This window comes from Trichosurus vulpecula, chromosome 5 (assembly GCF_011100635.1).
Source record: "Trichosurus vulpecula isolate mTriVul1 chromosome 5, mTriVul1.pri, whole genome shotgun sequence".
NCBI lineage: Eukaryota > Metazoa > Chordata > Mammalia > Diprotodontia > Phalangeridae > Trichosurus > Trichosurus vulpecula.
This window is the reverse complement of record NC_050577.1, coordinates 270,294,248-270,417,303: the sequence shown is the minus strand read 5'-3', so window position 1 is coordinate 270,417,303 and position 123,056 is coordinate 270,294,248. Positions and strand designations below refer to the sequence as shown.

Sequence of the window (123,056 nt, the reverse complement as noted above, 5' to 3'; positions counted from 1 at the left end):
GGGGCGCTCTGCGCCCCTGTCCTCTGTCCTTAGTGAGGACCTACAAATCATTTCCCTTCTTTCCTCTCTCCCCTCCCTCCTGCTTCTGCTCCTCCCCGCTCCCCGTTCCCCCCTCCCCCCCACGGCTGCATCTCCGGCCCCATTTAGAATCGCTGACATTTTATCTGCATTACATACATCACTCCATCCCCAGCAGCCATCTCTCATGGATTGCCTGGGGGTGAGAGGTGGGGGGAAACTAGGCTGGGAAAGATGGGGTTGGGGGAAGTGGGACCAGCGGGAGGGACTCATGCTTCCCTCTCTACATCCAAGGGACCCCAGGTATGGGAGAGATTGGGCAGGGCAGGTAGCAGCAGAGTGTGATTGTCCATCCTGATTCTAACCCTCTCCTTCCCCCATCCCCTGCTTTAATACATCTAGAGGGCTTTTCCAGGACTGCATCGACCTGGGGGGCATTCCTGTTGTCTCTCCCTCTACCCCAGAGATTACTCTTCCATCAATCCCAATTGACCATAAAAGATAGAAGGCTTCTCTTCTCGGAGACCCACCAAAGAGATCATCCGGACTCCTTTAGTGATGGCTTCTGGTGTCTTCCCCTCCCATCTCTTGGGAAGTCCTTCTGAATATCCAACCTCGATCCCCCTGGCTACATTTATGCCAAAGTTCTTATTTGTCCTTAGGTAAGGAGTGACTGTGTGGTGGGGATAGGAGACTGGGGACCAGTGGCAGACTCTCCTCTGGGTTCAAAGCACCTTATCCTATCCCTTCGGCAGCTACAGACAATGATCATTCCCCTTGAGCCTCCAGTATCTGGTACACCTGAAAGAAAAACAGATGCTTCTCATCATTTTCAGACTTGGGGAAACTGAAATACGAAGACAGGAGTCAGGAGGTACCTGTCCAAGGCCAGGAAACAATAACACAGCTAAATTCTAGCTGGCAGCTTTCCTTCCACAGGGGCATAGACAAGGTAGGGAAGAAAAAAGGACACCTAGACAGATAGACAGGGCAAAGGGAGAATGAGGGCTACAGTTGGGATAATAAAGTCAAACAAAGAGGCAGACAAAGAGGTAGACAAAGGAAACATCCAATATGGGGAGTCAAGGAGACAGTATGCTGAACACAAGCTATCCCACAGTGGACACAGGAGAAGGGTACGCCCAGCAGTCTTTCTATCTCTGACTGTCTCTATCTCTTTGTCTCCTCTGTGTCTCTCTCTGTCTCTCTGTGTCTCTGTCTCTCTCGATGTCTCTCTCTCTCTCTCCCTCTCTGTCTTTTTGTCAGCTTCTTTGTCTCTGCATTTTTTCTTCATTCCCACCCTCCCTCTCCCCATCAGGAAAATTCAAAGTTCCCCTACAGGTTGTAGGGGCAGGTGGAGGGACTCCCTGGTCCTTCTACTACCTCTCTCTAATCCACCTCACACAAGGGGTGGGAAAAGGAAGGCTGGCCTGAGAGGGGAAGGAGGGAGAGGGACAGGGAGAACAAGATGGGAGCTTGCTCTCCTCCCCTTGATTTCAGACTGGGCCAATAAGGAAAGAGAATCTACTAAGAGGAAAAAGGGGTTTGGGGGGGAAAAGAGGGGAGGACTCTCCTTTCATCCCTAGCACTACACACACACACACACACACACACACACACACACACACACACATACACCACCACCAGCACCACCACCACCACCACCACACCACACCACACCACACCCTGTGGTGCAGCTCCAGACAAAACAGGCCCAAGCTATGGACTCAGAAAAAAGAGAATAAAAGACAAATAGTAGTGATTTGCATGGTATTTGCATCTCATTTGAATGTTTCCCATTTCACCTGGCCCTTTCCCCAGACTGCTCTGTGCATTTCTAGAGGTGGGGTGAGGGCTGGGAATCCCTAGGGAGTAGAGGATGTAGGTGTTTTGTTAGATTAGTGGCTTGTGGCCATTGTATGTTTTCCTTCCACTGTCTCCTGTTTCCACAGAAGAGCTCCTCGGCCCTCCCCTCTGGCGCTCTGTACAGATGACTGTGGGTCTACTTCTCCGGCCTGGCCGCAGGCTCCTGCTGGGCAGTTCCAACTGCTCTGTCTCCTGCACCTCAAACTCCACAGCCCAAATGAAACAGCGGTCCCGCCCCCCCTTCCTTTGGTTAATGACCCCAGCATTTTCCCAATCACCTACCCTGGATCGTTAGAAATTATCCTTCTCCTCACCCCTCATAGCTCGGCAATCACCAAGTGTTATCAGCTCTTGCTTTGAAATGTTTTCCTCTGAAATCCCATCATCATCCTTCCTCTCCTTTCCATTCCAACTGCCATCACCTCGTCACCCCACGCCTGGACTATTGCCACGGTCTCCTAGCTGGACTTCCAGTCTCTCTGGCCTTCAATCTATTCTGCACACTGATGTTAGACTATCTGCTTGAAATATGCCTTTGCACGCATTACTTCCTGCTTAAGAGCTGTGAATGACTCCCCGTTGTTTATCCAATGCAGTCCAAACACCTTAGCCTGGCAACTAGGAGGTTCAGGAGACAGAGTGCGGGGCCTGGAGTCAGGAAGACTTGAATTCAAATCTGGCCTCAGACACTTATTAGCTGTGACTTGACCTTGGGCAAAGAGCAACCTCTGTCTGCCTCATCTTCCTTATCTGTAAAACGGGGATAAAAATAGCTCTTCTAATGTATATGTAGAGTCTGTATCAGATTGCAGGCTGTCTTGGGGAGGGAGGGGGAGATAATTTAAAACTTATGGAAGTGAATGTTGAAAACTAAAAATAGGGGTAGCTAGGTGAGTAAAGCACCAGCCCTGGAGTCAGGAGGACCTGAGTTCAAATTCAGCCTCAGACACTTGACATACTGTGTGACCTTGGGCAAGTCACTTAACCCCAATTGCCCTGCCTTCCCCCCTCCAAAAAAAAATAAAATTTAAAAAATTAATATAAAAAAGAAAACTAAAAATAAACTAATAAAAAATAGCCCTCCTAAGGTTATGGTGGGGGTCAAATGAGATCATGCTTATAAAGCATTTTGAATACCTTAAACTGTTATATAAATGCTATTATTATTATTAAAACACTCCATAACCTGATTCCAGCTTACTTTACCAGCTTTATGTCCAATTAAGCATTTTCCTGAATGAACCAAAGAAAGGTCTGTTCTTTCTTGCCTCTAAACTGCTGCTCAGAATGTTCCCTTGCTTTGGAACACTCTCTTCCTGACTATCTGCCTCTATAAATCTACCCGTCCCTAAAAATCCAACCAAATCCCTCTTCCTCCATGAAGTCATCCCAGACCACCCCAGCCTCAGTGATCACAGAATTTTAGAGAGGTTATCATGGTATAAATGGCATGGACACCAGATGTTGGGTCCATGGAGGCTAGTACAAGTCTGTATTGGCTTCTGGCTGCTTCATTTCATGAAGTGACTCTAGGCAAGAGTTTCATTTCTTTGGGTCTCAGCTTCCTCACCTATAAAACGGAGATAATACTGTACCACTTACCCTAGAGGGTTGTTGTAAGGACCAGATTTGATAATATATGTGTCAGGGAGGGAGCTCTCCACCCTTTCACTTAATATAGTCACAGGACAGTGACACACTTGATGAGATTTTAACATGTTATCAAGATATAACACCCTGGTCCCTTTATAAGATGCCAGCACCCCTCTAAGCCCAGAAGGAAACAATATGATTGGCTGAGTCTCTGCTTTGAGCACGTTACACAGTTCAGTCCTGGATGGTTCTAGAGTAGGAGAGATTTCATGCTAGGAAGAAGATCCCCCGTGGCAGGGCGGGGGTGGGGGGGGAGGTTGGAGGAGGAAGTAATTTCTCTTCCTAACTTCCTAGATCCCTCCATGACATGCTGCCTGTCCTCCAGTTCATGGTTCCTACCTCCAAACCTCCCACCTTCCACTATAAACTCTTACTCTCACCTTTGGCATCCTGGGCCTGACCCACCATGACATTTCCTGGTCATCTCCAAGTCAGCCCACCTCAAGGTTCACTTTCCCCCCAGTCCCCTCACTTTCTAATCCTGAAAACTGTAAACCATTACTGAAAGTAGCCTGTCAATTATGATTCAAATCACCATTCCCCCTGATTTCCAGGTCCAAAACACATTTCCTTAGCAACCACTTCCAGAGATATATTGTCTTCCTCTATTAGAATGTAAGCTCCCCAAAGGGAAGAACTGTCTTGCTTTGCTAGGTGTGGAAGGGAAGAGGGCACAAGTCTTGGACTTGAAGTCAGGAAGACCTGAGGCCTGCCTCAGATGTTGGCTGTGTGACCCTGGGTAAGTCACTCAACCTCTCTGTGTCTCAGTATCTTCTTCTGTAAAATGGACATAAATGATAGCACCTACCTCACAAGGTTGTTGTAAGAATCAGATGAATTCATATATTTAAAGATTTTGCAAACTTTAAAGTGCTTTATAAATGCTAGCTATTTTTATGATTGCTCATATTTGTATCCTCAGTGCTTACTTAGCACAGTGCCTAGCGCATACTCTACATTTGACAAATGCTTTTTCATTCATCCCCCGCCCCCTACCTTCATTCCTCTTTCACATACACATTGCCCATGTAGCTTTGAGACAAAACTAGTAGACCACTTACTAGTAGAAGACACGCCTTCTCAGGTAGACACAAAGGAGGACTCATCTTCGAGGAGAATGACCCTTGATAGCAGAAAAGTCAATGAGCTTTGGAAAGGAAAAGACCCAGGTCACTCAGCCAGCTGAACAACCAGCCCAGCAGAGGTGCTGCACCCAAAGGGAGAACTCTATCAAGAGAAAAAAGACAGCCAGGCCTTGCAGCACCAGCTATCGTGAGTTGCTTTTGTCACACGTGTCCTGCACGTGTATCTCACTATCACTGCACTTTTGATTTCAGCCCTCATAAGTCATGGATGCTTGTGTGTATTTGTGGGAAAGATCTAAAAGGGGAATGCTTTCTAACTACTGTGCTGTGCTTGCTATACCATTTTATTTTGTGAATCCCTTTGCTAAGAGCTAATCTAATCTGCTAGCTGATTATTAATGGGTAGCAAGACTGGTGGGAACCCAGGAACTACCATAGAAGGAGTCACTACCCACAAGGTTACCCCCTAAAATATAAGAGAGCAGCTATGGTCTAGGGACTCAAATCTACAGTAGGAGTGAAAATTAGGGGAATATTCCAGAGAGGATGAAATGATATATGTAAAATTCTTTGTTTAGAGGTGATACTACATATGTAAAATTCTTTGGTTATCACAAAGCATTATAGAAATACAAGCTATTATTATTAGGATTTAGGGTGATGAAGAGATTAAATTTAACAAATATTTGATAAGAATCTACTTTGTGTGAGCTCAGTACTTGACTCACAGGCTATTTCTCCCCCTCCTTATACTAGATCTCAAACACCCTGGCCTCCCATTCATCAACTTCCTCCATTCTCTTCACCTTCATTCAACTCAACCACACACAGGGACGGTCAGTTAGTCAACAAGCATTTATTGGGCACCTATTATGTGCTAGGCATTGAGCTAAGTACTAGGAATACAAAGAAAGGCAAAAACACATTTCTCGCCATAAAGGAATATTCACATTAGGAGAAAGAACATATAAACAATGATATACATACATGATATCTAGAGTGTAAATGGAAAGAAATCCTAGAGGAATGGTCATCTTTCTTATCTCACCATCATCCACAGATGTTATAGCTCCATGATCAACAATTCTGAAATTCTTCTTCTGACTCTATCCTCTTCTTACTCCATCATTTGTGTATCTCGTTCTTCTTAAACTGATTTTCATCCTCACCGAGACTTCCAATCCTTCACTCCTCAGTCTTCTCCCTGATCATCGCCTTCCAGTGTCGGCTTTCTCCCTTCCAATCTTAGCAGCAAGATGACAGTGGATAAAGCGCTAGGTCTAAAATCAGAAAAATATATTTCAGATACTTACTAGCTGTGTGCCCCAGGGAAAATCACCTAACTGCTGCCTGCCTCAGTTTCTTCAACTGTTGAGTGGAGAAAATTATAGCACCTACCCCTCCAGGGTTGGTGTAAGGATCAAATGAGGTAACATACCCAAAGCACTCTGGGGAAGGGAATAAGCATTTCTATAGCACCTACTAAGTGCAAGACACTGGGCTAAGTTGTTTAAAAACCATTACCTCATGCTTAGCCCTGGCACATAGTAGGCAATCAAAAAATGCTTGTTCCCTTCCCCAATCTTGCTCCTTAAGTCAATTGGTTCAATTCTGTGATGTTCAGTACTTTGGAATTCCTTGCCTCCATGTTCTGTTGCCCTTCATACCTTGCCATCCCCCAACCCTGAATTATCCCATTTCTCCCTTTCCTACTACTCATCTGCTAAATGATTCTAGAGGAAGTCATACAAGGGTGCTGAATGAGCCTATCACCATTTATCTGATCTGATCTCAGCTGGGTGTTTACTGTTTATTCTTCCCCAATGGAGTCACTTTCCTTTTTCCCTTCAGCAAACCTAGGAAAGGGCAAATTGCAAAGGAAAGATATGGATCTGGAGTCAGAGGGCCTGGGGTTAGAATCTGACATCGGGTCAGACACACACATCCCTGTGTGATGTTGGGGAAATGGGTTAATGTCCTTGGGTCTCAGTTTTTCCATCTGCCAAAATGAGACAAGTGGATTAAGATCCCTTCTAGCTCTAAGCCTATGATCTAATGACCTCTTTCTGGAAGCCCCCCCACATTCCCCTTCCCTCTCAGTAGAGTTCCTTGTTCTCCATTTTTACTGAGAAAATATGAGGTCACTCTCTTCTTCCCTACTCTACAACTCAAAACTCGTTCCCCATTCTATTCTTCATTCCAGTTTCTGAACAAAAAGTAACCCTTCTCCTTAATAGGGCCAACTCTTCTCCTTAGTACTCTTCATTCCATCCCCTCCTTTCTCCTCTGGCAGGAGACAGATTGTCTCTGCAATTATCCCCCTCTTTCTCTAATCTTTGATCTCTCCTTGTCTATTGGTTCCTTTCCAGCTGCCTACAAGCATAATCAGCTCTCCCACACAATCCTTAAAAACCCTTCTCTTGACCCTCCCATCCCCTCAAGCTATCATCCTATATCTCTCCTCCGCGTCGCTGACAAACTCATAAGAAAAAGCTGCCTACAGTCATTGCTTCCACTTTTCCTCTCATTCCTCACTCCCTAGTAATCTGGCTTCTGACCTCATCACTTAACTGAAAGTGCCCTCTCCAAAGTTACTTGACGATTCCAACTAATGAAGCTGATGGCCTCTCTTCCATCCTAGTCTTCCTTGAGCTCTACAGCTCTACACTGCTGACCAGTGTCTTTCTGGATACTCCTTCACTTCTGGGTTTGAGGATATTACTCTCTGCTGGTTTTCCTCCTACCTATGTAATTGTTTCTCTCTCTCTCTCTCTCTCTCTCTCTCTCTCTCTCTCTCTCTCTCTCTCTCTTCTTCCTCTTTCCTTTTGGAGGCAATGGGAGTTAAGTGATTTGCCCAGGGTCACAAAGCTAGTAAGTGTCTGATGCTAGATTTGAACTCAGGTCCTCCTGACTTCAGGGCTGGTGTCCTATCCACTGCACCACTTGTGTGACTGCCTCTTGTGTGACTATTTCTTCTCAGTCTCCTTTGCTGCTTCATTTTATATATCACATCTCTAACTGTGAGTAGAATTCAAGGTTCTGTCCTGGGTATTTTACTCTTCTTCCCACCCTCTCTCTTGATGATAATATCAGCTCCCATGATGTCAATTATTATCTTTTCAAATGACTCTCAGATCCAATTCTACCCTTTCTCCTAAACTTCAGTCCCCCATCTCCAATTGCCTAATGGACATTTCAAATTGGGTTTCCCATGGGCATCTCAAATTCAGTCTATTCAAACTATCACATTGCCTTCCCTCTCCTGCAATCCACTCCTTTTTGGCAACTTCCCTATTTCTAATTAGAGCGTCAGCATCCTCCCAGTCTAAACAACCAGGTTCAAAATGGAAACCTCGAAATCATTCACTCTTAACTCACACTCACCCCATAGAGGCAAATCATTTGCAAAATCACATCATTTCTGCCACCACAACATCTCTTGAATTTATTCCCTTCTCTTGACTGACACAGCCAGCATCCTACTTCAGGGTCTCATCACCCTTTGCTCAATAGCTTCTTGATCAGTCTCCCTACTTCAAGCCCCTCTTCTCCAACTCCACACAACTGCTAAAGTGATTTTCCTACAATTCATATTGGGCCAAGTCACTCTGCTGCTCAGTAAACTTTTGTCTTACCACTGGACTGTGATGACTCTGGAGGAGACAGTGTCTCTCCCTCACTGAAATCCAGTTCCCTTGCAAGTCAAGACATCACCCTCATGATGTCATTGGTTTTCTTTGTGGATGAAGGATGAACAAGGACAAACGACAACCACACACTTCAGTGGTTCTTAGTGCCAGGATCCAATAGAGACTCCTCTGTTTGACGCACAAACTCTTCAAAAGCTGGTCCCAACCTACCTTTCTAGACATCACATAATCTTCCCTTTCATGTAGTTTACTGATCAGTCAAAATGGTTTTCATTATCTCTCTTGGTGTCATTATCAGCTCCTATGGGTCTACTTATCATCTCTTCAGATGGCCCTTTGAATCTATCCCTAGTCTCTCTCCTGACCTCCAGCCCCATGTCGCCTACAGCAAATTAGATATTTATCACTGGATATCCTATAGGAAGGCAGCTAGGTGGAACAGTGGATAGAGTGCTGGGCCTGGAGTCAGGAAGACTCATCTTCTTGATTTCAAATGTGGCCTCAGGCACTTAGTAGCTGTGTGACCCTGGGTAAGTCACTTAACCCTGTTTGCCTCAGTTTCCTCATCTGTAAAATTAATTGGAGAAGAAAATAGCAAACCACTCCAATATCTCTGCCAAGAAAACCCCAAATAGACTCGTGATGAGCCAGACACAACTGAACAACAATAATCTTACGGGTACTTCAAACTTAATATGTCCCATACAAAAGTCATTATCTTTTCCCCAAAGTCCACGTTTCTTCTTAACTTGCCTATTCTGTCAAGGCTGCCATCATCTTTGCATTCATTCAGGTTAAATTCTTTTCTCTTTCATCAGTCACCCTATCAGTTGACAAAGCTTGTCCATTCTATCTTCACATTTCTCAGCTCAGTCTCCTCCTTCCTGTTCACATGGCCACCAACCTATTTCAGGTCTTCATTACCTCTTGCCTGGACTATTCCAATAAACTTCAATTAGTCTCCCTGACTCAAATCCAACCTTAACATAGCTGCCAAGCTAATATTCCTAGAGCATGGGTCCAACCACATAATTCCCTTGCTCAGAAAGCTCCAATTGCTTCTAAGATAAAAGGTTAACTCTTGTTCAGCATTTAAAACCATTCACACACTGACTCCAACTGACTTTCCCAGGTTTATCACCTGCTATTTCCCTTAATGGTGACACAGCAGATAGAGCACTAGACTTGGAGCGAGGAAGACCTGGGTTTGAATCTATCCTCAGACAATTGCTGGCTGTGTGACCTCAGCTTGGGCTTGGAGTAGGTTAGATGAGATGACCTCCAAGTTATTTGCCTTTTCTCAGCTTCTGTTTTAAGACAATGATAATAAAATAGCACCTACCTTAGGGAATCATTGTAAAGATCAGTTGAAAAGTGAATATAAGGTGCTTCACAAACCTTAGAGCATGATATCAATGTTTGTTATTATTAATACTAATAACTAACACTCTGTGGTTGAACCTAACCTTACTTTTCCTTAAAGGTGGTAGTCTATCTCCTAACACCATGCTTTTGCACAAACAGATGAATTAAGTCCCTGGTCCTCTCTACCTCTTAGGATTCCTGGTTTTCTTCAAAACTCAGCTCTCAAGTACCACCTCCTACTTAAGGCATAAGGCCTTTCCTGATCTCCCTTGGTCTTTGTAACTCCCTGACCCAAGCTTCTATCATCTATCTATCTATCTGTCTCTCTATCTATCTATCTGTCTGTATCTGTCTACCTATCCATCTATTTATCCATCCCTCCATCTAGCTATCTGTGTATATGTATACTTTTTATGATTTTAACTTATACGTGTAAATGTTGTTTTCCTCATTAGGACCTAAGTTTCCTAGGGGTAGGGATGGTTTTGTTGTTGTTATCTTTAATCTTTGTATCTCAGGTGCCTACCTCAAGGCCTTACATTTAACAGGCACTTAAAAATTTCCATCAGGCATTCGAGGGCAGGCCGCTGAGGGGAATGAGTGAAGGACCCTGTGTCTGGGGTAATCAGAGTGGGTTTATTTTGTGGACATGAACATCAGAGTCCCCAGAAGTGAGTTCTGCTGTGGACTTTTTGGGCAGTCTTCAGGTCTGATGCCCTATCCGCTGTATCACGTGGCTGCCACTTAGAAGATAATATAATTTGATGTAGTGGAAGAAGCCCTGGAGAGCCAAGTGACCTGAATTCAAATTCTGCCTTGGGCACTTAATCTCCCAGAGTCTCCCTGGCTGAATGAGGTTTGAATTTAGGAAGAATTTTCTGACAGGGACCAGTATGAAATAAAGATGATCAAATACTGGAAGCTGCCTTCCTGCATGGGCCACTAGAATGGTCTCTATGTATGACTTCACTAACTAGTTCCTGGAAGGAGAAGGAAGGATAAGATGACCTTAATGGTGATGGGGAGGTCTTTCATCCAAAAGACCCTTTTCTGCAAACTCTTACATCACAGGGTTGTTGGGGGTGGGCTGGGGCAGGAATGCTTTGGTCTGTTAAACAGTCTGTGATTATTCCTGTCTTTCTGAGCATGGTCCAGGTACCTAACAACATCTCACAGGCAGTTTCTTCATCTGCAAAATTAGGGTAGTAATTCTACATAGGCATCATGGTGAAGCAGGGAGAGCCCTGTGGGTCTTGGACTTGGGAGACCCCAGTTGGAAACCCTGCCCTGCCAATTTCTAGTCATGTGACCCTAGGTCAGTCATGTCTCTGGGTCTGTTTCCCCATCTAAAAAATCAAAATGACGATGCTTTCACAGCTTGTTTCACCAGAGTTGTAAAGAAAATGCTTTCTAAACCGGAAAGGTTTACAAATGTTGATGATAATTATTATTAGGGGATGGGAGAGCAAAGGGAAGGTGTCTTCCCCCCCAGGGCTCTGACAGAATTCGGAGAGCTTATCCTTGATCGGAGGAATTGGCTATCTCGCCCTTCCCAGATGCAGTGGCACAGACGGGATGCCAAGGCTGGGGATTCTGGGAGTGTTTGCATCCGTTCTTCAGAAAGGCAGGGGGAAAAAAAACGAGTCTTGGTGCCTCCCTGTGGCAATGGTGTGGAATGACATGTTTCTGTCTTCTCTGGCCCTAGAGCTACCCAAGTGGGGGAAAATGAATTGAAAATAGCCCTAAACCCAAGACAGAGATACACTATGTCCCAAATGTGGTTCCAACATGGGGAAGGAGGAAGGTTAGAAAGGAGGACGATGACGATGACAGCATTTATGTAGCACTTAAAGGTTTGCAAGACACTTTACAAATATCCCATTGATTATTAATAATAATAGTATGCATTTATATAGAGCTTTAAGGTTAAAATGAAAGAAGGAGGGCGAGGAGGAGGAAAAGAATTTCTTTGACTCCAGAGCTGTGTTTTTTTATCTTGCCTGGTCCTGGCCCTCTGGCCTTGGTTTCTGCATCTGTAAAATAAGGATATTGGTCCAGGTGCTCTCCCTAACCCTTCCCAGCTCTGGTTCCTTTGGTGCTAGGATCCAGGAAGGAAGACATTCCTATCAGAACCCCACTGATACTGCCATCTTATCTTGGTAAAGCCAAGCAGAAGGATGTGATGGGGTACAGGATCTGGGAGCCCCCTTGAACTTTTCTTGAATCTTCCCACTAGATGAAACGTTTGCCTGAGGCCATAAGCCTTTCGTTATTGCTAGACCCAAATCTCTAGGTTAGGTTACTTTTAACCTAGCCTAGCCCTCCATTGTCCAGCTACTTCCTACCCTTGGTCCTATCAAGACCCTCCCTAAACCCCTCTTCCCATCACCCCAGGACCACCCTAGATCCCTCCCACAATCTTTCTGTATATAAGTTTCATCTTGCCTCCTTGAAGGGGCTCAGACTGAATCTGGCCTGTTCGTGAAAACAAGCGTTACAAAGGTGAGATTTCTTAAGACAACTCAATGTGGCGAATCTGTAATAAACTGTTTTTCTTTGGCTGTGAGAAGGCTTGAATCGAATTCATTCAAGCAGGACCCAGCATGTTGGTATTTTGGGGTCTCAAGCACCCCTGAAAACACATGGCTCCCTGACCTCATCAGATGCACCCCAACTTAGTCACACAGGAAAACAGGGCAAACTAGGAACTTACTATGGGACTTTAGGCAATTCAGTTAGTTCCAGAAGCCTCATTTTTACCGTCTATAAAATTCAACTCAACAAATCATTCTATAAACATGTATCATGTAGCTACAATGGCAAGCAATCTGACCTTGGACTTGGAATCAGAGTTCAAGACTGGATTTGAGTCTGCCACTTGTGTGACCTTACTCTGGTCACTGGGCCTTGGTTTCTCTATTTGCACAATAAGGGTTTGGTCTGGATAGGTCCTTTCTAGCCCAGATGTTCTATGATTCTAAATGCAAGGCATTATGCTGGGGCTCTGGAGATGAAAAATGATACCTTATGTGGCTTCCAGGAGTTTACCGAGGGCCTAGGGTGGAGCAGGAAGGCAGGAGGGCAGGAATGATTCACTCCAATCATCATAACGCAAATTTAAAACTGAAGATAATGCCTCAGGGTGTAAGGAAGATGGAATGAGATAAAGTGAATCGGAAAAACAACCACACCGGCCTGCTTGTTTTTTTTTAAAGCTGACCTGTGTTTTTATTACTATAGGGAATGAAAACTCTCTACCAAAGCTTTTGCACAATCTCGAATCTTAAAAGAGTTGCCTGGGGGCATGAAGAGATTGAGTGACCTGCCTAGGGTCACATAGAGGCTGTTCTTGAATCCTGGTCTTCCTGGCTTAGACGCTAGCTTGCTATCCATTTTGTCCGTATGACTCTCTGTACTTATGTGTGTATGTATACTATATATATATAAAAACTGCATATATGTATAGGCTGTGTATATGTATAGACCCTATGGATGTATATACTATATATTTTATACTCTATATACATACAAGTATATTTATATACTATATATACAAGTACATCTGTATACTATATGCATATGCAATATATGTATATATACAAATATGTATATATGCTATATATACACACACATATATAGATGCGCGTGTGTGCATATATATACACACACGTCTACATAGTATAATATAAGGATTAAAAAACTTAAGATATAGGCAGTGGAGTTAAAGTTTGGCCTAGAAACAGTCACCTAACATGTACATAGTTTGAAAGCGTACAAAGCAATTTACAGATGTTAACTCATTCTTCCTCACAGCTATCCTAGGAGGTCGATGCTATTATTATTTTTATTTTACAGATGAGCCAGTGACATGACTTCCTAGGGTAATACAGTAAGTATCTGAGGCTGGATTTGAACTCAGGTCTTCCTGACTCCAGGGGTAAGTAAAGAAGGGAGGAACCGGTGTCCATCTATCATGAGTTTTCAAGGGGAGGGACTGAATTGATAGGGGCAAAGCTTACCAGGCGGGTTTTCTACCCCGAGTGTGATGGGAGCAGGGACCTTGTGGAAGTGGGGAAGAACGGTTTTCTGTAAAATGGGTGAGAAGGAGCTGGAGCTAAGAAGCAAGGAGGAGGGGCCCGGCCTTGTCACCCATATGTGCAGACTCCCATTATGTCTATGCACAGACATGATGCAGTGGAATAAGGAAGCAGGTAGGGGGTGATGAGAAGAGCATACTGGCTTCAGTATGAGAGGACCTAGGCTGCAGGCCTTTACTACCTCTGTGACCTTAGATAAGTCACTGCCATTCTCTGAACCTCAGTTTCCTAATTTGAAAAATAAGTATTGGTACAGATAATTTCAACAAAATCTTGACACCATGATCCCTACAAGGGAGAATCAGGAAGGAAAGGAGTAAGCATTTATTAAGTACCTACTATGTGCCAGGCTCTGTGCTAAGCCCTTTACAAATATTATTTCATTTGGTCCTAGCAACAACCCTGTCATTTAACCCAGTTTGCCTCAGTTTCCTCATCTGTAAGTGACTTGCCCAAAGTCACAGATGTAGTAAGTATGTGAGACTGGATTTGAACACATATCTTCCTGACTTCAAGCCCAGACAGAGCTCTATCCATGGCTTCACTTAGAATCAGGGAATCGGTTGGTCCCTTGATAAGAGGAGTAGTGGTTAATGCAGAAAGGAGCAGACATAAACAAAATGTTAGACCTTAGAGAGGATCCAGTTCCATTTTTGCTTTTTACAGACAAGGAAACGGAGACAAAGAGAAGAGCCACATCTCGGGTCAATACAGAAATTGAGAAGTAATAATTGACTTGCTCCTGTTAATGAAATAAAGTTTTCACTTTTTAGAGGTACAACTCTTTCCAAGCACTAGAGAATCATCTGGCCCAGAAGAGATATTTATTTTTACTGACAAAGCTTTCTGATCCCTCCTCGATTCCCAACCCCTCTTAATTCTAGGGCCTTCTTTATTTCTTTCCTATTTATCCTGTATGTAACTTGTTTATACATCTGTGTTTGCTTGTTTCCCCCATTCGATTGTAAGCTCCTTAGGGGCAGGGACCAGCTTTTGCCTCTTTTTGTATCCCCAGAACTTAACACAATGCTTGGTACACAGTAGGTGCTTAATAAATGTTCATTGATTAAACTGACTCCTAGAATGTGTAGTGTATTCACTCCTATCTTTCTGAAAGGCCTCGCTCAGGTTTCCTGTGACATTTAAGTCACCGACACAAGCTCACACAGCCCCGGATATGACACACATAGGCACACATGCGTTATAATACACAATCACAACCCTCCCCTTAGCCAGCACAGGAAGACCAACACCCATACCCATTTGTGGGCACATACTTCCACAAGCACCTTCATTAACTCTCTAGAGTCTCTCTCTCTCTCTCTCTCTCTCTCTCTCTCTCTCTCTCACACACACACACACACACATACACACACACACACACACACACACACACACACACACACGTCTCTCAGCCCTAGCCTCGTGTTGGAATGGCCCATCCCAGCCCCAAGGGGACAAGAAGACAGGAGGTGGAAGGTAGAGGGACAGGTCCTAAAGTTGGGACAATAGGCAGGGGCCAGGATGGGGGTGATCTAGCCCATCCTTCAGTGTCAGTCTGGCCCTGAGGAGCCCATGATCTCTGACCCCTACATTTGGGTTCATGGGGAGTGCAGAGTCACACTTTACCCTAGTCCTGCCTTTCTAATTGGGAACCCAGAAATGTTGAAGAAAGGGCTCAGCAACGTAAGGTGAAATCATGGGGAGGAAGGGTCTTGCCAGTCTACGCAAGGGGGAAAGCAAGGCAAAGAAGAGGCTAGGGGCTGATCTTTTCCCCTGGACCCTTTTTTTTCAGGACTGGATATCCTTAGATGTCAGAAAGTTCTTCCAATCATCCAACCTCCTTCCTCCTCACTGCTGCAACTTAGCAGTGAGAGCAAAGGGTCCATTCAGCAAAAGACTCTTCCAGCCTTTGGCTCTGAACTCAGTCAGAGGAAGGAACCCCAATGTCCTAGATAAAGAGGGAGAGAAAGGTATTGATGAGACATGAGAGATAATCTAAGTAGAAGCTGTCTTCCTTAACATCAGACAATAGGCAGAAACTTCACATAGCCCCTCCTAATCCAATGGGCTGGAATTTGTTGTTCAACCATTTTTTTCATTCATGTTTGACTCTTTGTGACCCCATTTGGGGTTTTCTTGGAAATGATACTAGAGTGGTTTGCTATTTCCTTCTCCAGCTCATTTTACAAATGAGGAAACTGAGATAAATATAGTTAAATGACTTGTACAGGGCCACATAGACACTAGTAAGTGTCCGAAGCCAGATTTGAACGCAGGGAGAGGAGTCTTCATGACTTCAGGCCTGGCACGCTATCTACTGCCCATGGGCTGGGATGGTGGTTCTCAAACGTTTGTTGCTCATAGCACAGTAACCTTTGCATAAAGAACTGTGCGGCACATCCTTAAATTGGAAATATGAAGAGAATTAGAAGACACACTGCCATTTCTTTCCTTCCATAAGAGCAGACCTTTGTGTTGAATTCTTTGCAAGTTCTGAATCTGTGTTGTGAGGTTAGTTCTTATCTGTAATAAGCAAATTTTGTTTATTTTGTGAATATTCTAATTGCCCCACTGCGTATGTTGGGTTAGCAAAAATTTATATTAAACACAAATAATTTATCAATATTCTTTTAGTTACAATCGCATAATGCCCGTAATTCCCTGGCACACCTGGCCAAACTCATAGCCTGTTCTTTGAGAAGCACTGGGCTAGTAGCAGAAGGAACAGCTTTTCCCTTTCAACAGCAGGGATTGAGGATAGTGGACAGGAAGCACTTCCTAGGCAGGACAGCAGGTAAAGCAGGTGAGGAATTACTACCCCAAGGAACTTTCACATTAGGCATTCCAGTTTCCATTCTTTCCCTCTTCTGATCCACCCTTTATGCCACTGATAGAATAATTTTCCTTATGCATAAACCCAGTCACATTACAAATAGTGCTAAAAAAAATTCAGCCACTCCCTATTACCTCCCAGGTAAACATAAAACTCCCGTGCCTGGGATTCATATGCCTCTAATATCCATGCCTTTTTGGTCTTATTTCACGTTTTTTAGTTATTTGGCTGTGTCCTGACTCTTCATGACCCCATGGACCATGGGGTTTTCTTGGCAAAGATACTGGAGTGGTTTGCCATGTCCTTCTCCAGGGGATTAAAGTTAAATAACTTTCCCAAGGTCGCAAGGTTACAGGTTGGATTTGAACTCAGGTCTTCCTGACTCCAGTCAGGAACCACTGAGCCAACTAGCTGCTTCCTTATTTCATGTTACTCCCTCCTGTTAACTCTAACCTTTGGCCCTCTGAGAGGTATTCAATGCCCCACCCCCTACACCCCCTACTTCCTCTGCGTTTTTGGTCATCAGAGTCCCTGTGTCTGGATTGGTTCATTTCTCCTCTACCAATCCTTTACAGCCTGACTCACATGCCACTTTTTCTATGAAAGCTTCCCTGCTATGCCCAGGCAGTAACAACCATTCCCCTCAGATCTCACCTGGCATTTGATTTGCAGCTCTGTAATGAATGCTTCATGTAATCTTGGACATTAAAGTAATTGGTATATGTGAGTCTCTTTCCTTTGCAAGGGACTGGCCTGCAATGGGCCTAAACTTTGTGTTTCCCTAGGGCCTAATTCAGTTCTGTACACAGTTGGTGCTTAAGAAACATTAGCTGATTGAAGGAATGAATGGAGAGAGAGGGGGGAGGAGGAAAATGTCGAAGGAGAAGGACAATGTTGGATAATAAAGAAGCAAAGTTTTTTTTTAATGATTGGAATTGAGAGAGTATGAGAAGAGGCATGAAAGAAGAGAGAAGAGGTACCATGAGCCTGAGAGAATGAGACAGAGATAAAGGAAAAGAAACTGGTACTGAGATACGGAGAGAGAGAGAAAGAAAGATACAAACAGAGGAGATATAGATGGCTGCAGCAGATGTAACATCTCCACTTCCAACCATTGGGCTCTACCAGCCACATCCCAAAGTACCTGTTTGTTGGTCTTTAGGCCATCTGTCCCTCCCGACCTCCAATTACATGTGCATCTCTAGAGATAGGGAAGGTTCCTCCAGCCTTCCCTAGTCTAGACCATTGCTGCCAAGTATCCAGGCCTCTTTGGCACCTGAAAGGAATGAGTTCTTCCTGTGTCCACAACTCAATTTTCTCATCCTATCAGCATGCCCAAAGCCATTCTCCAAAAAAAAGTCAACCCCCCCAAAAAGTAGAAACATATAGAAACATGGACTTCCTCCAGTTCCTAGACTAGATGTCTTATCTTGGGAACAGGAATGAATTCAAAATGTTTTGAGATACTAGAGGATCTCAACTCTCCACTGCCCTCCAGTAACTGTGACAGACTAGGTGATCTTTCAGGTAGTAGAGTCCAAATGTAGTCCATTTAACACAAGCAAAACTCATCACCTAAGAAAGAGGCAGACCCAGACTCCCTCCCAGAAAGGTGCAGGGCGGGGAACCAAATCTCAGAGATAAGGCAGTAGATTCTCACGTCCAAAGTCCCTCCCCCTCATGAAGTCCAGTTGTTGCCTCATATTCTGGAGCCTTCCTAGAAGTCCTTGAAGGAAATGATTATTAATAACCAATGATTTGGGAAGATCTAGAGTTTTCCCTTTTTCTATAATCCTCAATTCAAAGTTCAGTCTCTTGATAGACATTGAATTAACTCTCCTCAAGCTTGGTCAGACCCCCACCCAACTATACAAGGAATTTAAACCCTTGTGCTCTACTCTGACTTCAGTGGGGAGAAATTCTTCAATTAGATTGCCCAAGGCTGGGGGTAATTTAGAAGTAAATGACATAATCCAAGTTCATTAGAATAGGTCCAGCCCCTCATCTAGTAGTCATTCTCTCATTAATTGTTAACCAATCAGAGTTGATTGCCACCCTCAGAAACACCCTTCTTTCAAGGGGATATAAACCTTGAACCTGCGAGCCATGATTGCCTTTGGCAGTCAGCCTGCTACTGACCTCTTGTATTAATAATACGCCAGCCTTATTAATAAAATGATTAAATTACCCAGAAACTATCTCAGTTTTTCAAACATCACATTATCTAACCTAAGTATTTTTGTTTTAGTTGTTCAGTCCTGTGTGACTCTTCTTGACCCCATTTGGGGTTTTCTTGGCAAAGATACTAGAATGGTTTGCTATTTCCTTTTCCAACTCACTTTACTGATGAGGAAACTGAGGCAAATAGAATTAATCGACTTGCCCAGGGTCACACAGCAAAGCCAGAGTTGAACTCAGGAAGATGAATCTTCCTGACTCCAGGCTCAGCACTCTCTCTTCTATGCCACCTAGCTGCCCTTTGTGCCCAACCTATGATAGAGTGTTGCCGAGCTCGTATTGGTCTAATCAGCCACAATTGTACCTTGACTCCCACATAGTGATATCATTTTGGTCCTCTTTAAGAACAAAGGATAACAGCCAATCTAACCTAAGGTTCTCCTGTTTCAGGGAGACTAGATAATGAGGCTTCCCGTTCAGGCGACCTACAAGATTAGGGGGTAGGATGGAAAAAAAGGAGAAGGAAGGAAGAGGAAAGGAAAAGGGGCCTGAAGCCTGAGTCAGGCAAGAAGCTATTCTAGGAAATGGGGGTGTCCAGCCTGGAGAAGAAAAGAGAAGACTCAGTCTGGGCTTGCTGGCCATCTCCAGGTATTTGAAGGGTTGCCACAAGGAAGAATGATGAGATGTCTTCTTCTGAACCCTCCAGGGCAGAATTGGGAACGTTGGGTGGAAGTGGAAGATTTAGGTTTGATGTAAGGAGAAACTTCCTAGCAATTAGAGCTGGTCCAAAATGGAATAGGCTGCCCCAGGGTGCGGGTTCTACCTAATTGGAGAGCCCAGAGAGGGGCTGGAATGATTAGGGATATTACAGAGGAATCTGCACCCGGGGGTTGGACTCCACGGTTGGGCTTGGAGATTCTGGGAGGCAGAGATACAAGAAAACAAATCGATGCACACAAAGCCTGACAGAAAGACAAAGACAGAGATGGAGAATAACGGAGATTAATTAGAGAGATAGACGCAGTGAGTCAGAAAGGGAAATACTCAGAGAGGCATAAAAAATTACAGAAAAGGAGAGAGATGAGCAGAAAGATCAGGATCGTGTGAGGGAGTCATGTGGCTCTCTGTGCCTCAATTTCTCCCTTTTTGAGTGAAAGTCACAAACAAAAGCATCTAGGGCACTCTAAGTCCCACCCCAGACCTCCTGCTCTCCCTTTGTCAGAGTTGGGCAGCGTGAATACGCCGAGCATAGGACTGGAAAGCAGTAGACCTAGGGTAGGTCATAGAGACAATAATAGCAACCAACATTTGTATAGCGCTTTAAATTGCTTTGCAAAGTGCTTTACGTCTTTTTGTTCAGTCATGTCCTGCTCTCCGTGACCCCATTCAGGGCTTCCTTGGCAAAGACGCTGGAGTAGTTTGCTCTTTTCTTCTCCAGCTCATTTTGCAGATGAAGAAACTGAGGTAAACGAGGTTAGGGGACACACAGCTAGTAAATGTCTGAGGCCAGATTTGAGCTTAGGCCTTCCTGACTTGAGGGCCTAGGCTCTGTCCTCTGTGCCACCCTAGCTGCCCTGATTCTATGTATGCTATTTCATTGAGCCCCAGGACCACTCTATGAGGCAGGTGGTATTATCATTCTCATTTCACAGATATGGAAATTGAGGCAGAGAAAGTCAAGTGACCTGCCCAGGGTCACACAATTAATATCTGAGGAGAGATTTGAACCCAGGTCTTCCTGACTCTAATTCCACTACTCCATCCCCTTATATTTGTGATCTAATCCCAAATCTGCCATTAACGAGGTGTGTGACTTTGTGCAAGCCAGTGTACCCCTCTTTTATCACCTATGAAATAAGGGGGGGTGACCTCTAAACTCTCCTACATCTCTAAGGTTCTGTGATTCTCTGACCTGAATCTGGAGTCCAGCTAGCTATCTCTTCAGTCTCCAAGGTACTGTTATAAATGGCTACCTAAAGGGAGGAGAGAGGGGGAAGGAGGGAAAGAGGGAGGGAGAAAAGAAGAGAAAGAGAAAGAGAAGAAGGAAAGAGGGAGAGAGAGGGAGAGAAAGAGGAAGAGAGAGAGAAGGAAGAAGAAAAAGAGAGAGAGGGAGGGAAAGCGAGAGGCAGAGAGAGAAGGAGAGAGAGAGGGAGGAAGAGAAAGAGAGAGGGAGGGAAAGAGAGAGAGAAGGAGAGAGAGGGAGGAAGAGAAAGAGGGGGAAGAGAGAAAGACAGAGAGGGAGAGAGAGAGAGGAAGGGAAAGAGAGAGAAAGAGAAACAGACAGAGAGTGGAGGAGAGACAGAGAGTAGAGGAGAGACAGAGAGGGAGGGAGAGAAGAAGAGAGACAAAGAGACAGAGAGAGAGAGACAAAAAAGACAGAGAGAGGAAGAGACAGAGAGGGAGGGAGAGGAAGACAGAGGGTCAAAGATGGAGAGAGAGGGAGAGAGGGAGAAAGAGAGAGAAGAAGAGAGACAGAGAGACAGACAAAGAAACAGAGAGAGAAGGGGAGAGAGGAAGAGAGAGGGAGGGAGGGAGAGAGAGACAGAGAGATAGAGGGAGAAAGAGAGGGAGAGAAAGAGAGAGAGAGAGAGAGAGAGAGAGTTTAAATGTTTATGATAAGCCAAGTCATGTAGAAAGCCTGGGCACTATAAGGCCAAGATGTCTGGGAATGAGCAAGGAGGCCTGGCTGGAGGGGCAAGATAAGGAGAAATCAGAAGCCTGTAGTCCAGGGACTGAATCTAAGGTAAAGCTGGAATTAAAATTTTCCTACAAACCCCTTCTCCAACAAATATGTAAATAAGTCTTTAATTAACGAGAGGCCATTGGTTAAAAGCACACCAGAAACAATTTGTTATAGCCAGAAGGGGCCTTAAGAGTTACCTGGTTGGCCCCTCCATTTTACAGACGGGGAAATGGAGGTGATCTGTCCAAAGTCGCACAGCTAGTTAGTAGAAGGGGCACTCTGGATTTGTAGGCCAGGATTCCTTCCACTGCACAGTGGGGCTGCTTGCGCCCAAGGCAGGCAGTGAGTCACCTTCCTTTAGCTGGCCTGCGAGACTGGATGGTGCCAGGAGCAGCTGCCAAGGATAGTCACCTCTTAGGGACTGCATGGACCATCGGGAAGGCACGTGAGGACCTTCTCCTTCCTGCGGATGAAAGAGAGAGAAGTTTTCATCCTGACCTAGTGGCTTAGGAGGGGCAGACGCAGATTTTGTAATAAGGCCTTTATTCTGAAAGGAAACATATGAATGTATGTGTGTATATATGCATGTATGTGTGCATACATGCATATGTATATGTATATACGTATTTGGGAATTATATATACATATTTAACAACTACACATTAACACAATACACATGAATACATGAATAAATTGTCACATTCTCACACATGTACATGACCCTACGTGGTTGATGAGCACAAATTCCTATATACCCACAGAAGAAATGTAACTAGGAACCTACTTACTGGGGGAAAGATTCTTGTTTCTTTCCTTTCTTTCCACCCTGCAATTTTAGGGGGTACCATTTGCAGTTGGGTAGGTGGGGGGATACAGGGTACGCAAGATTTCAGATAAGGAAGCCCGAAGATACAGTTGCTCTAGAAGAGTCTAGTCTTTGCCCCCATGGGAGTTGAGATGGAAGGTGAACCCTGGGAGAAGGAGACACTCTCATCATGGGACCCTGGGGGTACTGGTAAGGACAATCGTTGTGCCATGGTGCCATAGGCTAGAACAGAATCTTGAGGCAGCACCTCACCTGGGAAGGACGTGAGCATTCCACCTCCTGGCAAAGCCCTGGGTAAAGTCCCATTTGTATCCCATACACACATACCTCCCCACTCCCCTAACCCCAGCCCTGCTACTTCTAGGGTAGCTAGGTGGTACAGTGGCTAGAGTGCTGGGCTTGGAATCAGTAAGACTCATCTTCATGAGAGCAAATACAGTCTCAGACACTTACTAACTGTGTGACCTTGGGCAAGTCACTTAACCCTGTTTGCCTTAGTTTCCTTATCTGTAAAATGAGCTAGAGAAGGAAATGGACAACCACTCCAGTATCTTTGCCAAGGAAACCCCAAATGGGGTCATGGAGAGACATGACTGAAATGACTGAACAGCAGCAAGTTCTGGCTCTGATACATACTCCTAAACTCAAAACCATACAAGCAATGAAGAATAAAGTTTGTAGGACAGAAGTCTTAGGGAGGTCATGCTAACTGTCTTTAAGCAACTGAAGGATTAACACGTGGAAGTTAGGTTAGGTTTGCTCTGTCTGGTCTCAGAAGGCCAAGAAGGAGCAAAGGGTGGCAGTTAGACCTTCGTAACACCTTAGAGCTATCCAAAAGTCAAATGTCTTGGTAGCTGGTGAGCTTTCCTTCCTTGGAAGGCTTGAAGAAGAGTCTAAATGACCACTTGTCAGGGATGTGGGCTTTTTGACCTGGTACTATAGGTTGGACTAGATAACCTCTGAGGTCATCAAATGAGACGGTACTTGTAAAGTGCTTAGCCCAGGTCTGACGATATGGTTAATGTTCAGTTGTTCAATCAGGTCCAATGCTTCATGACCTCATTTTGGTGTTTTCTGGCAGATAGTAGGTGCTTAATAAATGCTTGTTCCTTTCCCTCTTCTAGTTCTGTGATTCTTTCTCCCTCCCTCTCTTTCTCCTCCCTCCTTCCCCCTTTTCTTCCTTTCTTCCCTCCCTCCCTTCTTTCCTCCTCCCCCTCTCTCTAATATGCCTAGAAATGAAATAATATAGATAAAGGACATTTAAAGCACTTTATATATGTCAGTGCTACTGATAGCTGACATTTCTATAATGTTCTGAGGTTTGTAAAGTGCTTTCCTCACAATAATTCCCCCTCCCCTGCCCATGAGGTTGGTACACACACAAACGTGTATATAATCATGCACACACATAGACACTAACACATACAGACACACCCTCACACACTGCCCCCAAGCCTCCCATAAATCTTATCTTTCTTCATCCCTGTCCCCCAAATCCCCTCCAGGTGAGGCTTCAGCCTAGGCTGGACCCCATGCCCCTGGAATCCCATACTAGGTACCTGCTGCCCCCTGCTTGTGAGAGGGAGAATGACCCACCGAGTGACCTGTGTCCAGCTCAGTACCTTGGATGTCTACCCTAATCCACCTCCCCTAAGAGAAAACCTGCTAGAATCCTCCCCTACTTGCTCTCACCACAAGGGGGAGAGGGAGAGGGATGGGGAGAGGTAGAGGTGCAAAAAGATACAGGATGTTGTGATCCTCTGAGAGGGAGATGAAAGAAGAGGTGCTGGGAAAGAGGGCCATAGCAAAGGAAGGAAGAAGGGGAGAGGGACAGGGAGGGAGGGACAAGGAAAGAGGAACAGGGAGAGAGGAGGAAAGAAAAGGAAAAGAGAGCAGAAAGGAAGGAGAGGTGGAGAGGAAAGAACAGGGAAGAAGAACAGGGAGAAATGTAGCAAAAGAAGAGAGGAAGAAAGATGTGAGAAAGACCAAGAATAGGGGAAGAGAGAAAGCAAAGAGGGATACTGGTGGGGAAGAGAGGGAGAGGGAGGGAGGAGGGGGAGAGAAAAGGAAGCAGAGGAGATGGAGAGGAATGGACAGAGGAAAGGGGAGGGAGGCTGAGCTCCCCTTTGACCCTAGGCCCCAGAGATGCTATCAGGAAACACCCCCCCCATCCCCCCTTCCCCATCTCCAAGAAGGCTGGATAATCCTCCCTCAGTCCCTCTACATTCCAGCCTTGGGGCCAGCCTCGTTTTACAGCCTTGCTGCCCCTTGACTTTTTATGGCAGTCTCATTCTCTGGCCCTTGTCTCCTGGCCCTTGATGGCATCTGGCCTGGCCAGGGAAGGCAGAAATCACTGGGGTGGGGGAGGGGGGTGTCCTTCCACTGCCTGGTCCCTGGCTCACATCCCCTCCCCAGTCTCCTTTGAACCCATTTGGGCCAGGGCTGGGGGTGGGGTGGGGTTGAGGAGGTGGGGCAGGCCGGATTTCTGCTGTTTCCTCCCCCTCAGGGTAATAGGTCTGGAGGACTGGGCTGTGATTATCCCGGAAAGGGGGCTGGGTGGCTGGACTCCTTGGCCCCAGGGTAGGATGAGGAGGATATTCATGAGTGTGTGTTTGGGTGGGAGGGGTGGAGAACCAGAATCCTGACTTGGATGAAGAGGGGATTTGGAGCGGCAGCCTCCTAGATGAGGAGTAATATTTTCAAGGAGATCATCCCTATTTGGTTGGGCATGGAGGTTGGGGCCTCCATCCTAAGTGAAATGGGGTGCTTGGCTCCAGGACAGACTCCCGGCCCCCTTCCTCCAAGATCTGGTCCCTTGGCTAGTCCCCATACCTCTCAAGCCTCTGTTTCCCCTCTAAGGCTGGTTTTGGAGGACTTCTTTTTGACCCCTCCCCCACCTTTCACCTTCTCTGGCCCTGACACCTCAACACCTCAGAGGTCTCCTTCATCCTCTCAGCCCCTAGACTATCCTGAGCTTGCCTAAGCTGCCCTCTTCTGGCCACAGGTGGAACGGCATGCCAAAGTTTCCTGACATTCCCCCAGCCTCCAAGGAATGAGCCCTATGATAGAGGTGGAGAGGAAGAAGCATTTTCCTGATATTCCGTAGGATTATAGAATCTAGAGCTGGAAGAGACCTGAGAGATGATGCAGTACTTTCCCCCTCATGTGGAGAAACTGAGGCCCAGAGAGGTTGTAAGATTTAACCAAAGTCACATAGGTAGTGCCAGGTCCGCTCTTCCCATGACAGCCTTCAGCACCATGCCATACATACAGAGTGCTTGAAGAGCCCTGGGGACATACGTCAACAGCTGGAATGGGGGAGCTGGGAAGGAAGGTGGGATAGGGAGCAGACTTGAAGGGAATACCAAAAGTGAAAAGGAGACTTCGTGATAACTAGGATGCCCAGGATTTAGAACTGGAACCTTAGAGATCCTCTAATCCAACCCCCTCATGTTACAGATGAGGAACCAGCAAAGGTAAGTGACTTCCCCAAGTTCACACAGGCCATCAAGGGGCATGAACACATTAAACACAGGACCCCTGACTCCAGAGCTGTTCTTTACACTTGGGGGTGGGGGTTGGGATGGGGCATATCTCCTGTCCCAGAGATATCTTAGCATGAGAGAGTGGTGCTGAGGAGTCAGAGGGATGGAAATAATGACCTCTAGGGAGTGTCCCCAGAACATGGAGGGAGGGTGCCTCCCCCTCCTGGAGGGTGGGAAGAGGTTAATTGAGTCTGTCTGCAGTTGAGATAAAGTCCTGGCAGAGCCTGAGCTGTTTCCCTGGAGTATCTTCCAGATAACACTGCAGACTCGAGCTGAAGATGGACGACACCAGGAGGGGAATCCGGACAAGAGAGAATGAGTGGTGGGCCTCCAGGCCTGCACAACAGCCACCTCTTCTTATTCCCTTGTCCTCCCACTCTCCCAATACACCGAAAAGCGGCGTCCCTCTGTCAAACCCTTTATCCTAAGGAACCGGGTTCCCTTATAGACAGTGGGAGGGATGGAGGTGAGATCTTCGCTAGAACTTCCTACTGTAACCGAAATCAGGCTTCAGCCATTCTGCTCCAGGAGGAACGTTGCAACCCACCCATTCAGGGATCAGGGGCAGCCTCATTGAGAGACAGGTACCCCAGAAAGCTGACTCCCCAAGGAGAGGTGGGGAGGAGAGGACCTTGGATGCCAAGAACAACACACATATTTTAAGTGTCTGCTCTGTGCAGCCAATGATGCTGAGGAAGGAGGGCCAAAATGAGGGAGATAAGGTATTGCCCCTGCCTTCAAGGAACTTATGGTATCCAAGGGGATAAGACATAAATGTAAATAACTATGACAGGATAGGCACATTTAGAAAATTACAAAATAAAGTGCTTTTGGAGGTCTGAGGAAAAGGGCCATTATAGACCAAAGGGGATCAGCCCCATTTCTTTCCTCAAGGCCAAATGAATTAAGTGCTTGGAGAGCCTCAAGTACCATGGGTGTAGGGGTTCTAGGTGAAACCATCCATTAGCACTCCCCTCCTCTCTCCACTTCAACATCTCCCTTCTGGTCTTCCCTGCCTCCACCCTCCCCCCCACCCCCCGCCAAGATCATGCACAGAGAATTCTCTCCCTGCCCCCCTCCCTTTCCTTACAGCATTACATACCGGCCTGAGCTAACAGGAATTCCTAACAAGGGGCTGTATTCCCAGTCCTTATGTTTATCCTCTTGACAGGCAGTGTCATGTTAGGAGCTGCCCCTGAGCCTGACCTCCTGCCCTCTACCCCCCTTGCCCTGGAGCTCTGCAGAGATGATACACTGAACAGGTTATAGGAATGAAGGACAGACTCCCTTCTGGGGCTGAAGCCTGGAGAGGTTCCAGAAGGAGGGAGGTTTAGAGGAAGCCAGGGATTCTGGCACAATTGACATTCTCGGGGCTAATCCTCACCCCTCCCACCTTCCCTGTGCCTAGATATGGTTTGGAGGTTGGTCGCCTCCTTATACTCCTAGGGGCACATACCCCCAATATGTTCTTTACCTTCAACCAATACCAATTCACCTTTCTACCTCCCAAAAGTCAAAACCCCTAGCCTCCTGCTTCTCCTGCAGTCTCTTGGGACCCAGTAGTCTGAATGCCTGCCCCCCTCTTCAACCCCACCCATCTCCTCCCTAGTCCTCAGGACCTCAGAATCTGGGGTCAAAATTCCCAACTCAACTTCTCCCTCCCCCCTTAGGAAGGATAAGAAAAAGGGAAGTAACCCTGACAATAGGTGAACACTAATCAGGAGGAAGGCATGGGAAAGGAAGTGGAGATTCATAAATGAAATTGACCAGCCACTCACTGTTCTAAGACAAAGGGGGCCCAGGTTATAAACAAGGAGTGAAACTGACCATAAACAGAGTTACTTCTGGCTGGTGTTCACAGAATATCAGAGCTGGAAGGGACCCCAGAGTTCGTTCTCTGAAGTTTGACCTCTTCTTTTTTCAGATGGAAAAACTGAGGACCAGAGAAGATGAGGGACTTATCCAACATCACACCCCAATAATTGGCAGTTGTAGGACTAGAACACAGGTTCCTTGACTCTCAGAGCAGTGGAGAGTTATACTATGCCAGGTTCATTGTTCACAACTCCAAAACCGACCATCAACCCCAAATGAAACAATGGGGTTAGACACTCCTAGCCTTAGAGAAGAGAAGGCTGAGTGAGACAACACTAGAACAGAGATTTCCATTCTCTGAAAGCTCATGACACAGAGAACAGGGAGAGACTTGATGGGTCTATACTACAGTGGAAAAGATAGACCTACAGAATGTAGACTCCTCAAAAACAAGGGCTATTTCATTATCCCCAGTGTCAGCACTTAATAAATGCTTATTGACTGATCTGATTGTTAAGGTAAATAGGACCTAGGAAGGTGGGAATGGCACAGGTAAGATGAGGAGGAGAGTTTGGAGACAGAAGAGAGAAACAGGAGTCCGATCATAATTACAGACTTCTAGCCTCTCCCTCCCTCTTTATCACTCTTCTTCTGTTTCTTCTCCCCCTAACTTCTTCCTTTGAGCGCTTTCTCTCTCTCTCTCTCTCTCTCTATCTATCTCTACCAATTCTTCTCAGCCTTTGGCTGTGTCTATATCTATTTGCTCACCCTCTTAATCAATCGACTCAATTGTCTGGGCATTATGTACTCCCATACTAGTATCTCTTCCTTTGTCTCTCTGTCTCTGTCTCTCTCTGTGTATGTCTCTATCTTTCTGGCTCTCTCTTTCATTACCTATTTCTCTTTCTCCCTATGTCTTCCTTCCTTCCTTTCTTTTTCTTCCTTCCTTCCTTCCTTCCTTTCTTTTTCTTTCTTTCTTTCTTTCTTTCTTTCTTTCTTTCTTTCTTTCTCTCTCTCTCTCTCTCTCTCTCTCTCTCTCTTTCTCTCTCTCTTTCTCTCTTTCTCTCTTTCTCTTCTCTCTTTCTCTCTTTCTCTCTTTCTCTCTTTCTCTCTTTCTTTCTTTCTTTCTGTCTTTCTTGTCTTTCTTGTCTTTCTTTCTTTCCTGTTTCTGAAGAGCCTGTTCTCAGATGAGGAGAAAATTCAAGTGTTGCCAGAAGGGGATGTGAGCCAACAGAGGGAGCTCTTCTCCTCTAAAGCCCCTCACCCCCACCCCTTCACCCCTTAACCTCCTTATCCCCTGAGGTAATTACTATTCCAAATGCACAGCTTGGTGGTGATTAACGGCCTGATTAATAATTACTCAGGCTAATAAAATAATTAATTAATTTGCTGAGCCATTATTTTTCTTCTCGTTCTCAGCCTGAAACAAGGAATTTGGAAATAGCATCCTCAGGCTCATTGGAAATGTGACTTTTGAATAGGGGTGGGTGGATGGAGAGGGCAGATGGGAGAGCAAGTCTAGGAGACTGAGTCCACTCTGAGGTGGACCTGAGATTGGCCTGGGACTCTTCTGAATGAAATACAGGAGAAGAAACTGGCCATAGAGGAACTTGACTAGGAAACAGAGCCACCAGCCACCTTCAGGGAGGAGGAAGGCAGCTTCTGAGCAGAGCTGGGCTGGGGAGCAGAAGAGTGAAGCAGGGTTCCAGGTTGGGGAAATTCTTGGATGTGCTCACGAGGTGGGTGATGAATGGTACAATTTTCAACATAAAATCTTTATCTCACCGCTTGTCTCCCAAATGTATCATTTTGCCCCAAGGACCTGTGGTTTGGAATGGCGAAAGGTAGGGAGACCAGTGCGAGCCCCTAGATGTGGATGCTGGTCTGGGAGGAAAAGAAGCCTTGGCATCGCTCCAGGATAAATGATTCTTCCTTTATCACTTTTATTCCTAAATTCTTGAAAATGAAAGCCCAGGGGTCCAATAAGAGGCATCAGAATAATAGAATCTTAGAATGTCAGAGCTGGGAAGTGTCTCAAAGATAACTGAGGACAATTGTATTTCGTAGATAATTTTATAGACAAGCAAACTGAGACCTAGAGAGGGGAGATGATCTACAAAAACAGGAAGAGAGAATCATCAGTCCTTCTTCCAGGTAGGGAATGAGAATACCTGGATTTATGTTCCCACAGTGGTAAACCAATGTGAGAAGCCTTGAAGATATGCATGTTGTGTTTGTGTACCTGTATATGCACACAGGTGTGTATTTGTATTTCATGTGCTCCTGGAAAGGAATAAAAGCAAGATCAGAATTGTTTTGGAAAAATTCTCCCCTTCCCCCCCTCCCCCAGTAGTAGGTCAGCTGGAATTTTTCCAGAGTCTAAACAATCTGTTAAGAGATGGATCCAGGTAGAGGGAATTATAGTTGTTAATGGCCAGCAAGGACTGGTGGAACGCTGGGAACTCCCAAGTCCAATGAGGAAGATGCTACGACTTAAGAACACAGGCTGGGTTGGGAGGGCGGGGAGGGGAGGAAGAAAGAGCCTGGGTAAGAAATGGAGTCTCCCATCCCTTTCTGTTTTTTAAAATAAATTTTTATCGACACTGTATCTTTTGTTTTTATATCACTTACATTTTGGATATATCTCTCCTCCTCCCACAGAGACATCCTTTATGAAAAAAAGGATTTAAAAAGACAAAAAACACAGTTCAGCAAAACTAACACATTGAAAAAGTTTGAGACTCTCCTCCTGTTTCCAGAGGGCAGAAGTTGGGGGGTGGGGGGTGTGGTTAGAGGTTTGAGTAGGGCATAATTGAGGATGTGAAGATTTCAGGGGGAGATTAGGATGCTTGGGTTCCCATTGAAATTTCCTGGAGAGGAGGAATGAAGTAGAAAGTGTTGTGCGACAGAAAAAGCCCTGAATTTGGAGTCAGGAGACCACTTGCTGTGTGACCTTGATCATCTTACCCAGGGATGAAGAACCTGTGGCCCCAAGGCCACATGTGGCCTTCTAGGTCCTTGAATGCGGCCCCTTGACTGAATCCAAACCTCACAGAACAAATCTCCTTAATGAAAGGATTTCTTCTGTAAAATTTGGACTCAGTCAAAAGGCCACACTCAAGGACCTAGAAGGCCATATGTGGCCTCAAGGCCCTGGGTTTCCCACCGCTGATTACCCTCTAGAGCTCCTGAAAAATGGGGATAATATTTGACCTACCTCCCTTACAGGGTTGTTGTGAGAAAATCACACTACAAAATAGAGCTGTTATATTCTGAGTTGGGGGCCCATATATTAGATCTTTCTGAAATTGCTAACTACCCTCTCTCGGACAGCATAGAGCAGGGAGGTGGGAGGGAGAAAGCAGAGCAGTAGCTGCTGTACCTCCTATTTCCAGCAGAGGGCCTCTGAGGGAGGTGAGCAAGGCCAGCCAGAGGGCAGTGTGGACGGCAGCGCCCTCTGCTGGCTTTACAGGCAGAAGGAACAGCGGAGAGTCGTGTGTGCTTTTGACTGTCTAAATAAGGCAGCATGTTTGCAGTGGAAGAAATATCAGCTTTGGAATCAGAGGACCTGGGTTCCAGCCTTAGTTCTGTCCCTTACTACCTATGTGACCTTGGCGATTCCTTCTCCATCTCCATCAATTTCCTCACCTATAAGATACTCCATCCGACTGTGACTTTGCATGGATCTGAATGATTGTGCATTTCTATGTCTGAGTGTGTGTATGTATGTATATATGTATGTACGTAACGGAGTGTGTTATTGGCCAGTATAACTCATCTACAACTTTCTTCATTGACTCAAACATTTGTTGGTCACCTACTGAGTACCTAGCCTTGTGGAGGACACAAAAATTACAGTCTCTGCCCTTAGTCAACCAATACACATTTATTAAGCTCCTACTATGTGCCAGGCAAAGAAAGGCAAAAGACAGTCTCTGCTCTTAAGGACCTCACAATCTCATGGGGAGACATGCAAACAACTATGTATAAACAAGTTACGTCCAGGATGAATTAGCAATAATCAACAGAGGGAAGGAATGTAGATACTATTTGGCAAGTGAATGACTAATTGAATGACCAAATGGCCAGTTCTGAGGAACAGGAGAGCACTGGCAGGGAGGGTCATCATCAAGGCTTCTTGGAGGAGGAGGAGGTTGATGAGCAGGGTCCTAAAGATAGGTAAGATTTCTGTAAGCAGACAGGAGAGAGTGAGGACATTCTAAAGGAGTGAAAAGTGTGAGCAATCCCACTGGAAATGGTAAAGAGTGAATGATCATGGCTCTGTGTGTTTGGGCATACATCTGGTTCCTTAAAGAACAGAACACTCACAGTGGCAGGAGGGGTGTGTGTGTGTGCATGTGTGTACATATGTGTATGTGTGCATGTGTATATGTGTGTGTGCATGTGTATACATTTGTGTAGGTGTGCATGTGTGCATATGTATATGTGTGTATGTGTATATGCATGTGTATGTATGTATGTGTCTCTCTGTGTATGTGTGCATGTGTGTAAGTGTGCATTGTGTATGTGTGCATGTGTGCATGTATATATGTGCATGTGTATATATGTGTATACATGTGTAAGTGTGTGTAGGTGTGTATATGTCTCTCTGTGTGTCTGTGCATGTGTGTATACGTGTGCATTGTGTGTGTATGTGCATGTATGTGTGCATATGTGTATGTGCATAGGTGTATATGTGTGTGCATGTGTGTATATGTGTATTGTGCATGCATGTATGTGTGTATATGTCTCTCTGTGTGTCTATGCGTCTGTGTCTGTGTCTGTGTGTGTCCCCAGGTACAGGGACGAGGTGGGAGGAGAGAAAGCACCTGGCTGTGGGCCCACCTATCCCCTCTGGCACTATGACCACCTGCCTTTATGTCTTCAACAGGCAGTCCAGAAACACTTTCTGCACCATCCCCACCCCCAGTGAGGAGTGGTGTTAGCAAAGCCTCCTTTTTTGCCACCTCCCCCACACCTCCCCTCTTCAGACACTTCTCAGACTCTCTTTCCTCTCATTACTTTGTCCTTCACCTTCCTCTGTTCTAGCAACCTACACCACCAATAGCTATTGTATTTTTTTGGTATTATGGGATGGGATGGGATGGGATGGGATGGGATGGGATAGGATGGGATGGGATGGGATGGGATGGGATGGGATTGCTGTGCTTTGGGATGAATTTGCTACATCCCTTCCTCTAGGAAGCATGCCAGTGCTACCATACCTCCCTGTCTACATGTGGGGGCAGTGGGATTTCACCTATTTTTCCACTTCCTCAATGAAGGAGCTTCTAACTCTCCCCACCCAGGAAGTTCTTCCTGGAGTCTAGCTACCATTTCTCCGGCTGCAGTTTCAGCTACTCCCTAGCATCAGTCTCATCTAATTCTCTCCTCAGGAGAAGTCCTTCTAGCAGATCTTTCTCTCCTTAAATTAGCATTATCTAGTTTTAGATTTGGAAGATACTCTAAAATCACTTAGTCCCCCTCTCTTCTTATACAGTGGAGGAAACTAGGGCCCAAAGAGGGGGAGAGACTTGCCCACCCACACGGTAACTCAACCCTATACCCTTAACTAAAACCCAGGTCTCCTGACTTGTCACGCAGTGCTCTTTTCTCTAGAGGGAAGGTACTGCTTTCTCTGGCATCACTTGCAGACAGCTCCTCGATTGTACTTTCTCTGTTCTTCAAGTCAAACAATGAAAACCCCAATGGTTATTACTCCATCTCATTTCTTCAAATCCACCCAAACCCTTTCCCCTTGGCTACTGGCACTCATTCCTTCTCTCTCAGATCCTCACCTGGCCTCCTCATCCTTTTTCCCCATGGAGAAGGCTTTTTCGTTGCCATGGTAACCCCCAGGCTCCTTTTTAATTGGCTGGTCATTCTGAGATGGGGGGAGAGAGAGGAGGAGAGCCAAGGAGAGGGCTAGTAGGTTCTCCCTTTCCTGCCCTAGTCCTCACTGCCACAGCCCTTTCTTTCTCTGAACTTCTCAGCTATCTGTGTCCCATGAGGCTCAGAGAATCAGAGATCTCAGAGCTGCAAGTAACCTAATCATTTTCTAACGAAACCTAATCATTTTCTAATCAACAAATAAACATGACAATCCAATCGAGTGAGGACCAGAGAGGGCCAATGACTTGCCCAAGGTTACACATGCAGTAAACTGCAGAGCCTCAGTTTCTCACAATGATATTAATAACAACACATTTCTGAAGTGCTGTAAGATTTACAAAGCTTTCTTCATAACCTACCTCTATGAATGGGTAGGAGCAAGTGTTATCGTTCTGGTTTCACAGATGAGGAACCTGAAGTCTAGACTTTCCTGAGGTCACCCAGATTTCCCAGACCCGCCCCCTGCCCCGATTCCAAATCCAATGTTTCTTCCATAATTCTATGAGCCCAAATCGGTCCCCCGCCCCCATCCCTCCCCCCACCCCACCCCCCACCCAAGCTCTCACTTTCCTCCACTTCTCTCAGGAAGGGGAGGCAGGATTCAAGGATTTAGACCAGGAAGTCTTTGGAGATCATTTAGCCTAACCCCCTTTTTGTATAGATAGGAAACTGAGAACAGAAAGGGGTTGGCTAAGGTCACACAAATGGTAAATAGAAGAGCTTAGATTTTAAACTAAGTCCTTTATCTCCAAATTCCATTGCCCTGGCCACTACAAAAGATGAGGGAGAGGCAGGAGATAAGGGGGGGGAGGGGCCGCCACAAAGAGGCATAGGCAGTGGATACCTTTTCCCAGGTATCCTGGCTCCCTGTCCTTTCTCTTTTTTCCCAGAGGCTCCCTTCTCCCTAGGGTCCAGACATGCTTCAGGTTGTTCAGGGTTTGTACTGGTATCCCAACATTCCCTGGTCCCAAGGTCATTTCTTCCATCCCCCTGCCTCTAGGTAAGGCAAGCCTCCTCTCCCTACTTGACCCACCCCCTCCCCACATACAAGTTTCTTTCCTCAGGCCATTGAGATTGGGGGAGGGGTAGTAGGGATTTAGGGGAAGATGTCAGAGGACTCAGGAGTTCTTATTTTCCAGTCTCCACAGAGGCAAGGAAAGAGGAAAGAAGGGGGTGGAGGGAGAAAGGAGGATCACAGGGTGGTTTCCCACTGCGATAAGAGTGTAAGGGATAGGAACGCACTGAGTGGATGTGCCCTTCTGTCTGGTCAAAGCGCTCAAAGGTCCACATTAGAGAAGTCACATGTGCCATCCCCCACCCACAGCCTGTGTGTCTCCCGGCAAGTCTTGTGTCTAGACATTTGCCTAAGATTTTCTATTCATAGCACAAGGGCGACCCCTTGTGGCCATCGTGGGGAATCTCCCAGCTGAGATTGGATCTAAAATTGGGAAGGGGGGCCAGGGCATGAATGGTATCTGTCCACCATTATGGGGAGGAGAGAGAAAGCAGCACTGTCCTAGCCCCCCCCCCCCCATTCCCAGTGGGATAAAGCCCAATACCTGAGTTCATTTGCCTAGGTTTCCTGACATAAAATTTTTTCTGCTCTTTGCGGTATCGAAACAGAAGATAGGAGAATGACAAAGAAGCAGGGGGAATTGAGGTTGGACTTTTAGAAAGGATTTGTTAATATTCAGATTGGTGGATCAAGGTCACAGTTCATATTTTCATGGTGTTTGCCTACATTGTGTCAGTTGATTCCAACAACAGAGGAAACTGGATGATTCGCTCTACAGAGATATGAAGGGATTTGTTCTTGGTCACACAACACCCTTAAATGCTGCTAGATACCCTTGGGTATCCCCCTGGAGGAGGGGTCCTTCTAAATGGAGAAGTGAGGCAGGGTTGTCCGGGTTGGCCTCTGCCGCACAAAGAATTCTGCTTCTGTCATAGTAATTTCCTCTCTGCCTGTGTGGTAGTAAATGAGATCTCTCCTACCTAGGGATCCAAGATTCTGGACATATTATGGCTCCAATCCCTTCAGCTTGTCTATATTCTAAGCATCCTAGGGAATGGACTGGAAGATGATATGGTTACTATACTAGACACCCTTCCTATGCCATGCCTAAGTAGAGACTATTAGGAGAGGGAAGATGCTTTGATTATCTCTCCCCACTCCTAGTCTCTGTGCTAAGTGTGAGACCCAAGACCATCCTCTTTAGGGGAGCTAGGAGCTCATGTTTGGGGGAGCCAGGAGACCCTGGCAATATTGTCTCCCTTCCCCCCATCCCCAGCTCCCTACCAGGTCTGGGCACAGACCAAGTGAAATTTGCATAAATTTGCATACCCAGCTGCACACAGCTGCATCCAACTCTGGGCTATAAATCTGCCCGCGGGCAGCACATGGGCTGTCATGGAGCCCCATGCAGAGCCGCTCACGCGGCTCCACATGCCTTCATCTGTAGGCATAGTATTACACATGCCAGTCTGCAGACATGGTTCCCTGTGACACTGTTCCACCTGAGCACACAGCTATTGCATGCATCAATCTCTTTGCCCATGCTCTATGTGCAGGACTCTATGCAGTGTTTGCTTGTGTGTGAGCATGAGTCTGTGAGTGCTACCCCATCCACATGCATGAACACTTGTGCACAAATGTGTGCTTTGCCGGGACTGAGTGGTATATGTGTCCTGAGCATCTATCTGTGAGAGGCAGGGTGGGGTGGGCAGAGAGAATACCAGATCTGGAGTCAGAGCACCTGGCTTTGCAACCTGCTTCTGCTACCTCCTACCTGTATAGATTTGGGCAAGTCATTTTCTTCTCTGTGCCTCAGTTTCTTCATCTGTAAAATGAGGGGTTTGGGCTATCATGTTCTCTAAGGTCCCTTCCAGCTCTAAATCTTGTGCTTTTAGCATTTTGCATTCTGCATACAGGCCCAATACCTGCCACTCCCTCCATATTCTTCAATCCCCTTGTCCCTCAGGATTCCCCCTTCATACTCGACCCTAGTCCCCCCAAACCAACTGGATTTCAAGGCAAAAATGACAAGCTGAGGCTTCAGGACCCCTGCCACTGACAGAATCCTGAGATCATTTTATCCATCTCTCTGACTCTAGGCAAGAGAACAGATCTCTAGGAAATAGAGACAGTAGTAGTTTTATCTGAAATTGCCAGGGACTGAAGAGATAGAGTACTGACCCATAGAGGACATGTCTTTCTGGGCATTTTTGAGTCTGTTTCTATGTATGTGTTTGTGTGTTTTTATCCATGCGTTTTTTATACGGGTAGCAACTTGGAGGAGTGGGCTGGGGTGTCTCCCTCTGCCCCAACATCCTACTGTTTCCTCTCTGTCCACTAGGGGGCAGCACAGTCCCCCTAATGATTGCCTCCAGCTTAGAGCTGCCAAAGGTCTACCCCACCTGGGACCTCCTATCATGGTGACTGCAGCTGGGGTCAAGTCTCTCCTGGCTCTGCTGACACCACTGTTTAAACTGTCTTTTGGAGAAGCCAGGAGTTGAGGTCCCTAAGGTCAACTGAGCTGCAAATGTCCCTCCTTTCTCCCTGTCACTATCTATTCTTCCCATCACCATTCAGATGCCAAGACTCTTGGATCCTCATCTACAGCTGCTACAGCCATTTTCATTTCTGCCAGCCTCTTGGTCTAGCCAACCCAATTCTAATCGAGGCCAGATCCAAGCCAACTGTTGACCGCTAGCAGCAGCCAGCTTACTGAGCTCCCTAATGTGGGGAATCCCAATGCCCCTACCAGATGTATATTACTAAGGGCTGACCAGCTGAGCCAAAATGGGCCAGAGGAGTGGGTGGGATGGGACAGAATCCACCCATGATGAGATGGGAAGTTAGAGAGGGGAAATTGAGAATGAAGTGAGAGGAGGTGAAAGCCTGGGTGAGGAGGAGTGGAAAGAGACTTACAGGGAAAGAGGAGGGATGCAGGCAAGAGAGAGAATGGAGAGGTGAAAATGAAAACAGGGAGGAGAGAGGAAGGAGAGGGGAGGGGCAAGATGATAAGAGGCAAAAAGGAGAAAAGGAAGAGAGGATGTATTGGATTGAAAGAGGAGGAAGAGAAGAGCAAGACAGGGGGGAGAGAGACAGAGAGACAGAGAGACAGAGAGATAGAGAGGAGAGAGAGAGACAGAGACAGAGACCAGGAGAGACAGAGACAGAGACAGAGAGAAAAACAGAGAGAGACAGAAAAAAAGGGGAGAGAGAGAGAGAGAGAGAGAGAGAGAGAGAGAGAGAGAAAGAAAGAGAGAGAAAGGAGAGAGAGAGACAGAGACAGAGAGACCAAGACAGAGAGAGACAGAGAAACAGAGAGACCGAGAGAGACAGAGAGATAGAGACAGAGACAGAGAGAGACAGAGAGAGAAACAGAGAGAGACAAAGAGAGAGACAGAGAAAAAGGGGAGAGAGAAAGGGAGAGAGACAGAGAGAGAGAGAGAGAGAGAGAGAGAGAGAGAGAGAGAGAGAGGGAGAAAGGAGAGAGACAGAGAGACCAAGACAGAGACAGAGAGACCAAGACAGAGAAAGAGACAGAGAGAGGAGAGAGAGAGAAAGGATTGAGGGAGAAAGAGAGACAGAGACAGAGAAAGGATAGAGAGAGAGAGAGAGAAAGAGAGAGAGGAGAAAGAAAGGAGAGGGGAGAAAAGGAAGAGAGGGTGTATTGGATCAAAAGAGGATGAAGAAAGGAGCAAGACAGGGGAAAGAGAAAGCTTGGAACAAGGGGAAGAGGAGAGGAAGGAGAGGGCAAAAGACGGAGACCGAGTCAGCATGAAGGGAAGGTGCTTCCTTGATCATTAACAAAGGTAAACAACAAATGTGGAAAGGGCACTCACTTTTAGTAGCCCTCTTGTTTTCACGGGGCGCACTTTGGGGGAGCAGTGTTGTGTGCTTCTCCGCTGTGTCCAAACCAAATATAGAATATGAAAAATAAGCTGTAGCACTGGAGCACAAAAAACGAAAGACAGGAAAGAGGATGGGGAAGGGACAGAGAGGGATGGAGGGGTGATGGAGAGAGCCTGAGGATAGCGGGTCCCACAATGCCCTCTGTGAGCTAAGCAGCTGCGGGGGAGGGGCCCTCACCGCTCAGGGGTTAGTTCCTCATCCCAGCTGCCCTGGGATATGTACCCAGGGACCTGGCCATCTCTGGCCCTCCAGTTCTTCCTATACTGGTTGCAGGCCTTTAGGTGAGGACCTTCCCCTGGATGAAGAGAGGCCAGCTCACTGCCCCTCCCTCCCCACTCATCCCAATCCCTCTAGGCTCCACAGGTTCCCTTGGGGACTTCGGCAGGAGAATTTGCAAATCATCTGAAGGATGTGCATGTTCTCTGGCTTCCCACCCACTCCCCCCCACCCCAAGAGCCTCCTTCCCCTACCCCAGTCCCTCCTAATCCCCTTCCTTCCCCAGCCCCAGAAGCCTAGGCTCTGGCTGGGGGCAGTGCTGCTCCTAGGGTGTGTCCTGCAGGCCTCCATCTCTCCCACAGGGAGTGGCTGGAGGTTTTCATCCAATTGGCCAAACCAAAGATCCTGAGAATCCTGGGCCTGGCTCCATGTGCAAGAGTGCTCGGCCTATTGCTCCCATGGCTGAGCTCCTATCTAAGGTCAGGCTGGGCCACAAAAGAAGGGGCATGGCCAGGGCCAAGCAGGCTGCAGGATGGCTCTTTCCAGGTCCCAAGATTGATAACAGCAATCCCCAAATCTAGTTAGGTATTTAGGTCTGAACTCCCAGGAGATTCTAGAGGGCTTTAGGGTGAGCCTGGGGAGTTATGGAGGAATCAGGCATTGGTAGGGACTAGGCCTCTCTCTGACACATGCAGTTCTGCCTTTTATCTGTGATGAATCTCTGGTGGTTTGTGCCCATTTCTCCATGTCCCAAAGGCTGAGGCAGATGCTAGGTACGCACATATGAGTTGGCTGGGAGCCCCACATGGAACCATGTCTTTGGATACACATAGGTGTCTTTGCAAATACGAACATGGACTTTGATATAGCCTCGCATGGGTGGAGGTCTTGGAGGGGTGGGTTTAGAGGAACCTCTAAATTAGTTTGGGAACAACTGCCTCTTGCTCCCTCTGCACAGAAGCACCATCATAGTGGATCTCAAACCAAAGCCCCCAGGGAAGGGGAGCAGAGAGCCCCCAAAGGACCATCCTAAGACTAGGGTCCTCAAGACCACAGCTCCCCTGAAGAAGAGCCCCGCTAACTGTCCAGAGAGTCTGCCCCTGCCACCTGACTCCCTGGAGAGCCTCTTTGACCCTGTGGGACGCTTAGATATCCCTCGACTCCGGAGGATGGTCTACCAGAAAGGTCAGTAGGAAAGGAGGACCCTTCCACAGAGCCTTTCCTTTCTGCTCCTATATTGTTGAGGCCCAGAGATTCTTGGGGTTAGGAAATTTGTACAACAGTATTCTCTGCCTGCCCCTTCCAGATGCCACTGATTAATCAAGCATTTATTAAACATCTACTATATACTTGGCACTGTGCTCTATACTTGATGTGCAGTCTATGTCAAATTTCTCCCAGAGCCTAAAAGAGTTGCCAAAATTGGCAGTTGGGATGCAAAGACACCCAAGTCCTCCCTTTGATCCTGGCTTCTGAAAGCCACTTGGTGGTCAGCCCCAGTGAAGCTTAAGAAGACCCTCCTTGGCTCCTTTCCCCCTTATCTCTGTCATTCAACAGTCACCCACTATTGTCCATTCTCTTCCCACAATCTCTCCAATCAGCACTGTTCCCATTGTTACAACCTCAGTCCTCATTAACTTTGACCTGTACTATTTCATTAGCCTTATAGATTCCTAGAATCTGAGAAATGGAAGGAAGCTTAGGGATCATCTAGTTCCAACCACCTCATTTTACAGATGGGAAAACTAAGGCACAAAGAGGTTAAGTGACTTGCCCAAGGTAACACAGTTGAAGAGCTAGGGCCAGAACACAGGTCTCCTGACTCCCAATATAGTGCACTCTTTCCACTGTGTACTACGATGCCTCTCTTGGATTTGTCTGGAGCCTCCTAAAATCTCCAACAGATTCCCAGCTCCCAGAGTGATTTTGATGTCCAGGGGATAGGAGTGACCAGTGACTGACTGTATACAGAACCACCGCGCCATCTTGTGGCGATAGCTGGGAACTGCACCTCCCCCTCAGCCCTGTAATAATTGCCACTTCTTCGGTGGGTAAAGGAGCAACTCGGTTGAATTTAATAAGTATTTATTAAGCGCTTATTATATGCTAAGTTCTGGAAGTACAAAGACAAAAGTGACATCCAGCCCAGCCCAGCCCCAACCCACAGGTCCACTAGAATGGGATCCTTTTATGCTGGTAAGTCCAACCATGATGTGTGTGTTGGCAATACCAGGCCCAGAGGCTGGGGAGAGGAAGCTGGTATGGAAGTTTCTGTTTGGCATGTACCCACCCAACTCCACAGCTGAGGAGCGACAGGTACTGGATACTAAGCTTGAAGCCCACTACCATGGCATGAAGTGGGCCTGGAGAGGTCGCTATCCTAGCGCTGTCCGCCTCAGGGTACCTGCAGATGGTGAGTATTCCCTAGGCCTGGAGGGTAGAGAGGGAATATATGAACCCTTTTAGCTGAGCACTGCTATGCATATGGGACTGGGGTGGAGGTGGGGTGTGCATTAGCGCTTTTTCCAGAGGTGGAAATGGGGACTGAGAAACCTGGTAGGAAGCCTGCCTTCCAGTCTCTTCTCTTTTGTGAGCCAGAGGAAGCATTAGCATAGTGGGAAGAGCATGGGATTAGAAGTCCTGATTTCTGGGTTCCAATCCTGACTGCTGCCTGATAGTTGTGTGACCTTGTGCATGTTACCTAACCTCTCTGGGCTTTATGTTTCTGATCTGTAAAATTAGGAGTCTGGGAAAGATAAGCTTTAAGATTCTAAAACTTTTGTATAAACTTGGAAGACATCATGGAATAATGGATAGAGTGGTAACTTGAAGACATGGGTTCAAATTCCATTGCAGACACTTTATTAAGTCTGTTATTTTACACAAATTTCTGAGCTGAAGTTTTCTCATCTTATAGAGAAAATGGAGAAAATACCTACCTCATTGGGTTGTCATGAGGATCAAATGGAATAATGTCTATAAAGCACTTTGCAAATCTTGATTGTAGTTGAGTCATTTCAGTCATGTCTGACTTTTTTGTGATCCCATTTGGGTTTTCTTGGCAGAGATGTTGGAGTGGTTTGTCATTTCCTTCTCCAGCTCATTGTACGGATGAGGAAACTGAGGCAAAAAGGGTTATGTGACTTTCCCAGGATCACACAGCTAGAAAGTGTCTGAGGTTGGATTTGAACTCAGGTCTTCCTTGATTCCAGGTCCAGTACTCTATCTACTGTGCCACCTAGCTGCCCATATCTTAAAGAGCCATAAAAATGTTAACTCTATTACTATTAGCATCTAGTTCTTGGACCTTACTTGAGTCCTGGGAGTATGCTTTTCTTCATGCCAGGTGTCAGGGAAAATGACCATGACCCTTTTTCTAAGACACTGGGAAGTCTAGTCCATTAGCAGAGAATGGTCATCTTCACTTTGTTAGGATGGGGGTGACAGCACAGCAGGCCAGGCTTCCCTCCTCCCTATCTGTTGCATCTATAAGGGCTCTACTTCTTCCTCTCCTCCCACAGAGGAATTTTCCATGGCCATTGACAAGTATGAAGTGCTACAGACACAGATAAGAGAAAATGCATCTCCTCTGGAAAAGTTGGCTGAGGTTGGAGAGAACTATTGGTCATGGAGTAGAATCCTTGCTGGGGGCAGGGTGGGGGGAGAGAGGCGGGGAAGGGGGCGGAGATCCACTGGAAAAAGAAGAAATAATCCCTGGAAGAGCTTTCCCCTAAATAATTCCATTTTCTTTTTTGGAGGGGGAAAGGCAAGGCAATTGAGGTTAAGTGACTTGCCCAAGGTCACACAGCTAGTAAGTGTGTCAAGTGTCTGAGGCCACATTTGAACTCAGGTCCTCCTGACTCCAGGGCTGGTACTCTACTCACTTCACCACCTAGTTGCTCCCCCCCCCAACAATAATTCCAATGGAGACTCAATAAGGGTCATGAGTCAAATGGTAGATTCTTTAGAAAAGGGGCTGGCTAAGTCTGGGTGTATATCCATCCCATGGGGAAAGGTCCATGCCAAACCCATCTTATCCAAAGTTAGAGGAGGAGGCACTAGTGGGGGATAGAAGGGCTACATTAAGGACATAGAGAAGCTTTCTCTCCCCTAGGAGGGTCTTTTTTGGTGGGGGTGGGGGCATCTTTCCTTTCCTCTTCATTCTTCATGTGCTGGGGTAAAAGGGATCTCTTCTTCCTTCCCCCAACCTCACCTTCTATAAAAACAGAGTCAAGATATCCATGCAAAAAAGAAGTCTTTACCCCTCTAGTCATAGAAAGGGAAAGGGATGATGGATGGTGTCCAGGGAAGAGGAACTAGGGACTAGAGTGTCCACTGCCCGAAGAACTGAGCTTCTCCCAAACCCTTTCTCCTCCCCGTCTCCCAGAGCAGCCTTCGGTATCACATCTTCAATGACCAGCTCTTCAGGAAGGCCCAGAAATACATAGATGCTGATGTCCCCCGAACTGACCGACATCGTTCTTACTTCCAGTGAGCAGGCCAAGGCCAAAGGGAACTGGAGGCCAGAGCAGGGCAGGGAGAGGCCTCAGGTTTCCTGGACTTCGGCTACTTATGACAGATTTTGTAGCTCCCACTGACTCCCCCTCAAATCCCATTCCGTTAGGCCTGCCCTAGGATGTAGAGAGGATACGAGTTGTTACTACCTCTGAGGCTCAGTACCAGTGAGAAATAAGGGAGACCCATGTACCTGGTCTTCCTTAACCGAAACTGGGCCAACCCACCCAAATTCTGAATGAGTTAAGGGAATGGGGAGCTGATGATCCTAGGGGACCAGGGGAAGTCAAAGTCTTGAGGAGTGGGATATTGGGTAATTGGGGGGCCTAAGTGTCATCTCCCCACCTCATAGGGAGGAGGGGTTGGTCAAGCTGCTGTCTGTCCGGGAGATACTCCTCACCTATGCTGCCTTTCATCAAGGTAAAGCTTCCTGAGGGGACCTTCTCTACCTTCTCAAGCACTGAGGTCTTCACTGCTTCACCATCCTATTTTACTTCAATAATTCTATGCTTTATACAGACCCCTGCCTCTTTCTCTTGCATGCATCCTTCTCTTCTCTCATATTTCCTTTCTTGGGACCTGATTTTCTCCTCTTCTCTCCCTTCTCATATCTAAAAGGCCTCCTCCAAACCCTCACACCAGGTCCCTCTGTCTCCTCCTCCAATAATCCCAACCAAGTTTCTCTGCTCCCTCCCCTGGGCATCCCAAACCAGCTCCTTGATTCTGTCCACACTACCACCTGTCTGCCACTTCCCTTCCCTCCTTGACCTTTGCCAAATGTAGTGATCTCTTTCTTCTCAAATTTCTCAGTCCTTGGCCTGGATTTCTCCTTTGTTACTTACCTTACTTTACCTTATGTTAGCTACTTGTTTACATGTTAACTTTATGTTTATGTTAGTTTACATTAGCTACTTGTTTACATGTTCCTCTCAGTCCCCAGTGAAGATGCTAAGCTCTTTGAGAAGTAGGGTCTTCATCCTGTCTCTTTATATACCCAACCTCAGCACAGTCCCTTATATATGCTTAACTAATTTTGCTAAATTGAATCCAATTGAAGGAAATTCTTCCCTTTCCCCTTGCCAGACTTGGGTTACTGTCAGGGCATGAATGACTTTGTGAGCCGATTCCTGGAGACCCTGGACTCAGAGGCTGATGCATTTTGGTGTTTTGTGGGCTTCATGCGCTGGGCAGGGATGAACTTCACAGCTGAAGGCATCAAGAGAAAGATTCGTGAGCGATGGACCCTAGGGAAGGGGAGGGGAAGGCCATCCATCCTCATTTCTAGGTAGTTTATGAGTGACAGTCCCTAGTTCAGCTGATTCTTGCATCTCGGACTTGGAATTGGCCAACTGTGGTGGTGTTAATGATGTAGATACTTTTGTGATCTTTTCATATCTTTATCCTCTTTTATCTTTCACCCATATGTGTGTCCTTTCTGACTATCGCTATCTTTATATCATGAGCCCCTGAGGACAGACTCATTTAGTGCAACATCAAATGCAGATGGGTGTTGAATGAAGGCTTTGGGGTAGGGATGTTATCAACGACAGGGCAAGACCATGATGATACCTTTGGCAATGAGGGTGTTGGTAAGATGTTGGCTGTCAAAAGAGACACCAATGGAGGAGTCAGAAGGTAAGGGGGAGGGAGGGATGTCCCTGTGATTAGACAGAAGTCCTCTCTGCAGAAGTCTCTGAAGAGCTGCTAAGACATGTCGATCCTGAGCTTTCTAGCCATATTGAGAGGGTCTCCAAGGAAAAGCTGCTCTTCTGTCTCCGGTCAGCCTTGAAACCCCGGAAGGCTGGGGAGGGATGGCAATGCTGAGAGCGTAGAGGCCTGGGAGATGGGATTTCAAGAGCTCAGGAAGGTGGTGGTGGGCCCTGGATTAGGAATTAGAGGGAGCTGGGGATGGATATACAAGGCAACTGGGACTCTGACAAGGATCTGACCAACCGACCCTGTACTCCCAAAGCTGGCTGCTGCTGTGTTTCCAGAGGGACCTGCAGCATCAAGATGCCCTTCGAGTGCTGGAGATTAGAGGGTTGGAGGGTGGCAAGGACAACTCCCCTGACTGGCAGCATTCAATGACCAAGGACGGTGAGCAGCCCAAACTCCTTAACCTTAAATCCTTTGACCCTTCCATAACTCTTAACTGCTTCATGGTCTTTGGTTCCCCCAATGTCTCCTATGACAATGACTGTTCACCTCCAGCAGAGGTCACTGGATGCTGTGCTCCCCGAAAAGACCTGACCTTTGATGTCTTGCTGTGTGTGGCCATCCTGGTGCAAAACCGAGATCAGCTGCTATCATTCCATCATGCCAATGACTTCTTTCTCTTCTCCCAGAGGTATGTATGCCCTGGCCCTGGGTCTGGCCCTGCTCTAGCCTGGTCCAGCCCAGTGAGCCCAGAGGTGGCACAGACCTTGAAAGGCACCTTCTAAAGTCTCTTGTTTGTATAACTCTACCCCAGTGAGTCAGCATGGGAGCCATAAAAGTTCTTCTCTCTGTTATCCACTTAATTCTAGACTGGCTTTCTCTCATCCCTCCCTTAGTTCTCTCCCCACCCCCTTCCAACACAGACTCCCAGAATACCTTCTACCATCTCTCAAGCATGTGTTGAGGAAAAGGAAGTGGTACTTTTTAGTATTAGCTTCAACACAACAGAAAAATCTGCTGTGGAAAAAGAAAGTGTGACATATCTATTCCAAATGTGTTGATGCTTTTTTGATCATCACCTGTTTGGGGTGGTCTGAATGGTTGCTTTCACTCCTGTAAAATATTGAGGGCTGAGGCATTGGGATCATGACATTGGAACATCCATGCAAGTGGCTGGCTGCTTGCTGTGCCCCCTTCCCAAAACACCATTTTCTGGAAACAAGCTGGTTGTTCCTTATTTCCTCAGGCTCCAGGGAAAGCTGAAACTGAACACACTCCGGGGAGAAGAAAAGGAGTTGCCACGCCCTGAGCTATCTTCCCTGGGGCCTGGGGTGATGCTTATACCTGGCCAATAAAACACCTCTTCTATGGGCTCATACCTCTGACTCTCAGGCCCTATCCTAGAGCTAACTATTCTGAATTGGGAGTGGAGGGTAGCAACACTGGAATTTCAGGTTCTACCATGAGCAGTAAGCCTAACTAACCCTAAATAACCTTCCTGCTACTTAGGGAGACCTTCCTTGGTCAATGCTACTCTAACAGGAGAGAGGGGGGGGGAGAAGGTGATTCTTCCTCTTCTATTTCCCTTATCGATCTGATCTCCCTTCAGCCGACAAGTGGGCCATGCCCCATCTCTCCTTCCTCCAACTTCTTCCTTTCCAGGGCTTCCTAACCCTTTTTGTGGTGTGTTCTGGACCTCTCTGGCAGTCTGTTGAAATCTATTAGCCCCTTCTCAGAATAATGTTTTTAAATGCATAAAATAAAATACACAGGATTACAAAGGAAGTCATTATATTGAAATAGTTATCCAAAAATTTTTGAAAAAACAAGTTCATGGACCCCCTTCATCTAGCCTAAGTCCTAGCCTATGGCCTGATTCCCAAGCCTCCAAGGATACCTAATCTATGTTGGACCCAAAAGACAGTAATATAGGGAGTTGGAGTCAATTTGTGATTCTTCCTGTCCATCACTTCTCTCCCTTGAAGCCAGGAAGGGAAGGGCTCCAATAGCTTTCATCAGTGGAGGCATCTCAAGTCATTCTAGTCTATCTGTCTGAGTGACCTTTTAGATTGCGGGGTGGGGTGGAGACCCAGAGGAAGCAAGAAAGGAATAGGTCTCTAGCCTTAGGGAATTCATCTGAAGGGGGAAATGGGGCTGCAGAGGCAAGAAAGAATTGATTAGATTAAGAACAGATGGACAGATGGACTTACAGGCCAGTGAGTCCCAAGCCTTGGTTTCAAAACACCCCCAGATGTCATCAATTTAAGGGTTATTATGAAATTTTTTTAAAAGTGGAATTATTAATTTGAGAAAATAAAAACACTTGGGTGTGTTTGTCTTCCAGGAGGTGTCAGTCAACTACCATTTATTAAGCACCTACTATGTGCATAAGTTGCTTCTAAAAGGGAGGGGCCGGTAGAAAACAGGATTCCCAGGAAAAGGATGACAAAGGGAGTGTCCTTTCTCCTCCTTAGAGATCCAGACTAGGGAGGAGGGAGACTGATTTTCTCTGTGTCCAGGAGTTCCCTAATTTTTGTCCCTCTTCCCCTCAGCCTTCTTGCTCTCATCCCCTCTCTGCTGTGTTCCCTGTATCTACAGCTCCAGAACCTGCCCCTTTCCCAGGATCTCCCCACCCAGGTCTGCCCCTTCTCCTGGTAGCCTCTTACTGTTCCCACTGCCTCTGACCTTCCTCAGTATTGCCCACCCCACTCCCTACCTCTCCTGGTATTCCCCAATACTCCAGCTGAGAGAGAGGCCAAGAAAAAGAATGGGGAAGGAAGGGAAGGGCATTGAAAGGAGAAAGAGCATCTTTCAGTTTTTCTCTTGGTCAATGGGACAAAGAGAAACCCCCTTTCCACAATGAAGAGAATCCCCAGAGCCCCATCCCCTTTCTTTCCCAGCTCCATGGTAAGCTGACATGCCTGGAATGCTAAGAAGGGTGATGGGAAGCTGGGGGGGTGGGGAAATGGAAAGCAGTCCGTCGAAAACCAAGTACTCTTGTGTTCTGTTCAGAAAACAAAAGGACAGGTTTAGAAGCAGGGGGTCAGGGCCCCCAAGAGAGAATGAGGAAGAGTGGGAACCCAAGAACTCCTGGACACTACGGCACACTACAACCCTCCCTCCCCGAGCCAGGGTTTGGTGCAAAGGGAGGAGCAATCTCAGAGACTGCATCATCTGTGGCTGAGACCTCGGCATCACACACACACACACACACACTCACTCACTCACCAGGAGATAAGGGGAACAAAAGAGAAGGGGAGGAAATAACCCCAAACACTCCTATTTCGATGACCCCCAAATTCCTCATTAAGCTCAGTTTTCAGCATCTCTTGTACTCTCTCTGGCTCCTAAGCAAATAAGGTTTTTCTCTGGTTAGGAATGATGAGGCTGTTGAGACACCATCATCTCTCCTGATCCAGGGTGTGCTTGTGTGGGGAGTTCCATTTACATGCTGGAAGAGATGCACCTGTTTCTACAGTTGAAGGGGAAGGGGTGGAGGGATCTCTTAAAGGGACCCCAGGTTGTTTTGTTGTTGTTTTAGAGATTGAAAAATAGGAAGATAAGGGAAAAACATGAGGACAAAAGATAAAAGTAAATATTTCAAAATAGGATTGGTTGTGCAATTGAGGAGGGGGAAGGAACGAACACAGGGGGAGAGATTTGGAGCTCAGAAGCAAGTGAGGAAATGAACAACATAGAGACAGGCAGGAACAATAGAGACCCAGAAGTAGACAGAGACAAACATGCTAACAAATAGATACTCAGACACAGCCAGACAGAATGGAGAGAGATGGCAGTTGGAAAGTAAGAGGCTATATCTGTAGAGAAGGAAGAAGAGGGCTGCAGAGAAAAGGAGAAAAGGATTGAGGAGGGTGGAGAGGGAGAAAGATGAGATCAAAAGTAGTACTGACCCACAGCCTCCTCCTGCCTTTCATTAGTCAAAACAGAGGCGTCTGTTCCTTCTGAGCAGGTTGGGAGTTTACAGTTTCCTCCCTTGTCATTCTCACTCAGCACCTGAAGAGTGGATATATTCATGCCGGGACATCCCTCATCCACCTGTCAGACCTACAACCTCACCAGCTGCAGCCACATATAGAACCACCTTTGACTACTTACATATCTAAGCAGCCCCAAGCTTTTAAAATGGTTTCTGAGGGCACAGAGCCTTCCTGTTACTTCATGGCTAGAGTTGGGGCAGTCTGGAGCCCTAGCAACTCATACAAGGAGACAGAGCAAAGTACAGGCTTCTCCCACCACCATCATGAATCCTGCACTTCCCAAGCTAACATTTCATTTCTCTAGGGGAGTGGGTAACTTTGGAGGAGACCTAACAGGAAGCTGAAAGCAAGAAAACTGGATTCAAAATGACTATACATGGCCAAATAGGATTCTTGGGTTATTGCCCTAAATTGGAGGGAGGGAGGGATCTGGGGAAAGAAGATAAGCTAGCTAGAATCCTGGGCCCTATTTATGCACTCATTTCTGACTTGCTGGATAGCACATTGGAGGGAAACTAAGACCAACAGTATGTACAGTTGTCCCCGAGGAAAAAAGAACCTCTACTGTATATATAGTAAAGAAGGCATTAGATTGCCCCAACATCCATTGCCACTACTCCACTCATACTGCCACAGTAGGTCAGGTCCTGACCAGCTATTGCATGGACCATTATAACCAACTACAAGTACTTCTAGTCCTTCGTATAGCTGAAGAGTAATTTTCCACATGCACAGATCAGCCTCCCCAGACCCTGTTCAAAATCATCAGTGACTCCCTATTACCCTGAGGATAAAATATAAACTCCTTAGACAATTTGGCTTCAGTCAACCTTTCTAACCATATTTCACATTACATTCTTTATTGACTTTACATTCTAGCACAAAGCATTCTCTCCTCAAATTTTCCCCAAGTTCTTTTCTGACCTTTTTTTTTTTTCCCTAATCACATTCTTCCGTATACTATGCCTGTGTATGTGCCATAATCCCTCAGTAGGCTCTTAGAAGCCAATAAGATCCTTGAACATTTTCTTCTTTGTATTGTGTCCAATTCAATGCTTTGAGCATAGTGGACACAACATATTTGTTGAATATTTGAACTGTGGTCAGGAGTCCTGAGTTTTAGTCCTGGGTTTTGTCAAGGACTAGAGATGTGTAATCAGATGTTTCCTTATCCTTAAAATGAGGGGGGTGTGGGAAGGGGAGGGTTCTTAACTTTATTATGTCCTAGACCCCTTTGGCAATCTGGTTGTCTATTAACCTCTTCTCAGAATTGTTTTTAAGTGGACAAAATACATAGGATTACAAAGGAAACCAATTATATTGAAATAGTCATCACAACATTAAACAAGTGCCAAGCGTTAAGAACATTTGTTTAAGGGATCCTTCTAGCACCAATATTCTAAGACTTTAAAAAAACAGAATATATGAATAATATCCTGAAGGGTCTTACTCTGAAGAGGACCAAATAGCTCTCCCACCCATGTTTATGGGGTCTCGGGCCATAAAGTCAGCCAACCTACAGATGTCTCCATAAGACTTTATGAGTCCAGGCTGGGGAGATACTATATAACCAAGCAGTAAGATAAGAGGAAGGGGAGAAAACATGCTGAATGTGAGGGGAGGAAACATTAAGCATTGAGAGGAAGTATTTTAGGGGAAGTCAAGAAGTGAATGGGGGATCACCGGATGTGTGGGTTGCAGGGGAAGCCTACTCCCACTCTCCAGAATATTCCTGCCCACCTCTTAAGATGCCAGAATACATCATAGGCCTATAGAGAGCAGCACATTCTTAATTATCTGCATTTGAATCATCCGTAGCATATGTTTACTCCTAGGTTGGCTTCTCACTGCCACCCAGTAGGTTCTTGGCTATGTTCCCCAACAGCTAATGTGCACTCAGGGAAGACAGTCATTTCGCTATTTTTCCCAAATAAAGCAAGACTGCAACATAACACAAGCAGGAAATGTATTCCATAGTCAAGTGTGACACATTTTATTCTTCTTTGTGCACTGTTACCTTCCATTAGTGAGGATAACCAATACTGCTTGGAGATCTCAATATTCTAAATCCTAGTTATCAGTAGTGGAGTCCAGCTCTTCATGAAGCCTTCTTCCCTCATCAGAATTCATACCTCTCCCTGAACTCGGTTAGTATTTATCTTATTTATACCACACATCTTTGTGGGTAGGGACTGTCAAGTTCATCCCCATTTCTCCAATAGCACAGTATCCCCCTTGGACCTTAGAAGACACTCAGTATCGAGGTTCTGCATTCCTCCGGTTGTGGCCACCATAAGAGACAGTGAACCCTTTTAGAAGACCTATTGGCTTTCTGGGAACTGAGACATGAGCAATGGGTGCAAGGCTACATTTTTAAAATATCTTTAAAATATCTTTAAAACATCTTTAAAATATTACTCATGATACAATTTGAAAAGCAACCATTTATTAGAACCAATACAAGAGTATGAAAAGAGGGAGAAAAAGAGGAAGGTGGTGGAAGGGGAGAGAATGAGGTCTGCATTGGATGTCAGTTGTGGAAACACATAAATGCCTATTTTTAAACATTTACATTTAAAAGGTGTAACATACACAATTTTCCTTTAAAAAAAATTAGCCAGACTTGGCCAAAATCAAACCAAGAAAGCATACCCCAAACTCCCCCACAAAACAAAGTCCATTAAAAATTCAATCTCCCATTTTCCATCCAGACATCTGGCTCCAAATTGTGATCCGATCTGCTTTGGATGGTAAAGAAAGCTACCATGAAGCCTGGTGCCGAGAGATGCGTCAGCCTCCTGGGCCGACCTGGCGCCCAGTCTGGGGGGATAGCTGGGAGGGGCTACGGTGCCAGTACTGAAGTTCTCATTCCTGGCCTGTGGCAGCTGAGCACTCTCCATTGTCCAGACTTCCCACGAGCTGTGCTTGGCATTTCCGATGCTGGGCGAAGAGTAAGGAGAAGAGTCCGTGTAACACAAAAAGGAACATGTAACAGCAGCAAGGGGCCAAGACCTTGTGCTTTTTCGTGGGTTACAGATCCAGGAATGAGGGTAAGGGAAGGAAAAAATGGGTCTTGTTGGTGACAGGGACTGGATGAGCCCCCTGAAACTGAGAAAAAGCAAGGCCCATAAGCCCATGTCTGGGAAAACAAAATGGGGCCCAGAGAAGCCATTCCAAACCAGACCAGTAAAAACAACATCAGGTCCACGTTGTGAACCCTGGGGAAGAGAGATAATAGATGCTGAATATAATGGCTTGGATGAAACATTAGGGAGCATCCACACTCTAGTTTGGGAGTGTTAAATGTAACAATACTCTAAAAATGGTTATTTCCAATGTGGCAATATACACATTCTTCCCTTACATAGGAAATAGGAAGGGGAGGCACACAAGATCCCAGGAGGAAGCTTGGGAACGGATTCCATAAAGATGGTGGTAAGGATGTTGCTGTCCTAAGATCAGATCAGTTGTAAATGTATGGATATAGTCAAGAAAGAATGGAATCAAAACCGCTGGGGTCATTTCTGCTCCTGGGGCAGCATGGGCCTCTTTTCTCAGACCATGGGCACTAGAATCCAAATACAAGAGAAACACCCCCACCTTCTCTGTGGAAAGACAAAGAAAACAGCAAGTGCCTCCCCCTCTTACAATTCCACAATTATTTCTTGGCTATTCGACTCCAACATTTATGAAAACACTGTCAACATCTGAATTAGCAGCTTTGATGAAAGGGTGACTGGAGGGACAGGGGAGTATGGGACACACAGAAAATTGGCTTGGGTTGCTAAGTCATTCCACTCTTGGAGACAGTTCAATGAGGACCAAAGCCTGGGCCAGGCTTAAGACTTCAGCTCCCAGCATCCTCCACCCAAAGATCCTAAGCACTTTTTGAGCAATTGGCAATGCCTCACACCCCTGTGAGGTAGGTCAGTATTATTGCCCCCATTTAGCAGATGGGGGAACTGAGGCAGTGAGAGAAAATGACTTGCCCAAGGTCATCCATTATGAGTCAGTTGAGGGGGGTCAGCAGACACCAGACCTAGCATCCACACCCAACTCCTGTGCCACGTCCTACATGATTAGGCTACTTCCTAGAGTGGGCCTTGGACTCCGAAGGTTTGCATGATAGCGATGTGTGCAGGTATACCTCCCTTTGCACAAAAGATGTTCTCAAACAACAAATATTGAGCACCTACCGAGCACCTCGGACAGGTAAGGAGCTAACGGGCACAACAGATTAGTCCTTACTCCTAAGAACTCTCTGGTAAAGCTGTGCATGGTTTTTTAGGAAATCAGTATTTTAGACTCAGCAGGTGTTGGGTTTTTTTTTTCTTTTTTTGCCATTTAAAGAACCCTTTGGTAAGGGGAAAAATTACTGCCCTACCCCCATTCAACTCCAATTTATTTGCTTTTAACATCTACCATTTACGATCAGGCCTGCTTAAATCAAGGCAAACCTGCACCAAGAATTGGGGGCAGGGAAGAGGATCGAGTCACTGATTCTTCAGGGTGCTACAGTGAAAGGCTGCAGGATCAGAAAATCATGTGCTAGTCAGAAACCAATGGGTGAGAAGATGCTTCTTTTGAGAGGGAGTATGAAGAGCTTGACAGTGGTGGTCTCTGCATTGCTCTGAGCTACCAGGTCCTTAAAGAAGGCTGGCATTGTGAGTCAGATCTCTGGACAAAGTTGAGCATGGCAAGGACTGCAGCAGCCAACACTGTCTGTCCTGCTCTGCCCCCACCTCCTCTGAGAAAAGATACTTTTCTTTCTGTAACATCTCACCTTCAATTACTGTGGCATTTTCAAAACAACTAAAGATTAATAGTATACAAACAAATGCAGCTTAAAATGGCTTAAGCTGCTTTTAAATTTACTCGGGGTCTTTGACCTAAATTTGTTACAGGGGGTTATCTGGTCCAACCCCTTCCTAAAACATGAATCCTGTCTACAACAACTAAGATTCCAAGTGGTCAAACAACTTCAACTTAAATCAGTGATAGGCAGCTCATGAGTTCATGAGGCAATTCATTTCTCCCCAACTAGATACAGTATCTTGTTTCATTCTTTCCTTCTCAAGCAATCATTTAGCAATAGAAAGAAGGTAAAAAGAGCAGCTATTCTTAGTTCTTCAGATCAACTTCAAATGTCGAAGTAAGAAATCTTATCTATGGTAAAAATCTTATTTCCATAGGTTTGCTTTAGAAATAAATGTTCAAACTTGGAACACCAGGGCCAACCTCAAAAAAGGCTGTTAACACGTCAAACTCAAACCTAGCAATTCAATTACACTTTAACTGCTTTGAAAAAAAGGATGAGAATTTCTGTCTCTTTAAATTCCTCAGCATCCAGCTGGGGTTTATAAACAATGGATCTACTTGGGAAACACTAGTTCCAGAAAGGTCAACCAACAAATTCTTGCAAGATCTGGACACGGACATTTTGAGTTGGGTGTTTGAAACAAGGATGACCTAGCTGGCTAGTTTCAGGCTGTGGGGAGGATAACACCCCTTACAGAATGAGCTGTACTTACTTAGGCTTGCACCAGACCCCATGGGTCACACCCCAAAACAGAGCATAACGAGATGGGAAGTTCATTGGATTCAATTTGGCCTAATTTCTCGATAATAGTTTCCTATTAGATTTTCCGATTAATACTGACGGCTCTTACTGAGCCTGTGATAATGAGGTTTTGATCTATTGTGACATTAATGACCACAATCAGTTGACTTTGAAACGTCTTAATTAATGGCTCTTTCTGTGTAGGCTGCCTTTGAGCACAGGTTTCTCCAGTGATTGCCCTCACCTTCCTCAACACCTTGTTTCAAAATTCCTTCCCTTGCTAATCTCAGAGGCGATAGGTCCTAGGAGTGCTGCCTCCCACAAACTAAGGGCTAGATGGAAAAGACTGCTCCAGGAGAAGGCCTGAAGCAATATGAAAACAAAGATGGGGAGAAAAAAGGCAAAAGAACATGCATTCACGGTGAGGCAAAAACCACCACTTAGGGAATAACCAGTCACTGATGACATTTAGAGCAGCAATGACACAAGCTGACGAAACTTATTTTGATAAAATGAGGTAGATTAAAACCCAAGAAATTCAGCTGAAGAGAAAAGAAACTGGAAATATTTTTGCAACCTTCACCCATTCAGAGCAAAGCAGCTTACTTGTGGCTAATCCATGTTCCCATTTACTCTTTCCTTCTTTTCAGGCCTTCTAATCACTCTTAAAAATTCTATTAAGGAAAGGAATTTTTAAAATAGCTCTGGTAAAAGATCTGCCAAAGAACAGAAGTTGTTCTAGTTATCTACCAAAGGGACACACTCAACTATTCAACAAAATAAATGCTTTTTTAACAAGGATATCAGCTCCAATGAGGTTTGGGGAAATCTGGCAGTTACTGAGCGTCGCTCATATACAAAGCATTATGCTAGGTATTATGATGGACACACAAAAAATGTGGGACCAAGTCCTTGTTTGTAAGGAAATTCTACAAAATAAGCATTATCTATCCAATTCTGCCCTGAATGACCCTAAGTCATGGAGGTTCAACTGTATCAGGAACTCCTTCAGTCAAGACCCTAAGCCAGGGACAAGGTTAAGGACTCCCATTTCACCAAGAACTGTTAAGTTCTCTCTTCCAGAATGAAAACATCTAGCCTTGAGTTACCTTTGTGTTTTAGAAGAGAACAAATAAATCACTCCCAGATATTAGTCTATGACCAGCTTAGCACAATTGAGAAGAACATACCACTTATGAAAAAGGCCAGTATCTTAGGCTGAATTCCTGGCTGGGACAGCTAATGTCCCTCTATTCAAGGTTACAGGCCTTGCTAACCCCTGACACAGAGCCAACATCTTGCAAAGAAATATATACCACTGGTAACAAAGGACTAGTCAAGAGAATGGATCAGTGCAGATCCATCACCATGTCTGGAGAAAATTAAAAACAAACCCTCAAAATGTAGACTCTACTGACAGAAGGTGAGTGACTCAATTCCTATCACTGCTGTTCAAACCAGAATCTTCTGACTCCTGAATACTCCATCTGGTCCATAAGGCACTTTTTCATCACCTCAAAACCCCGATGAGTTAGGCCCTGAGGAGATAAGGCCAAAAATACCTTAAGGAACACACGAAATCAGAAATGTGAAGAGTTTCTCTACAAAGAGTGGGAAGGCCACTGAACTTTGTCTCTCTCCCTGTAAAGGAAAATACCAAATGCACTCCAGCAGCAGCTCTTGGTCCAGACCACCAGGAATCTAGGGCAGTGCTACAAATGGAAAGACCTGTAATCTGAGAAGTGAACAAAGCACACTACTCCTCTGTGCTAGCAGTGGGGGAGTACAGTCAGTGTGATGGCAGGGCAGACCTGTTATGAAGCTTCTTCTAACCTGTAAGGTAGTCTAGACAACACTTTAGTAAGGTTGGCAAAATAGTTTGTTTCCTCTAACCCCAAAATTAAGCCCCCAGACAATTAGGAAATTACTCCCCTCTGCACCCCTCTCCCCCCCAACAAGCCCCTTGTCCTAACTCCCTTACTAGACCTAGAGAGACACCCACCACCTGCCCGGCATAAACATATAGATTCATGTTCCCCCACAGACAGATTTCCATAAAGACCCAAGTACAGGGAATTAAGAACAACTATCACATTTTGGAGGGACCTAGTCTTACCACCTAACTTACAGCTACTCTAAACTGTAGTGGTTAAAATTCATCATTTTCTTAGGGTCAAGAAACACACAAGCAACAGGCTTCAAAGATTCCTAATGCATTTGACACAAGTGTTTATACATGCACAAATCTTTATGATTTGATCTGCTGAGAAGAGATGACAGCAGGGTGGCCTTCATTAGAGGAGTGAATAGAACCAGTAAATAAGGTCAGGTCTTTCTTAAGATGCAAGTTAAGCACAAAGGGGAGGTGGACCTAAAAGACACAGCCTACAATGTCCAGACATTCTCATGATTCACCCATAGCTTTCCAACTAAGCCCACCTGAGGGGGAAAACCACCAAAGCACCAAATTGATGCTGATTCAAGCTGCAGTCCCATCTGAGGACCCCTCCCTTGGCTATGATGGAACATCACTCAAGCCTGGACCTCTAGAACCACAGCAGACTTGTGGCTTACACTGACTCCAAAATCAACTAGTATCATTGAACATATTAAGAAGAAGAAAGAAAATCCACCCTCTCCTTCATGGCTTCTTAGTGATACCAACTATGTGCCCTTCATGATGACATAAAGGCTATTAGGGATGATAGTACCTCAGCTCTGGGGATAGTAACTGCAAAGATGGATAATGTGGCATCAAATGTCAACAGGCTCTGATCTCTGGAAGAGAGTTGACAAAATCCAGGCAGACACAACCTTCTTGTTATGCCATGCACATCAGGGAATCCCTGCTCCATAAAGCAGTAAAGACCTACGGCAACATCTCAACTCTGCCAGCCACCAAGTGCCAGCCACAAGAAAGGTTCCCAGTTATCAACCAGCAAACAATTAAAAGCCTGAAACATGTCATTAGTGACAATCTAAGAACACACCATGGACTTAGATCAAGGGGGCCACCTTCATGGTCCTCTGCACAGAATCATGAAACTAGACCAGAGGGATTAGGCACAACTCAGATGATCTAGTCACAACTAATCAGTTTCATATGAAACGTACTTTTAAAAATTCATAAACTGCTCTTTTAATAATTTTTAACATATCTGTCACAAAAGTATAAGGAGAGAATAAAAATGTCTCTGATTTAAGATAATCTGAGTGTTGGGCAATCATGAGGCTAGCAGCTTCCTTGGACAGACAGGACTGGATTTCAGTACAGAAGGGGGAAAAGGATTATGTTGCTCTTCCTGAACTCAGGGGAGTTGGTTCTATTACTGCTGAGAAAGTTTAAGCTCTCAATACGGGGGCCATCTGCCTATCCTGTGGCTTAAATCAACTGCCTCATCTCCTTCCAAATCCCATTTGGGAGGAGACTGGGAGATTTAGAAGTTATTGGGAAGGATCATGATTTTTGAATGACAATTCCAGAGTCCAACAAATATTTTTAACATCTAAGACCTGGGCATGAAAATATTTAAGCCACAGCTATTAACTCCTCTGAGGGCACAGGATTCCAAGGAAACATGCTCCTACTTGAAGATACTTTCTCAAGGACCAAGAAAGCCTACACCAGCTGCTTTACTTAAAAAGAAAGAAAGAAATCCTAGGGTGGTGGGCAGACATCTGCTACTGAAGCTCTAACAGCAGTCCTATAAAAAGAGAGAAGGGAGGCTGGAGCCAGTCACCTAGCCTGGGGCTATGGCCTCCCTACATTCCTGAAAAACCAGTTATCACAGAGCTAGGGGTTTAGGGGTGGGGGATTAAAGCAGTGCTGGCAAAGATCCAGTGTAGCACTGGTGTCTAACAGAAGGAGAGAATAAGCAGGAATGAGGAAAGGGGCAGGAATGAAAGTAGTGAGGAACACTGCATGACCTAAGAATCATTTGTCAGAAGTAAAACATCAGATTCTGATGAACTTTTTTATAGGTCTCCTATAAGCTGTTCAATTTCATTCAGAAGATTCAGAAGATCACCTGACCCAACTGTTGTTGTCAGTAGCAAGCCCAGAGGTAGCCCATCTACTCAGAGGCTTTGGCCTACAGATTCCTGCTCCTAAGGAGTAGGTTAATCAATGCCCATAGGTACCTACTGATTGCTTCTCAATCATCTTTCTTCCTTCCCTCCTCCCAAGTCAAATATGATCAACTCACAATTGTTCTTGTGCCTGAATTTTTTAGGTCTTTGCTGTTCAATGGAAACAAAGGGAGAGAAGAGATGAAAACCTTTGGGTCACTGGAGGTACAGAGTTTGTGGATTTCTCACCAAATCGCGCCACTATGAACAGAAACACTTTCCGGTGACCACCTCAAGCATCATCATTCCTGTCTATCTGGTTGCTATAGAAAGAAACACCTATCTTCTTTACAATTTGGTACAGTATGGTGTTTGGGATAATTTATACAAATACACAGAACTCAAACCAGTAGCTGAACTGCCAGGTAAATGAGTTCACAAATACTATGAATCAATGCATGATTTGCATATGATCTGAAATCTATAGATTTAGAGAAATGTATCTATTTCCCTTTACTCTGAACAATCTAGCAACAGTAGAACGTTCCTGGCCAGAGAGCTAAGTGTAAAAAACCAAAACCAAAAATAGCCTCAGGGGCAGCGGATCCCTATTGAGTTAAGACTAATTCTAATATTTATTTATATTTCTATGGAACTAGGACTGTAGTTAGGATCCCTAAATTCTTGCCTTTTCTTTACTTGATCTGCTAAACCCCAACCGCAATCAGAAAAAGAAGCAACCTGTTTCTTAGGCTGGGAGGAAGGAGAGAAAGGTAGGATCAGGATAGGACCACACTATATCAGGAAACCAAAGGGGAACCTATTTTGATGGGAAGGGCAACAGGAAGTTGTGTCAAGATGCAAATGTCTAGCCACCTTCTGCCCAGCTAGTTCCTTACTAGGGCAACATTCCAGAAAACAAGTGAGGAAATCCCATGAAAAACACATAAAAAATATGAATGGAAGCCAAAATCATAAAGTGAGGATATCTGGAACCTTAAATATGATGCATCTTCATAGCTGGTGCTGTAGCCAATGGCTCTTCTCTGAGAGCTTCCCCTTTATCCACTTTGATGATAGTGTGTGGAGAGAATGGGGTGTAAAAGAGACCTAGCTTCCCTAGGACTGCATAAGGAGAACAAAGAGTGCTAGGGGAATGGTTTGAAGCCTCTTTGGTAGTTAAGAAGAAAGCTTTGGGAGGCTACAAGAAAGAATTGGCAGTGATGGGGAGAGAAGGGGGGAGGAGGACGGAAAGGGAGGGAGGGAGAGAAGGAGAGAGGGAGAGGGAGAGAGAGAGAGAGAAAACACCCAGGATCTTGGCACAAGCACCAGGTAGTCACTCACACCTACATAAATACACAGTCCAGATAAGAGGAAGGGAAGGGAGTAATATATATACTGCATGTTAATAAAAAAAAAAAAAATGAACTAGGTTTCCTCCCCATCCACATGCACTACAGCTAACAATTTGTTAACAATCCTGTCACTTTGGACTTTTTTTTTTTTTGCGGAAACAAACAAAGCCTGCTAAAAGACATGAGTTTAGGGGTCCGAGGTACTTCAAGAAATATTTTTGTATTTTTCAGGGCCCTAAGTATTTCTGTTGGGAGGTTGGGGAACAGGGCCCACACAACCTCACTGGGCACACTGTATTCTTGGGGGTTGGAGAAAGCCTAGCAGGTAGGTAGGTGCTAGTGGCTTTATAAAAACCAGGCAAAGTACAGCCTGCAAAAATCTCCCAAATTCCCCATCCTATTCCAACACCTCAATTCTGAGGCCTGTTGGTCATCAACACACTGAATGAAACCAAAGCAAATAACTAAAATGATCATCATTGTAACAAAACCCTCAAATCCAATCCTGAAAAAGATCAAGACTCTAAGATGATTAAAAAGTTAAAACATCATCTTGGGGCAAAGGTGGGGGTGGGGATGGGGGTGAGAAGAGAAGGAAGGAGTCAGGGCAAGGGGAAGATGGGGTGGATTACACACAGTATGTAAATGGCTGGTCTTCACTAGAGACACATCATGAATCAGACCATCATTTATGTTATGAGAACCAATACCAACATTTCTTCTGTGTAGCACAGTAATAAGCACATTTTTTTTTATGGATGTGTTTAGGACAGAAGGGGCAGTGGGGCTGGAAGGGGAAGAGGAGGCAGTGGGGAAGTGAATGTGTTATATATACAAAGAGAAATGACAGAAGCCACCCTTGCTTTAGCTCTTGGCTGTTTCTTTCTCTTTGTTTTCCGCGTCCTCAGGATATGCATGCCACGTCAGTCTCTCTTCATAAAATGCTATCACAATCTGTGGGCATTTTACATTGGCTTCCTTTGCAAGGACCAGGTCAGCTTCATCAGTGTCTTTCCTAGAAAGAAAAACAAGCTTGAGGATACTGACAGAATAAGGATCCAAACAAGGTCTGTGCCAATGGCGAGCCAACTTCACAGAATGAGATGTGACAACCCCCATTTTGTGAATAGGAAAATGCGCTTCAGCAAGGAAAATATGACCCCTTTGTCCTATTAACTTGAAATACTATTTCAAAGTGGGAAATTCAAGAAAATACATTCCAAACATTTCATGAGTCTTGCATTGTACCTAGTCTCCAGGGAGAGGGAAGGAAACCCAGGGCTGTTTGCAAGTGAAATTCATGGCTGTTCAAATGAGAGAAATGAAAACTTCAAGCTCACTGCACTTACAACCTCATCACAACAGACTTGCCCCAATAATTAGAAACAAAGAATTAGGCCTGAACTCCAAATTGTATAGTTCATACTGAACATTCATCATTTTCCATCACATAGGTTGTGATCTTTTAAACACAAGGCCAACTTCTAGTTATTAGAAGGTTGATTAACTTACTTGTGGATCACACCCTCCTTATGGTCATATTAAAACTATTTACTACCACTACCAGAGGAAGGGGTCATGCAAAACAAAAGGAAATAGAAACACAATTCGGTCAATAATTACAATTTTTCAGCAATTCTTATAGTATCTCTCTTGGAATTAGCTAAAATGAGATTTGGGTTAAACATGAATTTCGTTCCCCTACATCCCGGACAACCCTTCTCCCACTGCCATGGATAACCAAGAGCTAGCTGCAGTGCCTTAATATTTGCCTTGCACTGTAATCATGAGTGTCAGCTGGAAGGCCAGCAAATGACATACTTTCCAGGAAAGAGGTCAGGGAGAACGTAGACATTTGTGCAGAAGGAACGCCTACTTAGGGCAGGGATTTTAAGTCTGGACTTTTGAGTAGAAAAACTAGTTAATTTGACTTAAAAACCACAGGGAATAGATGTGGTTGAATAAGAAGGGACAGTCTCTACCAGTTCCTCTCCATGGACTACAGCAGCTCTTCAAACACAGGCCTCTTGGTAATTTACTACCAGCTCTTCCATCAGATAAAATATTAAGCCTACTGATTAAACCACTTTTAAGGTAATTAGCTTCCTTCGTGGTACTCAAGCTGGAGCCCTCCAATGTTTAGAGACCAGACTTCATCTTGAGCCCAGAGGACTTGGAATCAGAGAGAAGGCAGCATCCCATAAGGGACGTATCATAAATCACCTTGTATCTCTGAAGCAAAGCTGGAACAGAGGTGAGAGGAAGTACTTCACTCTCTCCTAAGAGCCATTCCCTCTTCCGGATGGGATAACTTTGGACAGTACTGGATTTAATAATGCTGATTGCGAAAACAGTTGTTTTCTTTTTAATCTCATAATTTGAAAATCTCTTCCTTAATAATGGCTAGAGGCCTCAGTCAGCCTTGGCTTCTCCAAGCCACACCAGGTCTCATGATAGAGTATGACATATTCTGATCACAAAAAAAGACTAGTTACATAATACTACATGAGTAACAATATCAGTTACCCTGGTAAATAGCACGTGCTCTACTGGAAAAGTTTGTCCTAATAGTGAAGCTGGAGGATTGCCTTTTTAATATTCCTAGACCAGAAGTGCATTGCCAGAAAAAATAGGAATCAATTTAATTTGGGGGACTCTCTAAGAACATTTAAAGGGTTAAGGATCCCTGAAGATAATCAACATTCTTGAGTTCAGAAATGCTGAATGTTGCTCTATTTTACGTATAAATTCAAGCCTGTGACAAAACTTTTTCTCTTTTCTCTCTGTACCCCTAAAACACAGGACCATGCCTGTGATACAGTGACAGCAGAGACTCAGTAAATGCTTGCTGAACTAAAGAGACTCAAACTCTCACCATTTCATTAGGAACATTAAGTCTCCACAGGAATCTGTTGCCCCGATGATCTTTTCTGGCTCCAGTCCTCTCTCAAAGCCCCGGGCAATATCATTGCTCTGCTACAAACACAAAAGTGGAGGCATTACAACTTGGGTGAAAGAATACCACCGATCATTTCTCTGATCCACTGAGAGCAACCTAAGTTAAGCTGAAGACATTTTCACCCGCTCAAATTATTTAAAACTTCCATTTATAATTCTGGGAAGGGGCTTCTTGATTCCATTCAGTTGTTTTCAGTCATACCCAACTCTTTGTGACCCTGTTCGAGGTGTTCTTGGCAAAGATACTGGAGTGGTTTGCCATTCTCTCCAGCTTATTTGACAGATGAACAAACTGAGGCAAACAGCATTAGCTGATTCGTCCAGAGCCACAGAGTTAGTTGAACCCAGGTCTCCTGACTCCAGGCCAGATGCTCTATCTACTGTACTACCTAGCTGCCCTCAGTTTCCATTCAGTAGATCCCTACTGAACATTTACTACTATCTCTAAGGGGCTGTGCTCTGGATCAATGGTCCCTCTAGATGTACTATGGATGGTACTAGGACATGAAGCCATTTTATAAGAAGGCAGGGCTACCTTCAAAAGGTAAGAGACAGGTGCCAAATAGCCCTCAATTCCTCTAATGATAAATTTAAAATGTATTATCGATGAGCTCCCTAAGTTTACTCTCTGCTACATGAGTGCCTTTTATTTGTTCTACAACTATTTCCTTTAAACATCAAGCCCCTTAGTTTGAGCATTTTAGGATGTGAAACAAGGACCACCTCCCTTTGTGTTCTTGAACTTTCATCTTTCCAGAATGAAAGGTCCTGATGAAAAGTCATTCCCCAATAGAGAAGAGGTCAAAGGATAGAAACAGTTTTCAAAAGAAAAAAAATGCAAAGTGTCAACAACCATGTAAAAAAAACCACTCCAAATCAATAATAATAAAAAAATTAAATTAAACATCTCTGGGATTTCACCCAAAAGCCATCAAACTGACAAGGATGATAAAAAATAGCCAATGCTGGAGAAGCTGTGGAAAAGTAGAAAAGTCACTTCTCCTACTATAATACTGGCAGAGCTGTGAAGTAGTCCAACCATTCTGGGAAACAACCTAGAATTACACAAGAAAAGTCACTACACCGTTCATATCCACAGATTGTATTTACTAGGAAAAGACCTCGCCTCAGAGCAGGACTTTTGTTTGAACTGATAAAGAGGAAAAAGCAGAATCAGATGAACAACATACACAATAATGTATACTAAAAAACCTACCAGACAACAGAAAAATCAGATTAAATGCAATGACCCACCTTAGTTCCAGGGGACCAATGAGAAAATTCATTTCTCAACAGAAGTGGTGGACCACTGGTGTGGAATCTACTGTCAGACACAAATAATATCTGCCACTTGCAATATTACTTTTCCAACAGTCACCCAACAATTAGCTGTACTAATATAAGAACGGCCACAGGATTTATGGCACTGAGATGCAGAGGAACTCACCCTCCACACCTATATCTTATTACACTCCATTCCCTCTGTGTCTCACTGGCCCCGGCCCCGGCCCTGGCCCTGGCCCTGGCCCCCTCCTGCTTCAGAACTTATTGTCTACATTCCAGGATGGAGATGGATGCAGAGTAGGAGCGATGAGGTCACTGTTAATTCACTAAGGGATTATTCGGAGTTGTTCTCTCCAGTCTATCCTCAATCGTCAGCCCTAGTTGCACACTTGGCTGTTAGGAAGTTGATGGTTGAAATTCACAGATCATGAATTTTTTAAAAGCTCATTTTCAAGTCTGTTACAGGATTATAATTGTTAACCTATTGAGTAGCAACATGTAACCAGATTTGAAGAGCCTACCTGAAAAAACGAAATCTCTAGTGCTTCATTTTCATAATAAAATCTTTAATTTGATACTCATTTCTCCCTCTTCTGGGAGAAACAAAGCATAAAGGATTCAGAGGGTCCCAACAGAACCCTCGTTTGAGAAGGAAACTCCATGGATCAAGGGAGATGCTGGCTCTTAGAACATAGCTCTTTTTTTTTTGGGTGGGGGGGGAGGAGTGAAGGGGAGAAAGTTCCCAGATGTGCACACAGCTGCTCACAGCTGGAATGCTGGCACAGGGACTGAGCTGTAAATCATAGCAGGCGGCTGAAAACAGTTTGCCACATAGGGAGGGAAGGAGAAAAAAATGGAAGAAAAATGTTCAAGCTGCTAAAAAGGAGTTGAGGCGAGGAAAATGCTAAAATCATCACACAGGCAGTAATCTTAAATCAGGCATAATGCCGACTAACAAATTTCTTCTGTGGTGGTTTAAGGAAAGAAATGCAATCCCCTCCTGTACCTTTAAAACATACACTCGCCGATCATTCCAGCTGCCTGCCATGTGCTAGCACTACTGAGAATGCCGCCAGGGGCCCCCAGATGAGAGGTGAGAAGCAGAGGATGCTGAGGGTAGTTTTCAAGGTCAGCTCCATTCTGAATGTGGTGCCCTGGCCAGTGGCTTGAGGCCAAGCCATTCCTTTTAGTACAGCCACACTGGGCTGAGAAAGCAGTGGCTGCCAATCAATGGCTTGTTAAAAAGCTCAGAGCTAGGCACTTTTTGCTCCCTAACTTTTCCAAGCCTAAGACGGGTTATAGGAGAATCCCCCCCACTCTGCTCCTACCTGCCATGAGATATGAAAGATGGAGGAAAAAAGTCACAAAACTTCCCTTTCTAAAGAGAGAAGGAAGACACAGTGAAGTCCCTAGTACCATGCCACTAGGATGTTCAAACTTGTTAGAATAGGACAAGTATGACCCTTCAAATAAGGCAGTATATAAAGAGGGACACTTAACCCATGGCCCATTCCTATTTGCAGAGCCTCATCTTTCAAATTCATTTCAATTCTGGATAAAGGCGATCTCTTTTTCTGTCCTACCAGGAGGCAAGAATTACTTTGGTGCTTATAATAAAAGCCATCCAGTAAGGTAAATTTCTACCAGATCACCTAAAAATGCTGAGGGCTACAAATGCCTAAGAAATGACCTTTATTACTTTCTTGGAATAAGAATTGGTGGCTCTGTAAAAGATACCTGCCCTGCTCTTATCTAACCACATACTCAGAGTAACAGAGATGAGGACAAAAAGACTTCAAGCAATTGCTTTCTTCCATAGAATTCCCAAATTAGGAAGCTTTCACTATACTTTACTTCCTTCAAAGATTGCTAACCAAACAGAGTGCAGATCTATGTAGCTATTAATGGAGGTGATATCAAAAGACTTAGAGGAAATGAACAGATAATGTATTTTATTAACCAGGAGGGTGTCATGTCTGTCCTTTGTTTTGGGGGAGTTTTGAGGGTGGGAAGTGAGGGAGAAGGGCAGCGAAGAAGAGATTCATGCAAAGACTAGACTCCCGTCTCAGAAATTTTAAGATCCTAAGGTGTATAGAGCATGAGGTCAAAACCCAGCTTGTGCTAGCTAACCAGGGAAACTGAACAGCTAACTAGATGAAATTCAGGACTAGGCAGAGCCAAACTGAAACAATATAACAAGAACTCCTGGCCTAATAGTTAAATAGTACCATAATAATGACAAAGTGGGAAGGTGAGCAGAGTGACATTTCGGACATTTTCAAAGCCTTTTCCCATCATCAAAAACTCACCAACCCATACCCTCCCTGGGACCATCATATTCTGCCTTCTACGGAAAAACAGCCACTACAAAGAGCTGTGGCCAAACGGGACCACAGTGTCTCTTCTCAGCCAGAAGGGGGCGCTAGGAGGAGACAAGATTCCTCCCTGAAAGCTCTTTGTTCCAGTGTTTCACCCTCAGCCAGGGATTCTGGGAAGAGAGCTAACAGGGCCGAAATCAGATCCCGTTAAACAAGTTCCAAAGAGAAAAGGAAAGAAAAAGAAAAGAAGATGAGATGCCAGCTCACCTCTCTCTTTTTTTTTGACTTGATCTCTTCAGCGCTGTTGGCAAAGCTGGATTTTCTCTTGGTGCTTTCTGACTTCTCCCGGGGCTTGTTGTTTTCACCTTCCTTCATCTTTTTGTACTTTTTCATAAACTCTGAGATCAATTCGGGGCAATCCAGGTTTTTCTCAGGCTCCCAGGTATTATGTTCCCTGGGACAAAAGGGAAGGAGAAAGAAAGCAAGAGTGAGAAAACTACCATGACTGGTGAAGAGCTGCTGCAGGGAAAGGACATGATGGTAAAATGTTAGCCGCTTATCAGCGGCAAATCGTGTCTGCGCTCACACCATTGTCCCTGTGTTCATCAAGAAACACCAATAAGAGTTAAATCAAAAGGACTGTTAAAGGGAGTGGTGATCAGCCTCATGGAGTATGATGTGAAGGGGGGCTGGGGGGAATTCACACTCTCTGTCACGGTGGGCTTTGCATTCTGTGGCGCTGAGGGAGCCTGAGTAAGATTGTATGCTAGGAAAATCAACATAATAAATAAGTTCCGTCAACTGGGGCTGGGGTTGTTCTGCATGATGAATTTTTTGCCTATTGCCCTGGCAAAGAACTCTGGGCACAGGAGCTCTGAAATATGTGTTGAATTGAATGCACAACTGAGAAATAGTCTCCACCTTTCATTTAGTTAATAAAATTCATGGTTCTGTCCCAAAGAAACAAAAATCCCACATATAGTTAGTATTTGAGAAGTATAAGGAATCATCAAGGTAAGTCAAACTAGGCATTTTTTGTTTCCCCTAACCAAAGCTAGCATAATAAACTACCATCACTTTCCTGTATCGAAATCGAAATCCACACCTAGTTTCCACTAAAAGGTTGTTCTTGGGTGTTTCTTTGAAGAAAGTCTCTATTCCCAGTCTAAGAAAGAATGACTCTAACCAACACAGGTTAAACAGTCCCATCCTACAGGCAGGAAGTATTGAATATACCCTGTGGGCTCCAGTAACCAGGCTCTTGAAGGAAACAATATAGTGATGCCACTTAAGAATCCCTTGCTAGCTTTGCCCTATGGTACAGATAATAGCCTAAGAACAACAAAGAGTTCACTGAGTTCAAACCCATTTCAGAATCACTTGGACTGATTCTCCTGGTGTAGACTAAATGTACACTGAATCTCCCCTCCTTAGTTGTGAAGGTTTTCCCCATAACTTCCCCCCAAATTCAAAGATCTTAAAAGATGTTGATCATTCCCAGAGGAAATGATGCATCAGTACGGGACTTACCAAGCATTACACAAACCATCAGGACAAGAAAAGATACCTATCTGAATGGGCCCAAATTTCTGTTTTTGAAAGACTACCATATCTAACCAGTCTCCTAAAGAGGCTACTGACAAAGAGTTCACCAAAGACCTTATTTATAAATCCTAAACTTTGCACAATCTCTGCATTTTGTAATCTTTAGAAAACCTTAAGTATAATTGCCAGTCAGGGTGAGGAAGCTTAAAAAAAAAAAAAAGCCTACCTCCTCTACCTTTATCTAGGTCTGAAACATGGTATAGAAGATTCATGTCCAAAGGTTTCAGATCACCTATCAATGACTTCGAATGCATTTCTATCAGTGTTCCATTGGATTCATAATTATCCTAAAAATACCCAGTTTATGTTTTAATTTGTATCCCATAGTATTAAGTGTCAGACAATTTAAGCAACCAAGTTACACATTCACTCAAGCCCTTTATTTGAAGAAACCACCAGTGAGAACTAAAAAGTCACCCACATCGTTACAGCAAGATAGCATCTTACTACTCTCTGTTCCTCCAGGGCCTAACGTTAATGAGTAACTACAAATGTGGCAATGAAAAGAGCCTTCAACTTGACATAAGACAGACTTGGGGCTGAGTCCCAGATTTGACTCAAAAAGGTATGTGACCAGAAACTAGTCCCCTCACCCCCTCTGAAGTTCAGTTCCCCTCTCCCTTTATAAAATTGACAAAACTCATTCCACAGAGTTTTTGTAAAAGGTAGACCATTTCTCACTCTTGAAATTGGGGAGTTGAGGAAGTATGCCTACAGCGAGGACAGGCTTCAGGGGAAAGCCAAGACCATACAGGCGCTGCCTGGTGGGAAAGGGAATATCTCCCTAGATTCCCACCCATTTTTCTCATGTGCACCTAATATTATGGATTGAGTTCGTACAAGCACTAAACTCATGCTTGAATCTCGTAGACACAAAAGGGACGTCAAACAGCTACTAAGTCTGCTACTTTTAAAACATATCTGAGGGAGCATGGTAGAGTAAAACTCCCAAGTACAGCTGGAACTAGATGAAAATGTAATTGGGAAATGTTTAACGAAATAACGAATCTGTTTCTCTTTGAGTTTGACAACTCTGGTAGAGTGGAGAAAAAGTAAGCCAGGAAGTCAGGAAGCCCTGGATTCCAGTCCTGCCTCTGACATGTCCTGGTGGTATGACCTTGGGCAAGTCTGGGCATCCATAAGACTCTTCAATTGCAAAGAGGGAGCTGACCCAAATGGAGTTTCCTACACCAATGAAATCAAAGCTCCAGTCCCTATCCTTAAAACATAAGGAACCATGTCACAGCCACTGCTACAAAACCTTCAGTGACTCCCTATTGCCTCTATGATGAAGCACACAGTCCTTAGCCTTTAGGACTCTAAGGTCCTTTCCAGTTGACCTCTTCCACCTTGGGTTTTTTGCAAACGTGCACTCCTCTGCTGCTTAAGTCAACCCCCAGCTTCCTCCACAATTCAGTTTGGGAGCAAGCCCTTTCTGGATGCTCCTGTTAACCTCACTCTCTCCCTCCTTGAATTACTCTGCATGTACCTACATGGATACAGGTTAGAGCCACCTAACTGAACACAAACCCCTGAAGGACCAGGATTGTTCTGTCTGTGTCCCCAGTACCTAGAGCAGAGCCTCACACAGAGCAGATTCTTAATAAATATTTGGTGAAGTGAATTTTCACAACTGGCAATGGCTCAAGTCTTTCCTGAGGTTGAAGTTCTTTGGCTTTTAACGCTTACCCAGCGATGGCTATAAGAGAGCTTGAATCTGTAAACTAAAATGATGTCTGGGAGTTTAAAAATATTTTAAAAAAGATGACCATCTAATTCAGTAATTTTCCAACATCTGTAAAATGGAGCCAATGGTAACTTTGCTTTATTAGGTTAAAATGAACATCTTTATCTCCGTAGTTGTCCAACTGAATAGTGTAGGTCAAATTCTAGAACTATCACGGCTTTCTCCAAATATGAACAGGTTTTCTATTTGGTTCACTGAATCAGTTCCCACTTAATCAAGTTAAGGAGAGAAATGTTGGGAGTTTCTCCCTCTGGAGTTCTTCATCATTATAGCAATGCGTTCACCCATAAACTCCAGGTCATCAGGCAGGGCTCAGGAAAAGGGTAATGGTCAGGAAATGCCTCAAGGTTGCTGTTACCTTTCTCTAACCACACATCTGAAAGCTGCTTGTCAAGCATAAAGAATCAGAACAGGGAGGACATCTGCACCTAGGCCTGGATGTCCACCTTCTCCAGTCAGAAGAACAACTCCATTGCCTCTTTACCCTCCCTCCCTCCTTTCTTTCTTCTCAATACTTCAGGCAGCTTGAGGGTCAGGGGATCAGATATCTGAAATTCAAAAGGATTTCAAAGACTATCCAGTTCCATTCCCCCCAGTTTACAGATGAGGAAACTGGGATCCAAGGAGGTTGAGTGTCTTGTCTAAGATCACGTAAGGCTAAACATCAGAGGTGGGATCTAAACTGGGCTCCTCTGCGTCCAGAAGCAGCGCTTTCCCCAGTGAGCCTCGATATTCCCCCCTCTCTTCTGATTCTATCCAAAGGCTGTAGCTGATTGCTTTGGACAGTCTCCAAGGACTCTGTATAAGACCTCATGGTTCCTAGTCACGTCCAATCAAGAAAAGTGTCTACACCTACCTCAAGTTCTAGTTCTCTTGTAAGTGGTGCCCCCCCCCTCCTGGAAGAAGAACAGTTTCAATATAGAGTAAGGACAGATATTGATTCAAACATTTATGGATCACCTAAGAGTATGCTAAGTCAAGGGAATATATAAAAATTTGGAGATCATGGCTGCTTGCCCTCAATGGAGGTTATAGTTTAGTGGGGGGCAGGAGAGGGGTTGTTAGTGGAAGGAAAGGCATAAAGAGAGCATTTTAAGTGCATAAGTGCAGCATAAAAACATTCCCCAAGCTCTCATAACCAGAGTTCCTTTAAAAAGAAGAGAATAGCAATCAGTTCAATTTAACAAGCACTTAATGAATTGATAGGTAGGCACCCTGCTAGGTGCTGGGGATATTAAAAGATAAATGGGAAAAGGAGAGAGGGAGGGTCAGGAACACAGAACATGTACAATAAAATACAAAATCATTTCCAGGGAGAAGGCACAAGGAACTGGAGTGATGGGGCAAGGCTTTCTGTAGGAGATAGCACTGGAACAGAAGTATGAAAGACTAAGAAGTCTAAGAGACAGAGGTGAAGAGGGAATAGTGTGGTACAGTGGGAGGGGTGGTACAAGGGGATATGGGTTCAAATCCTGCTCGGGCCACTTTGGGTAAATCACTTAATGCTTCTGAGCTTCTGCCTTCTCCACTGCAAAATGAGGGGACTGGAAGAGATGGTTTTGAGGTTCTCTCCAGTTCTAGTTCCATGATCCTAGGAATGCATTCTAGGCATGGGAGACAAGTTAGGGTGCAAGGATGGTACAGCAAGGTGGCCCATTTGGCTGGAACATAAGGATATGTGAATAAGATGAATATAAAATAACCCTGGAAATGTAGACTGGGGCTAGATTGGGAAGGGTTTTAAAAGACAAGCAGAAGGGGAGTTGGTATCTGGTTAAAGGCCAGAGGGAGCCACTGGAATTTCTTGAGCACAGTCAGACCTACATTTTAGGAATTTTGAGTTGCCAGCAGTGAGGAGGATGGACTGGAGAGAGAAGCTACCGGAGGCAGAGAGACCAGTTAGGATTCTACTGGAAAAGTATAGAGGAGATGTCTGAGAGCCTGAACTAGGCTGGTCAGGATGTGAGAGTTGCTAGATCTGTCTGGATCTAGAGGAAAGCTTGGTAACTGACTGTCTATGAGGCCTAAGAGAGAGGGAAGGTTAGAACATGGTTGTGAGGTTGGGAACCTAGGTGACTGGAACAATGGTATGCTCTCAAAAGAAAAAGGGAGTTAAAAGTGGGGAAAGGTTTTATGGAAAGATAAGCTTTGTTTTAGACATGAATTTGAGACACCTATGGGATGTTTAGATGAAAACCTCGGCAACTTGCCCTATGGCAAGGTCTAGAACCATTTTGTCTACAAAGAGCTCTCTAGAGTGAGTTCAAATTAATTTTTAAATCACCTGGATATCAAAGATTTTTCCTAGTGTTGGTTAAATAGAGACCTCCCTACCTGAACTGACTCCCCATTCCCAGCAAAGAAAAATTCCTCATATGGTTATCTTTCTCCTCAAAAGTTCATAGTACTTAATACCAGTTATCATTTCAGAGGAAACTGTGGCACTCACACCAAGGCTGATGCCTCAAGTGAGCTAAAAAAAGTAAAAGCAGATTCTTTTGATTCCTAGTCCGACTTTCTATTCACTATACTCCCTGACTCCCAGCAATTGGGGAAAAGAGGACCAAAGAAACCTTTATCAATGTAGATCCCTAGGGCACTAATGTCAGACAGACAGAGAGAGAGAAAGAAGGGACTTACTCAGAGAAGCCTTTCCACTTGAGTAGGTATTCCACTTGCCCCTTAACCACGCGTCTGTCTAACACCTTCTCCACGACGTACTCCTCCTCATCCTCTGAAGATGAACTATCAGCTGTTCGCTTGGTTTTCTTTCCCATAGCGCACGATGTTTCACCTGAAGGACTAAGGCCACCCGGTTCCTGCAAATGGGAAGGGCAAGGCAGTTAGGACCCACGGTGAGGGCTTATGCTTTTTCAATCTCTGCCTCCAGGGAAACTGAGCAATTGAGTCTTGTGTCTCTAAACAAATAGTTTCAGAGATGAGCTCTAAGAAGTCCATTGATAAATGGGTTAACTCCAAACAACTCTACCCTCAAACCCTTTTCTCCAAAATTGTAATTAGAGGTTACCATGGGCCCTGAAGGCCAGCCTAATCAGTCCTCAGTGGCTTATATTCACCCAAAGTGAACACTCTTGCCTATTTTGGTGCCTAAATTCAAGCCAAGAAACTAAAAAAAAAGTACATGAAAAACCTGCATTCTGAAAATTATGGCCTACAGACCAGATCACCTCAAAACCTGCCTGGGGCAACTTAAGCCATACTGCATTTAAAGAATGCAATTCTTTAAAAAAAATTAATGCCACAAAATATAATTTTTTTCCTACTCTAATAATTTTGACCAGGCCCTTAATTTTAGAACAATGGCTCTTTAGCAATACAATTTAGGGACTTCCTTAAGCAACCTAAGTTTGTTTCCCTAGGGATATTAACCTACAAAAGGGAAGTTGATATCTCAACACCTCTCTCTACCCTCACCTTTCAAACTCTGCAAACCTACCTCCCCTAAGTATGGGAGAGAGGGTAAGGGGGAAATGCTTAGATATTAGACACAGGAAATTAAAGGAGAAGATGATGATCTATTTAGTAATTCCAAAGGCTAAACCAGTACAAACAGCTTAGGAGGCAATTTTCCTCTCTTCAAATGAAGTTAACTCTTGAGCCAAGGAGGAAGAAGAGAAGACCTCCAGTCTGAAGCTTCAACATGGGAACTAGAAATACAGAGAGGCTATTCATAAGCTAGACTCTAGAGTAAAGGTACAGCAAAGGAACACAAATAGAAATATGTACTCTAGGTGGTGTTTCAACAGAGAATCAAGTTTTTAAACTGCCAGGTCATATCATCATCATCATCATCATCATCATCATCATCATCACCATCACAATTTTGGGGTTTCTATTTGTGTTAAATGGTCCCTACTGTTTGCGATAAGGGTTAGTAAGCAAAACTATTCCCTTGGCAAAACTCCATTTTATCTTTGCTGTCATCTTTAGAGGTGCTTCTGTGTGCTCCAAGAAAAGCAAAATTTCCTTTCTGGCCGAAAGATCATTCCAGAAAAGTGGAGAGGACAGCTCTTAAGGGTTATGCTTTAAGACAGGATAATCATTATGACTTGAGTTGACGAGGGAAAAAAAGCAGGTAGCTGTGGAAATTGCTTTTATGAATTAGTTTCAAATAAACAAAATTAAGGAAGAAGTAATCTATGTATAGTTAGAAATTACAACTCCTGGGATTTAAAAATCCAGCCCAAAAGGAGTCCTGGTTTGCCCACAAATACTCCCCACCCAGCATTGTTCCTAGAGTGAAACTCAACAGAGTTTCTTGCATACTGGGGGTAAGAGAAGGTGGGAAGGGAAGGAAACGAAGAAAAGGAAAAGGGAGCAGGGGCATTTAAAAATTCATTCTCCATCAGTTTGGAAAAGCTCCTTAAGCTTCTCCAGGGAGAAATGTGGTTTATTTGAAATAAAAAATGACCAATAAAAGCAAGCAGACACCGACCTCAGCAGAGACAGGAAATGTCATGTTCCAGCAGAGCACCCCCCTGCTCCCCCCACTCACCTTGGAATTTCCGGGAGCATGGCAGTTTGGGTCAGAGCGCTGGGGTTAAAACCAGCTCTGTGTTTAACTGCATTGTGGCCACGGCCTCTTTTTGCCTCACCAGGGAAAAGAGGGATTTACATTTGTTTCGGTTCAGTTTGAAGAGGGAGCATTGAGAAAAAGCTCCCCTTGCACATTCAGGCAGTAAAGAGGCCCAAACGGGGCAAGAAGAATGATGGCCCCCTCTTTTACCTACCGGATCTCCCCAGCTCTTTCTTTCCCTCTGGGCTAATAGGAGGGGCCTCCCCTCCCAGGTCTGGGGCCTGGCGGGGTGGCAGCTCCCCCGCCCCCACCCAGCTGTCTAGGCGCCACTGCGCAGCTGCCACGGTGCGTTGCCAAGGCAACTGGCAGCAGCACTCGAGGGGGAGAGGCGGTCGGAAAAGTTAAAAGGCTGAACTTTCCTTTTCAGTAAAAACTGGGAGGAGAGGTTGGCTGGCGCCTCCCTGGGCCCCAGGCGGCAGGACTGCTTCAAGTCTACACCTAGACTCTCTTCAGAAAACAAGTCACCAAATCAAACCGTTTGGAAAACACAAATTTTTTCGTCTGGACTTTGGGGGAACAACCAACCAAATTTAAATACTTAACGGCTGGCGTAACAAGCACAGCAAAGGTTTGCAAGGACTTTCAAGACATTCTCACTTATGCCTCACAATTACCCTAGAAGGAGGAAGACAGGAGGTTTCACCCCCATTTTACAGGCAAGGAAACCAAGGCTCAAATTGGGCAGGCCACTTCCCAGGGAAAAGTGCTCCAAGTGGGATTTTCAAAGCTCAGCTGGGGGTAGGGGCAGGGGAGTGGGAGGGTCAGCCCTCGAACAACTCTCCCTCCCACTACCGTCCTCTCCCGCCCCCGAAGCCAAAACCAGGGAATTAAAACTGCTGGAGAGAAGGAATCTTAAGTCTGAAGGGGTGTGACTCTGGATAGGGGAGAGAGACAACCTTACCGCTGCTCTCCTCTTAATCTGACCCCATAGGAGGCTTTCCAGATCAATCATAGGATGAGACTTATGAAGCAGCCTAGGAGCCCAAAGCCTATAATTTACAGATGAGGAAACTGAGGCCCACAAAAGTTAAATGACTTGTCCAAGGTCACAAAGACAAAAATGGCAGAGCCATAATTTGAACTCAGGTCCCATGACACTAATTAGGTTCACTGTGAAGAAAGAAAAGCTAAGGCTCTTAATACTAAAAAATAAACCTTGGATTTACCACTTTTCCTTTGGTTAAAAGAATCTGGTTATGTTAACTAATAAAGAAGGAAATGAGGGAAAAAGAAGCATTTATTAAAGCACCCATTATGTGTCAGGCATTGTGCTAAAAACTCGACAAATGTTATCTCATTTAATCCTTAAACAGCTTGGGAGGTAGGGGCTGTTATCTTCATTTTACAATTAAGAAAGTATCCAAAGGCAGAGCTCAATCCACTGCTTACCTAGATTACTTACTATGAGGGTAAAAAGTAAATCTTTCATGTACAATCTCTGGTGTTTTCTTTTGGCTCAAGGCTATGCTTCTGAAATCTTAATAAAATTATTAAGAGTGGACAAACACATGAGAAAAGGAAGGCCAATGGAGACAAAGAGGAAAGAGAAAAACACCAGCAAATTTGGAATTCTATAAATCATTTCTCCTAGCTCTAAAGAATCCATCCTGTGGACCCCTGAGATTCTTTTGTGGCTCACAGGCCCTGTCTTTAGAGCAGGAAGATGCTGCCAGAGTTAGAAGGGAAGGAAAGAAAAGGTATATGGACAATAGAAATACTCAAATGTGAGGAATCAGGGGCTGGTGATTACTTATTGAAATTGTTAAGAAAAAGAAAATTACTCTGGGGCATTGCAGAAATGACAAGATATAAAAAGGAAATCCATGGAATAAAAATTGCAGAAGTTTCCACTTAGCACAAGTCAAGCGATTGTACCAATCTTGCCTTTTCTTACTAATTCTTCTATAGCTTTGAGCTGAGGAATGTGGGCAAAGCACTGCTTTAGAAATAAGAATTATTAACTTGCTATGTGAGTACAGTGAGCCTCAGTTTCCCTACCTAGAAAATGAACCACCTGTTTCCCACTCTTTCCTTCCCAACAAGGCAATAAGTTTAAATGAAAACCAAAAGGCTGAAAGAGAAGAGTAGGGTAAGGGTATGCTAGGATCCTGTTGGAACAGCAGCAGGACATCTCTGACCTTCTAAATTCCAGAACTGCTAAACTACATCACATGCTGAGGGGTAAAGTAACCCTTAGAGCTAAACAAATAAAGGCAGCAACAAAAGAGGAACAACAGTAGATTTGGGAAGTGAGGCTCTTTGAAGCAGCAGGAACTAATAAGCCTTCAGAGAACAAGCCCAGGTATGTTCAGATCTCAAAGGCAAAAACACTCATCACCAGTACTGGAGAGTCAGAACTGCTTTGGGGACTGCAGGCTGAAAGGAGTAACTAATAGCAACTGGTAGTATAAGAGTAAGAGGGTGGAGGAAAATGTCAGCAGCAGTGAATTCTGTGGGAACATTCAGGAAAGGAAAAAAACAATTGCAAAGGGAGAAACACACAAAGCTCTGAACCTCCCCTCTGTTCCCATCCCTCTCCCCACTAAATTGGGAGGGAGGGAGAGGCAGCCTTGGTCATTTCACTCCTCTAGGGGCACCTTTAAGAAATGCCTAAGGGCCACTGGGGCAGTGGCCCTTTCCTTTTGGGAAACAGGTTCTGCAACAGCTGACAACAGATCAACTCTTGAGTTTTTTCCAAGAGTCAGAGTCCAACCCTAATATGCCGTAAAGAATGGCATGCAGTTGTCCAGTAAATCTCCCGGACAGTCACAGATCAGAAGCTGGCAAGGATGACGACATGGTTCTGATGGAATGTGTCTTATCTTAACCTTGAAGTTACAGATCTGCTCAGGAGCAGCAGTGAGAAATGAGAAATGCACTCAGACAGCCAAGGGGACATAATTCTCTCCTAGACAGCTCAACCCAGTGTATTAGGGTCAAATGAAACACAAAGCTGGACGGACAATTTAAGGGCCGTGGCCTGCACCAAATAAAGCAGCAAGACTGGAGGTTCACAATGAGCATGGGAGGAGGCAACTCACCAGCATGAGAAATGAGACAGTTGCTGGCAGGATGATGGAGTGATTAAGGTGGATTCTAGATACCATGCAGGAAGAAATTGAGGACAAGCATCCAAGTGCAACCTTATCCTTGTGGAAATTGCCATGGGATGGGCCTGATGCTTCTCATGTTTCTAGAGAAAGTCTTTCAAGCAAAACAGCTCTCGACCCTCTCTCTCCTGAGCACTGGTGGAGAGCTTTCTGGTAAAGGCATCATCCATAGATCAATTCCGGCAGCTAGGACCCCAAGGGACAAGAGAGGCTAAGGGTACTGTCAGGTTTTATCAAGGCTTTGGTTCAGCAATGAGGTGAATTTGCCACACAGACCTCTGAACACTAGGTTTGTTCCTTCCAGGAGTCTGCTGGGAGAAAGCACTTGAGCCAGACTGCCAGTAAGCTAACCACCAGGAAGATATCAAAGGGCTTTTATAGCCAGGCACAGTTAGACTTCACATTCCAAGATGCTGACAAGCAAGATCATTCAAGGGATGAATTCTCCAAAAAGGAGAAGGGGTTAGCTGGGGAAGTGGGGAAAGGAAGAGGACCTATAAGACAAAAAGGTAAAGAATTTTTTAAATATCAGTTAATCCTCATCAATCAGACATAGAGAAGACTGTCGAGAAGGGTGGGGAAGTTAACAATGAATTTCATGGTTGGTTCTTTCAAGAGAACAACAAACCAATCCTTGAACTATAGAACTACCCACATTAGACCTCTAGCATTTATACTAATTTTACTTTATTCTTTTGCTTCTCGGTCATTGCTTTCAATGCCAGATCCTTTTGTGGCTTGTCTTAGGCCACATGTGGAACACATTTTCATTACCTCTCCATGACGGATGGCAGTGTATGTCCTTAAGCTTGTCTTTAGGGAAGCTTGGTAGTGTTTAAAATAAGGCATCTGTTAGCATGCTTTGCACCACCAGGCAAGCCAAAGACAGCTCTTTTAGGGAAGAAGACAGGCTAACTACTATAAAAGATAGACTACAATGATGCCTTGATAGTTTTTTAAAAGGTTTCAATAAAATCTCTGCTAGTCCACTAAGAATACGCCATCTTTTCTACATCATCATTAGTAAAAAATGTCCAAAGTTAAATGTCAGGAAAGGAAAAGGTTATAAATAAAACTTCTTTACCACATGGGAGAAATGAAACAACAAAAAATCTTGGATGGTTAAGTTAGACTGGGGCCTTCATCTACTCTCCTACTCTAGGGGATAGAGAGCCTGCCTAGCCTGGACGAGGACGAGCAAATGATGTGGGTGAACATTAAATATTATCTACGATACTAATAATATATAACCAGTCCTTCATTCTATCCCATCCAGCCTCATGACAGGGAAATGAGCTCATGAAAGAACCCAAATTTAAAGAGTGCTTTAATTTGCTCCATATCTGTTCTTTATTCTTTATGGAATTGAGTGCTGATGGTCCTGGGTATGTTACATAAACGGCATAAAAGTAAAAGACCACCTATAAAGATGTTTTCTCCCACTGGATTGATGATTTCCAAAGTAGCAGCCGTGTGGCATTTTAACAAAAACATACCATAGAGATGCACATCACAGCTGTCCTAGTTGTCTCAGGTTTTGTTAAATGAGCTGATAACTATCACTCCACCTCTACCAAAAAGCCCAAGAGCACCCAATTCAAGGAGTTAAAAGCTATTTAAATGGTTGTTTAAAAAACTGGATTAGGAAAGAGTTGGGGAGGAAGATTAACTGTGGTCTTTAACAGCCCTGTCATTAACAAGCCACATATAGACTACACAAACTTTATTAACAGAGAGGAGTGACAGGAAAGGAAAAACTCTGGTTAGCATCGTTACAGATGATCTTCTAAAAGTCATGCTGAAACACAGCTTCAGCTACAGTTGAAACTCTATTACCCAGGGACTAATTATCTTTTTAAGTTTATCTAGGCCTTCCTTCTTGGGCCACCTCCTGGCATACTTATACCTCCAATAAAGGGTGGACGGGAATAGTCCAGGAATACCAGAAACAGTCTAGTTTACTTTGCTTATTTTTTAATTAGCTGAAAGAGGAGGCTACTTTGAAGGTTTCATTTATCTCCTCTTAAACTACTACAAAAATTAGTTGGGTTTGTAATCCCAAAGTCCAGTTTGATGAAATGAAGTATTTAACAAGCAGATTACTAAAACTAGATCCTAATTCTAGAAACTAAACAATTCTCTGGATATATTTTTTAAAATCAACAACTGTACTGGATCTTGTGCCTCACTCACAAATCACACATTTGACTAAAATTTGAAGTAGTGATGGAGTATGACCCCAGGCTGGGGAGACCTAAGAAGTAAGAACTTCACCACCCAAGGGGCAGAGACTTGTGGGAACCATGGAGACGGGCAGAGGACTATGACTATGATTTCCAGCTGCTGCCTTCTAGCAATGAGAGCTTTTGGACTAGGCAGACTCATCCAAAGGCACACCTGGGTGAGAAATGAAAAAGGCCAAGATGGATCGAGTCCTGAACCTGCCATTTCCCGATCAGAACAAGCAATTCCCTTTGGTATTATATTTCACCACAATTAAAAATTTTAGCAGGAAGAAGCTAGCTGTGTGGCCTTGGACAGATCCCTTAACTTTTCAAGGGCAGCTGGATGGCTTCTTTTCTGAGTTAAAATCTAAACTCAGACACATACTAGCTGTGTGACTGAGCAAGTCACTTAACTCTGTTTACCTCAGTTTTCTCATCTGTAAAATGAGCTGGAGAAGGAAATGACAATCCACTCTGGTATCTTTGCCAAGAATACCCCAAATGGGGTCACACACAAGAGTCGAACATGTAGAAAAGTTATTAAAAACAAAACAAAACAGAATGTAGTAATCTTTTTGTCTTTATATCCCCAGTGTCTAGTAGGCACTTTAAAATTATTTATTCTGTGCCTCAGTTTCCATTATCTACAGATAAGAATAGCTGCCATTACATTTTAAACCATCTTGTAAGGATCAAATATACTTTGCTCACTGTGAAGCCCTACAGAAAGTATTAGTGATTATTAGGAATTTGTTATGTGACACTTTTGTTTGGCTATTTTATTGTGGGGGAAAGGTCACTTTGATAGATTACATTTCCACATACCCAATGTGTTAAAATAGAAGTTAAGAGTCCACTGATATTATTGTCACCATAACTATTTTTCAAGCACAAACAACTATATAGTAAATAATATGACTTAATATCTACACTCACATCGCATTACAAGCAGGAGTTTTGGAAATCAGCAGCTTTGGGGATGAAGATCAGCAGGGTCATTAGTCATCCCTCTACTTCTAAAAAGGGGTATGCTTAAGCCACTGCACACAATTTGGGATTTTTCATTTTATTAACCAATAACAGGAATGCCACAGATATAAAAATAGATTTGTATTTACCAAAACCTGGAATTTCAAAAATAATTAAATGCTGATTTGCAAATGTTGCTGAGGTGAAAGGAATTTGATATAACCCAACTAAGAGAGATGTAATTCAAAATACTATAAAACTTCAGGGACTGGAAAAATGGCCAACATTCCTTCAATACATAGTATAATTTTGTGCTTTGCCATCACTTCGGTGTATCTGCAACATGAATTATATTCAAGCCATAGCCTACAATTTAGATAAATAGAATCAAAACAGTATTGAACTTTTCCCTACCCCATACAAGGGTATCCTTGGCAGCTCCTTAACCATCCATTACAATCCAGACCAATTTCTCTCTGTAGCAATTTAAAAGCTGTAAAAAAAATATAATGGGTGATGACAGGAGAAACAAACCCACACCAGAACTTATTGAACCTTGCAGGTCTTTGCAAGTGTCTCTATTGACATTTAAGTGTGAGTTACTGTGCCACAGTCTCATAAAAGTATGCTCAGTGCTCCAGATAGATTGATATTTAAAATAACACACAATGGCCACTACTAGACAAGCAGGTTAAAGGCATGGCTAATCTCCAACTATTTGGCTCCACATTTGGGTATGCCAATGAATTTTACTTGCCAAAACCCACTTTTTTATTCTGAATCATAACTTATTCCTTCTGCCACCCCCACCCCATGTCTGGATAAAAAAATCTAGTAAGCCGTCAAGTCTTTAATATTCAAAGGTTGAAGGATTCCTTTTGACCTCCCAATTCTTCCCTTACATTGAAGGACTTCCCACATCCCTGTGAGATGTTCCTTCGAATACCTCCCAATTACCCAATTTTCTTAACTCTCAAGATCTTATTTAGTCATTTTCCAGTCCTGCCCGATTCTTCATTGACTCCATCTGGGGTCTTCCTGACACCAGGCCCAGTTCTATCTGCCCTTCCCAAGATTTACTCCTTTATTTTACCTCAGCCACACACAAGGAAGGCTATGTACTTGACCTATGATCCAAAAAAGTATTGGACTTTTTTGATAGAAAACTCTGAAATCATATAATCTCCCTCCCTAAATCTATTTAGTCTCCACCCAGATCTTCAATCTACCCACCCCTTTCCCAGGCTACCAATTCTGATTTAATCACTCTTTCTACAATCAGTTAAAGTCTACAGTGACCCCTCCAACCCAGATCTTCAATCTTAATTAAATCAATTCTGATTTAATCACTCTTTCTACAATTAGTTCAAGTCTACAGTGACCTTTAATCTCTTAAGCCCCTTCTTTTTTCAAGTTCATACCTGGCCAAGTCCCAGCTCTGGATTACTCCCTCTATGTTCATGCTTTGCTCCTACTCATCTTTTTTCTCCTCATCTAGGCTAGTCCCTCTATCTGTATCCTTGATTCAATCCCCATCCTCTCCAGTAGCAGATTATCCCAGTTATGGACTCCTCTTTCTCGGATGCCTATAAACATCTATCCCATACTGAGAAAACCCTTTACTAGACCCTACCTCCACCATCCACACATAGACCCTCCTCCTTTTATCAGTTAAATTCCTGGAACTCAAGTGTTTTCACCTCTTCTCTCACTAATTCAAAGAAAACTGCTCTTTCCAAAGTTACCAATGGATCTTGTAATTGCCAAATACTCTACCTTTTCAGATAGCAGAGCGGGGCCACAAACCTCAAACCTCCATTTAAGGAAAGAGCTCAGCTCCAACAACTCCTCATTTCTAACCAGGTTGCACTCATTTGGGACTTTTCTCTGACTTCTCCACATGGGATACCTTCTCCTCTTCCTCCCTCTCTCTTTAGAATTCGAACTCCTTGAGGGCAGGAACTCCCCCCCTTCCCCATTTGCACAGTATCTGCACATAGTAGGTACCTAATCAAAGTTTATTGATTTAGTTGCCAAACCTGTTCTCCCTACCTTTAAAGGTCAGAAGAAACTGTGCGTTACTTCTAACCCCATTTTATAGATGAGGAAACTGGCTTAGAAGTGAAAATGACTTATCCATGATCACAGTGTCAGAGGCTGGAGGCCAGACTGGAATTCAAGTAAGCACTAGGCCTGGTATTAGGCAAACCTCAGTGCTATGTGATGCTGGGCCAGTCACAACCTCTGCTAGCCTCACTTTTTCAGTTGTAAAATGGGGATAATAACAGCAGCTCCTTCAAAGGGATTTAGTGAAGTTTTGATAATTTTTTGGTAAACAGTTTAGTCGAGCGGTTTGTACATGGTAAGCACTAAATATATTTCAGTTCCCTCCCCACAGTCTTATCTCAACCTCTTTGAAGCATGATACTGGCACGCTACCTTTGGGTTTTTGTGACCTTGCTCTTTCTGGGTTTTCTTCCTACTTGGGTGATCATTTTTCAGGCCCCTTGGCAGGCTCACTGTCCACACCACACCCCTCTGCAGTATGTGCTCTCTAAGGCTCAGTCCTAGGCCCTCTCCAATTCTCTTTACTTTCTTTCTGAGTCCTTGAGGGATTAATTATTTCTATGCAGATGACCCCCAAATCTATATATCCAGCCTATCATGTGTGTCAAACTGAATATTCTATAGACATCTCAAGCTCAAAGTGTCCAAAATTAAACTTATTACCTTAGTCCCAGAATTCCCCTATTTTTGTTGAGGGCATCACCATCCTTCCAGTCACCCAGGTTGGCACTGTGGGCATTGCTGATTCCTCACTCTCCCTTACCCCTCATATTTAACCAATGGCTACATCATGTCATTTCTACCACCAGCACATTTCTTGCATGCATTACTTTCTCTCTGTTCTTTGGGCCACTACCCTAATTAAGGCCCTCAGCACCTCTGGCCTGGACTATTTCAATGGCCTCCTAATTGGTCTCTGTCCTCTCTTATCTATTCTCTAGGTACCTGCCAAAATGATTTTCCTGAAATACAAGGACCAACAATACCACTACTCTGCTAAATAAATCAAAATAGAAGCTTCTCTTTTTTGAGTTTTAAAGCTGTTCATAACCTGGTCTCTATCGTCCTCCCCAGACTTACATGCTATTACTCCCCTTCCTTCCTGTCCTCTCCAGTGCAAACTGGTCTTTTAGGGGCTCCTCACAGAGGATGCTGCTTGCAATGTGAGCATTTCTACTGGCTAAGTGCAGTAATTTGCAATGTGCTCCCCAATCTCTCTGCCTCTTAGAATACCTGGCTCAAATGCCACCCCCAAGAACACAGTATTTACTTTGTGTGGACATACTTGAGGACTTGTCTCCTTGGATAAACTGTCAAGTGAGCGCACCATGAGGCAGGGAACAAGTTCATTTTTGTCTCTGTATATCCCCAGGAGACTGGAACACAGTAGGCTGATTAATGAATGCTTGCTGACAGATTTAGGTCTTTTGGCCAAGTTGCCATCTTTCAGCACCTCCACCAGCAGACATTAAGGGTAAATAAAAATACAACCAGTCAACTGTGCACAAGGAAAAGGGTACTTATTGGGCTAGGAATCCAGAAAATGAGATTTTTATTCACCTGGGTTACTGCTAGTAATATCTGTCCGCCCTACCTCTCAAGGTCAGAGGAACCTGGGGCGGGGGGGGTACTTCTAACACCATTTTATAGATGAGGAAACTGGATTAGAAGTAAAAATGACATATCCATGATCACAGTGTCAGGAACTAGAGGCCAGACTGGAATTCAAGTTTTGCTGCCTCCAAATCTAGTTCTACACCCACCACAACCTAGGTTTTTTTGTAAAGATCCAACTGCCTGCTTGTTGGGCATTTCAAACTAAATACCTTACAGACACCTCAAATTCAAGATGTCCAAAATCGAACTTATTATCTTAGTTCCCAGATTCCCCTATTTTTGTTGTGGGTACTCCCATCCTTCCAGTCACCCAGGCTGGCAACGTGGGCATTGCTGACTAGACTCCTCATTCTCCCTGAGAGCGGCTGGATAACTCTAGAGCAGAGCCGTGAGCCCATAAAGATTGGGGGGGAGCATATAAACATGGACTGGAAGAACAAATGCATCTTTATCCTTACTAACCTTAGAGGTTAGACTTAAGATGAACATTTCCTTCAATGGAAATGAAGGCAACAAAATGCAATTCTGAGAATAGGCTTCACCAGACTGCCAATGCAGTATGACATACAAAAAGGTTAAGATTCAGTGCCCTAGAATAGCACTTAAACTTTGGGTCTTGACCTGAAAATCTGGCAACAGTAAAAGGTTTCTGATGCAATGACCAAAATTAGTCAAAAATTAAATGCATAATGAATCTGAGGTGTTTCCAGCAGCAGCAGCATGCAACATCACTACAGCCTAGGTTCTGGACACAAGGCATGCTTTGCACTTCCACTACCCTCAACCAACAAGGCCAAAACTCTAAAAGGGGTCCTGAGTGGAAAAAGTTTAAGAAGCCCAGTCCTAGAAAAATACTAGGTAAGTTATGAGGATGAAAGAAATTAAAATGAGGTTTCTGGATTATCTTTTGGGTTTCCTTCATCTATGCCTTTGCTCCCCATTGTCTTTTATTTTTATCAGATTCTAATCTATAGCTGAAAGGCCACACAAATTAGCCCTGTATTTATCCTACACAGCTTTCTGATTCTCAGAGGTCAAGGGGCTGGCCTAAGGAGTGAAACCCAAGACTTCTCAGCAGAGCCTGGGTTGACCTCTTAGAAGGCAGGGCTTCAATTTCCTGAATTTAATTTCACGTGCTAGCTGCACCCTGGATTACTCTTTCCTTTTTTTGGTCCCAAACACATGCTGATGACCCCTGGGAAATTCGAAGACAACAGAGCTGAAAAACTAAAAATTTCCCAGTGGTCAGGAAACAGCCAGAAGGACCACAAAATACACCTCCTCCCCCACAGCCCACATTTACTGAAGCTCTTCTGCTAGGGTGTGAGGGTAGACTCCCTGGCCTAAATGCACTCTTCTAAAAGTAAATAAAAGCCATGAAGGTCAGGACTAACTTTGACCACGGGCTCATTAGTTTAAGGCATAGTTTCAGATTTGGAGGACTTAAGGCCTTTGGGAAGTAAAGACATAGAAAATACAATAAACAATCTCTTAGGATGAAAGTGAAAAGGCCCAGCAAGCCTATTAAATCCTATTTAGAAACCCCTTAAAGAGGTTAAAACACCCAGTAATTAAGCACTGGTTAGAACAGGTCAACAAGTGAGTTAGTTATCCATTAGCAAGGGGAATGCCTAGAGCTTCCTTCAGAAACACAGCTCGTTAAACTAATCAAACCTATTGTTTTTTAAACTTCCCCAAAGACTCTGATTAACCAGACAATTATTCACCGAATCACATGATATTAAAGCTGGAGGAATGGGCCCTTAGGGTGGGGTGTAGTGAACAGAGCACCATAGATTTAGAAGTTGGGAGTCACTAAACTGAAGAGCTGGAGTGACATTTTACAAAAGTTACCAGACATACCCATGAAATCTGTAAAATGGATACTACTTACCTCTTGGGAAAAGAAGAGAGCCTTTTGGAAACTCTAAGTGTATAGCTATGAGCTATTAAGCTTACCATCAAGCCATCATTGTACAGATAAGGTCACTGAGGTACAGAGAGAGCGTAGTTAAGTAACTTGCACAAAGTGCTCAGCTAGACACCATGACCCAGGGTTGAGGATACTCAAGCCAATTCTTCACTTCACCAAGCAGCACAGACCCACCTCCAGCTTGACTGAACAAAGGTTCTCAAGAAATTATTCAAATAAAGATTTCAATTTTTATTTTTAAATTAAATTCTTCTAGAAAGGTGGAGATGTGAGAACAGGTAAAAAAAATAAGGCAAAAAGCACATTCTTAAGTTAGATGCAGAATTTCATTCATGAATCAACCCTCTTTTAAAATCTTATCCTGGGCACATGATAAGCCAAATACTGAGTATCCCAAAACTCAAGGTATTAAAATTTTAAATAGCACTAACGTTTTCGGAACATCCCTTACAGATGCCCAAGGAGGTAACACCCATTGCCCCTGCTTACTCAGAGGTAAACTGAGGCAACTTTCCAAAGAAACCCTTGGCAGACTCAACAAAACAAATCCAGAACGGTCTACTATTGACATAGCTGCTGAGAGGAACAGTGTAGGTTTTTCCCCAAACATGCTGGCGGGCAGAGCTCCTGGACAGACTAAACATAGGCAGTTGTCACTGTGGGTGTTCTGCCAACACAAGTGTAAAGTTGTCATCAGAAATGAGTATGTGCCTCACAGTGGCTTACAGAAATCCCAACCAATCTGGGTCTTGGACTCCTCACAAGCCAACTCTTCTCTGGACGACCTGGATTCCTTCCCATTAGTGCAATTACAAGGAAGATTCATCTTTTACAAGAAGACAGGGGAAATCAGAGTTTATGTTTGGGAGAAAAGATGCTTGCCCAGAGTCCAAGTTCATCAATAACAATGTGTAAATAGCAGCTACAAGAAAACCTTGCTGCAATTCTCCTTGTTACTTCTTAACTCTCCTTTGTTACTTCTTTAATCAGACTGCTCCCTGCCACTAGAAAGAGAATTAGAACATGGCTTCAACTACTGAGGAGCTAACTGGTAGGAAAAGTAGTCCTTAAAAGAGACAGGCAGTTAGAGACATTTGGAGGAGGTGGGGAAAGTGATTAGGTGTCACTAGCCAACTACAATATGGCTTATAAACCACTTTAATGTTTGAAATGCAGTGATCTTGATAAGCCTCATTGCCTCAATGTAATCCAGGAACCCTCAGGCAGTTAGGTAGTACCCGGGACGTATGTGCCTGAAGTATGTGCCTGAAGTCCGAAAGACCCTAGCTTACATCTGACTTCAGACACTAGCTGTGTGACCTTGGGAAAGTCATTTAACCTGTCTCCTTCAGCTTCCTGAACTACAAAATGGGGGTAATACAGCACCGGGTGGCTGTGATTACGTGAAACACTCTAGAGCACTTAGCACGGTACTTGGCACAGAGTAGATGCTTAATAAATGCTTATTACTTCCTTCCACCTCCATTTCTAAGGTTCCTACTGACAAAGTATCTGAGTAGCTTTTTACAGGATGGTAAATTAGGCCATCCTTCGTTCATTTTCCTAACATCCTGAGACAAGCTTTAAGTTTTAACTGTTATTCTGCTCTCCAGTCTCCCCAATACAGAAGTCTTCCCTGGTCCTTAACAGTCTTCAAGATAAATGGTCTTTTTAAAAGGTGGGTTCAATGCTCAATATAGTTAATAAAATCTCATTCCCTGAACTGGATTTTTCAATGGCAGAAGCAGAAAACTGAATCTCTGTATGTTACATGACTAGGTTAAATGAGAATTTTTTAGCACAAAGAGTATCTCCACTGCTTCAATTCAGGGCTGACCAGATTAGCAATAATAAATGGAAAACAAAAAGTCCCCACTTGCATAATGGTAGGGAGTTAACAGGGTAATATTTACCAGAACATTTACTTAGCACCTTGGACTAGAAGTCAATTCATATTAAATTTTAAAATTATACTTGTAAAACACACCAAAATATTCCATAAATAATAAACTGTGTGGCGGGGAGGAAAGAAGGTTAGATATAAGTTAAAAGAATTTCCTAAAAAATACAAGTGAATCATTCCCCAATTGAAAAATGGTCAAAGGTTATGAAGGCAGTTTTTCAAAGAAATCAAAGCAATATTAAAGAAATCAAAGTCATATTAAAAAATGCTCTAAATGATTGTTGTTTAGAGAAATACAAGTTAAAACAACTTTGAGATATCATCTCACACCTATCAGATTAGCTAAAATGACAGAAGGGGAAAATGACAAATGTTGGAGGGTATGTGGAAAAATTGGGAACTTAGTGGAACTGTGAACTAATCCAACCATTTTGGAAAGCAATCTGGGATTATACCCAAAGAGTTATAAAACTGTGTATACCCTTTGACCTAGCAATACCATTTTTAGATCTGTTTCCCAAAGTGATCAGGGTAAAAGGAAAAGAAACTATATGTTCTAAAATATTTAAAGCAGCTCTCTTTGTGGTGGTAAAGAACTGAAAAATTGCAGGGATGCTCATTAATTGGAGAATGGCTAAACAAGTTGTGATATATGATTGTAATAGAATATTACTGTGCTATAACAAATGATGAGGTTGATTTTAGAGAAACATGGAAAGACTTGCATGAAATAACAAAGAGTGAAATGAGCAGAACCAAGAAAATGTTGTATACAGTAACAGCAATGCTGTTTGAAGAATAACTGTGAACTAAGTTATTCTGAATATTATACTCAAATCAACTACAAAGAACCTGTGAAGAAAGGTGCTATCCACTTTTAGAGAAAGAACTGATAAATAAAAGTACGTATGGTATGGGTTTTTTTTTTGTGTTTGTATACGTACACACACACAGATCTGTCTCAAATGGTGGCCTTCAGGGTGAGGAGAGAGGGTGGAAGGAGGGAGACAGTTTGGAATTTAAAATGCAACCCCCTCCAAAATTTTTTAAAGTGAAAAACTCTCAACAAAACATACTAAATTCAGGACTGTTGCTTACTTTAGCTGTATAACCAAGAACTTCTGGGGCTTGAACCTGAAGCTGTTCCAACCTCCCAGTCCTTATTCACGTAAAGGTCATTCAAACTGCCATGTTCACACATTTCATATTTAACAGGCTGCAAAGATGAATACCCACAGACAAGGTAGACACCTTTTCCCAAAGATGATAAATCAGCTGTCCAATCTTGACTGAAGGAGGTAATGATTTGGAGACCTAGTTTCCAAAGGAAAAAGTGTGAACAAACCACTTAATTAAAATGGCTTGTAAGAGATCCAACCTAGCTGAAAATACAAGAAATAATGAAATAAAGCTCACTTAGAACAAAAGCACATTCACACTCATTTTAAGCATTCAAACATCTGTGAACACAGTACAACTGTAGCAACTAACAGGTCACAGGTTGGTTTAATGAATTTTTGTTTTTATTCAACCAGGCATGTAAAACACAAACTATATTATAATACACTCTACTTGAATAATAGAAGGCCTATGGATCTGATTTATTAGATCTTTAAATAAAGAGCTCACACCCTTGTTAATCTGGTTTTCAAATACTACCATCAAAACATAGCATATCTCTCTTCCTTTGTTTAATCTCCAATTTATATGAGAGGAAGATAAAGGTTCAAAGAGATTCTCATCAAATGTGGTATTAAATCAAATTATTCATTTGGCCCCTAACTTTTAAACAAATGATGGAGAGATTAGTTTTAACTCATCTCACATCACACCCTGTGGTCAAATACTGAGATTATGGTTGGTTACATCACTTCAGATGCATCCCGTTATTGTGGATAGAGAGCTGGCCTTGGAGTTAGGAGGACATGGGTTCAAGTCTAGTCTGGGGCACATATATCCCAGTTGAGTGATCCCCTGCAAATCACTTAATCTGTGTCCTGACACATTAAGAAGTTTCTTGATTTCCTTACTCTGTACTTCCCTAAACCAATGAAACTACAGGGCCTCCTCAGAACATTTCATCCTTTGCATAAGCCAGAGAAAATGGAAATTAACAGCAAAGCAAATTTCAAGTTTTTATTTACCAAATGTCTTGTAAAAATTTCATTTCTTTTGTTGTACAAAATCAGAAGGGACTGTATAATAAAATTTCCTAAATTATGCTACTTCCAAAGAAGCTCAATTACTAACCCTTAATGAATTACTTAAACCAATTTAGAACAAACCATTTGATGACAGTTTTCTTTCATTCACAAAACATGTGAATAGCAAAGTGAGGGTCAGGCATCACCCTTAGTTCCTCAGGGATTCATCCAGGTTATCAAAAGGCTTCTGGATTCCCCAAGGCATGGCTACTTGGGCAGTTTCCTCTGTGAGGCACTTTCAGAGGACCAAATGAAGGTCTGAAATTCCCTTCAGTGCAAAAGGAAAGGGGTGAGGTGGGGGTGGTGTGTATATTCGTGCCTTAAAAAGCCAAGTTCCAGACAAATATGTATGTTGTGTTAAAAAGTAAAGGTTCCAAATATGTGGTCTTGGTGTGTAAAAAGCAAGGTTCCAGAAAAAGACGTAGTCTTGGAGCGTGTGTGTTACAAAGAAAGGTTCCAGACAAACACGTGGTCTTGGGGGGAGTGTGTGTATGGGGTACAAAGAAAGGTTCCAGACATGTGGTCTTGCTCTTTCCCTGGCCTGCACTTAACTCCAAGGGGTAAAAAGGGCTGAAGGCCAAACTCAGGCAAGCACTGATGATCAAACAGGCTTACAAGCACCAGGACGGGAACACGGTTAGGATGGGGCGAAGCCATAGGCCTCGGTGAAAAACAAGTCATCCCCTGGGGATCCCCACCCCCAAAAGGCAATACTGCTTCCTTGGAACCCCAAATCTAAATCCTCCCCCCGCTGGAGAGCTGATTGGGCCGTGTCCCCGCGCGCTTTCCTTGGTTTGACCTCCTATTGGCTATTCGCCTCATCCATCTATCTGAAAGGCCCGACCCTCATCTCCACATTGGGCTCAGACCCTTGTCTCTCTGGCGAGCCCAACCTCCCCGCGCACTTCTCTCCAATTTGCTTAGAGCGTGCCAGCTCAGTAAAGAACCCGCCTCCCGCCTTCCTGTGGCCCAAGGACCCATGTCAGTTACTGGGAACCACCAAATAGAGGCTCCATTGGTCTATGGTCTTGTCAATCTTATTCATCCATTTGGTTCCCTCCTATACAGCCATTGGAGAAGAGGACAGGCTATCAGGACACCTACACCCGCCCCCTGTTCTCCTATTGGTTGAACAACCCTGTCGCTCTTCCTCCGCCCCCCCCCACCCCAGCGGTCCATTCATTTCACACAATAACGGGCCCGATTGGAATTGCTCCAAGGACCTAGAAGTGTAGACATGGTTGTTTTCCACTTACCCGGGACTGAGAGCGTTCTCTCACCCTAACCTTGTCCCCGTTCCTCTGCGAAGAGGCCGGACCACAAGGAACCACCGCCGCCTTCTGCGCAACGCCAACCGCCCGCCAAAACGGATCCGCCGCTGCGCTTGCGCACGCGATCCAAGGAAGGACCCTTCCTCCGCCCACTGCGCCTGCGCAGAAAGGGACAAGACTCCCGCCACTGCGCAGGTGTATCCCCGCCATTACACGTGTTACGAATAGCCCTCAGGCTTTTTTTACTGCGCTTGCGTTAATTGGCTGTGGCACTACGCATGCGCTCTGAGAGCACTCGAAGCCCAAAACCTAATTGTTAGTCATTCATTATTTTTCTAATTTTTCACGTTTAATCGTGTTTTCCTCTCTAAATATAGCGTAATATTTAAGGAATTAAAAATTAAAGTTACCTTAAAAAAACTGGTTACATTCAAACAAGAGTGACTGGCAGAAGAGCCAATCAGGCGCTTTAAGAAAAAAAAGAACTCCTCAGAAGCCAATCAGCAGCCTCCTCGGGGCAGAATTTACGTAACGCATTACGTAACGCAAAGATACTGTACCATAGACCAATCAGTAAGTAGAATGAGTGGAGCTATCCAATGGTTGTCAAGTAGGGGCGGAGTCTACCAATGCTGAACGCGAGGAGGCGGGATTAAAAAGCGGGGCCGGAGGTGGGGAGGCAGATACGCTAGTTAGCTAGCTCCTTTCTGTCCTCGGCGCCGTTGGAGAAGGATCGCTGAAGCTTCTGCTACCGCTCTCGCCATGTCCAAGTCAGAGGTAAGAGTCACAACCCCAAGATTCTGCTTTCTCGTTTTTCTCTGTTCCCTCCCCGGTACCTTTTTCCGGAGCTTAGCCCGATATGCCTCTAATACGAGCCTTATCCCTGACTTCTGTAGTCTTTTCTCGGTCCCACACCCCCCCCCCTTCGGGTCGCCATTTTGTAGGCCCGGCCGCCATGAGCCTCCAGCCCTCGCGGTCCTTATCGGCCTACAGGCTCCTTGAGTCGCACGGGCCGAGATCCTTTCTCTCTTTTCGCTTCACCTACCCTTGATTTGTGGCCGGTTTCGATTTCCTGGCGATATCTTTTTTTTCTTTGGGTATTCTCGGCCGTCCTCCCTCTCTTTGTTGCGCATGCGTTGAATTTCTTTTCTCTCTTCCTTACCCACCAGTAGCCTGGTGTCTTGACAGGCGGGTCTGGGCTGCAGCATAAGGCTCGGGGCGCACTCTTTGTCCCCTCCTGGGGGCTGGGGACCCGGAGGTGGGGGGGGGCACGTGTACTTTAAAGCGAAGCTCCTATTTAGCGAGGGTGCTGCACGGACCTTCCGCCCCCACCCCCTGGGGACGACTTAACAACCTTTTCCCGATCCTTTCTATTGTGTTGTTCAGTCCCCCAAGGAGCCCGAGCAGCTTCGGAAGCTGTTTATCGGAGGCCTGAGTTTCGAGACGACGGACGAGAGCCTAAGGAGCCATTTTGAGCAATGGGGCACGCTTACAGACTGCGTGGTGAGTGCTGGCTGCACAAGAGCAAATCTAAAGCAAAAAAAAATGCTTTCGGTGGGGGAGGGAAAGAAAGTAGCTTCCATTTAAATTTAGTAATGCAAGCAATTCACTGGCCCATCATCTGCTTTCCTACTTAGAGGCTTTTTGTTGGCTGTATTGCTTATTAACGTCGAATCTATGCTCTTACTGTCTCAGGTGATGAGGGATCCAAATACCAAACGTTCCAGGGGCTTTGGTTTTGTTACCTATGCCACAGTGGAAGAGGTAGATGCAGCCATGAATGCAAGACCTCACAAAGTTGATGGCAGAGTTGTTGAACCAAAGAGAGCTGTTTCCAGAGAGGTATGCTTCTCTCATCTTTTGTAAGTCTTGACTAATTAATAATGCAGTTTAGGTTAGCCCTTATTTAAGGCTTCAGGTATCCCAAGATTGTAAGTCACTCTCTTAGCCATTTCCACCAATTGTTTTTGGTCTTGTCTAGGACTCTCAAAGGCCAGGCGCCCACTTAACTGTGAAAAAGATCTTTGTGGGTGGCATTAAGGAAGACACTGAGGAGCATCACTTAAGAGACTATTTTGAACAATATGGAAAAATTGAAGTGATTGAAATCATGACTGACCGAGGCAGTGGCAAAAAGAGAGGCTTTGCTTTTGTTACTTTTGATGACCATGATTCTGTGGATAAGATTGTCAGTGAGTATCACAAATGGCATTGGAAGTAACCAAGCTTTGTAAATCGACTTTGTTGAGATTTTTCAGCCATTAGATGTTTCTAATGGGAGTTTTTTTCCCCTAGTTCAAAAATACCATACTGTGAATGGCCACAACTGTGAAGTAAGGAAAGCTTTGTCTAAGCAAGAAATGGCCAGTGCTTCATCTAGTCAAAGAGGTAAGTTTTCCAAACCATTAGGTTGGTGGTCATCTTATGCCTGTTATCTCCAGTTTTTTAAATGGTGGGCTTTTTTTTTTATTACGTAGGTCGAAGTGGTTCTGGAAACTTTGGTGGTGGCCGTGGAGGTGGCTTTGGTGGAAATGATAACTTTGGCCGTGGTGGGAACTTCAGTGGTCGTGGTATGTGTTTTCCACAATAAGCAAGCAGCAGTACTTGACTTATCTATTAAAGATTTTAGGTGCTATTCCTTATGGAAAAGAGAACATTGCTGTTTTCTCTCCAGTCTAGTGACCACCTTAATATTTCTATGCTCAGTCCTTTGCCTGTTTGATAGCATTCCTGTGATTTGTTCCCATTTTGGACTACTGACTTCAGGCAGATAGTTTACGGTCACCAGTGCTTTGCATATGACATTCTTGATTTAGTACCTAAGTTGGTTATAGTAAAGGTGACTTGGCTGGTTGGGGATGGCTAGATTTCTTAAAATTGGGTTTTATAGTTGATGCCCAACTGAATGCCCTTTTTCTTCCAGGTGGTTTTGGTGGCAGTCGTGGTGGTGGAGGATATGGTGGAAGTGGAGATGGCTACAATGGATTTGGAAATGATGGTATGTGCTCTTTTACTTAGATATAAGTTGGGTAAATAAAGGATTCTTGGCTCTTTCTCCCATTAGAACAGGCCTAGTTTTGCTTTTTTGTTTTGTTCTGTTTTGTTTTTTTTTAAGTGCTGCATGTGTTGAGCTTGACCTGATTGTCCCAACATAACATGCATGCTGTGTATTGGCCTTGAGCCTTTAAGCTTGCATGGATTTTTGACTGTCAAATTTGTCTTACTGAGAAGAATTGTATTCTTCTGTAGGTGGTTATGGAGGAGGCGGTCCTGGTTACTCTGGAGGAAACAGAGGCTATGGAAGTGGTGGACAGGGTTATGGAAACCAGGGCAGTGGCTATGGCGGGAGTGGCAGCTATGACAGCTATAACAACGGAGGAGGCGGAGGCGGCTTTGGCGGTGGTAGTGGTAGGTATCAAGTGAACCCAAACAAGTACTATGGTGTGGTAGTCTAGATTAGTATTGTAGTTTTTAAAAAACATTCAATCTTGTTTTGGGGTTTGATGCTCTTAACAGCATTGAACAAGTGCACTGCATGAAACCTGGTTTTCAAAAGCTACCTCCTCCCAGCTTTAAGCTGGGCCGCCTCACTCCCTGCCTTTTAAGATTTTTAGGTAAAGCAGGATGGTGTCTTAGGTCACTTCCATAGCAGGATTAGGTGTTCTGACTGTTTTGGGTTCGTCAGGCAGTGGCAGTCTGATCAGATTATTTATATGTACCAGACCAATTTTTCTTCAAAGCCCTGGAGAAATAGCTGTCTTTACCAGTGGCATTGTGACTGATTAGATTACGCAACAGGCTGTCTCATCCAGTATGGAAAGTGAGTGCACAAAGGGCATGTAGGCTGTCAGTGACACAGAACTGTGGGAGGGTGGCAATGATTTATGGACTTTTAGTTGTCTTCTAGTAACTGGTAGGGTACTTCTTTTTGATCTAGGAAGCAACTTTGGAGGTGGTGGAAGCTACAATGATTTTGGCAACTACAACAATCAGTCTTCAAACTTTGGTCCCATGAAGGGAGGAAACTTCGGAGGCAGGAGCTCAGGCCCTTATGGTGGGGGCCAATATTTTGCCAAACCACGTAACCAAGGTAGAATGTTTGCTTTATAATTTTGAATAATTTGCCATCCTCAAATAAAAGTTGAATAAGTAAAAGTTGGATTGAAGTAGCCAAAGCTGCTTGTGCACAGTCAATAGATCAGGGATAATGTTTAAGGGTGCATACTTTGGTCCACAGGGGGAGGTTACTGACAAAGGTTAGTAAAAAGCACTGAGCACATTTACCCTTAGAGATGGCTACAATCCCTAGAAATAGCAACTAGACATAGGATTTGGAGTTGGTAGTGAATTCCTAGGGTCACAGCACTTGACTTGTATGTCCAAGGCATAATTCCAGAGCTAGCTCCTTATACGATAAATACTGGTACAGGTAAGATTCTCAACCTGGGAGAAAATAGTGAGGACTTAAGGAACTAATAGAAAGGCTTTTGTCCCTAGGTGGCTATGGCGGTTCCAGTAGTAGCAGTAGTTACGGCAGTGGCAGAAGATTTTAATTACCATTAGGTAAGTATTAAGTCTTCTCACCTCACACTTGAGCTTTACAGTTATTAATGAACCCAGTAATACTAATGTAGCTAGCAGTGCAACATAGTTAACATTTTTAATTGCAGTAAATTTGTTGATGTTAATAATTCAGATCAGCAAAATCTATGGGGAACAAAACTTGCTATTGGATTATAGCTTTGAGTCTTAATATGTGTTTAGATTAACAACTTTATTCGTATTGTTCAACAGGAAACAAAGCTTAGCAGGAGAGGAGAGCCAGAGAAGTGACAGGGAAGCTACAGGTTACAACAGATTTGTGAACTCAGCCAAGCACAGTGGTGGCAGGGCCTAGCTGCTACAAGAAGACATGTTTTAGACAATACTTTTTGTGTATGGGCAAAAAAATACCAGGACTGTATTTGTGACTAATTGTATAACAGGTTATTTTAGTTTCTGTTCTGTGGAAAGTGTAAAGCATTCCAACAAGGGGTTTTAATGTAGATTTTTTTTTTGCACCCATGCTGTTGATTGCTAAATGTAATAGTCTGATCATGACGCTGAATAAATGTGTCTTTTTTAAATGTGCTGTGTTAAGTTAGTCTACTCGAAGCTCCCCCCCCCCCCAAACTGCCCCAACAAGCATGCGGTAGTATCAAGTTAGACCCAAGGTCCCTTCTATTCTAAAATAATCATCGTAACTCATTGTGAGCATTCCTAGAGTCATCAAGTGCCTTATAATAGTCTTGCCATGGTGAGACTGGTAGTTTATAATGCCAAAAGCCTCAGACCCCCATATTCAACTCTAAAATTAAGAAATTTGTTTTCTGAAATTTGGCAATTATGGATTCCTTAAACATAACCTCCCACAAGGCTTCAGTTGATTAAGAAAAAACTACTGCCCTCCAATATACGTGATCATTGGCAATGATTTCAAAACATTTGAGTGAAAACTTCCAATGCCCCTTTGTTATGGACTCACAGAAGTTGAGTGAATTTTCTCCCTTCCCCACCTAGCTAGCAGTAAGCTGGCTTATGCCACACCCCAGTGAAGAAAAGGCCCTGGTGGGGGAGTGGGGGAGGAGGTTGGGGGTGAATTTAACATTTCTCAGACCATGTTCATGATTTGGTTTTAAGAGGGGCATGTACTGGCTTGAGGCTTAAGGATCATTAAAGGAAAACTGCAGTGGTAAAAGTTTTTCTACTTAATTTGCATTTCATAAGAATAGATTGAGCTAGCATTCCTCAATATCTGGGGGTCTCAAATTATTTTTGAGTTAAAGTGAGGGCTGGGGGAGCGTGGTGTTTAGAAGTAGTTCACTGGCCATGTTGAGGCTGTCTTAAAACTGCAGTTTTCCTTTTAAGTGCAATATGTCACCCAGACTTTCACCCAACTCAGGTGGCTGCCTATCAAGTCATCCAGTATAGTATTCTTGAGCTTGGGCCAATTTCAATCCCATTTCCTAGAAGAGACATGCTCTTCAGGTCATTTCTTAAAGCATTTTGGTTCCCTCATTTAGTCAATTTATGTTCTGTTTCTCCCAGTGACTTTGTATCCTATAGAATAGAAAAAGCTTTTATTTAATAGGTCTGTGTATTCCATTCCATTGGTTTGTTATCCTATCCCTTAACTAATCTTTGGAAAGATGGGGGAGGAAGGGTGGGTGGATGGGGTGAGTCGGGCGGGCAGAGGGTGTGGGGGAGGGGGGTGGGAAGAAGCATGGTTATGCTGTTAAAGTTTTGTAGTCCCTTGGGTTTGATATTGGCTGAGTTTGCAATGGCAGGTGGAACCTTAACTGTTCAGGGAGTTTGCAGATACCTCAGGAATCGTGACAATCAATGGCTTTAAAGATCCAGGAGATGTTCAGCTACTAGGAACTGCTAGCAAGTAGAGCGCGAATGGCTCCGCGCTTAGACACTTGTGGTATGGAGTCAAGTGTACAGAGATAAGCCAGGGGCAGGCCTCGGCACGATCCATGAAAGCTAGGAGGGAGAGAAGTTTCAGTGCCCATCGGAAGGAAGGAGGCAGACAAGAGTAAGGCACATCTGACTCTTAGGACTAGCAGTCAGAGCCAGAAGGAAAGGTTTTATTGCTATACTGGTAGGTAAGAACAGATTTTACTTATGTCCATATAGTTTGTCTGAAATTATAGTTGTTTTCTGTGTTTTTGTTTTGTTTTTTTTTGTTTCTGTTTCTTTTTGCTAAAATAACATGTTGAGCCCAGCAAATAAAATAGTCCAGTCTAGTTGTACTCATCTAGAGTCTTAAAATCCCTTTCCAGTATCTTCACTTGCCCTGATGATGAAATCTAATGTAATTAATACCCATGAGAGCCAGTAGGCACTTTAAATCTTAACATTAATTATAATGGTTGGTAATCATACTTGAAAATATTGGCCTCTATTGCCCTCTTTCCCATTTCCCCTCACAGTGGCTCACATGAATGCCTTAGGAACACCCTTTAAGCATTTTTATTTTTAATTTTTTGCAAAGGGCTAGCTTTGGGGTGTATTCCTTAAGGGGAGGTTGGGTGGGGGGGTATTTTGAAATTGGCTTTAGCCTAGGGAGGAGATAATACTGAGAGTTTCTTACTTTTCCAGGATGGAAGTTGCTGTCCGTACCTGGTTAGCCCTCTAAAAACTAGAGGCCTTTGGCACATTGAAGTGGCTACTTAAAATGTAAGTTTACTAAAATATATTTTTAAGCCTGGGAAAAGCAAAGTGAATGGTAATGCTGTTTAAGGCTCTGGAATTGGGGTTGGGGGAGTCCATAAGGTTAGGATTCAGGTGGTGTTTTCAGTGCCAGTCTTGTCCACCAGGAAGACAGGGCAATTGTACAAAGCACAAGTAAATAAATCATCCGGTTTTATCTGGGCAGGGTTAAATGGGGTTTGAGGGTACAGCGCTTGTTGAATGAAATCTTTTCTTTTGCAGGAACATCATTTAAGGCCCAGAATTGAAGCCACTTATAAATTTAGCTGGCATGCAGCTGACTTGATTCTTGACTGCTGTGCAGCTCACATTTTTTTTAAGAACGGATATGTTCTAGTAAAATGTTTTTAAAACGAATCACCTGCCTCTTGTCAATGTCTCTCAACCGCTATAGCACTAACCTGGAGAAGTTGACCTATGTAATACTGTAATATAATGGTAGTTAGGGCAGGCCTAGGACCCATGCCTGAACCCCTGAGCCAGTTCTTTTGCTACTCTATCAGCATAGGACCACATGGGTAAGAAAGGAAGCACTGGGCTTTCTTAGAATGAAAAGGTTCTAATCAAAATTGATATTGGCTGAGGACCCCCATGTCTGAAGTGCTTTTAGTCTTCTGATCACCTAGATAATCTACCTAAAGATTAGCTTACTTGTTGAACAACAGCCACTCTTCCTGAGAGTAACTCCTAAGTTGGCTCCAAGGAGACCAGGCACCTGTTTGGTCTTGCTCCATACGAGTATATATTGAGCTGCAGTTCCCTGGCACCTGAGCACAAATCTCAAACCTAAATATATTGGCTATTGAGCTAGAAGAGTAGTTTTAAAATTGGTATACCTCCTGCCCCTGCACTCCTGGAGGTGTTTGATAATTACAACTGTATTTGAGGTTGTGACTTCGAGCTCCCACTGGCCCTTAGCTTAGTGATGTAAGGTGAACAATGACATCTGACTATAAAACATGATCCTGATAATATAGGAGATAACCAAGTAAATAGAATTGGAGTCTGTCTAGGCTGTGAAATATCTGCTTTCTTTCCCTGGTACATCTTGAGGTAGGGAATAGCAAGAATAGAAAAGCAGTAGCAAGAGCCCGAAGAGGAGATTCGTCTTGTTTTTTTTCAATAATTGGAGCCTAGAGATTTGAAGGTGTGTTGATAATGCTCAGGTCTCCTGATAGACTTCTCACCTAATGCTATATGATAAATTAGTTAACCTAGCTTGTAAATACTATTCCTCGCTTTGCTGTTAAGCCAACTGGACAAAAGGATAGAGTCATGGGGTTTGCGAATTGTTAGAATCAGCCCAGAGCTAGGTGGTGCAAGTATTGACACCCATTCTACAGTCACTGTGAACACCTCACCCAGTGTCTCGCTTTTTCACTCATCTTAGCCATCTTCCACTAGGCTTAGCTTTCAAAGCCTTCTCAGCAGCCATTATCTGCTTACCAACCTCAAAATACACTACTTTTGCTCACGGTTTACTGTGCATTTGAATAGCTTCCCCACCTCACCTAGTAGAATAATGCTTTAAATCTCAAATGAGAAATACTGCTTCTTCCGTTTTCCTATTCGCCTAACAGCCCTCCCTACCTCAACCCCCTGGGTTTACAATGTAGCACATGTGGTTTGATTTGTGCATCGAGTGTACATTGTGTCTCCATTTGGTCTATCTACAAAGAAAGGAGTCCCTGGCATAGACAGGTCCAGAGAAGTCCTTAGATTGTTTACTAGCTTAACTTTTTTTCTTTTTTGCACCATGGACATGTTCTCAGTGGGATTATAATGGACTAATTTACGTTGAGATAAAGATGAAATTTTTTTCCATCTATATGGCATCCCAGGCTAAGAACCCCTATCAAGGTCTGAACCCAGGTCCTACCTATGCTACCTAGGGGGCAGCGAGGTGGCACCATGGATAGGGCTCTGGGCCTGGAGGCTGGAAGAACCCATGTCCTCAGATGCTGACCCTGGGCAAGTCACAACCTCTGCCTCAGTTTCCCCATCAGTAAAATGAGGATAATAACATCTCCCACCTAGGACCACATGAGACAAGATGTAAAGCACAGTGCCTGGCCTGTAGCACCATATAAATATGAACCATTGCTAACTATGGCATAGTGCTAGTTGAATGTTAGCTATTAATGAAATCTTGTACGTGGTCTTCAAGCCGGGTAAATGATTTCCTTCTTTTGGAGTTCCCTATACTAATAAGATCACTGGTCCAGTTCCTAGTCTGATGAATGACTAGCTTTTTAAAAGAATGAAATCAGGAAGTAATGCTAGACAATAAAGACCCCCCACGGTGCAGCAGCTTCATAAATCAGATCTGAAGGCACCAGTGGAATGGTGGCGACCCAAATAGTTCTAAACTGCCTTTCAATGGAGGGAATGGAGCACTTGTAGTTATCTAGCTGTCTGAACCAATGCTTTAAAAAGAAAATAGGCTAGGGTTGCAACATGATGGATTTAGGGGAGAACTAAAATTTCTTGAATGTAATGACAAACCCTGGAACATGTTGGTTAGAGATGGTGACTTTTTTAGGATGGAGGAGAGGGAAGGTGAGATTTCAAGATGATGTAATTGGTCTGCCTCCAACCTCTGCTTTCCAGACTTGTTATCAATCTAGTGTTTTTTTTTTTTTTTTTAAACAACTCAATCTTCATCTGTCCTGTTCAGGGTATAGAACCTTTTGTCTAATTGCTCTCTCTTGCTCCAATTCAAAACCTCCCTTTGGAAATGGGAGTGCACACTTGAATTACTTTGAATTAACTATTTTATTCCCCCTTCTACACTCCCTTCAAGCTCAACACCTCTACTTCATGTAACAGGTTCTCCATTCTCCTTAATGACATTGCTAGTCTCTTCTGTTCTACCCTCAACACCCACCAGCTTTTTTCTTTTTCTTTTTTTTTTTTCGTAGAGTTCATTTTGGCAGTGTGAGATCCTTTCGGGGGCACCAAGTCTTTTTATTGTCTCATTTTGCTAGTCTTCCTCTACCTCATGTTTGTGTGCAGTTGTCGATTATAAACAGCACAATGGGCTGGCCTATATCTTTGGAACCAAGGCATATTCCTAGGCTAGCTTTCTCTCCTGAAATTCTGAGTTAATTTGTACAAGAGAGTCAAGTAGTATATGAATTCAAGGAACATGATCATTTGATCTAGGCCAGACAGATTTAGCAAGTTCATTATAAAGTGATGGGAATTTTATCACACCTTTTTCAGTAAGGATCAGTGGTAGTGGTGGGGCCCTCTTAAAACTTGCCTATTAGATCTGTTTGGCCTCTCTGTTACAGCTAGGCCCTGGGCTGGTCTCATTAGAATACAAACTGATGGACTTTCATAGATAGGGAAGGATAGGATATATTAGTGCCTTGCCTTCCTACTCCCTGACCCCCCCACTCTCTGACCCCAAGCTTTGGAAAAATCATCTGTCCTCTAGAGGGGAATGTTCCTGGGAAGTAGCGAGATGGAGAAAGTATACTAACTCCAGTCCCCTGTACCAACAGGGTTTCCTGGTCTGGAAGGGGCAGAGATCACAACTGCTAGGCATCAAACCTCCAGAACCTACTATTTTCTTCCATCTGTAACTGGGGAATACAAGACTTATTTTTCAGGATCCAACCAGTATCTTCTTCATTCATCTCCTAACCACTTTCTCACACCCCCATCCTTCCTGCTCTGGATTATGAGCAGGCCCTGTCGATGCCCAGCACTGACCAAATTATACAAGTGAAAGAAGACCAAAGAAAGTTTTTTGTATCATGCTTTATCTTTCAAAGCTTAATTTGAGTCCTTGGAGGTGGAGGGGCCTCTCTGGGGAATTGAAGGGAGGGGTCTATTAGGTATACAGCAGATAGCTTCCAGGCCTCCCATGTACTTTAAACCAGGCTCTCCTGAAGTTACCGCAATGCCATTCCTAGTTGTACCCCTACCCTTCACTTCCCCAGAGATGCCTTTCTTCCTGAACCCTGCAAATCAATTCAATTCTCCAGCCTCTGCCCTGAAGGGCTGTGTTTGAGTAGCATCTTTCTTAGAAGGGCAAGGCTAGGGGAAGAAGGAAATGCACACTTTACTACCTCCGATTTCTTTTCCCTCCTAATTTCTCCCCTCTCCCCCCCCATTCAGTCTGATGTCTCCATCTTGACTCCCCTGGGCACCAAGAAAATGGCACCATCAGCAGCCTGTTGCAAGGCATATTCTTCTGGGGAGTAACCATTTCCAGCTTCATCACGCAGCCTCCGGAAGACATCTCGGTACAGCTCTGCCAGCTGCTGGCGCATGGCCCCCAGGGTCCGGTTGGCCTCCCCTCGGGCCCTGAGTAGCCGTTCCCGCTCATTGCCCAACCTCTCCAATTCTCTTTCTAACTGCACAATGGTCTCCAGCTTCCTTTTTCGACAGTTCTGGGCAGCCACCTTGTTCTTGCCCCGCCGGCGGATATCCCGGACTAAGGCCAGCTGGCTTTCACTCAGTGGATACCTAGCTACCAACTCATTAAAGTCATCCACAGGTAAGTTGACAATTTTGTCAGTGGGGAAGGGGATCTTCATGGCCAGAGCCCTGCGTTCATCCCTGCTTCCTGACTCTCCTCGCCCTGAGGGTTTGGCCCTTCCAGGGCACATTGTGGGTTCAAAAGTCAAGTGAGTCTCAGGAGGTGGCAGAGCATAGTTGGAATGGACTAGAGAGTTAGGCATGAGTGGATAGGGGTGCTCCACTGGGAACATCTCCACATATTCCCCTCTCTGTCTCCCAGCCTCTACTCCCTCCATCTCTAGGGATTCTGCATCACTGTAGTTGAGGGATAAACCAGAGTCAGATTCAGGATCTTCTTGAGGTTTGGTGGGTCCCACAGGCAGCCCCATGTCCAGCAGGGATAGGGACTTGGGAAGGGGTTCACCAAGAAGTCCTGAGAGGGTCATGGGCTTGGAAACAGGAAGGGCCAGGCTTCCATATGCATAGGGAGAGTCCGGAACCAGGGCTGAGGGTGGGGGGAAGTCCTGGTAGAGACCCTCATAAGGTGAGGTGAGGTGGTTGCCAGTGTCAGGGAGAATTGGGCAAGGTCCATAAGCAGAAGGAGGTGCAGGCCCAGAATATGGCACTGGTGACTCAAAGGTTGGCTCATTTTGGATATCAAGGCCCTGTGGAAGGAAAGACAGGTCAGTTGATTGTGAAAGAAGCCTTGGCTATCTAGGCTTGAGTTTTCCCAAGAATGCCCATTTCCAGCACCCCTTACCATTCCTTTATGCTCATCCCTACCCCCATTCTACTCATCTTCATATTCCCCACACTCATTTCCCCATTTATTACACCCAGTTTCCCATTCCATTCAGCATCCCCCTACACATCCCCACCACACTCAACCTCTATTCTGCTATGTTCAGCCCTTCACCATCTATATTCAGCCCCCGTCTCTTACATGTAACCTCCCTTCCCTATACTTATCCCCAATCCCACAGTGTCCTTTTGCCCACATTCAGTCCCTATTCGTTTTCTTAGCCCTACTCAGCCCTCAGCCAACATAACCTATAATCAGTCCCCATTTCCTTCTCTCTGGGCTTAGCTCTGGTTTCTCCACATTTGGGCTTCCCAAGCCTTACACCCAACCTCACCCCCTGCTACATAATAGTCAAGCTTGCTAGCCTGCCCAGAACACACATCCATGCACTTCTCTAGGGAGTTGGGCAGGAAAGGCTTCCTATAAGCACTGGCAGTCCACAGAAAGGAAGTAGCACCCTTGTGGGATATTTTACCCACTACTGATCAGTATGTTTCTGGGAGGAAACATGGGGTCTAGGGAGTAGGGCAGGATGGGATAGAGATCATATCGAGGCCCATATTTTCTTCCTGGAAGCTGGAGTCCAGCACCACAAGTTAAGCTCTCCGTGGATATCTATGTACTCCCACCTCCACCCCCATACATATTCCTTCCAGCCCATAGAAAGGTCAGGGAACATGGGTGCAGGAGAGGAAGAGATGAGGGAGAAACAGAAGTTAGGAAGATGAGAGATGAGAACAGGAAGTGGGAGGAAACTCTGAAATTCCCTCATCTTTTCCTAATCTGTTTTCATTCCCCTTCTACATCTGCCTCACAACCCTTAATACAGTTCTTTGTGCTCATCAACATTTCCAAACTGTCCACCCCTCTGTTTTTTCTCAGACCATTACCCTTGCACAGGCTACACTCTCCTCCCTTCCTCATCTTGACCCTTTGAAGACCCTAGACCATCTTCTTCTCTAAAGACTCCTATTATTGTCCATCTTGCCCTGCCAAACCTCAGCCGTGGATTACTCTCACCCTCCATGGCCTTCACTCCTACCCATGTGCTACTGAACAAAGCTGGAGAAAATCATGAAACTGTTCTGACTGGGTCCACTACAAATTTATGTTACATAATCTCAACTGGGCTCTCACTGTGGCAAGGCAATCTTATCACACTTCCTTAAACTGATTCCCTATCCTGATTTTTCTAAATCTAAATCTTTTTATCCCTCCTCAAACCTCCTGTGGCTCTCTAATCTAATCTAATCTAATCGAATTGAATCAAATTGAATCAAATCTTATCTCGAATTTCACTGAAAAAATTGAGGCTATTCATGCCTTCTTCAAGACCAGTTAAAATTCCACCAACAAAAAGCCTTTCCTGACCCTCCTAAATGTTGGTGCCTGACCTATGTGATTATCTCCAATTTATCTTGCATGTATCTTGTCTCTGCATGGTTATTTGCATGTTGTCTCTTCCATTAGACTGTGAGCTCCTTGAGGGCAGGGACTGATTTTTTAGAATTTTTTTTTGTCTCTCCAGCATTTAGCACAATGCCTGGCAAATAGTAAATGCTTCATAAATATTTGTTGACTGAAGGACTGATTGAAGGATCTGAAATGATAAAGTCTAAAGGCAAGAGGTTTGAGGGAGTAGATAGCACATAAGACGAGACAGAAAATATAACCTATTCGCTGAGCTCTGAGTAAATAAAGCTGGGGCTCTTGGTAACCAGGAACTTCTTTTTTAATAAAAATTTGTATAAATTTATTTCATTATAATTGATTTCCTTTGAAATGCTATAGATATTTTATGTATTTAAAAACATGATTCTGAGGAAGTTTTCACAGGCTTCACCACACTGCCAAAAGGGCCCTTGACACCAATAAAAGGTCAGAAGGATCCCTGGACCATTAAACAAAAATGCAAATAAAGAGGCAGCTAGGTGGCGCAGTGAATTGAGCACTGGGTCTGGAAGACCTGAGTTCCTATCTGACCCTGGACACTTACTTGCTGCGTGACCCTGAGCAAGTCACTTCTTAGTTTTCTCATCTGTAAAATGGGGATAATATTAGCACGTGTCTTCCAGGGTTATCGTGAGGATGAACCAAGATAATATTTGTACAGCGCTTTGCAAACCTAAATGCACTGTTTAAATAAATGCTAGCTATGTTATTATTATTGCTGGAAAAACTGAGTTTAGCATCAAAGGAAGGATCACCCAAAACATCCAGTTTGTGGAATCTTTTGGGGGAAGGTTTTAAGATTTAAAAGAGATCCTCCTTGTTCTAAGATGGAAGTAGAATGGTACGTTAGGATCCAAAGAGCACTGTCTCTGGAATCAGAAGACCTAGTTTCAGAACATACCTACTTGTGTGGCCTTGGTCAAGTCAACCTCCCTGGGTTTCAGTTTCCTCGTCTGTAGGTTGGACTAGAGGTCTTTTCCAAGTCTAGATCTATGATCCTATAATCCTATGGATCTTTCGGTGTAGAGATGGGGATGGAATCCAATCTATCCTTCTATGGTCAGATTCTCTTTTTTTTTGTATTTTTGAAGGGGGAAGGCAGGGCAATTGGGGTTAAATGACTTGCGCAAGGTCACACAACTAGTAAGTGTGTCAAGTGTCTGAATGAATCCAGCTTTGAACTCAGGTCCTCCTGACTCCAGGGCTGGTGCTCTACTCGCTGCACCACCTAGCTGCCCCTATGGTCAGATTCTTTTAGGACAATTCTGCCAACTGGCTAGGACAATTGCTGAGGGGAAAGCAGTCTGGTGGAGGTGGTCTGAGGTAGAGTAGCAACAACAAAGGAAGCTCTTGTGATCCCATGAGGGACCCCTGGATCTTATAATGCAGCTATTTTTGTAAGATACCGAGCAGTGAGCGAGGCAGGGCCTTTTAGGGTTGGATTATCATCCGGGTTTAGAAACCTAGAATTTAGGGAGATGGGGGTGGGTTGGGAGGAGGCATTGGTGAGCTAGAAGGAGAAGGGTGAAAGAATGGGGCATATAGAAGAGTGGGATATATTGGGGAAGAGGGGAGGAGGAGGCCAGAACTGGGGAAAAGGATAATACTGGGGGGTGGGAGATGAGAAGAGTCAGAAGGAGGCAAAGAATTGGAGGTGAAAAGCCCTGGGGCAATCCAAGACTCTGGAGGATTGGAGCATTTTCTTCCTGCCCTTGCTTCCATCTGTCTCTCTCCCATCTGCCAGCCAGTCCAAGCAGGGATGCAGTCAGCCTGCTATGAAAACTGCCCCCAGCCCATGGCCAGCGGCCACCCCAGATCCCTACCCAACTAGGGACAAAGAAGTCATTGTTCTGTTCAACAGATACCCCTTTGTCTGACCAGCAGGAGGAGGGGACCCCTGCATCGTCTGCCCTCCAAGGCCCCAGACTCTGTTACCTGGGGGGAGGGGCACCGGTGAGAAGAGGGGTAAGGGGAAACTAAGGGGGGGGTAAGGAGGTGAGAAGATATAAGAAATAAAGAGGTATGGGGAGGGGCATTAAATAGGGGAACAGAAAAGTAGGGGGTAGGGGTGACGGGGAGGAGAAGGAAGAAGGGGAAAGGAGGTGAGCAAGCAAGAAAAGGGAGATGGGAGTAAGCAGTGGAGAGCCTGTGTTTCCCTCATCACCAACAGCTCCCCCCTTTCTGTCCCCACGCCTCTTTAGTACCTCCTCCCTTGTTTACCCAGCCCAAAGCCCTGCCCCCCCTACCTCCTGACCTGGGCCTGTCTGATTTTTACCTGATCTCCCATTCAGGCCTACTCTTGCAACCACACCCTCCTAAGGGCCTGCATTTCCTGGCCCTTCTCCTCAGACCCCTGGCCACTCCTGCTGCCCAGGCTGGCTGGCCTTCCCCTTCTCACCTGCAGCTCTGTGATAGACATAATTTCCTGCCAGGTCAGCTCCATCTCTCCCAGCTCTGGGGCAGCAAGCAGCGTAGCCCGGTTCCTGCTCTGCTGTGGAGGACACGGGGGCATCCTACCAGGCCAGGAGCCAGGGAGGGCTCCCCCCAGGCTGAGGTCACCCAAGCAACCTGAAATGATGAAGAGAGAGGGTGAGGATCTCACCTACCACAGTGCATCCTGTCCGTCCATCAGCTTGTGTGGGAAGGGGCAACTCACCCCCTACCAACTCTCTTTGACTTCTGAGAGATCCCCTGGGAGAAAAAGGCTCCTGTTTCCCTCACTCGACCACCTAGTTTTATGAGCTTTGAAGTCCTTAGTAACACAGAATCCACCTTCTTGTTAAAACAAATTTTGTCTTTGGAGAGGCAGTAGCAGGTCCTTGACCTTCCCTAGAGTAAAGACCTTCTCTATTTCATTCCTCCTCATACCCCAAAACCACATCCACAGTTAGGGAAGGGAGTCAGGACTCCAGGGTTTTATTCTGTGGGGCAACATCAGGAATCTATTTCTCTCCCGCATTTCGCCTCTCATTTCCTGGATATTAACCTTTTTTCTTCCTAAGACATGTAAGAACCTTGAGATCCTGAAGGGGCAGTGACATGGAGAGAATCAACCACCTCAACCCCAGGCCTGGTCCTTGATAATAGACTTACCCTCTCCTATTTCCCCACCCTAGGCTCCTCCTGGCTGGGGAAGATAAGAGGTTATCGGGCTTAGGGCAAAGAGCAGAGTAGGAAAGGAAGATAGGGTTTCTAGGCATAACCTCTATGCCTGTGGTCCCAAAGGGGTTATTTTATCCATTCCCCAACCCACACAGCTTTCTTTTTAAATTGAGATCTTTTTGAAGCAAAGCTACTTCCAGTTTTCCTTCTTCATTCTTTCATTTCCCAGCTCTGCTTATTCAGAATTTCCTCTTACTATTTACCCTCAATACATTCTTCCCTATGGTATTTCCAATTGCTTCATCCATTAGGAGCCTTTTTGGAGACATGGGGATCATTACCCTTATCACCGTGCCCAGTCTGCTTTCCTCTAGCCAACTCAGCCCTCTTCTCTCCAGCCCATATCCCTTTTCTCCTCATTCTTTCTCTGATGGGAGAGGTAGGACAACATGAGGAAATTTGAGGAGTTGGGAGTAGGTGGGAGGAAGAAAGTTGTCCTAAACTCTAAAAGCTGTCAAGACAGCCACCCATCACCTTCATTGGGCTCTCCCTAGACTCAAGCAATAAGAAACAAGAAGAAACTTGAGCAGAAGAGGTTTGAAGGAGACATCAAGAGGGATCTCTTCATAGTTTAGAGTTAGAGATCTCCTCCAGTTTATAGTCAGAGACCTAGGTGGCAGCAAGAAGAATGGAGGGCAAACTCACTCTTTTTAGCTATCCTTTAGCATAGGAGAAACCCTCAATGGGTCCTGAAGACAGAATGTATGGCCTTAGAAGCTGACATTCCTAATCAACCATGATTAGTTAACCTAGACTCCACCCTTTAATTAGGCACATAAACTCAAAGAGTAGTATCAATAACCCAACTTAGTGAGAACCAGAAAAGGAGCTTATATATGCATAAGGTATTGTTAAGGTTTATTAGTGATATTAATAAAAGTAGGAGAATTATTTGTAATATTATTAATAGTAATGCCCACAAACATAAGGATCATTCCAATGGCCCTTACCTTCTTCCCCCATTGACTTCTCTACTCATGTTCCTCTCTTCTAGTGTTCCCCATTCCTTGAATCATGGAATAGTAGATTTCTATCAGAAGGGGCCTTAGATATGTCATCTGGTCCAACCCTCTCCTGTTATATGGTGGAAGCTAATGACTAGAGAGAGCTTAGACTTGCCCAAGCTCACACAGTTAACAATGAACAGATCTGGGACTTGAAAACGGACCCCATGACTCCCCATCCAGTGTTCTTTTCCTCCCCTGATTCCCTACCCTCAGTGCTCTCCTCCAAGTACCTATCTCAATATCATTCATTGCCTCCCTCCCAATCTCCCCCAACCAGGCCACAGTATGCGTAGGCCCAACCCTGAAGAAATGTCTACTTGGATTCAGGCAGGGTGTAGTGATAGGATGAATTTCCATGTGTCCCGAGGCTGAGTGGGTGGGGTGTTTGTGTTCTGTTCTGAGGCCATTTCGACACCGGAACCCCCAACCTCTGGCCCCCTACTTCGGGTTCTGGCCGGAAATTGTGTAAAAGCAAAGTGAATGAAGAACAGTCACTCCTGAGTCTCTTTAAGGGAGGGGTGGGGGAATGGCTTTTACTTCATAGATTTGCCCCCTCTTTCCCTTAACCTATCCCCAAGCCAACTCTGACTACTTCTCTTTTTCTCTCCCTCCCTCGCTTTCTCTTGGAAGGGGCTTCTGCCTTCACCCCCTTCAGGGTGTCATCAGGCAGAAGACCTAGGATCTGCTTTCCTCTCTACCAGTAACTGCCCATAGGAGCTTGGGCATGTCACTGAAACCCTCTGACTCTCTGTTGCCTCATATTTAAATGCAGATAGTGCCCTACGTGTAGAAAGGCATGATGTCTTAAGGTCCGTTGGAGACCCAAGATCTATAATTTTATGGTTTTTCTCTCTCCCTTGGCCTTAGAATCTGTTCCCTTTTGGCCTTTTTTCCTGAGTTTTCCTTTTTTCTGTCTCCCCCACTCCTCAGGAAAGTAGGAATGTATATCTGGATTGATTCTACCTCATCTCTGTAAGGGGAAATGAAGGGATTTGTGTCAAGGGGTGGGGAATGGGGAATGTTCTGTCCCCCCTAACCTAGTGATGGTCAGGCACTCCCTCAAAACTATCTTTGTCCTCATTGGCCCTTAGGGTTCCCTATTTTGGGAAACAGCTGGTTGAGACCCAGCAGAATGGGTAGAAAAAAAGGAGTGGATAGATGGTGAAAAAGATCACTCTGAGGAAAAAGGGTGTAGGGTACCCTGGGGGAGAGGGCCAAGGATTAGTGGGAAGACACTGGGAGATATCTGTGTCTATGACATAAAATTAATTCCATACAAATGCATTTAAGTTGATTTCTTAGTGACTTTCACTTGAGTGAGGACTTCTGAGGGAAATCTCCCTGTCTCTGTCATTTTCCAGGTGGTTATTCAATAGCACATACAGCTCCTGTCTAGGGCCATTTTTTCCATCCTCCCACCTCCATGTTGAATGGTCTGTTTCTTAGTCCATACAAACAGAAGTTTAATATACCCAGCAGAATGCAGAGATTTCTAAGCATAGAAATATCTTTCCCGTCAGACTATACCCGCCCTCCTCCCACTCTTCTGAGTTCTTCTGCTCTGAACATTCTCTAAGCACCTACAGAAAGATCTTGGAGCGCTATGAAGAGATGAGGAATAGAGAATTGGGATCAAAGAGCACTAAGACCTGAGAAATGGAGGTGATGAGGAAAGGAGGGAGAAACCCCCAAATCCTGCTTCTCAGAGTTTCCACTCTGCCCTAGAACCCAAGTAATCCCGAGTTCTGGGCTTCCTGGCATGTGGACCCTGGTTTCAAGGTCTCTATTCTTGACCCTCTTTTTGTACCTATCAGGAGGCAAGCTTACCTCTGGTGGTGGTGGTGGTCAAGAAAAGTTGGCTAAAACTGGAGAGAAAAGGAGACAGAAGAAAGAAAGGAGAGAAAACAGGACCAACCCTGAGAGAAAGAGCTAGAAAGGAAGAATTTGTTGATCAGGACAGCACTCTGTTCTTTGGGGGCTTCAGTAACTGTAGTGTGTGTGTGTAGGGGGAATGTAAGTATAGCTGGGGAAGGTGGTGGGGGGATGACAACAGAATGCTATCCAGCCAGTGTCCTCTCCAGCTTCCACCCTGGTTGTTCCTTGGGGAAGCAGTGAGAAGATAGGGTCAGGAAGGAAGCCCCTTGCTCTCCATAATACTCACTTTTCCTCAATCTAGTCTCTCTGACCCCAAGCCAGGCTTCTCTCTGAAAGAAATGGCTTTCTTCTTTCTCCTTTCATTCTTCATTCTAATTCTGAATCTACTTTTCTCCATCTTTCCAAAGGGACAAAAAATAAACTGAGGCAGAGAAGCAGACATCCTAGTGGACTCATCCTCTGCCTTGACACTTCTTCCATATACCTTCCTCTGCCACACATACAACATCCAAATTTAACCTATTAGGAACCTTGGGTTGGGGCAGTAGAGTGATGTGACTATGTATGTATGTATGTATGTGTGTGTGTGTGTGTGTGTGTTTGTGTGTATGTATATGTATACGTATACGTATATTATATATATGGATGGATAGATGAGTGGGAGGAGAAGGAGGTCTCTCAATTCTTCAATGTACCTAGTAGGTTGTGAGGACATCATTATTCCTGGTTTTGCCCAGTTATTCCCCAGTTTCTTCCACCCTTGTTTCCCTCAGACCTTTCCAAAACCTTTTGGCCAATCCCTCAAATAATCCATCCTAATTTCTATTTCTTGACACATCTGTCTTTGTGTACTCTGTCATGTGAGGATCTCCAAGTGTGTAACCTACAACCATTTGCCTTTCCAAAGACCCGATTCCTGACCCAAAGATCCGATTCCAGGACTTGGAATAGGGAGAGGGTCTCCTGGACAGTTAAGAATTCTTCTTGCCCTAATTTCCACATCAAAATCCCCCTTTCAGTCTCTTACCTGTGGCAGTGTCCAGGCAGTGGAGAGAGGGAGGAGAGATGTCTCTCTTGGTATTTCTGTCTCTGAGAAGGTAGAGAGATGGGGCAGACCCCACTGATGTCACTGGGAGGAGAGGTGGAGATCCGTTTCTCGAAGCATATCCAAGGGCTGGGTTCAGGGGCTCAGGCGGTAAGCCAGAGGATCCCAAGGCCGCTGAAACCTCCTCTCCAAACCCCCAGGCTGTGGGTTATCTGTCCCTCCTCCCAAGCTCCCCTTTCTCCCTCGGCCCTCCTCTCCTCCTGCCCCTTCTGGCTGACAGAGGAAACTTGAGCCCTGTGTGGTTTCTGCCCACACCTCCTACTCCACCCCCTACCCCCACTTACTGGGCAGACAGGGGTGCTGAGGGCCAGGAATACAAGCTCCCTGTCCATAGGGCCTCAGTTTCTTCCATTCTATGTATGTATGATCCTCATTGTGGCAGCCTAATCTGAAAACAACCTATAAGCCCTTACACTGGTTCTGACCTCTGGTAGTCAAAGACCTGGCAATGACCCACCTGTCCAGCTTACTGTTCTACTGGGCAGGTGGAGGTGTGTAGGGTCAGAACACCTAGGATCCTCGTTTCAGGATGCCTCATTGTAGCATAGACTGGACCAGGGGGAGAGGGGAGACTGATATGCAGGAGGGAAAGGGGGAATCGGATGCTTTGATGTTTCTCTACCTGTAACCTTCTCCCCTCCCCCTCTGCGTTATATGGCCTGGGACAAAGGCCTCTTTCTTGGCCAGGGTGTGTGTGTTGGGGGGGGGGGGTGCAGAGCAGGATGACTCACCTGCCTTAGAGGGATACCTTTGGCTTCCTCTTGCTCAGCTCTGTTGTCCCAGGCAGGGTGACCCCTGCAGCCTGCCATCTGAACACCCAAAACAGGCCAGCACAAGTGCAGAGGGTATTACATTTCATCCCTGGAAAACCTCGACCTCTTCTATATGTTTGACAATTAAGGGCCCTAGAATAAACACTATATCCATTCCCCTACTCAGATATAGACAACTCTTGTTCCACCCCAAATAGGCAGAGTTCAGGTGGGACGGGGATTCTCAGGACTTTTTTGCTGTCCCCCTACCCTTTCCACTCCCTCCACCGCCTTTCAGGTGTTTTTTAATTGCTTTCCTCAAAAGAATACTGCATTTGGATTTGGGAGACATGAGTTTGAATTTTGGCTTTCCTATGTGCTCTCTGAGTGATTTTGAATAAGTCACTTAACCAAGCCTTTCTGGGCTACAGTTCTCTATGAAATGAGGAACTTTGATCTAAGTCATCTCTAAGGTCACTAACCGACTCCAGAACCTAGGAACTCTATTAATCCTTCCTGATATCTAACCCTAGTTCTTCAAGCTGTACCTTCAACCTACTTCCTTTATCTGAGAATCATAGATTTAGAGCCCATATGGACCTCAAAGGCCATCTGGTCGTGGGATCACATGATCTTAGCTCTAGAGCTAGAAAGGAAAGGACCACAGAGGCCATCTCATTTTAGGAGGGGCAGATGAAGAGAATGTGGTTCAGGAGGCTAAGTGACCCTGCCTAACATCACATAGGTAGTAGGTATCAGAGCTGAGATTTGAACCCAGATCTTCTCACTTCAAATCCAATATTCTTTCCATTTTGCTATTTAGAGTATTCCCCAGCAGCTTCTTATATTACGTGAATGTCTTGGTGGGGGGTGGGGGGGTGGGAGGGTAGAGCAGGACTTTATATGTATGTTCTGTGTAGCACAGGAGGCGATGCCAAATGCTTCTCTGCTCAGGGCATCATAAAACCTCTTTGCATCCCAAATTGGTACCAATCTAGGTCACACGTACATCCCTGTTATGCTCTGCCAGTTGGTACCAGGCAAAGGTGCCAGGTGTACATTCCGGTTTGCCCTGACATTCCATAAGCTGGTCATGTGGGGAAACCTCCAAGCACCCCCCCCCCCGCCGTTAGAACTCCGTGCAGATGATGTGAATAGTGGGACACACAACACTCACAGCTCGTGGCAGACTGATCGTATCATGTGTTCCAATCAATCCGCAGGCATGGCCTAGGTGGGAGGTCAGAGATCTATATTAGAGGGCTAGATCTGATGCTATGTGTCTGTGAGCAATTTATTCTATTTAGCAAATGTTAAATGTCTACTCTGTGCAAGGTCCTGGGCAGGCCTGGAAACAAGCAAAAAAAAAAAATCAGGAAAAATGACATAACCCCTCCTCTCAAGGAACCCATTCCGCAAGTCTCAGTTGTCTCATCTGTAGAGCACTGGTTCTGGAGTCAGGATGTCAGTCCTGAGTTCAAATCCAGCCTTAGACACCTACTAGGTGTGTGACCCCTGGGCAAGTCATTTAACCTGTTTTGTCAATTGCAATTGGCACTAATAATAACGTCTCCGTACCAGGGTTGTTGAGATAGAATCAAATGAGATAATATTTGTAGAAGGGCTTGGCATATTTCCTGGCACTAGTAGGTGCTATGTAAATGCTTGTTCCTTTCCCTTCTCCTTCCTTGTAAAATGAGTGTCATAATATTTGCACATCCGTCCTCACAGGTAAATATCAAATGAGGTAAGGTCAGATATTAGGCTTTGTCATCGTAAAGTACTGCTGTATAAAAAATGAGGATTAGTGAAGGAAGGAAGGAAGGAAAGAAGGAAGGAAGGAAGGAAGGAAGGAAGGAAGGAAGGAAGGAAGGAAATAAGCATTTATATAGTTCTAAGCTGCTTTACAATATTATCCCATTTGATCTTCTCAAACAACCCCAGGAGGTATAGGTACTCTTATTATCCCCACTTCACAGTTGAGGAAACTGAGGCAGACAAGGTCACACAGCCAGTGTCTAAGGCTGAATCCTGACTTCGGGTCAATCTATTGTGCCACCAGCTGCCTCTGCCTATTGATTGATTGAGTAGGAGTGCTGGGGATGAACTCCCCAATTTAGTTTGACGATTTAGTAACAATTAATCGACCTTATTCCAGGCGATGGGAATACAAAGCTACCACGTGATAGGGATACAAAAACGAGCTTGCATTCTACTAGGGGAGAAGGTTAGAATGTGTGCACAAATAAGTATGTTCAAAATATATATGGAGTCAACATAAAGAATTTTTTGTTGACGTGGGGGAAGGAAGCAGTAACAACTCGGTGATCGGGCAAGGATTCATGGAGGATGTGGCACCTTTGAATAAAGGTTGGGGTACTATAAAGCCAAGATGAGGAGCGAGAGCATTCTAGCCATGTCCTAGGATATCCCATGGGATAACCTGGACAAAAGCATGGTATTAGGAGATGGTATGGAATACATGAGGAAAGAAGTAGTCCAGATTGGATCACAGAGTGAGAGGAAATGATGTGTAAGACAGGAATCCCCACCAATGATAAGAAAGGTGCCAGTCAAAACCTATCTGAAGTTTCACCCGGGAAAATGGCAGAGATGATGTAAGATGGGAAGAGTCCATTTTGGAGGAGCTGTGGAAAGATAAGTCCACTAGTGCCCTGTTGGTGGAGCTGGGAATTGGTTCAACCATTCTAGAAAATGATTTGGAATTATCCTAACAAGGTGATGAAAGTATCCATGCCCTTTGACCTTGAGATCCCACTCCTAGGCATATGTAGGTCAAAAACAGAAAGGAACTTCCAATACAAACCAAAATATTTATTTATAGTAGCACTTTTAGTAGTAACAAAGAACCGGAAACAAAGTAGATGTCCATTGGTAGGAGAACGATAAAACGAGGTAGAGCACAAGGATGACAGAATATTATTTTGTTGTCAGGAACCATGAGTATGAAGAATTCAGGGAGTCATGGGCAGAGCTTCTATAGATTGTTGCCAAGTAAATCAGGAAGAAAATGTAGCCAGGAGTACAACAAGGTATCTGGAAAGAGCAACAATGTGTAATTGCAACGAGCAAATTTAGCCGGAGGAAGAGACTGGAGCAACAGATCACCCTTCTTTGCCAAAGCTGGGGACACAGGCTAAATAAATGTATGATGGGACCCAATTGGTATGTTGGTTAAGTATATCCAACCGCCTTTTGCGATTGTTCTCTTTTTAATTTTTTTTGTTAGAATGGATGGTTTTCTGTGTGGGGAAGAGGAGAGAGTTATAGTGGGGAATTGAGTGACAGAAACACAAAAGACATCAATAAAAATTAAACAAAAGAACAGGAATCCTTACTAGCCAGGGAGTGCCAGTCTAATAGGAAATACAAGACTTTTGTAAAAAGTTCCAGTACATTCCTTGTGAGTGCTTTGCCAGGAGGCAGTGGTAGCCCTGTGACAGATGTTAAGTGGTCTTCGTCCATCCGTCACCTTCACAGAGAGGACAGAGTAGGACGAGGACATCCCCCAGTCAGATTGAGTCTCTTCTAGTAGGTAAAAGTCAAGCCATGTTTTTTTCCCATTTTTAAGGCTTGGTTCTTGCAGCCTCCTGGAGACAGTGCTGAGGATGATTCTTTAAGCCTCTGGCCATGGAATTCTGTGACCCGTAGGCCTTGTAGGTCTGCCTTCGTTCAAGTGTCCCCCAAAGTGAGGGAGGTGGCTCAGTAGATAGAGCTATGGAGTTGGAGTCAGGAAGACCTGAGTTCAAATCCAGCCTTAGACACTTACTAGCTGTGTGACCCTGGGCAAGTCACTTAGCCTCTGCTTGCTTTAGTTTCCTTAAGCATAAAATGGGTATTACTAACACTACTTACCTTACAAGACTGTAGTGAAGATCAAATGAAATAATATTGGTAAAAAACTACTTAGCACAGTGCTTGACACATAGTAGACACTAAGTAAATGCTTATTCTCCACCCCCACCCCATACCCAAGGATTTCTGAATAATTTGGGCTTTGGAGGGTAGCAGAGGAATGGTGCCAGGATAATAACATTTCTGTAGTGTTTTATGCTTTGCTAAAGTGCTACTCTGATGTCTCACTATGGTGTGGAGATGACTCTGGGTCCTAGAATGTTGGTTTAAACTCTGACACATCCTATCAGGCTGAAAAAGTTTTCAATTAAGGTCCAGCAGTGGTTTGTATGTTATCTCAAGATAAGACTAGAATCATACATAGATCCACATTTCTGGAGTTAGAAGAGAACTTGGAGAACATCCCCAGTCCCTTTTATCCATTTATCCATCTATCTATCTATCTATCTATCTATCTATCTATCTATCTATCTATCTATCTATCTATATCTATCTATCTACCTATCCATCCATTCATCCATCCATCCATCCACCTACCTACCTATCTCTTTCTACTATTCATTATTCATCTATTTATTTATCCATTTATCTATCTAATTAATTATTTTGATAACAAATAAACATAGTCAAAACAAATCCGCATACTTGCTGCGTCCCAAAATGAATGCTTCATCCTTCACCTTGGGTTCGTCACCCCTCTGTCAGGAGATGAGTAGCCTGCTTCCCCATAGGTCCTCTGGAGTCATAGTTGGTCATTCATGAGCATCATTCAGTCTCTCCAAGGCGTCTTTCTTTACGGTGTTTTTCTTTGATAAAGCACAAGTCCAGAAGACTGAAGATGAACACGCCACCTCCCTCCTGCCACAAAAGTCATGGACTTAAAATGCCAAATGAGACATGCATTTTGAGACATGGCCAATGCAGTGTTTGTTATTACAAAATAACATTTGTTATAAAGGTTTTCTTTTTCATTTTAAAATTATTTAATTGGGGGAGCAATAGGAGGAAAAGATAATAAGTGCTTGCAAAATAAATATATTTTTTAAAAGTGTTATTTACTATATAAATTGTTCTGGTTGTAACCACTTCACCAATTCTTTCATTATATAGAGGAGGAAACAGAGTCCCAGAAAGGTTAAGTGATTTGCCCAAAGTCACACAGGTGGTAAGTAGCAGAGATGGGATTTGAACCTGGGTCCTCTGGCTCCAGTTATGGAGAGAGTGCCATTTTGGGGGCATGGTAAGGAAGTCCAAGTTGTTGGGGGTGGAGCCAGGAGAGGAGTGAAGGAATGAGCATGGCTGCCTTGGGCCGTTCTTGGAGGGGCCGGGAGGGAGCTGCAGAAGTGGAAATGGGATTTTCTAGGGCAAGAAGGCTACCAGGGCATTTGTCTCACCACTATTTTACCTTAATTTTCAGCCCTCTTCCCGCAGATGCTAAGTGTATTTGTGGGAGAGTGTGCCACAGCCTCATAGTCCCATAGGTGTAGAGTTGTAAGCAATCTCAGAGGCCTTCTAGCCCAATGCCCTCTTTTTTTAGAAGAAATGAAGAAACAAGGGCCGAGGGAGGTGGATTTGAACTCAGATTTACAAATTCCCTGCCATGACTCAGCTGTCTTTCACCTTAGAACACCCCTCCTCCATGCTGACTTCTCCTCCCATTGGCAAGTTTCCAAATGGCTTCCATTTTGAGAATAGGCATCACCCTCCCAGCTGTGCCCAACTTTGCCACCATGTCTTTGAGGGGGTATTCTTCCTGCCCTCCCCCTCTTTGCTTTTCAACTGTCTTTTATGAGTTGTCTTCCCTAATTAGAAGGTAAGCTTCTTGAGGGCAAGACCTATCTTTCCTTTTGCTTCTACCTGTATCTTTAGCTTCCAGTCTGTGTGCCTGGTGCTTTTCTCATACGACATCAGAGAAGCCCATCACCAGATTGGCCTCAGGGAGATGGAATTCTCAGTTACAGTAACCCTTTAAGGCTGTCTTCTAAATTATAGAGGAATGGCAGTCCTCATTGATATTGGGAAAACCTATGCAGAAAAAACAAAATTACAGATCTTTTGGTCCCCCAGTCTGTGCTAGGCACTAGAGATACACATACTACGAATGAAATAATGCCCACTTGCAAAAAGCTTGAAGTCTAATGGGGGAGGCAGCAAACATATGTAAGTACATGCAGAATGAATATAAAGTGAATAAATGAAAATATACACAAAGCAGTTAAAGGCAGTGAGGGAGAGAAGGCACTAATAGTGGAGGAGATCAGGAAAGGTTTCATGCAGAAGATCCTGCTCAAAGGAGGGAGGAAGTAAATATTTATATAAAGCCTACCATGTGCTGGGTGCTGTATTAAGCATGTCATAAATATTATCTCATTTGATTTTCATAACCCTGTAAGGTAGGTGTTCCTATTATCCCCATTTACAAGTAAAGAAACTGAGGCAAACAAGCTAAATGACTTGCCCAAGGTTACACAACTAGTAAGTGTCTGAGATCAGAATTGAACTCAGGTCTCCTCCTTCCTGGAAGAGCACTCCAGGCCCAGCATTCTATCCACTGCACCATCTAGATAGATTGTGTTCCAAGTACAGAGGAAAGAAACGGAGCATCGAATGTGAGGAACAGAAAGAAGACTAGTTTGTTAGGATTCCACAGTGCGTGAGGGGAAGTAGTATCCAATGAAGCTAGAATGATAGGTTATGTGTAGCCAGGTTGTAATGAGCTTTAAAAGTTAAACCCAGAAGTTTGGATTTGATTTTAGAGTCAATATGGGGGAGGGCACCAGAGCTGATTGAATAGGGGAGGCATATGGCCAGATCTACACTTAAAGAAAATAGCATTAGTAGTGGTATAGGGGATGGACCAGAGTGGAGAGAGACTTGAGGCAGGGAGGACAATTAGGAAGCCTTTGCAATGATCTGGGTGAGAGGTCATAAGGGTCTGAACCAAGGTGGTAGATGTGTCAGTTTAGAACAGGGTTCAGACTGAGAGATGTTGTGGAGATAGAATGGCAAGATTGACAATTGATTGGACCTATGGGGTGAGGGAGAATGAGGAGTCAGGATAAATATAAGCTTATGAATCTGAGAGACTGGAAGAATGGTAGTGCTTTTTTTTTTTGGCAGAAATAGGGAAGTGTGGGAGAAGAGAGGGTTTTGAGTAAAAGACAAGTTCTGTTTTAGACATGTTGAATTTGAGATGTTTTTAGGCTGTTGAATTTGAGATATCCAAGAGGCAATTAGTGATGCTGGACTGAAGCTCAGGGGCTAGATACTTAGGTCTGGAAATCATCGGCATAGAGAGAATGATTAATTCCATGGGAGCTAATGAGATCATCAAGAAAGAAAATGTCAAGAAGGAAGAGCAAGGGGCCTAGGACAGCCTTGAGGAACACCCATGGTTAAGAGGCATGATCTTATAGGAGACTTGGCAGGAGAGGTAAGACAGGTAAGAGGAAAACCAGGAGAGAGTAGTATCATCAAAGTCCAGAGAGACGAATGTACTTAGGAGGAGACAATGATCAACAGAGTAAAATGCTACAGAGAAGTCAATAAGGAGGACAATTGAGAAAAAGGCCATTAGATCTGGCAACTAAGAAATCATTGGTAACTTTGGAGAAAGCAATTTCAGTTGGATGATAACATCAGAAACCAGATCACAAGATTGAACAGGGGAAATAGAGACGCTGAGCATAGTTAGCTTTTTCTTGGACTTTGGCTAAGAAAGGGAGGAGATAGATAGGACAGCTAAATGGCAAGGTGGAGTGGATAGATCACTGGGCTTGGAGCCAGGAGGACCCAAGTTCAAATCTAGCCTCAGACACTTCTTAGCTGTGTGACTCCGGGCAAGTCACTTAACCTATATTTGCCTCATGGATCACTGACAAAAAGGTGATCCCCTGGAGAAGAATTTGGATGGCAAACCACTCCAGTATCTTTGTCAAGAAAACTCCATGGACAAATGTTTATGGAGTCATGATGAGTCATATATGACTGAACAACAACAGTATAGGACAATAGCTTGGGTGGGGGGGTGGCATGTTTGAAGGCAGTCAAGAAGGTACCAAAGGATAGCCAGAGTAAAGAGAAAAGAGAAAGAGGGGATGAGTGAGGTTGCAATGTTCTGGAGAAGAAGAGAGAGGATGGGAGCAAACATAGATATTGAGTGGGTGGCCTTGTCAAGGAGAAAGGCCAGCTAACTGTCAGGCTAAGGGAAAGGAAGAGGGAGTGGGGTGTGTGTGTGAGACAGAGAGAGGGGGGGAGAGAGAGGGGGAGAGAGAGAGAGAGAGAGACAGAGACAGAGACAGAGACAGAGAGAGCCAGAGACAGAGAGAGAGAGAGATTAAGGTGTTTCAGTATTAAGAGAAAGAGAAAAGAGGGAGATTACCTCTGGCAGCCTAACCTTTCTCAGTATAGGAAGAAGCCAGGTCTTCAGCTGAGAGAAAGGGAAAAGGGAGAGTTGGGAAAGGAGGGAGGACAAGGTTTAAAAACTTTTGTCTATAGTGAGATGGGGAAGCAATTAGGAAGAATCAAAGGACTGTCATGCTGAAGCTGGATGACATGAATTGACTTCCTCCAGATCTGTTCAATAGCATGTAAATAGCAGTGGAGAAGGCAGATGATGTATGGCTGAGGTTTGGCAAAGGATGGGCAGTGATAGGAAAAGGGGGCAGGGGATTTGAGTTAGGTCCCTTGGCTAACTGTGGGGTCAGGATTGGAAAGAAAGGGAAGTGAAGTCAGAGCAATGGTAATGGCCTGAGAGAATCCTGGGGGGTGAAGGGTTGGAGGTCAATGAGGATGGAAAATAGACTTAGGAGAACTGAAGAATAGGCAGAGATGGAATGATAAGAGGTTAGTTGGTTGGTTGTTGTCCTTCATTCTTGAAGAGGAACAAAACGACATCACTATGCTTGAGTAAAGATTCAGTGTATCCTACTGTGGCTGATCAGGCCAGTATGAGCTCAGAATGCTCTGCCACAGGTCGGGCACAAATAGTCCGTGTGAACATTTGGGATGGATACTCCAAACTTGTGCATCCTGCATTTCCTTTGTTGATGGTTGTGATAAGAGGTTAGGATCATATAGATGGATGTTAGTTTTTAATGAGGAAAGTGGAACACTTGTGGGTTATATTGAGATCCAGGCATGACCACCCCTATGTATGGACAGGGATAGGACTCTATGTCTGTCCCTGAGAAGACATGAAGGAGGAGGTCACAGAATTTAAGGAGACTGAAGAAATGTCTCATACCCCTACTAGATTGTAAACTTCTTGAGAGCAAGAGTTTTTTTTTCCATCTTTGAAAGATTCTGCATTCTCACTCTGAACATCTTACACATAGTGGATGCCTAATAAATATTTGAAGAAGCAGGGACACGCACGGCGACAGAGGGTCACAGAGGAGACCAATGAGACAAAGACGAACAGAGATACATATTGAGAAAGAGAAAAAGCAAACAAAGGACAGCAGATGTACTCTAAAATCCTATAACAAGAGACCTAGCCTTGCCTTTATTTTCTAGGTCCTTTCTAGTCTAGAAAGGACCTGGCCATGGCCACACAGTGAATTAGTGGCAGAAAGAGAACAGACTCTAGGCCCCATGGGTCCATCCCTTTCCGTACTTGATTCTGCTATTCTCAGCCTGTTTTGTCCCTTCTTAAGACAAGATGACTTCTGTCACTCCCCCTACAACACAC

The 123,056-nt window shown here is 44.4% G+C and overlaps 4 protein-coding genes across 11 annotated transcripts; 2 read left to right on the top strand and 2 right to left on the bottom strand.

Annotated features, from left to right (window-relative positions):
* The first annotated feature begins 38,588 nt into the window (after positions 1 to 38,588).
* LOC118849711 (TBC1 domain family member 15-like) lies at positions 38,589 to 46,195 on the top strand. Of its 3 annotated transcripts, none has more exons than XM_036758666.1 (12): positions 38,589 to 38,711; positions 38,933 to 39,125; positions 39,605 to 39,831; positions 40,880 to 41,059; positions 42,168 to 42,253; positions 43,034 to 43,137; positions 43,514 to 43,581; positions 44,245 to 44,391; positions 44,849 to 44,939; positions 45,134 to 45,258; positions 45,376 to 45,508; positions 46,064 to 46,194. In XM_036758666.1, the coding sequence occupies exons 3-12, from the start codon at positions 39,816 to 39,818 to the stop codon at positions 46,170 to 46,172; spliced, it is 1,059 nt and encodes a 352-aa protein (XP_036614561.1). In that variant the 5' UTR covers positions 38,589 to 38,711; positions 38,933 to 39,125; positions 39,605 to 39,815; the 3' UTR covers positions 46,173 to 46,194. The 3 variants fall into 3 exon arrangements, with proteins under 3 accessions (XP_036614561.1, XP_036614559.1, XP_036614560.1); XM_036758664.1 differs by having other exon boundaries at positions 38,612 to 38,711; positions 39,009 to 39,125; positions 46,064 to 46,195; XM_036758665.1 differs by lacking the exon at positions 38,933 to 39,125 and having other exon boundaries at positions 38,634 to 38,711.
* Positions 46,196 to 51,241: 5,046 nt separating this feature from the next.
* On the bottom strand, positions 51,242 to 91,741 carry CBX5 (chromobox 5). Of its 4 annotated transcripts, none has more exons than XM_036762080.1 (5): positions 91,592 to 91,741; positions 72,351 to 72,529; positions 66,626 to 66,812; positions 62,674 to 62,774; positions 51,242 to 60,813 (listed from the first exon to the last, which is right to left on the bottom strand). In XM_036762080.1, exons 2-5 carry the CDS (start codon positions 72,485 to 72,487, stop codon positions 60,663 to 60,665), a joined length of 576 nt encoding a protein of 191 aa, XP_036617975.1. In that variant the 5' UTR covers positions 72,488 to 72,529; positions 91,592 to 91,741; the 3' UTR covers positions 51,242 to 60,662. The 4 variants fall into 4 exon arrangements, with proteins under 4 accessions (XP_036617975.1, XP_036617978.1, XP_036617976.1 ...); XM_036762083.1 differs by having other exon boundaries at positions 62,674 to 62,771; positions 91,592 to 91,690; XM_036762081.1 differs by lacking the exon at positions 91,592 to 91,741 and adding an exon at positions 74,462 to 74,562.
* A 479-nt stretch (positions 91,742 to 92,220) lies between these two features.
* On the top strand, positions 92,221 to 99,217 carry HNRNPA1 (heterogeneous nuclear ribonucleoprotein A1). Of its 3 annotated transcripts, XR_005010480.1 has the most exons (12): positions 92,278 to 92,383; positions 92,993 to 93,109; positions 93,302 to 93,448; positions 93,588 to 93,798; positions 93,902 to 93,994; positions 94,084 to 94,176; positions 94,530 to 94,604; positions 94,856 to 95,014; positions 95,544 to 95,696; positions 96,104 to 96,169; positions 98,750 to 98,827; positions 99,083 to 99,217. XR_005010480.1 is itself a non-coding variant. In XM_036760052.1 (11 exons), exons 1-10 carry the CDS (start codon positions 92,369 to 92,371, stop codon positions 96,157 to 96,159), a joined length of 1,119 nt encoding a protein of 372 aa, XP_036615947.1. In that variant the 5' UTR covers positions 92,221 to 92,368; the 3' UTR covers positions 96,160 to 96,169; positions 96,401 to 96,732. The 3 variants fall into 3 exon arrangements, 2 of the variants coding, with proteins under 2 accessions (XP_036615947.1, XP_036615948.1); XM_036760052.1 differs by lacking the exons at positions 98,750 to 98,827; positions 99,083 to 99,217 and adding an exon at positions 96,401 to 96,732 and having other exon boundaries at positions 92,221 to 92,383; XM_036760053.1 differs by lacking the exons at positions 94,856 to 95,014; positions 98,750 to 98,827; positions 99,083 to 99,217 and adding an exon at positions 96,401 to 96,732.
* A 3,767-nt stretch (positions 99,218 to 102,984) lies between these two features.
* NFE2 (nuclear factor, erythroid 2) lies at positions 102,985 to 108,099 on the bottom strand. The gene is made up of 2 exons (XM_036762124.1): positions 107,986 to 108,099; positions 102,985 to 103,998 (listed from the first exon to the last, which is right to left on the bottom strand). The coding sequence occupies exons 1-2, from the start codon at positions 108,097 to 108,099 to the stop codon at positions 102,985 to 102,987; spliced, it is 1,128 nt and encodes a 375-aa protein (XP_036618019.1).
* Between the last annotated feature and the right edge of the window lie 14,957 nt (positions 108,100 to 123,056).

Excerpts from the sequence above, each read along its gene's own strand:
- NFE2 (XM_036762124.1), bottom strand. The coding sequence starts at position 108,099 with ATGCCCCCGTGTCCTCCACAGCAGAGCAGGAACCGGGCTACGCTGCTT. Across the intron at positions 103,999-107,985 it reads TGTCTATCACAGAGCTGCAG|GGCCTTGATATCCAAAATGA; the intron begins GTGAGAAGGGGA and ends TTCCTTCCACAG.
- LOC118849711 (XM_036758664.1), top strand. The coding sequence starts at position 38,647 with ATGTACCCAGGGACCTGGCCATCTCTGGCCCTCCAGTTCTTCCTATAC. Across the intron at positions 42,254-43,033 it reads CTCTGGAAAAGTTGGCTGAG|AGCAGCCTTCGGTATCACAT; the intron begins GTTGGAGAGAAC and ends CCCGTCTCCCAG. Across the intron at positions 44,392-44,848 it reads AGGCATCAAGAGAAAGATTC|AAGTCTCTGAAGAGCTGCTA; the intron begins GTGAGCGATGGA and ends TCCTCTCTGCAG.
- HNRNPA1 (XM_036760052.1), top strand. Across the intron at positions 93,110-93,301 it reads GCACGCTTACAGACTGCGTG|GTGATGAGGGATCCAAATAC; the intron begins GTGAGTGCTGGC and ends TTACTGTCTCAG. Across the intron at positions 93,449-93,587 it reads AGAGAGCTGTTTCCAGAGAG|GACTCTCAAAGGCCAGGCGC; the intron begins GTATGCTTCTCT and ends GGTCTTGTCTAG.
- CBX5 (XM_036762080.1), bottom strand. The coding sequence starts at position 72,487 with ATGGGAAAGAAAACCAAGCGAACAGCTGATAGTTCATCTTCAGAGGAT. Across the intron at positions 62,775-66,625 it reads AGTCAAAAAAAAAGAGAGAG|CAGAGCAATGATATTGCCCG; the intron begins GTGAGCTGGCAT and ends TTGTGTTTGTAG. Across the intron at positions 60,814-62,673 it reads TTAATGTTCCTAATGAAATG|GAAAGACACTGATGAAGCTG; the intron begins GTGAGAGTTTGA and ends TTTTCTTTCTAG.